The sequence below is a fragment of the Scyliorhinus canicula genome, chromosome 19 (assembly GCF_902713615.1).
Source record: "Scyliorhinus canicula chromosome 19, sScyCan1.1, whole genome shotgun sequence".
NCBI lineage: Eukaryota > Metazoa > Chordata > Chondrichthyes > Carcharhiniformes > Scyliorhinidae > Scyliorhinus > Scyliorhinus canicula.
In genome coordinates, this window is record NC_052164.1 from 63634851 (window position 1) to 63779029 (window position 144179).

At 44.7% G+C, this 144179-nt stretch overlaps 1 protein-coding gene across 4 annotated transcripts; it reads right to left on the reverse strand.

The window, feature by feature from the left end:
• Nucleotides 1–26143: 26143 nt before the first annotated feature.
• On the reverse strand, nucleotides 26144–117307 carry fli1 (Fli-1 proto-oncogene, ETS transcription factor). 4 transcript variants are annotated; one of them, XM_038778748.1, is made up of 10 exons: nucleotides 117161–117307; nucleotides 116434–116514; nucleotides 109368–109573; nucleotides 107670–107824; nucleotides 107012–107215; nucleotides 84721–84789; nucleotides 52768–52830; nucleotides 49571–49630; nucleotides 48368–48415; nucleotides 26144–28115 (listed from the first exon to the last, which is right to left on the reverse strand). In XM_038778748.1, the coding sequence occupies exons 2-10, from the start codon at nucleotides 116470–116472 to the stop codon at nucleotides 27586–27588; spliced, it is 1374 nt and encodes a 457-aa protein (XP_038634676.1). In that variant the 5' UTR covers nucleotides 116473–116514; nucleotides 117161–117307; the 3' UTR covers nucleotides 26144–27585. The 4 variants fall into 4 exon arrangements, with proteins under 4 accessions (XP_038634676.1, XP_038634675.1, XP_038634679.1 ...); XM_038778747.1 differs by lacking the exon at nucleotides 117161–117307 and having other exon boundaries at nucleotides 116434–116858; XM_038778751.1 differs by lacking the exons at nucleotides 116434–116514; nucleotides 117161–117307 and adding an exon at nucleotides 113087–114019.
• Between the last annotated feature and the right edge of the window lie 26872 nt (nucleotides 117308–144179).

Consider the following 144179-nt stretch of genomic DNA (forward strand, 5'->3'; position numbering starts at 1 on the left):
AAGAAGCTCTCGCCGGTCCGCGATATTGCGGTCTTTCTCGGGGGTTCTCCACAAAGCTTTTGGGGAGGAAAAAAATAAATAAACCTCTCCAGTGTCGGCCCTGCCTCCCTCGCCCTGTGACAGCATTAAAGCTTTGTATCACGGAGCTGGGGGGTTGAAAAGGCTGGGGGGGAGGGGGAGAGACTGGTCCCAGTGGGTTCAGCGGGAGCGGCTGCATGTGGAGGAGGAGAGGGGATCGTGACCTGTTTCCCCAAGGAGCATCCTGAAAGCTGAAGGCCTCAAAGACCACGGGCAGAAAAGAGAAAGATTTTTTTCTGTTTTTACTCTCCTCTGAAAACTGGAAGGTAACGGCGGGGACGGAGACAAGCGGAGGCCGAGGCGGCAGGCCCGAAGCCAGGGCGCGATGTAGGTGAGATGTCCCACATCGGATGGCTCCCGCCTGGAATGTGCTAAGACGACTGAGCCCGGTCCCAGGGAAATTCTGGAGGTATACAAAAGAAAGATGAGAAAGAAGTTATAAAGAAATTTGAGATTGAAGAAGGAAGAAAGAGTGAGAAAAAGGGAAAATAATAAGCCATTAAAGGATGCAAAAAGCAGGGTCGAGGAAGGGAGGAAATGCAGGCTTGCCAATGAATGAGAAGATGGGCAAAAATGCTGACAAGATGGCGGAGGCTGGACCACATGATGGGGCCACACTACATACAGTGGAGAAGATGACCAAGGTGATGATGGTGGAGCTGGAAAAGCAGTTTGCGAGGCACATGGAGGCTTTGAGGAAGGAGATGGCCATCACATTGAAGTCATTGGTGGAGGAGGCAATCGCCCCGGTGAGGTTAGCTGTGGCAAAGACATCAGCCGAGGTGAGAGAGCTGGGCAAGAAGATGAAGGAAGTGGAGGAGGCCGCGTCGCAGCACAGTGACCAGCTAACCTCGATGGGGGACGAGCTACGAAGGGTGGTGGAGGCCAACAGAGGGCTCCGAGCAAAGCTTGAGGACTTGGAGAGCCGCTCGAGATGGCACAATCTGAGAATTGTGGGCTTGCCTGAAGGGATAGAGGGTCCAACAGAGTACTTCGCTAAGAAGTTGGCGGAGCTGATAGGGGAGGGGGAGACCCCCTCTCTATACGAACTGGACCGAGCCATCGGACGTTACGGCCGAAGCCCAAAGTGAATGAGCCGCCAAGAGCAGTAATCATCTGAAGGAGAAGTTGTTGAGCTGGGCGAAGCAGAAGCGCGAGATGCAGTGGGATCGTGCCGGAGTTCTGATCTACCAGGACTTGACGGTGGAGCTGGCAAAGAGATGAGCGGCGTTCGGGCGAGTGGAGGCGGCACTGTACAAGAAGAGGGTGCAATTTGGTACGACATACCCAGCGAAGCTGAAGGTGACATATGGTGCCGAAGACTTTTATTTTGAGACAGCGGAAGCGACTGAGGCGTTCATGAGGGCAGAAGGCTTGGGACAGACGTGAGGAGCGGAGCTGGAAGAAAGACTGTGGACTGTGTTTGGGGGGCTGGAAAATGCACAAATGTTATAACTTTCTTTTTACTGACGTGTATTGTAATTTACTTCTCTTCACATTGTTACAGAGTTCAAGTTATTAGTTGGGTTGATTAGCATTTTGTGTTGTGACGGTTATATCTTAGTTTAGTGAATTGTATGGGTTGTATTGTTGTTTAGGTTTTTTCTTTCTCTGCGACTGGGTGGGAGGGGACGGTATATCTTGGCGGAGGGTGCCACCCGCGATAGCTAACTAAAGTCGGCTAGTGAACGGAGGTGAGGTGAGAGGAGGGCTGCGGACATTGGAGCCTGGATAGCAGGTTTCGATGGGCCTACGAGGCGAGTGTGGGGGGGGGGGGGGGGGGGGTGAGGTACTGATGCTGGGAGATGTTTTTTCGAGAGGAAATGTAGGGGGGGATTTTTGGGAGGGGGGAAGGAGTTCGATGTTAATAATGGATAGGGGTGGATCAGGCTCATGGGGCAGGACCCGGTGGTATGATGATGGTGGATAAGAAGGGTGTGGGGGGGGGGGGTGAGAGACCCCCAGTTAGGATAGTCACGTGGAACGTGAGGGGATAGGATGTCCGGTCAAGAGATCAAGGGTGCTTGCGCATCTTAAAAGTTTGAAACCCGACGTAGCAATGCTGCAGGAGACTCACTTGAGGGTGAAGGACCAGGTGAGACTTGAAAAGGACTGGGTGAGTCAGGTGTTTCTCGAGGGCTAGCGGTAATGATCAGCAAAAGAGTATGCTTCCAGGTGAAGAACGTGGTGGCAGATCAGGGGGGTAGGTATGTGATTGTGACAGGGGTGCTGGAGGGGAGGTTAGTGGTGCTGTTAAGTGTATATGGTCTCAATTGGCACGATGTGGGATTCGCAAAGAAGGCATTTGGGGCCATCCCCAACTTGGACACACACATAAGAACATAAGAACTAGGAGCAGGAGTAGGCCATCTGGCCCCTCGAGCCTGCTCCGCCATTCAATTAGATCATGGCTGATCTTTTGTGGACTCAGCTCCACTTTCCGGCCTGAACACCATAACCCTTAATCCCTTTATTCTTCAAAAAACTATCTATCTTTACCTTAAAAACATGTAATGAAGGAGCCTCAACTGCTTCACTGGGCAAGGAATTCCATAGATTCACAACCCTTTGGGTGAAGAAGTTCCTCCTAAACTCAGTCCTAAATCTACTTCCCCTTATTTTGAGGCTATGTCCCCTAGTTCTGCTGTCACCCACCAGTGGAAACAACGTGCCCGCATCTATCCTATCTATTCCCTTCATAATTTTAAATGTTTCTATAAGATCCTCCCTCATCCTTCTAAATTCCAATGAGTACAGTCCCAGTCTACTCAACCTCTCCTCATAATCCAACCCCTTCAGCTCTGGGATTAACCTAGTGAATCTCCTCTGCACACCCTCCAGTGCCAGTACGTCCTTTCTCAAGTAAGGAGACCAAAACTGAACACAATACTCCAGGTGTGGCCGCACTAACACCTTATACAATTGCAACATAACCTCCCTAGTCTTAAACTCTATCCCTCTAGCAATGAAGGACAAAATTCCATTTGCCTTCTTAATCACCTGTTGCACTTGTAAACCAACCTTCTGTGACTCATGCACTAGCACACCCAAGTCTCTCTGAACAGCGGCATGTTTTAATATTTTATCGTTTAAATAATAATCCCGTTTGCTGTTATTCCTACCAAAATGGATAACCTCACATTTGTCAACATTGTATTCCATCTGCCAGACCCTAGCCCATTCACTTAGCCTATCCAAATCCCTCTGCAGACTTCCAGTATTCTCTGCACTTTTCGCTTTACCACTCATCTTAGTGTCATCTGCAAACTTGGACACATTGCCCTTGGTCCCCAACTCCAAATAATCTATGTAAATTGTGAACAATTGTGGGCCCAACACGGATCCCTGAGGGACACCACTAGCTACTGATTGCCAACCAGAGAAACACCCTTTAATCACAACTCTTTGCTTTCTATTAATTAACCAATCCTCTATCCATGCTACTACTTTACCCTTAATGCCGTACATCTTTATCTTATAGACATAGAACAGTACAGCACAGAACAGGCCCTTCGGCCCTCGATGTTGTGCCGAACAATGATCACCCTACTTAAACCCACGTAACCCGTAGACCCATAACCCAACAATCCCCCCATTAACCTTACACTACGGGCAATTTAGCATGGCCAATCCACCTAACCCGCACATCTTTGGACTGTGGGAGGAAACCGGAGCACCCGGAGGAAACCCACGCACACACGGGGAGGACGTGCAGACTCCACACAGACAGTGACCCAGCCGGGAATCGAACCTGGGACCCTGGAGCTGTGAAGCATTGATGCTAACCACCATGCTACCGTGAGGGCAAAACGGGCAATTATGCAGCAACCTTTTGTGTGGCACCTTGTCAAAGGCTTTCTGGAAATCCAGATATACCACATCCATCAGCTCCCCGTTATCTAGTGCACTGGTAATGTCCTCAAAAAATTCCACTAAATTAGTTAGGCATGACCTGCCCTTTACGAACCCATGCTGCGTCTGCCCAATGGGACAATTTCTATCCAGATGCTTCGCAATTTCTTCCTTGATGATAGATTCCAGCATCTTCCCTACTACCGAAGTTAAGCTCACTGGCCTATAATTTCCTGCTTTCTGCCTACCTCTTTTTTTAAACAGTGGCGTCACGTTTGCTAATTTCCAATCCACCGGGACCACCCCAGAACATAGAACATAGAACAGTACAGCACAGAACAGGCCCTTCGGCCCTCGATGTTGTGCCGAGCAACGATCACCCCACTCAAACCCACGTATCCACCCTATACCCGTAACCCAACAACCCCCCCTTAACCTTATTTTTTAGGACACTACGGGCAATTTAGCATGGCCAATCCACCTAACCCGCACATCTTTGGACTGTGGGAGGAAACCGGAGAACCCGGAGGAAACCCACGCACACACGGGGAGGACGTGCAGACTCCGCACAGACAGTGACCCAGCCGGGAATCGAACCTGGGACCCTGGAGCTGTGAAGCATTTATGCTAACCACCATGCTACCGTGCTGCCCAAGTCTAGTGAATTTTGGTAAATTATCACTAGTGCATCTGCAATTTCCCTAGCCATCTCTTTTAGCACTCTGGGATGCATTCCACCAGGGCCAGGAGACTTGTCTACCTTTAGCCCCATTAGCTTGCCCATCACTACCTCCTTAGTGATAACAATCCTCTCAAGATCCTCACCTGTCATAGCCTCATTTCCATCAGTCGCTGGCATGTTATTTGTGTCTTCCACTGTGAAGACCGACCCAAAAAACCTGTTCAGTTCCTCAGCCATTTCTTCATTTCCCATTATTAAAACTCCCTTCTCATCCTCTAAAGGACCAATATTTACCTTAGCCACTCTTTGTTGTTTTATATATTTGTAAACACTTTTACTGTCTGTTTTTATATTCTGAGCAAGTTTACTCTCATACTCTACCTTACTCTTCTTTACAGCTTTTTTAGTAGCTTTCTGTTGCCCCCTAAAGTTTACTCCCATACTCTACCTTACTCTTCTTTATAGCTTTTTTAGCAGCTTTCTGTTGCCCCCTAAAGAACTGATAGTGGGCAGGGACTGGAACTTGGTGCAGGAGCCAAGGTTGGACAGGTCACGGCCGCGCTTGCTGGTCCCATCAGGGGGGGGCGAAGGCATTAGCTGGGCTAATGGGGGAAATGGGAGGGGTGGACCCTTGGAGATTTCTACACCCGAGGGAACAGGAGTACTCGTTTTTTTCAGCAATCCACAAGGTATATTCGCGGATCGACGTTTTCGTGGTGGGGAAGACTTTGTTGGCTGGGGTTAAGGGGTCGGAATACTCGGCAATTGCAGTGTCAGATCATGCTCCGCTTTTGCTGGATATGGTGTTGGAGAAGAGGGTAGCGCAGAGACCAGGGTGGAAATTAGATGTGGGATTTTTGGGGGACCAAGTTTTCTGTGACAAAATTGAAAAGGTAATTAAGGAATATGTAGGTTTCAACTGTGCGGGTGAGGTGTCGAAGGCGGTCGTCTGGGAGGCTCTAAAGGTGGTGGTGAGGGGGTGGTGATCTCGTTCAAGGCCAGGGTAGACAAGGAGCAGAGGGTAATAGATGAGATGTTGGAGGTAGATAGGAGTTATGCAGAGGATGGGGACCCAGCAAAGCTGGAAAAGAGGAAGGAACTACAGGCAAACTTTGACCGACTATCTACCAGGAAGGCGGTGCGCCAACTGAGGCGAGCAAGGGGTGCAGTTTACAAACATGGAGATAAGGCGGGGCATCTATTAGCAGAGGGAAGCTGCGGCAAGGGAAATTGTTCAGGTGAGGGATAGGGCAGGGAAGTTGGTGGTGGCTCCGGATCTGAATAACAAAGTTTTTGAGGCATTTTATGAGAGGTTGTACAGGTCAGAGCCACCCGGGGGAGATCGTGAGATGCAGAAATTTCTAGATGGGTTGGAGTGCCCGAGGTTAGGGGAGGGGGACAGGGCTACATTAGAAGGAGCGATAGGGGAGCAGAAGATAAAGGATGCGATTGGGAGGATGCAGTCGGGGAAGGTGGCAGGGCCGGATGGGTTTCCGGTGGAATTTTATTAAAAATTCAAGGATAAGCTGGCACCCCTGATGGTGGGGATGTTTGAAGAGGCGATAGAGAAGGGGGTGTTGCCACAAACCTTGGGGCAGGCATGAATCTCCCTGTTGCTAAAAAAAGATAAGGATCCGACAGAGTGTGGGTCGTATGGGCCCATATCACTTCTGAATGTGGACGCAAAAATATTGGCGAAGGTTCTGGTGGGTAGGCTGGAGGAGTGCCTCCCGAAGGTGATGGGTGAAGATCAGACGGGGTTCGTGAGAGGGAGGTAGCTTTTTTCAAACATTAGAAGGGTATTGAACATCGTTATGGCACCGGCAGAGGGGAAGGAAACAAATGGTTGTGGCATTGGACGCTGAGAAGGCGTTCGACCGGGTAGAATGGGCGTACTTGATGACAGTTCTGGAGCAGTTTGGGATTGGAACAAGATTTGTGAATTGGGTAAAACTACTATATAAGGAGCCAAGGGCGAGTGTCCGCACAAACAACATCAGGTCGAGATACTTTCCTCTCCACCGTGGAACTAGACAAGGATGTCCTATGTCCCCCCTGCTGTTTGCACTCGCGATTAAGCCATTGGCCATCGCATTAAGAGATTCAGGTGTATGGAAAGGAATAGTTCAGGGGGGATAGAGCTTAGGGTGTCCTTATATGCCGATGACTTGCTGTTATCAAGTGTATCGATGGGGGAATATTGGAGCTGCTCGAGTGTTTGGGTCTTTCTCGGGGTACAAGCTGAATCTAGACAAAAGTGAGTATTTTGTGGTATCTCAGCCGGGTGTGGGGGCAGGGGTGGGGGGGCATGCCATTCCGTCGGTCAGGGACTCACTTTAGGTACTTGGGGGTGCAGGTTAACTGGGAGTGGTGGGGGGGTGGGGCTCTACAGGTACAACATTTCTAGATTGGTGGGAAGAGTTAAAGCGGATCTGGAAAGGTGGGAGGGTCTCCCTCTGTCACTGGCGGGTTAGGTACAGGCGGTTAAAAGAACATGTTGCCACGATTTCTGTTTATTTTTCAATGCCTGCCGATTTTCCTGCCAAAGGCTTTTTTCAGAGAGAGTGAGGGAAGGATTACATCATTCATAAGATGTGGAGATGCCGCTGTTGGACTGGGGTGAGCACAGTAAGAAGTCTTACAACACCAGGTTAAAGTCCAACAGGTTTGTTTCAAACACTGGCTTTCGGAGCACTGCTCCTTCCTCAGGTGAATGACAATAACATGGTTTTTGTAAGATGTCGTTCATATGGGGAGGGAAGGTGGCCAGAGTTAGAAAGGTGCAACAACAAGGGCAAGGCAGGCAGAAGGCTTGGGTCTTCCGAACCTGATGTATTACTACTGGACAGCGAATGTGGAGAAGGAGCGGAGCTGGGTAAGAGGGGTTGATTCCCAGTGGGTCAGAATGGAGGTGAATTTGTGCAGGGGTCAGGATTGAAAGCACTAGCAACAGCGCCGCTCCCGATAGCCCCGGGGAAGTACTCAGGGTAATAATAGCTTCATTGAAAATTTTGAGGCAGTTCCACCAACACTTCGGGCTGGGGGCAGGGTCAAGGGAAATGCCAATTTGGGGGAACCACAGATTTGAGCCAGGGAGGTGGGATGGAAATTTTCGGAAATGGGAAGAGAAGGGGATTAAGACACGGTTTGCAGGATTGAAGGAGTTGGAAGTGAAGTACGGACTGGTTGTTGGGGGGGGTGGGGGGGGGGGATACAGAACTTCCCGGAGGAGCCGGCCTCCACATTGCTGGAGGAGGTGCTGACGACAGGGGGACTGTCAGCGGTTTGCAGAGCTATTTTGGAGGAGAAGAAGTCACCGCTGGAAGGGATCAAAGCAAAGTGGGAAGAAGAGTTAGGAGAGGATATGGAGGAGGGGTTCTGGTGTGAGGTGCTACAGAGAGTGAATGCCTCCACCTCATGCGCGAGGTTGCGGCTGATACAGCTGAAGGTGATATACAGAGCACACCTCACGAGGGCAAGGATAAGTCGATTCTTCGAAGGAGTAGAAGATGTGCGTGAACATTGCGGGGGGGGGGGTTAACCACGTTCATATATTTTGGTCCTGTCCCAAGCTAGAGGATTACTGGAAGGAGGTTTTTAGGATACTTTCTAAAGTGGTGCACGTGAAACTGGACCCTGGCCCCCAGGAGGCCATATTCGGGGTGTCAGACCAGCCAGGGTTGGAAACTGGTGCGGAGGCAGATATTGTAGCCTTCGCCTCGTTGATCGCCCAAAGGCAGATCTTGATGGGTTGGAGAGCAGCCTCTCCACCCTGTGCCCTGGCGTGGCGGGGGGATCTGTTGGAATTCTTGACTCTTGAGAAAGTTAAGTTTGATCTGAAGGGAAGGATGGAGGGGTTCTACAATTCATGGGCATTATTAATTATGCACTTTCAAGAACTGGATGACATCGAACATTATTTGGGGGGTGGATGGGATGGCTGGGCGGGAGGGGGTTGATGGGTGTTAATCGGGGATATGGGGGATTCCTGATTCCTTTTTGTCAGTTGTTTATGTGAACATGTGAGTGAATGATTTGGGTTTGGTTGGAGGATGGGATCATTGTTATTGATATGGGGATTGACATATTTGTTACTCATTATTGTTTATTGTTGGTCGGTGTAAATTGGGGTGAAAATGCAAAAAAGGTGGAGAATAAATAAATATATTTTTTAAAAAGGAGCAGGTAAAGAATTCACAATTTTAAGAGAGACGGGAGCTTGTCAATCTTTAATGGTAAGAGATTAGGAGTTATGTAGTTTGGGAAGAATGTTGCCAGAAAAGGTGGTAATATGTGGAATTCAGGGTGAGAAGAGTAGTGTTCCATTATATAAGGTAAGGTTGGAAAGTCTAGTGTAAAGTGGTGAAGTGGCAATAGGAGTAAGAAACTTACTCCAGGAATTTAGTTCATCTTGGGTAATGATATAGCTGGATCACAGGTAGGAGTGATGCGTACTGTGGTTGACAAGCCCATGGAAAATCAGACAACTGAAGTGAGAAGGACGAATATCCTGGGATTTTTACGGATTATGTCGTAACAAGGTTACAAAGTCACAAAGAACAAAGAACAAAGAAAATTACAGCACAGGAACAGGCCCTTCGGCCCTCCCAGCATGCATCAACCCAGATCCTTTATCTAAACCTGTCTCCTAAAGAACAAAGAAAATTAGGACAAGAGCAGAAATCGAAGAGTGAAAATGAAGTTGAAGTGCAATTATCAGAAACGATTTTTGATCAGATGGTTGAAAAAGAACAAGAATAGGTGGAGGATGAGATGGATATTTTTAGTTCAGGAAAATTGTTGGAGTTACAACAGAAAGATATAGAAATAAAACGCATGTACCAGAAAGCATAGACGGAAGAGGAATCTGCGTGTATACCAGGTGTTATTATCGTAAAAGTGATGTCTTGATGAGAAAATGAAGACCTTTACATATGCAGGCGGATGAAAACTGGGCAGAAGTTCATCATGTAGTAATGCCGGTAGGGTATAGAAAGGAGGTGTTGCGGGTTGCACATGAGGTACCAGTGGGAGGTCATTTGGGAATAAGGAAAATGGATGTGTCTACTAGGTTTCCACAGGCCATTCCAGTCCAGACTGTGGAGGAGTTACTTAAATTCTTTACTAGATGTGGACTACCCACAGAAATACAATCTGATCAAGGTTATTCAAAGAAGTTATGGAGCGCTTAGGAATAAAACAATTTAAATTAACTGCGTACCATTCAGAATCACAGGGAGGATTAGAAAGGTGGCATGAGACATTAAAGACTATGTTGAGAGCATATTGTCAAGATTATCCAGAGGATTGGGATAAAGGAATTCCATTCGTACTGTTTGCAATTAGGGATGCACCTAATGAGTCAACAAAATTCAGTCCTTTTGAACTAATTTTTCATCATGAGGTAAGAGGACCACTTGAATTGATTAAGGAAAAATTGGTGAGTGAGAAATCGGAAATTACACTATTGGATTACGTGTCAAATTTTAGGGAACAATTAAATAGAGCAGGTGAATTGGCTAGACAACATTTAAAGGTTGCACAAAATCTGATGAAACGGGTAGCGGACAAGAAATCCAAAGTTTGTAGTCAGCCCCGCCGCTGACGCTCCAACATGGGCGGACCCGCGCCATCCGGCAGATTCCCTTCGGCCCCGGCGGGCGCAGCGCCAAAGGCCCTCCACACCAGTCGGCAGGGCGCAAAACACTCCGGCGCCGGCTGAGCCCCTGAAGGTGCAAAGGATTTCGCACCTTTGGGGTGGCCTGACGCCGGAGTGGTTCTCGCCACTCCACTGTGCCCCTTCTACCGGCCCTGCCGATTCCCGGAGAATCCTGCCCAAAGTTTTAGTGTTGTTACCAGTGGTAGGTGAGCCTTTAAATGCTAGGTTTTGTAGACCTTATCAGATTGAAAGGAAATGAAGTGAGGTGAATTATGTGGTTAAAGCACCAGATAGAAGGAAGTCTCATCGAGCGTGTCATGTGAATATGTTTAAAAGGTACTTTGAAAGGAAAGGAGAGAAAAAGGAGGAGGGTTTAATGATTCTAACTCAAAGTGACGAACTGAATCCAGATGACTGTGAATTTGAGGATGTTCTTAAAAATTGGGATAAATTGTTGAGTTACCTTCCAGAGAAAAACAAACTGATCTGAAAGAGTTATTAGAACATAGAACATAGAACGATACAGCGCAGTACAGGCCCTTCGGCCCACGATGTTGCACCGACATGGGAAGTCAAAAACTAAAGGCCATCTAACCTACACTATGCCATTATCATCTATATGCTTATCCAATAAACTTTTAAATGCCCTCAATGTTGGCGAGTTCACTACTGTTGCAGGTAGGGCATTCCACGGCCTCACCACTCTTTGCGTAAAAAACCTACCTCTGGCGTCTGTCCTATATCTATTACCCCTCAATTTAAGGCTATGTCCCCTCATGCTAGCCACCTCCATCCGCGGGAGAAGGCTCTTACTGTCCACCCTATCTAACCCTCTGATCATTTTGTATGCTTCTATTAAGTCACCTCTTAACCTTCTTCTCTCTAACGAAAACAACCTCAAGTCCATCAGCCTTTTCTCATAAGATTTTCCCTCCATACCAGGCAACATCCTGGTAAATCTCCTCTGCACCCGTTCCAAAGCTTCCACGTCCTTCCTATAATGAGGTGACCAGAACTGTACGCAATACTCCAAATGCGGCCGTACCAGAGTTTTGTACAGCTGCAACATGACCTCATGGCTCCGGAACTCAATCCCTCTACCAATAAAGGCCAACACACCATAGGCCTTCTTCACAACCCTATCAACCTGGGTGGCAACTTTCAGGGATCTATGTACATGGACACCGAGATCCCTCTGCTCATCCACACTGCTAAGAATTTTACCATTAGCCAAATATTCCGCATTCCTGTTATTCTTTCCAAAGTGAATCACCTCACACTTCTCTACATTAAACTCCATTTGCCACCTCTCAGCCCAGCTCTGCAGCTTATCTATGTCCCTCTGTAACCTGCAACATCCTTCCACACTGTCTACAACTCCACCGACTTTAGTGTCGTCTGCAAATTTACTCACCCAACCTTCTGTGCCCTCCTCTAGGTCATTTATAAAAATGACAAACAGCAACGGCCCCAGAACAGATCCTTGTGGTACGCCACTCGTAACTGAACTCCATTCTGAACATTTGCCATCAACCACCACCCTCTGGTTATTGATATCACATGGGCAAGTTTGTGGAGATAAATTGGGAAGCACTAAAATGGCTATACATGATGAAGATGTGGGAAAGGCTGTTCTAATCAAACAACATCCATACAGACTTAACCCTATAAAATTGGCACAGGTTAACAAAGAGATTGAGAGTATGCTTAAAAAATGGATAATTGAAGTGGGTTGCAGCCAATGGCGCTCACCCATAATAATGGTCCCAAAACCGGACATTACCCAACGGTTGTGTGTGGATTATAGAAAGATTAATGCAGTTACAAAAACGGACTATTATCCTATCCCACGTTTGGAGGATTGCATTGAGAAAGTGGGACAATCAGCTTTTATTTCCAAACTGGATTTACTTAAAGGTTACTGGCAGGTACCTTTATCCGAAAGGGCAAAGGAGATTTCAGCTTTTGTGACTCCAGATGGTATATACCAATTCAAAGTTATGCCATTTGGCATGAAAAATGCCCCAGCCACATTTCAACGGTTAATTAACAAAGCCATTTCAGGATTACCCAATTGTGCGGTATACATCGACGATCTGGTAATTTTCAGCCAGACATGGAAAGAACATTTGAAACATCTGATGGAGTTATTTGATCGACTTCAGGAGGCAGGTTTGGTGATAAACCGAGCCAAAAGTGAATTTGGAAAAGCCCAAGTTACTTTCCTTAGCCATATGATCGGACAGGGTCGAATGGTCCCACGGGATGTGAAAACAAAAGTTATTGGGGAGTTTCCGATACCCACGACATGACGGGAAATTATGTGATTTCTTGGTTTGAGTGGATATTACCGGAAATTTGTACTCAATTTTAGCAGTGTGGTTGCTCCACTGATGGACTTGCTCAAGAAGCATAACAGATTCCAGTGGACAGCGGAGTGTCAACAGGCATTTGACGGCCTGAAGGCTGTGTTACCCATTGCTCCTGTGTTAGCCATCCCAAATCATACAAAACCATTCAAAGTGGCGGTTGATGCGAGTAATGTGGGTGTAGGTGCGGTGCTTCTACAAGACGACGATGAAGGGCCAGAGTGGCCTATTGGTTATTTTTCAAAGAAACTGAATTCTCACCAGAAAAAGTATTCAACGATTGAGAAGGAGACTTTGAATTTGGTGGTAGCTTTGCAACACGTTCACATTTATGTGACCAGCAATCTGTCTGACAACATTGTACGTACTGATCATAATCCGTTGATGTTTTTGGAGCGATTCTGGAATAACAATGCAAGGCTGTTTCGCTGGAGTTTATTGTTACAGCCACTTCATTTAAAAATAGTACATGTGGCAGGACGAGAAAACATGATAGCCGATGCTTTGTTACGAATGTGATGAACTGCAGCAGTTTCAGTTGGAGGAAGAAGAACAGAAAGAAAATGAACTGTATTATTGTACCTGTTTGCGTGTTGTTTTTTTGAAAAGAAAAAGTATATTTACTGTGTGCATTTCTAAAAGGATAGTGAAAAGGTGAAAAATGAAACCATCTTGAAGTTGATTTTTTTTTTCTTAGGGGTACGTATCATGTGAGAGTACCTTTAAGAAATGGTTGTTTATCAGTGATGTAGTGTGTGGGTGGAGCTGGGCTGTCTGTCAGCCTTTTTCTTTTGATTTAGGCTGTTTGCTGCAGGGTGTGTTTTAGTTTTTTTTTCAGAGCTGGATAGCTGCAGTCACAGCCAGAAGGGGTATTAATTCTCTCTGTGGAATCAAAAAACTGTAAATCGATCCTTTGGTGATTTAAAACTAATAACTGCTCTCAGTAGTGACTTTAACCTGATGTGCTTCTGTTAAAAGTTATTTTTTAATTCTAATGGGTGTTAAAAGAACAGCTTAAGAATTACTTAGTGTTGTATTCTTTGGGGGTTTGTATTTGAATTAATGGTTGCTAAGATGTTCACTGTCTGTTTAAAACGATTAACTTGAGTTCATAGAAAAACATTATTTTGCTTTAAAAACTACTTTTCCATTTCTGCTGTACCACACCTGTAGAATGGGCCGTGTGCTCCCCATCTATTAGAAGTTGTGGGTCAGGTAAACTCCATGATACACTTTGGGGTTCTCGAAACCCTCGCCCATAACATAATGCAGTGGTTAGTGAGAGCATCAAGTGCTTTGTCACATATTTTGCCGCAGAGGGCTATGGAGGCCAAATCACTGAGTGCCTTCACACACAATTAGATACACACGTTGTAAGAGTCCTTCCTGTTTATTTCCTTTGTTCCTATCTCTTTTACATTGTTATATTATTTTGGTCTGTGGACCAAAATCAGAATGTGACTTTAAGCAGAAGGATCAAGGTTGAAGCAGCCTGCATATCTAAACACTATGTTCCCAGATTTTGTTTTACGCCACACTCGAGTGGCGTAAACGAGTGGATCTTGGGAACCAGGTTTGGAGGGAGTCAGGTCAATTGAGTTGGCTGGCAACCGGTGGGTTGGCCAGGGACAGTGTTCTGCTTGACAATGGTCAGTATTGGTTTCTCTGTGATGCTTTCTGAGAGAACTGAGCAGAATCATTTATACCTTGGAAGTTAAAGGACCACTCTCTCTCCTCTTGCTGACGTAAAATAACTGCTTTATTGTTCTGAAAGCAGTGAATGCCTGGCAAATCCTTTGCTATGAATTTTGTAAGGAATCTTCCTGCTGATTCCCATTGCTTTCATTGTGCCATTATCACTTTTGATCCGTGGATGTTTAATAGACATATACCTTTATGTCACAGTGCCAGGGACCTGGGTTTGTCTCCCGGCTTGGGTCACTGTCTGTGCAGAGTCTGCATGTTCAACCCGTGGGTTTTCTCCGTGTGCTCCAGTTTTCTCCCACAAGTCCCGAAAGACGTGCTGTGAGGTGATTTGGATATTCTGAATTCTCCCTCACTGTACCTGAACAGGAGTCGGAGAATGTCGACTTGGAGATTTTCACAGTAATTTCATTGCAGCGTTAATGTAAGCCTACTTGTGACACTAATAAAGAGTATTATTATTATGTTGAGCAGAGAAAATGAGGACTCAAAAGTTCCCAAAATAGAACACTGAGCTAGCTTTCAAACAGCAGAACTCAGAGATTTTGACACCCGAGAGATCGGCGGGACTTGGTTCGATTGTTTGGCTGGTGGCCAATGAATTGGCCAAAAGGCGGTATTCTGCCCTGCAACAGGCGATGATTGGGTCCTACTCAAGTGGAATGGTTTTCAGAGAACCAAGGAAAGGGCAATTGGGTCCTGGATGAGTGAGTATCTCTCTCTTTGCATAGCTGCTGTATTTCTGAACCTACAAAGAACATGGATGAATTTGCAGTCGAATAATTACAGACTGACAGCAGAAACCTCGAACTGAAAGCCTGTACTGAAGGAAGGTGCGCTAGAAGGCAACCATCTGAAATATCTTTGAGCGGGAATTACCGGCTGGTCACGCCGCCAGAAATCACAGTCTCATGCCAGCGCACAGGTTTCCCGGCAGTGAGATGTGTTGGCAACTGAAAATAAAATTGACAATGGCAGGAGCAGTGGAACCAGCTGGTGGGCCACCTCCCCCCACCGAAAAACACACGGTGGAGTGGTCGGTAAATTCCACCTTTATTCTTCTACTTTCATCATTATTTTACACCTCTCTTTTCCCCTTTGTGTTTGTTTGTCTGTGTTGTGTGTATATATAAAGGGTGGGGTGAGTTAAAGTGAGAGGTATCAGGAATTAGATAATAGGCCACCAGTTGTAGTTGCTGTAAATTTAAATATATTTATTGTTATCAATAAAAATTAATTGTGTTTAAATTTACAAACCCGGTGACTGTAATTATTGGGCAGCCAAGGTCAAAGGACTTTGGGTGTTTTTCTAAGAATTGTTTGTTAATTTCAATTGTTGTCTCTCCAGGTCAAGTGGGACTGGAATTGACTGCGCACTAGCACAGTCGGCGGGGGAGGGGGGGGGGGGTTCATAACAACTTGGAATGATGCTGAGTCTGCAGAGAACAAAGAACAAAGAAAAGTACAGCACAGGAACAGGCCCTTCAGCCCTCCAAGCCTGCACCAATCATGCTGCCTGTCTAACCTAAAATGTTCTACACTTCTGGGAGCCATATCACTCTATTCCCATCCTATTCATGTATTTGTCAAGATGCCCCTTAAATGTCGCTATGATACCTGCTTCCACCACCTCCTCCGGCAGCGGGTTCCAAGCACCCAATACCCTCTCAGTAAAAGATTTCTCTCGCACATCTCCTCTAAATTTTACCCCTCACACCTTATACCCATGTCCCCTAGTAATTGGCTCTTCTACCCTGTGAAAAAGCTTATGATTATCCACTCTGTAGATGCCCCTCATAATTTGTAGACTTCAATCAGGTCACCCCTCAACCTCCATTGTTCCAGTGAGAACAAATCGAGTTTACCGAACCTCTCCTCATATGGAATGCCCTCCACACCATGGCACATCCTGGTAAACCTCTTCTGGACCCTCTCCAAAGCCTCCACATCCTTCTGTCAGTGCGGCGACCAGAATTGAACACTATATTCCAAGTGTGACCTAACTAAGGTTTTATACAGCTGCAGCATGACTTTCCAGAGAAAATCATCTCAGGCCTGTCAAGACACTACTGTCGTTAGTCATACAGAACTGCAAGTTCCCAAGCACACAAATGAAAAAGTACTATCCTGACAGGTTTGTGAAGCAGATTTATCTATTCTCGTCACAGGTGCTGGAAAACCCTCAATGGTCAGAATAACCAATCACCGGGCAGCACGGTGGCACAGTGGTTAGCATTGCTGCCTACGGCGCTGAGGATCTGGGTTCGAATCCACTGTCCATGTGGAGTTTGCTCATTCTCCCCGTGTCTGTGTGGGTTTCACCCCCACAACCCAAAGATGGGCAGGATAGGCGGATTGGCCACACTAAATTGCTCCTTAATTGGAAAAAATAATTGGGTACTCTAAATTTATTTTTAAAAAGAATAACCATTCACCCAGGGACTAACCATGACCCCTCAATTGGAAGATGGAAAATACAGTGACCAGCAGCCGATGAACCTCAACTCTTTGGTCTGTCAACATACAGCAGGTCAATACTGTAAACACTGAACGTGCACCGCAACTCCCAGCTGGCATGCCAAAGACACAAAAGGTCCATTGCATACAGCAAAATGCACAGTTGAGCAAACAACTATACCTCATTCTAGTCACAAGAATCCTCATCCTCAGCCACAGAAGACATCATCATGACCGACATGATGACGCAAGAAGCTAAAGAAATGACGAGATGAGCACAATGCTCTTCTGCTCCGCAAGGAATGAGATGGGGGTAGCAATCATTGGCCGGCATAACAACTTAACTGAGCAAGTGTGGTCAACACACAAAAATGGGAGAGAAGGATGAAAACATACCCAGATGATAGAACAACCTCCAAATCTACAGAAGAAACTGGCAGTGACAAAGACTACAATTCACGTGCAATAGTGCAAATGGGATATGGACGGGTCTCCGGATCCTCTGAACTTTTGAATTGAAGGACTTGAAGGGGGAAGAAGGAGTCGTGATAATGCAGTAATGACAAAAAAAATGTATGACAGTGATAGCAATGTAATAGATAAGGTAAATTATATTCACTCAAAATGCATTGGATAAAGACTGGGGTGGTGTAGCATAAGAGAGCTTGACACAAATGGGTTAATGTGAAACTGAGTACGGTACAGTACTGCTCACACAGTGATGTAAGAGGCAAATGACATGTATCTAGGGGTCAGATGAGCGTTGGACAGATCCGTGTATGCCAGCAGCATGGAGACATCTCCCAGTTTGCAGCTTTTACTGTATATTTGTAAGAGTCAATAAAGGCTTACAAAGACTGACGGTAAACCTACAAATGACTACGCAGACTTTTTCAGACCTACCAAACTTTATCCAACATCGTACCACAGGAGCCAAGGCACAGAATGTATTCTGGTCAATGTGCATCACTAAGAGTGGCTCAGGAGCATCATTACTGGCTGGCATGGTTGGGTCCTGAAGGATAAAGGCCAGAATTCTCCGGCCGTTGGAACTCTCTGTTCCTGTCAGCAGTGCACCCCCGCCCATGGGTTTCCCTGTGACATGGGACGTTTCCAATAGGAAATCCCATTGACAGAACCTGGGACAGAGCATCCTGCTGCCAGTGAATGGCGCACCGTTGAGAAACAATAGTTGAGGGCCTGGAGAATCCAACCCATTATTGCCTGACTGGACCTGCAGCACTTGGTCAGAGAACCAGCATGAGGGATAAATCTACTTAAACTTGCCCTCACCATTCTACCTTCCAGGCAGAATGTACTCTGGGTGAGGGACTTCAATATCAATCATCAAGAATGGTTGGGTAACATCATTGCTGGCCAAGCTGATCTGAAGGACATATCGACAAGGCTGGGCCTGCAGCCAGACAGTGAGAGAACTACCAATTGGGGAAAGCCTAGATGATGTTGCTCTCAACAGTCTAGCTGCACAGATACATCTTTCTTTGACAATATATCAGACTGACCATCACATAATCCTTTCAGAGACAAATTCCCATACTCACACAAAGGACAGGAATGATAGCTCCATTGTGTTGTTTAGCACTACACCCACACCGAATGGGATAGATTCAGAACACATTTAGTAGTTCAAAACTTGATATTCATGAGGCACTATGGACCACCAGCAATGTCAACAGAATTATATCAACCAGAATCTCTAATGTCATGGACTCATCCCTCACTTTACCATTACCATCAAGCTGGGGTACAATGAGGAACAGCACCAGGTATACCAAAAACGAGATGCTAACCTGGTGAAACTACAAAACGGGATGCCATGCATTTCGAGCAGTGGATGCAGCATGCTTTTGACAAAGCAAAGCAGTCCCACAAGCAACAGGTTTGAGGAAAGTTCCGCACATCCAGTCATGAATAGCAGTACAAAACTACCTGGAGAGGAGGCTCCAAAACGTCTCCGTCCTCAATGTTGGGGGAGTTCAGCAAGTCAAGCTTGAACTATTTACAATGATCTTCACACAGAAATACTGAATTACAGCCTCTTTGAGGTCCGCTCCATCGTTGATGCCAATTTCCAGCTAATTCAATTCACTCCATGTGATATTAAGAAAATGGCTGATTGCTCTGGATACAGCAAACATGATCGGCCTGGGTATCATTCCAACTTTAATATTGAAGACTAGCTCCAGAACCGGCTGTGCTCTTAACCAAGCTGTTCCAGCACAACTTCAATACTGGCATTGATCTGACAATGTGGAAAATGGTCCAGGCAAGCGCTGTCCACAAAGAGCAAGAAAAATCCAATTGCTGCCCCATCAGTCCATTGCAGATCATCAGTAAAGTGATGCAAGGGCACTTTGATGGTGCTATCAAGTGGCACTTACACAGCACTAACCTGCTCGCTTATGCTCAGTTTGGGTTCTGCAAGGGCCACTGAACACATTGCCTCATTATAGTCTTCATTCAAACATGAACCAAGGAGCTGTAATCAATAATTGAGAGGGACCGCCTTTGACACCAAGGCAACATTTGATTAAATTTGGAATCAAGGAGCCCAAGTAAAATTGAAGTCTTTAGGAATCGAGAGGAACTTTCCACTGGTTGGAGTTAAACCTAGCACAAAGGAAGATGGTTTTGTCATTGCAGGCAAATCATCCAAGTCCAGAAGGATGTCAATACAGATATTTCTCAAAGTAGTGTCCGAGCTCCAACAGCCAATGACATTCTCTCAAACATACGGTCAGTAACTTCATTGCAGTGTTAATGTAAACCTACTTGCGACAATAATAAAGATTGTTATTATTATTAGAAATGAGTATGTTTGCTGATTATTGGTCATGATGTGGAGATGCCGGCGTTGGACTGGGGTGGGCACAGTAAGAAGTCTGACAACACCAGGTTAAAGTCCAACAGGTTTGTTTCAAATACTAGCTTTCGGAGCACTGCTCCTTCCTCACCTGAGTAATGATACTGGACACTAATAATTAGTAAGACATCTTACTGATTATTAATGTCCAGTATCATTCTCAACTCCTCAGATACAGAAACAATTCATTCCCTCATGCAGGCGCCGGAGAACAATTTGGTTTGGGCTTATAAGTGGCAAGTTAATAGTCATGCCAGGCAATGGTAATTTCCAATCAGACAATCTAATCATCTTCCCTTGATATTTAATGGCATCACCATTACAGCATCCCCCACTATTAACATACTGGGGTTACCATTGACCAGAAACTTAACTGGACTGGCCATATAAATACTGTGGCTACAGAGCAGGAGCGAGGCTGGAAAATCAGTGGTGGGTAAGACACCTCGGGCGGGATTCTCCCATCGGGCGGCTAAGTGTCGACGCCGGCGTAAAAACAGGAGTGTTTTACTCCGGCGTTGGCGCCCGTTCCGGAACCCCATTCTGCAGCCCACAGAGGGCTGGCATGATGTTGGAGCGGCCCAAGCCGCCCCAGCTGCCAATCCCGGCCTGAACCCGGCCCCACGGGGTCCGCACATGCGCAGTTGGGCCGGTGCCAACTACAGCATGCGCAGTGGCCTTCTTCCCCGCGCAGGCCCCGATGCCAAATGGCGCAAGGCTACAGGAGCCAGCATGGAGGAAAGGAGACCGGGGAACAGAGAGGCCGGTCTGCAGATCGGTGAGCCCCAATCGCGGGTCAGGCTACTACTGAGGCCGCCCCCCCCTGGGGTCAGACACCCCTCCCCCCCCCCCACAGGCCACCCCCCGCAGCGCCGGCCCTAGGGTTGCTGGCGCCCCGGGCAAGCTGAACTTCGGCGCCCTTGGGGGGGGGGGCCGAGTTGGGGGGGGGGGTGGGGCCGAGTTGGGGGGGGGGGCCGAGTTGGGGGGGGCGAGTTGGGGGGGGGGGGGCCGACTTGGGGGGGGGCCGAGCTGGGGGGGCGGGGCCGAGTTGGGGGGGTGCGGACCGAGGGGGGAGGGCAGACCGAGCGGGGGGGGGGTGGACCGAGCCGGGGGGGCGGACCGAGGGGGGGGGGACCGAGGGGGGGGGGGCGGACCAAAGGGGGGGGCGGACCGAGGGGGGGGGCGCCCTGGGGGAGGGCGGCCACCGCGCATGCGCTGGTTGGTACCGGCCCAACTGCGCATGCGCGAAACCCGAGTCTCTGGCGCCCCCTAGCACATGGCGCCCCGCGAGTTGCCGGTGCCTTGAGCCGGCCCTGACCCCCGGATCCTTCAATGCTGAGGTCCCGCCGGCTCAGAGGATATTAGAACAGCGCCGGCAGGACATCGGCTTTCTGGTGACGGCCGCCGGCACGTGCCGGTCCGGGCCCCAGAATCGTCTCATACCCCAACCGGCGCCACTCCGACCACGCCGGCCGCAATGGCGTTGATTCTCCACTCTGCGGAGAATCCCACCCCACATGTTTCTCTGAAAGCAACTCACCAAAGCCTGAAAGCACCTTCCAAACCCATGGGGGGGGATTCTCTGTTTCTAAGATGAAGTGTTGGCGCCAACACAGAATCCATGGACTTTTACGACAGAAAAACTTGCATCGCAACTCGACCAATTCTGCTATCGTTAAGGGGATAGCACCAGTGCCACATGCAACACAATCAATTCCAATGAAAACCTGTACGGAATTCACCGGGTCCGTGATTGACTCTCGGGAGGCTGACAAGCTGCAGCCGCACATACACATTACACACTTACCCAACCAAAAAGATGGCACTGGTTGTTCTGGAGTGGGCCCATACAGCTGATAGTAATGCTGGGGCCAGAGAGCACCCATGCGGGGCCCTGGGGGGGACCTCTACACAACCTGTGGCACTAGGTTCAAAGTGGCCTGTTAGCGGAGGGCGCAGCTGTATGGCTGCCTTGCCAGCTGCGGCAATGGTATTCCATCCTCTTCAACCCCAACCCCACAGCCCACCTACATACTGGCCACCCCTCACTCCTCTCTACCCCCCCCCCCCCCCCAACGCTCCCCCCCTGCTCCCCGGCCAGTGGCACAACTACTGTCAGCAAACTATGGTGATGTTGGACACATTCCGTACCCCCTCTCTCTCCCTTAGCATGCTAGTTTCATGATTTTTAACAGCAAAAGTGAACCACGCTGTTGGGAATTCGGCCCATCAGACACACCAGAAAATACCGGGTCGGGTCCGCTGTGCAAATTAATTAAATCTACCGTCACATCTTTGAAGAAAATGTTCTTTATTTTGTTCTATAAACTGCAAGGAATAGCAAAATATACAGATATCATTGTTCTATATGGAACATGTAAAGTAAACAACATCAGTCTTGCCTTATTCCCCCAGATTTTGTAAAATTACACAAAATCACCAAATAATAGGATGTGAAAAAAATATTCATATATGTTGAAGCTTAATACCTATCATTGTTGGACCATTATTCTGCATGATCTCTCACTGATCTGTATCTCATAAATTACCAATGAAACTTTATAAAATATTCTTGTTTAAGATCAAAAAAAACTTTCCATTTGAGTTGTCCCCATATGAAAGCTTAGGCTGGAGTTATTTTGTTTCCAATTCTCTTGTGCCATACCACAGATTAATGAGTGAGATCATGATTTCTTCCTCTTCTCCCAAGCATATCAAGCTTACTTATCCACTACACCAGTGATTCCCTGGCCAGCAATTTACAGCCCCTCCCGGCCAGGTGGTTATTACTGTACCGCCAAGATAAACAGCAGTTGGACTGGCACGTCGCATCTGCCGGCGAAAGACATGCCATGGCCGGGCCACAAGGTCCTGGCCCCAAATATATGGAATGTTTACAGCACAGAAGGAGGCTATTCAGCTCATTATATATGTGCTTGCTCTCTGCAAGAGCAACCCAGCTCGTCCCGATCCCCTGTCCTTTCCAATAATTCTGCAATTACTTTCTCTTCAGGTGCTAATCCAATTTCCTTTTGAAATCCATGGTTGAATTGGCCTCCACCACAGTGCATTCCAGATTTTAACCAGTCGGTGCATAAAATGGTTTTTCTTCATAACGCTGTTGGTTCTTTTGCCAATTGTCATGAATTTACCTCATAACAGAAGTAACACAAATCTAACAAAACATAATAGGATGCAATCTGCCCAGGTAGAAATCGACCTAGTGACAGCCATAGCCAGCAGTTAAAATGGGAAGCGTCTTTCCTAGTAACAAGATTAGAAGGCATCGAGATAGAATCAGGTGCGGATCGCCTGTTAGTGGAAACTGCTTATCTAGACAATTGGGTGATCAGTGAGGTATCCATCTGGTCATTTTTAGAGTCAACGGTTGGGATAGGGAAGACAACTAAATACACAGAATTCAAAATCAAAGGGGAACAATGGTTCCAGCATCTCCAGACGCAGAAGGACATATTTACATTGAGCAGCTTGGAGACCAGTTTACATCGGACAACATCTAAGTCTTAGGGCTTAGGCAATGCAGAAACCTTCAGAAAGGCAGTTTAAATATATTTGCTGAACAGGACAAGACGTTTCCCAGACTTGATTACCATCCCTGTATTGTGTGGTAACTATAAGCTGGTTTTGACTTATAGATCTACTTGATTTGGATCGTGTTTGAGGAAAGGGAAAGTCTGAAGGAGATTGTAGATATATTTTGGATAAAGGGGTATGTTCTACATAAACTGTTTGTGCTTAGCAACTTGAATATTTAATTGTCTTAGAGTAGTGTAGTCCTGTTAGTGTGCATTTTTCTTTTCTTTAGTGTAATGAATTGCCATTAATAATTGTTACCCAATGACTGGACTGCTTAGTCTCACTGGGGGATTCACTTGACTCCTCGCACCATGCCAAAAACTAAACGATACACCCCCACGAACGGAGTTCCATGTTTATATACCCTTAAATAATTATTCTCTGGTTCTCAGCTCCGTCACCAATCGGAAAAGTATCTCTCTATCTACTCACGGTTTCAAAATCATTCCTAATGATTTTGTACACTTCCATCAAATCTTGTTTCAACATTTTCTTCTTCAAGAGCACCAATTCTCCAATCTATCCATCTAGCTGAAATGCTTAATCTCTGGAACTATTCTCATAAATCTTTTCTGCACCCTCTCTAATGCCTTTACATAATTCAAGAAGTGTGGGGCCCTTAATTGGACAAAATATTGCTGTTTAAGTTGAACCAATTTAAGAAGCTACATCATAACTTCCCTGCCTGAGAATTTCTCACAGTTCCCTGTAGACTGTGAAAAGGAAAACACTATGAGGCGATTTCCAGCCCGCGTTCACCATCAGATAGAATGGCGGCGGTGGAACATCCAGAGAGAATTGGGAAATACAATTTTCTCCGGAGAGTTCACACTTCCTGAGTTTCCCCTTCACTCACTGGTGACGACATGAGGTTCATGCTGACAAATGTGAGGTTATCCATTTTGGTAGGAATAATAGCAAACGGGATTATTATTTAAACGATAAAATATTAAAGCATGCCGCTGTTCAGAGAGACTTGGGTGTGCTAGTGCATGAGTCACAGAAGGTTGGTTTACAAGTGCAACAGGTGATTAAGAAGGCAAATGGAATTTTGTCCTTCATTGCTAGAGGGATGGAGTTTAAGACTAGGGAGGTTATGTTGCAATTGTATAAGGTGTTAGTGCGGCCACACCTGGAGTATTGTGTTCAGTTTTGGTCTCCTTACTTGAGAAAGGACGTACTGGCGCTGGAGGGTGTGCAGAGGAGATTCACTAGGTTAATCCCAGAGCTGAAGGGGTTGGATTATGAGGAGAGGTTGAGTAGACTGGGACTGTACTCGTTGGAATTTAGAAGGATGAGGGGGATCTTATAGAAACATTTAAAATTATGAAGGGAATAGATAGGATAGATGCGGGCAGGTTGTTTCCACTGGCGGGTGACAGCAGAACTAGGGGACATAGCCTCAAAATAAGGGGAAGTAGATTTAGGACTGAGTTTAGGAGGAATTTCTTCACCCAAAGGGTTGTGAATCTATGGACTTCCTTGCCCAGTGAAGCAGTTGAGGCTCCTTCATTACATGTTTTTAAGGTAAAGATAGATAGTTTTTTGAAGAATAAAGGGATTAAGGGTTATGGTGTTCGGGCCAGAAAGTGGAGCTGAGTCCACAAAAGATCAGCCATGATCTAATTGAATGGCGGAGCAGGCTCGAGGGGCCAGATGGCCTACTCCTGCTCCTAGTTCTTATGTTCTTATGCTAACAAAGGGTGAGAATCTCATTTTAATGGATTCAAAAAATAAAAATATCATTAACTAACCCCGCCACATGATTTCCCCCCACCCCCTCATTGAATATCAAACCTTGCCAGCGTGATGTCACATCGTCGAAGGTTTACAACAGGTTTTGAAAGACGAGATTCAGCCAGTGGGGTCCCTCCAGGAGTACAGAGCTAATGATAGCCCCAGGGGGGAGGGGGATATTCCAGGCAGTACCCTGACACTGCCCCAGCACAGGCAGGCACTGCACCAACATGTCCACTGTAATCGTCTCCAGTCTTACAACCTTCCAAGATCTCTGCCTTCTTCCAAATCTGGGCCGAATTCCCCAACTTTGAGATTCTCTTTTCCCACTGACAGCGCACCTCCGGCCTCGGGTTTCCTGGCATTGTGGGGTGGTTCAATGAGAAATCCATTGACAAACAGCGGGATTAGAGAATCTTGCTGACAGCGAACGGCGCGCCGCCGGAGAACACGATGGCTGGGAGACTAGAGAAACCCGACCCTGGTCTCTTATGGCCAATGTGTCTTCAGCTGTGTAGAGCTCTAAATCTCTCTATTCCTCTCTTTCCACCTTTATGTTTCTTGGTAATACTTACCTATGTAACCAAGCTGTTGGCCAGCTGCCCTAATGTTTTCTTCTTTGGCTCATTATCAATTTTTTTTAAAATGCTTAAGCTCCTGTTGAGTGCCTTGAGACATTTATTACATTAAATGCAAGTTATTGTTGTGATTCAAGCATCAAATTAGTTTTATAACAGCTCCAAATGCAGTCTGTGTTATTTTAACACATATTAATCTATTTGTGAAAAAAGCACAATAATGTCTTTATACACATTGATTGTCATTTCTCACACATAATTCACTCAATTTACCCCCATTTTGGTGCAAGGTGGTAGCTCAGATATACAATTTGCAAATGAAGTTTTGCATCCTTTGACTGACATTGCCAGTTCTGTCTATCTTTATGAAGCTGATTGTCCAATCAACATTCGTTTAGATTATGGGAACAGTATTTAAAAATGAAAAAAAAATGAGTTGAGAGAGGAGAAAAACAAGTAAAGGAAAATTAGCTGTCTTAAACTCTTCACACTTAACTGTTGGAAACTGGATTCTCTCTCAGAAGTTACATCAGTAACAAGCTTCTGTATGTGAGAGGGATTTGTTAAGGCACTCCCTATTGCCACTGTTTATTGAACATTTTACATAGTGTAAAGAAACTGTTATACATGCCATTTTTTCAATAGTACACAGTTCTCTTTCACATAAAAATGCATGCATGTAATATCAGAACCACCTGTCTGAGGAAATAGTTCATGGCAGTTGGTTTAATGACAGAAGTAGCCCTTGTATAAGTGTTTTGGTTTAATATTTAATATGCTGCAAGGGATTAATTGCAAAGTTACACAATCATCATCAAGAACTATTTGCATATATAGGAGGCGATGTCCCATTTTCATGGGAAAATCGTGTTGGTGATTATTTAAAAATGCTACATAAAAAAGTCCAAAAAGCTCTAAGAACTAGGAAATAAATTGCATCCAGCTATTTGCATCTAATAGAAAATAGCTGTATCAGTGCTTCTGTCATTAGCAACACTTTATAGGAATAAAGTTTTCTCAACAATTACTATCCTATGTGTCCCTTTACTCAGTAAAAAGGCAGAGCCAAATGTACAGATAGAAGATCTACAAGCTACAAAATGACTATATTTTGTCAAAATGGACTTGATAGTAAAACTGCATCTGTGACCGAGGTCAACTCGTGTAATACTGTAACTTAAAGGAATTGTCATTTTCTGCATAATTTATACAGTAACTTGCTTTATACGAGGATGCGTGGTTGATCCAATATTGAATTCTTACAAACGCACAGCGTTCGCGTATCCTGTGTAATCAAATTATCTTTAGTGTTCCTAAGGACAAAACACTTTGTAGCAATATTCTTCACTTGTTAGCATAGTTTTTCAGGTCAGAAGTCCCAACAGATGTGCCCCTTTCTTTCAGTTCATTTCACTGAGGAGGGGTCTCTGTTTAACAGAGGTCATTTCTGGGGAAAAAAACATCATCAGTGAAATAAAAAGCTGGGAGAAAGTCCAGTTCCAGTACTCCTGCAACTGGGCCTCCAACTGCAAATAAGTTGGAAGATCCACAGTTACTTGTGTCTGTGGTTACGTTGTCGACTGGTTAGTATTCCAGTGTTGATAACTGATTAAAGGAACAACATCTGTGACTGGCCAATGTCAATAACTGACTAAAAGCCCTTAATTGGATGAAAATGTCCAAGATTTTCTCTTGATTCATGGATGATCATTGATTGTTGATCAAAATGGTTATAAATCCATTGATGCTCCAAAGTTTTCCAACTGGTCAATGTTCACTTTGAGACAACAGATTAACAGTTGGAGACTTTAGAGGTGACAAAAGGTCCATGGCTAGCTAAGAATTCAGGAATGAACAGAAATCCAGTTTGGTTACAGTTCTTGCATTCATCAATGTTCCAAGGCCATATGAAGTTCCAGATCCCTAGAGTTCCAATGTTGGGTATACATCTACCTAGGCTGGCAAGCAAGAAGGAATAAAGGTTAATGCTAGTAATAGCTGCCCAAATGAGAGGGAACATGCGTGTTAGGATGACGGGGCACATTTGGATTGGGGTAAATGCCCGCTGCAGGAGAACTCCAGTATGGTGAGGTTGCTCCAAAGAAGCTAGAGGACGTCACGGGCATAGAGGTAGGATGAGGGGATACAAAGTTCATCTTCTGTGGATGTGTATGGTAGGCAGACATGTAGGAAAGATCTGAGGGATACTTATACATCGAGGATTCTGTTGGATGTGGTTGGAGAGCCTGTGCAATGCCATGAAAGTCAAATTTGTATGCATAACGTTTGCCATGAACCTTGGTCATGATGTTTTTGTCGTAATAATAGCGCAGAGCTCTGCTCAGCTTGTCGTAGTTCATGTTGGGTTTGCTTTTCCTTTCTCCCCAGCGCCGTGCCACTTCATCCGGGTCTGTCATTTTAAACTCGCCATTGGTTCCTTCCCAGGTGATGCAGTTGGCATTGGAACTGTCAGACAGCAGCTCTAGAAGGAACTGCCAAAGTTGTATTTGTCCACTTCCTGAAAGAAAATTAGAGCTTTGTATAAGTTATTTGCAGGTCAGAAATGTTAAGCAAATGCAAAGTTACATTTCATTCCCTCAAACCTGTGGAATTCTATTTCTATGATGCAGAGAGAAAGTAAAACCTCCCTGATGACTCAGTCAGTAACTTCACTGCTCAACGCACTCAATTGAGCCCAAATGACTAGCTGCTATTTTACCACTGCTAATACCAAAGGAGTGCTGGGCGAAAGCTGCAGAGCAATACTGCTTCCAGTAACCTGCTATTCACAGATTTCTGAGCTGTCACAACAGAACTAGTTTGTACATATTAAAGACATTTATTCAACTGTTAATTAATGCTTGCATTAACCAAAAGGAACAAATACTGGTGTAACATGTGGGCTCCGAAATGGGGTGGGCATTCCCATCACAGCAGGCTAGCTTTCAGCAGAGAGATGACTAATGCAGCAAGTGATGGATTTGAGAGCCGAATCAAAAGCACATTAATGCTGATTTCAATATCCAGTCAGCCACTGACAATGATATTCTGTTCAATCTGAAAAGTAGGACATCGGTGCAATTTAACCAAAAGATTGGTAGGTGTCATTTTGGGCGAACTTGGCAGAGTGTTTCTCGTCAGCTTTTTGGATGAGATCCACACCTATTTTTACCCACACAGTCATTCTTTGGGCTTTTGGGGGTTTCTCGCCGGTCTAGCCCACACTTAGAACTTTTTTCAGCAATGGGGAGCTAAACTCATCAGATGAGACCGGCTCCTCGGAGATCGGCCCGCCATTGTGAGAGGGTGCCCTGTTCTCTAAGTGAGCTTGAGGGTAACCCACAACCCCCCACTCTTGGGCACTGTCACCCTAATCCCGCACATATGTGCATTACCCCACACACTCCAAAGTGAGGACATCCTGATATGGGGTCACTGAGGGTGACCCCCCACTCCTTTTCAGGTCTCCCCATCCCTACTATGGTTCCCCACCTTTCAGAATGCCCTACCTTCACCCTCAACATTTAGGAGGCCCTTCATACCCGCCCTTCGCCTCACCGTCCTTCACACACCCCCCATTCCTCCCTTGATGGGCATGGCCCCCTCTAGACCTGACACTTGGTAGTACCACCCTGACAAAGCCATCCAGGACCCTGGCAGTGCTCCCACCAGCTTGGCAGTGCCAGCACGGCACAATGACAAGACGGCAGGTATTTTAAAAACAATTATTCCTTGGCACGATATGCAGTTGCCTGCTCCAGCTGGTAAGTGTTACGATAGAATGAGTTTCTCAAGTCCCTTGCACAATTCTGTGATTATCTGGTGCATTAAAACACCTGGGCGGGATTCTCTGATCCTGAGGCTAACTGTTGATGCCATCGGAAACGCTGTCGTGTTTCTCAACGGCGTCAACATGACCTCAGGATCAGCAATTCTGGCCCTTACAGGGGGCCAGCACAGCACTGGAGTGGCCCACTGTGCTCCAACTGCTGATCGTGGTGTGAACTGGGTGCTGCGGGGGCCGGGCATCTGCAGTGGGGCCGGTGCCAACCTGCACATGCGCAGTGGCACTAGCGCCAATGCACGCAAGTGCGGTGTCTCCCTTCTCCGCACCGGCCCCGACGCAACATGGCGCAGGACAACAGGGGCTGGCATGGAAGAAAGGAGGCCCCCAGCCAGAGAGGCCGGCCGACCGATCGGTGGTTCCCGATCGCGGGCCACGCCACAGTGGAGGCCCCCATCGGGGTCGTACCTCCCCCTCCCTCCCCACAAGCCACCCCCCCCCCCACCGACCCTCCCACACCGAGTTCCCGCAGGCTCAGAGCAGGTGTGAACGGCACTGGCGGGACTCAGTTTTTTTTACACGGCCGTTCGGCCAATATCGGGCCGAGAATCGGCCGGGGGGGGGGGGGGGGGGGGGGCGTGGAGCGGCCCCCGGCTGGCGCCGTGCCAACCGCGCCGGCGCCAATGATGCCGTTTCTCTGCATCCCGGCGTCAGGACGGTGTGGCGCAATTCCCGACGGTCATGGAGATACTCTGGCCCAGCCCCGGGCTGAGAGAATCCCGCCCCCTATATTTGATAATATTCTGTATATATCAACAATTTAATTTAATTTTGGCATCTAATGGCAAAATACACAGCAAAATCCGGTAATACTGTAACAAACTGAAAAATACCAAACTACTGTGCCACATTGTGGAAAATTGAAGAATGCAGTATAATCAACTAAAACATGCTAAAATACTGCACTACCATCATGGTCAGCTGCATCACACTAAATAATGAACTGCATTGTGATAAATTGAAACACACTAAATTAATTCATTATATAAACTGCAGTGTAATTAATAGAAAAAGAAAATTAATTACATACAGTAATAAAATACACCACACTAAGAGATCATTTTGTGATGAACTGTTCAATTCTAAAACACAGTTCCACACTAAAATACTGTACCACACTGGAAAAAATTGAACAACAATAATACACTGCAGCACACTGAAAAACCTGAACCACAGTAAAATACTATGCCACGTGATAAACTGAGCACTGTGATAAAATATGCTGCCACACTGTGATAAACACCATTCGAAAATAGTATATACATTGTAATAAACTACAGCACACCAAAATACCGCAGGGCACTGCAAGAAACTGAACTGCAATAAAATATTGCAGCACATTAATAAACTGTATTACATGATGATAAACTGGATCACATTAAGATAGTGCACCTCAGTGTAATAAACCTCAAACTAAAATATTGTACCACGCTGTAAGAAACTGAATAAGTTGAAAATACTATACCATGCTGCAGTAAAATTAGGAACCTTAATATAGATAAGGCAACTGATCCAAATTATATTCACCCGAGCATCTTCACAGTGATGCAACAGGTGCTGTACACACCCCCCCACAACCCCCCTTGCCTTTACTTTTAATAACTTGTCAGAGTCTGGGATGGTTCCCTTAGACTTGAAGGCGGATAATGGGCAGTATTCTCCGCTCCCAGGGCTAAGTGCCCGCACCATCGTGAACGCCGTCGCGTTTCACGACGTCGCTAACAGGCCATGGGCATGACCTGGGGGCCAGCACGGCGCTGGAGTAGTTCATGCCACTCCAGCGTCCCTACGCTGCACCAAATAGGTGCCACACCAACCCGCACATGCACAGTTGGGGCAGCTCAATCCTGCGCATGTGCAGTTGGTCCACGCCATCCTGCGCCGGTGTGGCACCTATGTGTCCATCCTTCTTACGCTCGCCGGCCCCTCACCAACACAGCGCCGGTGTTCTGGGGCCGGCCGCGGAAGGAGGTAGGCCTGGGAGGGGAGAAGCCGGCCTGCCAATCAGTGAGCCCCGATCGTGGGCCAGACCCCATCGGAGGGCCCCCCGGTGAAGGAGTCCCCCCTCGCCCCCTCACAGGCCGCCCCCCCCCCCCCCCCTCCAGCGTTCCCGCACAGTTCCCGCCGGCAGCGACCAGGGGTGGATGGCGCCAGCGAGAATCTGTCGGGTTGGAGCGGCCACCCGGCCCATACGGGCCGGAGAATCGGCGCTCGCCGTTTGCGGCGATTCTCCAAGCGGCCCGGCGCGATTCACGCGGCGATGGTTTCGGAGGGGTGGGAGAATTGCGTGCGGCGGTCGGGGCGGCGTGGCACGATTCGTGCGGCGCCTCAACGATTCTCCCACCCAGCGTGGGGGGGGATGAATACAGCCCAATATCTCAATCTTCAAAAAAGGAGATGATGGATCCGGCTAACTATAGGCCCATTAGTTTGATGTCACAGATAGGGGAGATGCTTGAGGGAATCACTTGGGATGCAAATTATGACTATTTCAAGCGAGAAGAACATATTATTGATGCCAATATGACATCAATAAATGGAGGTTCTGCCATACATATCTGACTACAGCTTTTATAAAGTCCTGAATAAGAAAAAATATTCTGGTCAATGTGGCAATCTGCTATCCACTGAAATAAAAGCAAGTTACTGCAGATGCTGGAATCTGAAACAAAAACAGAAAATGCTCTGACTATCAACATACTAGGGGGATACTATTGACCAGAAACTGAACTGGGCTAGCCATATAAATACTGTGGCTAGAAGAGCATGTCAGAGACTGGATATTTTGCTGCAGACTCCCCAAAGCCTGTCCACCATCTACAGGGCACAAATCAGGAGTGTAATGGAATTGTCTCCATTTGCCTGGATTAGTGCAGCTCAAAAGGCTTGACACCATCCAGGACAAAGTATCTGCTTCAATGGCACACCATCATCCACAGTAAGCATTCATTCCCTCCACTACTAATGCACAGTGGTAGCAGTGTGTACAATCTACAAGATACAATGTGGCAACTCACCAACGCTCTTTCGACAGCACCTTCAAAACCTGCAACCTCGACACCAGGAAGGACCAGGGCATATAGTGTGTACTGCATGTTAATATGGTTCAGTTTTTTTCTACAGCTTAATACAGTATTTTATTTTAATTCAGTTTATTTTGTGTGATGCAGTATTTCAATGTGGTTGTCTTTATTGCATTGAGCTTGTATATGATAGTGTATTTCAGTTCATTTGTATGCAATACTGTATTATTTAGTATTAATACTGTATTACTCAGGTACAATTGTATTATTTATTTGATTAAAGTCTGTTGCAATATTTCATTGTGGGTAAATTGATTGTACCTTGGTACTTCATTTTAATGTGATTTAATTTTATTGCTTTGTGGTTGAGTATTTTACTGTCATTGAATTTATAACAGTGAAGCAGTATTTTATTATGTAGTTTGTGTGTGGTTCAATTTGCTGCAGCATGATACACTGTTCAGTTTCTTTTACACACCATCCTGACTTGGAACTATATCACCGTTCCTGCACTGTCGTGAGTCAAAATCTTGGAATTCCCTCCCAAATAACATTGTGGGTGTACATACACTGCAGAGAGTGCAACAATTCAAGAAGGCAGCTCACCACCATCTTCTCAAGGGAAATGAGAGACGGGCAATAAATGCTGCCCCAGTATGTCCCGTGAAAGAATGTTTTAAAAATGAATATCTATTTCAGCTTAATAGGGTTCAGGGGCAATAATGGGCTCACAAACACAAGTCATATATTTGGCGGGGGCGGGAATCGCGCCGTGCCAGTCAGCGGCCGCTGGCAGTGCCCCCCCGGCGATTCTCCGGCACGCGGTGGGCCAAGTGGCTGCCCGTTTTCGGCGGGTCCCGCCGGCGTATGTTACACCAGATATTTGCCGGCGGGGCCTGGCTGCGCGGGCAGCCTCCAGGGTCCTCGGGGAGGGCGAAGGGGGATCTGGCCCCGGGAAGTGCCCCCACGGTGGCCTGGCCCGCGATCGGGGCCCACCGATCCGCGCAAAGGCCTGTGTCATGGGGGCACTCTATTCTTCCGCACCGGCAGCTGTACCGATCCACCATGGCGGGTGCAGAGACGAAGTCCTCTGCGCATGCGCTGGGATGACGCCAGCACACGCTGGCTCTCCCGCGCATGCACCAACTCGCACCGGCTGGCGGAGGCCCTTCGGCGCTGGTTAGTGTGGCGCCAAGCCCCTTCCCCGCTGGCCGGTGGGGCGCAAACCACTCCTGGGCCGGCCTAGCCCCTGAAGGTGCAGAGGATTCGGCACCTTTCGGGCGGCCCGATGCCGGAGTGGTTCACGCCACTCCTCGGTTCCGGGACCCCCGCCCTGCCGGGTAGGGGAGAATCCCACCCTAGATCTTGGTTAGATAGTTCTTTTTCCAGGGAATAGTGGACCTATAACATTGTCAGCCAGCTCAGCCAATCAACACCAATTCACTACATTTCTTCAAGAAAGGACTGTGCCTCTTTCTGGCTGATGCAGAGATTACCTCTTTAAAAAAATGTTGGGTATGGCATGACATTACTCAGAGCCAGCATTATCTCCCAGACTTGTTTCCATTGACTAAAGGGGTCAGCAAAGAATTTTAAAATTATTATCCCTAAACGGCATGGTTTTAATCTAGTTTCCCGCATGCTTCTGGATGAGAGTGGGTGGTTACAAATTTTAACACAAATGATCAAATTAAGTGACACAATATGGATGGATCAGAGAGTTTACCCTGTCCATCATTGGACATTTGTTTATATATGTATTTGCCCAAGATTAAAATACAGTATTCCATCCTAATAAATGAGACACTCCATGTAAGACACAGAGTCACAATAAAATACTATGTTGCACTGTAATAAAGTGCCACACAATAAATTACTGGACCACAATGTAATAAACTGCACCATGCTGAAATATTGCATCACACTGTAATAAACTGAGCCACAATAAAATGCTGAACCACATTGTAATAAACTGAAGAGAAAACTGCACAATGTGTTCATAAACTCAAAAAACACAAGATTGTTTCATGCTGAAATAAACTGAACAGTGTATCATGCTGCAATAAACGGAACCACACAAAAACTACATAATAAAATACTGCTTTACTGTTATAAATTGAATGACAGCAAAATATTCAACCGTGAAGCAATAAAATTAAATCACATTAAAATAGAGTACCATGCTGTAATCAATTTACCCACAATTAAATATTGCAACAGACTTTAATCAACTAAATAATAAAGTACATTATTGCATACAAATGAACTGAAATACAGCTTCATACACAAGCTCAATGCAATAAAGGCAACCACGTTAAAATACTGCATCACACTAAAATAAACTGAATTAAAATAAAATATTGTATTAAACTGTAAAAACATTGACCACACTAACATGCTGTATCACACTATATTAAACTGAATCACAGTGAGATACTTTGCCACACTGTGATAAACTGAACCACAGTGAGATATTGTGATACACTGTAATAAACTGAACCATAACGACTGTACCATACTGTAATAAACTGAACCACAGAAAGATACTGTGCCGCACTGTAATAATCTGAACCACAGTGAGATACTGTAACACACTGTAATAAACTGAACCGCACCAAGATACCGTACCGTACTGTAATAAACTGAACCACAGAGAGATACTGTAACACACTATAATAAACTGAACCACATTAAGATACTGTACTAACTTAACCACTGTGAGATACTGTACTACACTGCAATAAACCGAACAGCACTAAGATACTGTACCGCACTGTAATAAACTGACTGCAGCGAGATACTGTAACATACTATAATAAACTGAACCACACTAAGATACTGTACTACACTGTAATAAACTAAACTGCAGCAAGATACTGTACCAAACTCGTAATAAACTGAACCCCAGTGAGATACTGAACTACACTGTAATAAACTGAACTGCAGCGAGATAGTGTACCACATTGCAACAATCTGAACTGCAATGAGATATTGTACCACACTGTAATAAACTGAAGCAGTGAAATACTGCAATACACTGTAATAAACTGAACCACACTATGATACTGTACTTCACTTTATTAAACTGAACTGTAGTGAGATACTTTAACACATTGTAATAAACTAATCCTCGGTGAGATACTGTAACATACTGTAATAAACTGAACCAAACTACGATACTGTACAGCACTTTATTAACTGAACCACAATGAGGTACTGTAACACACTGTAATAAACTGAACCACAGTACGATGTACCGCACAATGATAAACTGAAACAAATGAAGATACTGTACCACATTGGAATAAACAAAATCACAGTGAAATACTTTATCACAATGTAATAAACTGAATCACACTAACATATTGTACTACATTGTAATAAACTGAACCATACTAAGATAGTGTATCACACTGTAATAAACTGAACCACGCTAATGTAGCATACCACACCAAAATATTTGAGCCATACTAGGATAACGTACTACATTGTAATGATCCGCACCAGTGAAATACTGTACCACAGTGATATACTGTACACTGAAAAAAACTGAACCACATTGTAATGAATGAAACCACAGTGAAATACTGTACCATTCAGTAACATACTGAACCATACTTGAACCACACTAGGATGCTGTACCATACTAATAAATTGAAGCACACTAAGATAATGTGCCACATTGCAATAAATTGAACCACTGAAAGATACTGTGCCACACTGTAATAAACTGTAGCACACTAAGGTAATGTACCACATTGCAATAACTTGAACCACTGAAAGATACTGTACCACACTGTAATAAACTGAACAATACTAAGATAATGTACCACACTGTAATAAACTGAACCACACTATGATACCATACCACACTGTAATGAGCTGGCTGGCACTGAGGTACTGTACGACTGCAACAAAATGACCTCACTAATATGCTGTCCCACATTGCATTATACTGATCGACACTAAGATACTGTAGCAAATGTAATCAACAGAACGACAACAAAATACTGTGCTACATAAGATATTGTACCAAACTGAAATAAACTGAAACAAACTAACATACTGCACCACAATGTAATGAACTCAAAAGCATTAAGACAATATACCACAGTGAAATAAACTGAACTGCCATGAAATACTGTACCACACTGGACAGAACTAAGCTACTGTGATCAAGTGAATCACACTAAGATATTACACACTATAACAAACTGAAATACCCCAAGATGCTGCACTGCACTATAATAAACTGGACAACACTAAGATACTATGCCACATGTAAATAAAGTGAAACAAACTAACATACTTATACTACACAGTAGTAAACTGAACAGTAAGGTGCTGTATTGGCCTGGAATAAACCAAACCACAGTGAAATACTGTACCACACAGTAATGAATTGAACCAGGCAAAGATACCAAAGAGAAAATGCTGGAAAATCTCAGCAGGTCTGGCAGCATCAGTAGGGAGAGAAAAGAGCTAACGTTTCGAGTCCAGATGACCCTTTGTTAAAGCTGACACAAATATTTTCACACAAAGATACTGTTGCACACAATAATAAACAGAACCATACTAAGATACTATACTATACTGTAATAAACTAAACCACATTAAGATATTGTACCAAACAGTAATAAACAGAGCATTGCTAAGATAATGTACACACTGTTAAAAAAACTGTACCACATTAAGATACTGCACCATTGAGCGGCACAGTGGTTAGCACTGCTGCCTATGGCGCTGAGGACCCGGGTTCGAATCCCAGCCCTGGGTCGCTGTCCTTGTAGCATTTGCACATTCTCCCTGTGTGTGCGTGGGTTTCACCCCCACAACCCAAAGATGTGCAGGGTAGGTCAATTGGCCATGCTAAATTACCCCTCAATTGGAAAAAAATAATTCGTGCTATGAATTTATTTTAAAAAAGATACTGCACCATTGTGTAATAAAGTGAACCACATTAAGATACTGCAATAAAGTAAACCACATTAAGATACTGCACCATACTGTAACTGAACCACATTAGGACACTGCACCATATTGTAATAAAGTGAACCACATTAAGATACTGCACCACACTGTAAAGGTGAACCATACTAAGATCTGTACCATACGGTAATAACCTGAATAACATTAAGGTATTGTAGCACATTGAAATAAACTGAAACATACTAAGATACTGTACCATATTGTAATAAACTAACCCACATTAAGATGGGCGCATTGTGGCACAGTGGTTAAATTGTTGCCTTACAGCACCAGGGACCTGGGTTCAATTCTGGCCTTGGGTCACTGTGTGGCGTTTGCACATTCTCCCCTTATCTGCCTAGTTATTCTTCAGGTGCTCCGGTTTCCTCCCACAGTCCAAAGATGTGCAGATTCAGGGGATTGCCCATGCTAAATTGCTTGTTAGTGTACCAAGATGTGCAGGTTTGGTGGGGTTACGGAGATAGTGTAGGGGTGTGGACCCTTTCGTAGGGTAGGGTATCCTTTCGGAGCATTGGTGCAGACTCAATGGGTCGAATGGCCTCCTTCTGCACTGTAGGGATTCTATTCTATGAACAGGATACTGTAACCACACATTGATAAATGGAACCACACTAAGATATTGTGCCATACTGTGAATAACTGAACCACACTAAGGTACTGCACCACACTTCAGTCAACTGAAACATATTATGATGCTGGACCACAGTGTAATAACCTGAAAAACACTAAGATCCTGCACCATACTGCAATAAACTGAACCACATTAAAATACTCTACCACACCGTTATCAACTGAAACACATACTGCATCACACTGTAATAAACTGAAGAACACAAAGATACGGAACCACACTGAAAGAAACAGAATCACAATGAGATATTGTGGCCAACCATTGCCCCTGGCAACTGGGCACTGCTCGGTGATCAAGGTACTGCCAGGATGCCAAGGGAGTGGAGCCTGAGGGGGCCAGGCCCATGAAGGGGATGAATAAAGTGCTGTATGAAAGGTGGGGACATAAAGAAGATGTAGGAAGTGTAAAGGGTGGAGGGTATAAAGGATTGGGGGTATGAAGGGTGGGGGCTACAAAATGTGGGGGTGAAGGGAGGAATGAAGTGGGTGCATGGAAGGGGTGGTATTAATGGGGGTGGGCCCTCAGCAACCACATAACGGGGTATGCTCACTTGTGAGGGATGACAAAGCCTAATGCCGCCAAGGATGGATGGAGGTTTGGCCAGGTCCTCATGCCTGGGTGGTGTGAGTTGGGGGAGGTGACTTGGACATTTAGGGATGGGGGGTGGGGGTTGCCCCTATTGGGGGGTTGCCCGTGTCTGCAGAGGGCCACGATGCCCATGGGTGGGGGTCCCTCAAATTAATATTGAGATCTGGGCACCCTTTATAAAGGGTGACCCGATGTCAGAGGAGCCCGCCTTGCCTGCGTCTTATTCCAGAAAAAATTCTAACTGTGTGAAATTTGAGAGGTGGCCATGAGACACATCAACTCCATGCTCCCAGAATGCCCTGATCCACTGCAATTCACATACTTCCGCAACCAGTCCACAACAGACGCCATCTCCCTGGCCTTACACTCATCCTTGGAGCATGATGACAATAAGGCCTCCTACATTAGACTTCTATTCATTGACTACGGCTCCGCCTTCAACACCATAATCCCAGGCAAGCTCATGTCAAAATTCCAAAACCTAGGACTTGGCTCCTCCCTCTGCTACTGGATCCTCGACTTCCTGACCTATAGATCACAATCAGTAAAGTTAAACAACGCCTCCTCCATGATAGTCCTCAATACTAGGACCCCACAAGGCAGCGTACTTAGCACCCTACCATACGCCCTGTACACACACGTTTGTGGCAAAATTTGGCTCCAACCCAATCTGCAGGTTTACTGATAACACAACCATAGTGGGTCGGATCTCGATCAACAATGAGTACAGGTGGAAAATAGAGAATCTAGTGGCATGGTGTAATGACAACAATCTCTCCCTCAGTGTCAGCAAAACTAAAGAGCTGCTCATTGACTTCAGGAAGCTAAGTATTGTACACACCCCTGTCTGCATCAATGGTGCCGAGGTGGAGATGGTTGACAGCTTCAAATTCCTAGGTGTGCACATCACCAAGAATCTGTCCTGCTCCATCCACATTGATGCTACGACTAAGAAAGCACAACAGCACCTTTACTTCCTCAGGAAACTAAGGAAGTTTGTCTCTTACCAATTTTTGCAGATGCACAATAGAAAGCATCCTATCTGGCTGCATCACAGTCTGGTATGGCAACTGCTCGACCCAAGACAGTAAGAAACAACAGAGAATTGTGAACACAGCCCATTCCACCAGGCGAAACCATCTCCCGTCCATTGACCCTGTCTGCACCTCCCGCTGCCCAGGGAAAGCAGGCAGCATTATCAACGACCCCTACCACCTGAGTTAATCGCGCTTCCAACTCTTCCATCAGGAAGGAGATACAAAAGTCTGAGAACATGCACAAACAGGTTCAAAGCCAGGTTCTTCCTCGCTGGACTCCCGAATGACCCTCTTATGGACAGGACTGATCTCTCCACACATCTTCTCTACTGAGTAGTACTATACTCTGTATGCTTCACGCGATGCCTATGTCTATGCATTCTCATTGTGTATTTATGTATGTCCTACGTATGTACTGAACTGTACACAGAACAGTACCTTTCACTGTACCTCGGTACACGTGACAATAAATCATATCCAAATCATAATTCAGTGAAAATCTCGCCAAGCTCCAATAAAATGGCTAAGTGTGGGTGAATTCCAATCTAGATCGCACCCATATACCCAATGGAAATCACCTCGCGATTCCCGCCAAAAATGACAATTACCCATTTTTGGGGAGAATTGCATCGTATATCACATTGTGATAAACTGAAACAAACTAACATACTGTACCACATTGAAATAAACTGAACAATATGTAAGAGACTGTACCACACTGAAATAAATTGACCCACTGTGACACACTGTACTGCACTGTAATAAACTAAACAGCACTAAGATACTGTACTGTACTGTAATAAACTGAACAGGAGTAAGATACAATACAGTAAGATACACTGTGTGGCGATATGCCGGTCGATGGTATAGTGTATCCTCCAATTGGTGGTGCAACAGGTGGTGGTACAGATGCACCATGCGGTCTAGACAGTGTTGTATATAGTTGGTGGTGCGACCTCCAACCAGCAGGTGATGGTACAGATCCACCATGTGGTCTTGAGACAGAGGTCATTGTGGTGATTGTAGATCTGAGTAGATGCAATACAACTGAGCAAGCACTAGAGGGAGCATGGGAGAGCTATAAATACACAGAGACAGGAAGTGAGGACACACTTCACGGAAGGCAGAACTAAAAGCAGGACACAGACACAGGCACGCAGCATTTGAGGTAGCCGTAAGTTAAGCTCTGAAGACAGAATGAATTCACAATAAAGCATCTTCTCCAACTTTAAGACTACGAGCTTTATTAAGACACGAGGAACAACACATGGTCTCAGTTGTATTGCATCTACTCAGATCTACAATCACCACAGTCATGTGACAAGGCACTCAGATATAGGTCAGGGCAGATCTGATGATCCTCAGAAGGTTGTAAGGTGTACATGAGGTCAATCGTGCATAAGGGTAGTTCCAGGTGAGTCTCTATGATAACTTGCTCTGAGAAACTCTATGATAACTTGCTCTGTGTCTGATCATTACCTTACCACATGTGCATTAAAATAAAATCCTGGTTTGGACAAGTCACCAGGAGATCTGTAGATTCCTTGCTAGACAATGAACACACTGTAATAAACTGAACAGGACTAAGATAATGTACCATACATAGAAATATACATAGAAAATTGAAACAGGAGGAGGCTATTTGGCTCTTCGAGCCTGCTCTGCCATTCATTATGATAATGGTCAATCATCAAGTTCAATAAACTGCTCCAGCCTCCCCAAAATATCCCTTGACCCCTTTAACCCTTTACTCTCTAACTCCTTTCTGAAATTACACAACGTTTTGGCCTCAACGTCTTTCTGTGGTGGTGAATTTCACAGATTGACCACTCTGGTTGAAGAATTTTTTCCTCACCTTGGTCGTAAAAGGTTTACCCTTTATCCTCAAACTATGACCCGTAGTTTTGGACTCCCCCACCATTGGGAGCATTTTTTCTGAATCTACCCTGTCTAATCATTTTTTTAAAAATTTAGAGTGTCCAATTAATTTTTTCCAATTAAGGGGCAATTTAGCATGGCCAATCCACCTACCCTGCACATCTTTTGGGTTGTGGGGGCGAAACCCACGTAAACACGGGGAGAATGTGCAAACTCCACACGGACAGTGACCCAGAGCCAGTATCGAACCTGGGACCTAGGTTTCGCTTTCCACTGCGCCACTATGCTGCCCTACCCTGTCTAATCATGTTAGAATTTTAGAAGTTTCTGTGCGATCCCCTCTCACGCTTCTAAATTCCAACGAATATAATCCTAACCGACTTAGTCTCTCCTCATATGACAGGCCCCTAGTCCAAGGAATCAGCCTGGTAAACCTTCGCTGCACTCCCTCCTTTGCAAGAACATCCAACCTCAGATAAGGACACCAAAACTACACACAATACTCCAGGTGTGGCCTCACCAATGCCCAATACAATTGCAGTAAAATAATCTCTATTCCTATACTCAAATCCTCTCACTATCAAGGCCAATCTTTGCCTTCTTTACTGCCTGCTGTACCTGCGCGCATACTTTCAGTGACTGATACACAAGAACACCAAGGTCTCTCTGAGTATCCACCTCTCTTAATTTACACTCATTCAAATAATAATTTGCCTTTTTATTTTTGCTACCGAAGTGGATAACCTCACATTTATCTACGTTATACTGCATCTGCCATGCATATGCCCACTCACTCAGCCTGTCAAAATCCTACTGAAGCATCTCTGCAATCTCCTTACAGTTTACCATTCCACCCAACTTTGGATCATCTACAAATTTGGAAGTAATACATTTAGTTCCCTCATCCAAATCATTAATAAATAATGAGAAGAGTTTGGGTCCTAGCATATATCCCTGCGGTATCCCACTAGTTATTGCCTGCCAATCAGAAAAAGACCATCTTATTACAACTTTTTGCTTCCTGTCTGCTAACCAGCTTTCTATCCATCTCAAGACAATACCCGCAATCCCGTGCACTTTAATTTTACATGTGAGACCTTGTCAAAAGCCTTCTGAAAATCTAAATAAATCACACCCACCGGTTCCCCCTGGTCAACTCTACTAGTTACATCTTCAAAGAATTCTAGTAGATTTCCCTTTCCCCATAATAGAATTGTATAACATATTGTAATAAACTGAACAGCACGAAGATACTGTACCACACTGTACTAAACGGAACAGCAATAAGATACTGTACCACACTGTAATAAACTGTACAGCACTAAGATACTGTACTACACTGTATGAAACTGAACAGCACTAAGATACTGTACGCACGGTAATAAACTATCCAACACTAAGATACCGCACCACACTGTAATAAACTGAAGAGCAATAACATACTGTACCACACTGTACTGAACAACACTAAGATATTGTACCACATTGTAATAAACTGAACCGGTGCAATGCTGTAACACAATGTAATAAACTGAACCACACTGGGATATTGTACCATGCTGTAATAAACTGAACAATACTAAGATACTGTACCGCGCTGTAATAAACTGAAACCCACCAACATACTGTACTACATTGTAATAAACTGAACCACACTAAGATATTGTGCCACACTATAATAAACTAAACCAAAGTGAAATATTGTAATATCTTGTAATAAAACAAACCACACTAAAATACTGTACCACTCTGTAATGAATTGAACCACATTACATTTCTGTACCACACTGTAATAAAATAAGTAAGTAAAATAAGTAACACTGAGATACTGTATCATACCCTAATAAAATGAAACACTAAAATACTGTACCGTACTGTAATAAACTGAACCACACCAAGATACTGTACCAAATCATAATAACCAAACCATAATAACCTGAATCACACATAGATACTGTACCACACTTTAGCATACTTAACCACACTAAAATACTGTACCACTATTATAAACTGCAGCACAATGGAATAGGGCAGCACGGTAGCATGGTAGTTAGCATAAATGCTTCACAGCTCCAGGGTCCCAGGTTTGATTCCCGGCTGGGTCACTGTCTGTGTGGAGTCTGCACGTCCTCCCCGTGTGTGCGTGGGTTTCCTCCGGGTGCTCCGGTTTCCTCCCACAGTCCAAAGATGTGCGGGTTAGGTGGATTGGCCATGCTAAATTGCCCGTAGTGTCCTAATAGTAAGGTTAAGGGGGGGAGTTGTTGGGTTACGGGTATAGGGTGGATACGTGGGTTTGAGTAGGGTGATCATTGCTCGGCACAACATCGAGGGCCGAAGGGCCTGTTCTGTGCTGTACTGTTCTATCTATCTAATACTGTACCACATAGTAATGGCCTGAACCACACTAGGATGCTGTAACACATTCTAATAAACTGAAACCCAGTGAAATAATGTACAACTTTATAATTATCTGAACCACAGTGAAATATTGTATCACTGTAATAAACAGAAACATACTGTAACACATGGGTTTCCTCCGGGTGCTCCGGTTTCCTCCCATAGTCCAAAGACGTGCAGGTTAGGTGGATTGGCCATGATAAATTGCCCTTAGTGTCCAAAACGGTTAGGAGGGGTTACAGGGATAGGGTGGAAGTGAGGGCTTGGGTGGGTCGCTGCAGACTCGATGGGTCAAATGACCTCCTTCTGCACTGTATGTTCTAACACCCATTAATTATCTGGAACACACCAAGATCTTGTACCACACTAATAACCTGAACTTCAGTGCAATACTCAACCACAATGTAATGAACTGAATCATTCTAAGATACTGTAACCAAGTGAAATAATGTAATAAACTGTGATAAACTCAACCACAAAGATGCTGTACCAAACTGCACTAAACTGAACTAAAATGAAATATTGTACCACACTGTAATAAACAGAAACACTCAAATATACTGTACCACATTGTAATAAACTGAAACCACATAAACTGAAATGCTGTACCACACAAGAACTAGGAGCAGGAGTAGGCAACTCAGCCCCTCGAGCCCACTCCACCATTCAATATGATCATGGCCGATCTTCTCTTGGTCTCAACTCAACTTTCCTGCCTGTTCTCCATAACCTTTCAACCCATTACTAATTAAAAATTAGTCTACCTCCTTCTTAAATTTGCTCAATGTCCCGACATCCACCACACTCAGGGGTAGTGAATTCCACAGATTCATGACCCTTTGAGAGAAGTAATTTCTCTTAATTTCTGTTTGAAATCTGCTATCCCTTATCCTAGAACTATGCCTTTCATTCTCAACTGCCCCACAATAGGAAGCATCTGCTCTAAGTCTGCTTTGTCAATACCTTTTATCATCTTATATATCTCAATTAGATCTCCTCATTCTTCTGAACTCGAGAGAGTAAAGGCCGAAACTGATCAAATTGAAACCCAGTGAGAAATTGTAGCACTCTACAATAAACTGAAGAATAAAATACCTCATCACTCTGTAAATGAATGAAACCGGAATGAAATACTATTCATATTGTAATAAACTGAACCACAAAAAAACAATATCATAACTTGAAAATTTGAACCGTACTAACATGCTGTAGCATGATAATCTATGTCATAGAAAGTATTGTACAACATAGTAAACCACTCCATAATAAATTACTCTACTGCTCTGTACTGAAATGCACTCCACTTCAAAATCTATGCTATGCAACAACCCGTCTTTATTTAGCACATCTAACATTGTGATTTTTCTTCTTTGGTTCATGGAATGTCAGCATTGTTGGCAAGGCCAACATTTATTGCCTCTGCCTAACTACTCTTGGGATGTGGTGATGAGCCGTCTTCCTAAACTGTGGTTCAGGTACATCCTGAAGTGCTGATAAATTCAGGAATTCCAGAATGGTGAAGCACTGACAGTCAAGGAATGATAACAGATACAAGTCAATGGACTTTGGCTTGCAGTCAAACTCCCTAGGTCTCTGCTGCCCTTGCCTTTCTAGGTGGCAGAGGCCCCCAGTTTAAAAGGTACTGCCAAAGGAGCTTTGGCAAATTTCTGCAGTACATTTTGTTAATGGCACACATTGCAGCCATTGCCCGCTGCTGTTGCAGGAGTGAATGTTTTAGGTGGTAGGTGGGGTGCTGATCAAACAGGACTTTGGTCCTATTTGGTGTCAAGCCTCTGGAGTGTTATTGGAGTTGTGCTTCAGGCAATTAGAGATAATTGCAGCAGGAATTAGATAGAGCTCTTGGAGCTAAATGGAACAAAGGATATGGAGGGAAGGCATGATCAGGACATTGAACTTGATGACCAGCCATGATCATAATGAATGGCAGAGCAGGCTCGAACAACTGAATGGCCTCCTGCTGCTTCTATTTTCTATGTTTCTACACTCCTGACTTGTGCCTTGTGGATAGTGGGCATGCTTTGGAGAGCTTGCAAATTATTTATTTGCTGCACAATTCCAAGTCGTTGACCTGCGTTTGTATCCGTTATTGATATATTTAGACCAATATGTTTCTGGTCAAATGTCAGGGTGTTGATGATAGGGGATTCAGCAATGATGAACATCGAGGGAAGATGGTTAGATTCTGTCTTGTTGTAAAAGGCCCTTGACTGATACATGTGTATTGCAAATGTTACCTGTCACTTACTAGCTCAAGCCTAAAAGCTGCATGTGATTCCCCTGATATTTCACAGGAGCTATTCCAAAGCACATTTGTTGCCATAAGCTTGGTCAAATAGGTAGATTTTAAGGAGCACAGGAAAAGAGGAGAGATAGAACCGTTTAGCGGTTTAGGTAGGGAATTTCAGAGCTTCGGACCTACTCAACTGAAGGCACAACAACCAAGCTGGAGTATAGAACATTGAGATATGCTAGAAACTAGAATTGGAGGTGCTAAGTCTTGGAGGGTTGCCGGGCTGGGCGAGTTTACAGAGACAGAAGAGGGTAAATGATGGAGGGATTTGAAAACAAGTATGAGGAGTTTAGAATCACAGTGTTGCTGGATCAGATGGCAATGTAGGTCACTGAGCAATGGGTTGATGGGTGAATGGTATTTGATGAACCCTGTGATTCAGGTAGACTTTTGGGTGAGCTGAGGTTTATGGAGGGACCAGGTGGAAGGCGGTCAGGAAAGCATTACAATTGTTGAATTTAAAGGTAATAAACACATGGTTGAGGCTTTCAGCAGCAGGTTTGCAGAGACAGTGGCAGAGATGGTTGGTGTTATGGAAGTGGAAGTAACTGATAAACTACCTGTGATTACCGACTCCATACTAAAATACTAGCCGTATGAGTAAACAGCACTAAATGACTGTGCTTCACTAGTGTATCATGGCTAATTCTGCTCCCCACACTTTAAATGCATGTGAAAGCCTTAGAAAGTGTGAAGAGTTGATTTACTAGAATAACATCACGGAAGAGAAAGTCCAGTTATTTGGAGCGAGAGGGATTCTTAGAGCAAAAGGGATTAAGGGATACAGGTGTTCAAGATTATGAAGTGTGTTGATGAGTAAATAGGGAGAAATAGTTTTTACTGACAGGAGAATCTCTCATTGAAGAACACATATTTAAGATAATAGAAAATAATCCAGGGGGTGACGAGAAGATTTTTTTTTATTATAGTGAGTTGTTATGATCTGGAATTCATCTGAAAGTGTCATACGTGCAGATTTAGTAGTAACTTTCAAAAGCATAAATTGTATATGTACTTGAAATGGAAATATTTGCAGGGCTATTATGAAAAAAGACTGGTACTTATATAGCACTGTTCACAACCTCAGGACGTCTCAAAAAACCTTGTGCCCAAATATTTTGAAATGTACGTGCCATTGCAATTTAAGAAACATGAGCAGCAAACTCCCACAAACAACAATGAGAAAATGGCCAAGTAATCTGTTCTGGTGAGGATGACAAAGGGATAAATATTGCCTTGGACACCGGGGGATATGTGCCCTGCTTTTCTTTGAAATAGCACCATCCACCTGAAAAAGCATACAGGGCCTTAGTTTAACATCTTATTCAAAAGACAACACCTCCAAAGATGCAGCACTCCTTCTGTGCTGCACTGAAGTGCAAAGGAAGAATGGGTAAATTAGATAAATTTGAATATCCAGCACGGGCACTACAGGTCAAAAAGGTACCCCTGTGCTGTAGGATTCGATGATTCTCCGCAATATATGGCATCACACGACAATATACTATCCCATACCAATATATCGCAAATCCACACTGCAATATCTTCCACTATACTCTAATATGCTGCACTGTAACACACACTATTTACTCTGTGGCTCATGACATAGCTGCACCACATTATAATTCATTACATTGTACAGTTCTGAATAAAAGAAATGAAACAGATTATAATTCAACACATTTGGTAGAGCACAATATATCTTTTCAGTTTTTAAAATATGTTGCCCTGTTATTAAACATCTGTGAAACCATTTTCTGCAAATGTTCTCCACATATGATGGGAACACTGAAAAACACTTTGTTATTTTGCCAAGTGATGGATTTTTCTGGCGATCATTTTGATATAAATAGCAGATCAGAGATAGCAGAAAGTAAATAACAGATAGGTCATCAGTCTGTGCCTTTTCAGTCAAAGAGCGTATGTCGAGTGGTCATTGTCTCTAGTGATACTGCTAATAAGTTTTTAAAATGTATAGAATTTCAGTACAAATAATGTACACAGCTTACAATCCAACAGCATTCTACGTATTACTTTGCAAAGTATTGTCCCCTATCCATTCATCATCTTACCTGGATTGGCTAACCGGCTACTGGTGGGTCCTAGAATTTGATAAGGATCTGAAATACAGAAGCACTGTCCTCAGTATTCACCAGAATGGAAAACTAAATAAAAATGGATTTAAATTAAAAGGAAGTTCAAATCGAATACTGGAATTCTATAACAAGCATCTATCCAAATAAAAGCTGTAAGACATATGTCAAAATTGCCCTGCTTCAGACCCACCCTCTAACTCGCTCTGACCTCAGCTGGGTACACATTGCCTCTGACAATGTCCATTGCACCAGAGGGACATTGACTTTTGGAAGAGATTGCGGGTAATTTGGAACACGGGGACATCAGACACACAAAACATTTGTGGTTTTCTATTATCTTGCCTCATGTGCACAGAGCCACATTTTCAGTTTTGCATTCTTTATCCCTGAGCCCATCCAGGATTCCTGAGGGTGGGAAGGTCGGAGCTGATGGAAATGTTTGGCTCAGCCCATTAGATAACTCGGTTTGCGAGCAGCAGATATTAAGGGGGCGGAGGGATCTTTAGCTGAGTGAGGTATTCTCAATGTTAAAATTGACAACACCATACATTATTTGATCAATGCATCCGAATTAAAAACAAAGTAAAGCTGTGAAATATCTGAAAGTTGAAGAAACAGGCATGTCTCCGCCTGTTGCATAAATGTTAATCCCAAACGGGTTTGGAACTATTCCCAATCTGCCACTCCGGTGGAACACCAAAGTCAGATTTCCGGCGAAGTTACGGCTGCAGAGCGGGGTGCAGCAGTTCTGAGAAGATTGTGGGTAAAGGCTCAGATTAATCGTCAGTCTCTTCTCAGTCAAGCTGATCTTAGCCGGAGGATGAATCGGGTGGGGGGAGGGCAGGGCAGTGAATGAATTGCTGAATCCGTTTCTCCTCTTAACTTGCTATCCAGTGATCCCTGATGCAAAGAACAGAACCGGGCAGGGTCAGTTGTTAAGGTCGCCTTTCAACAGTGTTTAGGCGACTTGGACCCAGCAGCACAGAGGTAAATGAATGCCTTTGGATTTGCACCCAGCGAAAGAGTCCTTTGAGAGGTGTTGTTGGAAAGTAAATGGGAAGGCCATGTGGAATGAATATTCTACATTCGCTTACATCTCATCTCTATTTCTTTCCATTGCTATATTTATACAACGATCTGTAAATCCATCGCAACTTTTCCTTTACTCCTCACTATTACCTGGTTGAGGCCGAGGCTGTTCTGTATTCTTATTCACACTCTGCGTTGCTCCAGGAGAAGCTGAAAAGAGATCCATAAACTATTTCATACAGCTATTCATAAAAGTATCTCTTTGCACGGAGGGTGAGCAACATTTGTAATGGGTTCTAAGGAAGGATGCTGAGTCCAGGAGACTGGATTCACTCGCAAAAAAAAAGTTTGATACTGTACTGAGCAAGTGGAAGGGTTTGCCAGAAGAACCTTTTATCATCCAACCTTTGAAAGCCATTTGTTCCAGTCGTGTTCACCGAAGTAGCTGACCATTTTCATGTGCTTTGTCGCCCATGTGCTTCTCAACTACTAAAGTGTGGAACGCAACAACTATCTTTATGGCTCAGAAACGAATGCACCAACATCACATTCCAGAGCCACATAAATCTATAAGGTCCCTGAATTGATCCCTTGCCTGTGATAATTCCGCTTAAAGCATCTGTTGTACATAGGTGTGGACTGGAGGTTGATTAAAATCATAGAATCACAGAATTTACAATGCAGAAGGAAGCCATTTGTCTCATTGAATGTCTCACATGGCTACATTTCAAACTGATGCTGAATTTGTGAAAAATGGAAAGTTGGGCAGACCAAACTGGAGGAGCCATATAAATGCTGTGGCTACAAAAGGTCAGAGGCTAGGAATCCTGCAGCGAGTAACTCACCTCCTGACTCCCCAAGGCCTGTCCACCACTGAAAAGGCACAAGTCAGGAGTGTGATGGAATACTCCCCACTTGCCTGGATGAGTGCAACTCCAACACCACTCAAGAAGCTTGACAGCATCCAGATCAAAGCAGTAAGCTTGATTGGCACCCCTTCCACAAGCATTCATTCCCTCCACCACTGACACATAGTAGCAGCCATGTGTACCATCTGCAAGAGGCACTGCAGGAACTCGCCAAGGCTCCTTAGACAGCACCTTCCAAACCCACAGCCATCTAGAAGCACAAGGGCAGCAGATTCATGGGACACCACCTGGTGGTTCCCCTCCAAGTCACTCACCATTCTGACTTGGAAATATATTGCCGTTCCTTCACTGTCCTGGGGACAAAATCCTGGAACTCCCTCCCTAAAGGCACTGTGGGTGTACCTACAACACATTGACTGCAGCGGTTCAAGAAGGCAGTTCACAACCACCTTCTCAAGGCAATTAGGAATGGTCAACAAATGCTGGCCCATCCAGTGAAGCCATATCCGGTAAAAAAAAATTAAATGCTTGAGCGCTACTGGCATCTATAAAATTGCATCCTTTGGGAGAGGGCAGAAAATTCACTGCAAAAATTATTTGCATGAAAATATAGCATCAGCTATCTTAATTATTATGTATTGCATTAAATACACAAACAGTCAGGAAATAAAGAAAACATTAAAAAGGGAGCCTGTTAAAGTTTATAGAGCAGCACTGTAAAATGCTACGGTTCGGTTTGGAAGCATTACAAGCTCACTGAATTTTATTCTTAAATTCTTATTTTTTAAATAATTCCAACACTAACCAAGATTAAAATAGCTGCAAATTGGATGTGCTCCTAAATATGCAATAAGTACAGCTAGACTGAGACGATGTTTTCACTTTTATGATCGAAGTCTGAGTTGAAAGTTAATGGCTGGGATTTAATTTGGACAGTGGGGGTCTCGCCCACTGGTGGGAGAACCAGTCATAACCCTGCATCACACTCATGGGGTGGCCTTATAAAATTAAGTGCCTGTCTGCTGCTTAACTGGCTTTCTCCAGAATTTGGAAAATCCCTCTACCACCGCACCCCCAGAGCTGCCACTCATAGATTATTGATGGATCCTTGGACAGTTATTTAGGCTGGAATGGATGGTGCAGGGAGGAATGATCAGAGGGAAGGATAGGGAAATCGGAAGCAAGGACAAGGAGGCATTCCTTCAGCAGCCTTTTCTTCCAAATGCCGGGTCCTTCACTTGGACACTGAGTCCATGTGGACAGGGGATCAGCCCTCCTCCGGCAAGGATGCAGATAACCCTAACAAGGTTTCCTCTTCTGGAGACACAGGAGAGCTGTGAGGTTCGCATTTAATCCCTAGGATACCACTAAATTCTGGTGGGCTCGGGTATAATTGGTGTCAATTATGTTAGTGTTATGATGGTGTTAGTTTATCAATGAGTCGAATACAGTAGACATCCTGCTGCAAGTGGGGAAGTTGCATGCATCAGCTCCTTCCTGCCTTTAATTTAATTGCAGGAAGCTTCTGCGCCAATGGCAGAATGACACGTGGCCTACCATGTGATTCAGTGGGGCCCTGTCACCATGTTTGTCACCATAAGGGCAGCACGGTGGCACAGTGGTTAGTCTGCTGCCTCACGGCGCCGAGGTCCCAGGTTCGGTCCCAGCTCTGGGTCACTGTCCGTGTGGAGTTTTCGCATTCTCCCTGTGTTTGCATGGGCTTTACCCCCACAAGCAAAGATGTGCAGATAGCTGGATTGGCCATGCTAAATTGCCCCTCAATTGGAAAAAATGAACTGGTCACTTTAAATTTATTTTAAAAAATATTTGTCACCATAATGAGCTGGGTTAGATTCTGCCTAATGTCTCAATTTTTTTACATCGTCAGTGTTAGCGCTCTTCTCAACTTTTTCTCTTGTTCTTCATAACCTATGCTACACCATCTTTACACTCCAGGAGAGATTTTCCTGCAACATTTAGATCAGCTGGGCATTGTAAATGGCATAGAATTCTGTGGATTTGTTTTACAGGTCTACAGTCTGACCTGTGCAAATTTACAATTTAAATTTTCCCCACGGAATCTAGTGCAACGGATACGCAGAGCCAGAAAATATCCCCTGCTTCCTCTTGTGTCTTCACTGTGTTGAAATCAAAATTCTCTGCACAATCTCTAGCTCCAATGCATTTTTCTCCAAATCTCAGACCAAAACTTTGTACTCCCCTCTGTAAAGCCGAAGATTGGTCTCACTTCATCAATAATCATTGAAACCACATTTTGAAATTGTTTATAAAGAGCATCCCTTGTCTACATACCAGAATACTATCTGTTCACCTCTCGAATTTCCCAATAGCTGTGGACCCCTACCACTGCTGGGTATTCACAAAATAAGCTCTTTAACTTTATTCAAACTTGCTGTTTCATTGGCACTATTTTAATCCTCATTTTTCAAACCTTTTTAAATATTTAAAGGTACTTACTTTTTGTCACATTGTTCATATTATTGCCCCATCCAGATCTCCTGCCAGTATCATACGATGAATCTAAAAGAAACAAGAGGCTGAGTGAGTTGCAATTTATCAATCCTGCACCAACTCAGTTCTTTGTTTACCAACAGTTGAACAGAGTTATAGAGGCCAGTGCTCGATGTAAGCCTCCAGCCTTGTCAGTACTGCAGCCTATTTACTCTGCAGCTGGACAAATGCCAAACGGGATTAACAGGCTAGCTTCAGGACCCAGTGGGGCATCAAACTTATATGTGAATTGTGATATTGCAAATCACCAAAACTGATTATCTGCTCATTTATCTATTTCATGATAATGGGACCTTACTGTGCACAAATTGGCTAGTGTGTTTACTACAATACAAGAGTGATTACATTTCAGAATACTCCATTGATTTTGCAATGCACCGGAGAGTACTGAAATGAATTACAATAAATGCGAGTAATAAAAGTAAAATACTGCAGATACTGGAAATCTGAAATAAAAATAAATTGCTGGGAATACTCAGCCGGTGTGGCAGCATTGATAGAGAGAGAAAAAGCGTTGTGTTTCAAGTCCTTATGACTTCAGAGCCATGAAGAAGAACATAAATGAAAATGTTATTTTATGAAAAAGAACAGAAATGTTCTTTTTTTAATTCTGCAATGGTAGCACGGTGGTTAGCACTGCTGCCTCACAGCGCCAAGGTCCTTGGGTTCACTTCCAGCCTTGGGTCACTGTCTGTGTGGAGTTTGCACATTGTCCCAGTGTCTGCATGAGCTTCCTCCCCTTGTCTGCATGGGTTTCCTCCCATAGTCCAAAGATGTGCGGTTAGGTGGATTGGCCAAGCTAAATTGCCCATTAGTGTCCAGGGATGTGCAGGTTAGATTACAGGTTTTGGGGTGGACAAGGGAGTGCTCATTTGAAAGGTCAGTGCAGACTCGATGGGCTGAATGGCCTCCTTTTGCATTGAAAGGATTCATAGAACATACAGTGCAGAAGGAGGCCATTCGGCTCATCGAGTCTGCACTGACCCATTTAAGCCCCCACTTCCACCCTATCCCCGTAACCCAATAATCCCTCCTAACCTTTTTGGTCACTAAGGACAATTTATCATGGCCAATCCACCTACCCTGCACGTCTTTGGGCTGTGGGAGGAAACCGGAGCACCCGGAGGAAACGCACGCAGACAAGGGGAGAACATGCAGACTCCGCATAGACAGTGACCCAGCAGGGAATCAAACCTGGGACCCTGGCGCTGTGAAGCTACAGTGCTATCCACTTGTGCTGCTGTGCTACAATGATTCATATATACAAAGGGTGAATACCAGTTCACAGCAACAGTAGAGTTTCCCTTCCTCAAATGCTATGTCAGTTTGTGCCTGGCAGCAGAATAGATGTTACACAAACTCTTATACATGGGAGCAGTTAGTGTGAGTAGTTAGTCTGATCTGACAATGACTGGTCTAAGGGTGACCACCAGTAACAATGTGACAATGGCTGACAAGAGTGTGAGCAGCAGTCAGTATGGGGTGATACACTGATACAATACTGCACAATTAAACTCATCGTCGTATTGTGGCACATCAACAATGTAAGGATTCGAATAGTAAAAATAAGAGAGGGAATTACAATGTGTGACTCTTCGTTACTTACGCCACACAATACTTTGTTGACACATTTTCATCAACGCAACATTAACTTTGCTGAAAACAGTGAAAAGTTACTTATCATAGTTCCACAGGCCCAAATAACATCAATGTCAATCACAACTTTCTAGAATTAATGCTATTTCATGCTGCTGCCACAGTGTCACTTACAATTTCCGGTCTTGCTGGAAAGGTGCATAAATAGTGCATCCTGTTAAAAAATTGTTAATCAGACGTCACATTCAAAGGATTAAGATATATGCCATGAATTATGAATATCCAGACCTTGTGGTGGAGATATGCAACAGGGTGGTGTTTATTTGCTCAAATGGCAATTTGGTCTAACTTCCCAACTAGTATTAAGAACTTGCTGAAATTGCACATTCAAAGTCCCTTAAATTCATCACAGAAAATTTCCTGACAATTAAGAGCATAGTAAGAAGTCTTCCAACACCAAGTTAAAGTCCATAGTCCAATTAAGAGCATTAACACCCTTTTAACAAAATGCTAATAAATGCAATGTCAATCAACCTCTGTGACCGAGAAAGAGAACAATTAAAAATGTTGAATCAAAGTCTTCCATGGAGTAATTTGCTGCTAAAGATTTTTTAAATATAGTTTTTTCTTATTTTTCTTTTGTCCATTTTTTCACTCCTCTTAATCTAATCTTTCTTTCCCTCACTTTATTTCTCTTTCCATATCTGATTTGTCTCTAATTCACATTACTTCCTTCTTCATTGTTCCTTTGATTCTTTCTCAAACCTTAAATGTCATTGACTAAGGAGATAGATTGTTGGTCTCATCATTCATTCAGGTCCCGGATTTCCTCTTGCTCCTGTTAGATCAGTTCCAGTAATTTCCAGTGGGTCTCAACTTGGTTCCACACAATAACTTTTAAAGAGTCTGGTTGACTTCAAAGCATCCACTTAACTGTGACAATTTCAGTGAGGTCCTGTCCGTGAGTGATCTGTCAGAGTAACTTGGATCCTGTCTTTTTGATAATAAGCTTGGATAGGAACAACAAACAGTTGCAATAAGCTTTGGTCATTGGCTGCTTTCTCAGTTGAAATCCAGGAAGATATGGATTGCATTAACAATGGAGAGATTGGAACACTGAACAGATATTAGGGAAATTGACCAAAACCTTGCTCCAAGAGGTGGGTTTTAAGGATCATCATAAATGAGGAGTGCTGAGGTTTGGGGAGATAATCACAACTTTTAGTCAGATTAAGGTACAGACACTGATGGTGGAAAGAATGAAATCAGGGATGATCAAAAGCCTACAATTAGAAGAGCACTAATATTTCAGAGGGTTGTGAGTCGAAGGAACTTACAGGTACAGATGGATGAGGCATGGAGAGATTTGAAAATATAAGACCATGAGACATATGAGCAGAATTAGGCCACTCGGCCCATCGAGTCTGCTCTGCCATTCAATCATGGCTGATATTTTTCTCATCCTCATTCTCCTGCCTTCTCCCCATAACCCCTGATCCCCTTATTAATCAAGAACCTATCTATCTATCTCTGTCTTAAAGACACTCAGTGATTTGGCCTCCACAGCCTTCTGCGGCAAAGAATTCCACAGATTCACCACCCTCTGGCTGAAGAAATTCCTCCTCATCTCTGTTTTAAAGGCTCATCCCTTTAGTCTGAGATTGTGTTCTCTCGTTCTAGTTTTTCCTACAAGTGGAAACATCCTCTCCACATCCACTCGATCCAGGCCTCACAGTATCCTGTAAGTTTCAATAAGATCCCCCCTCATCTTTCTAAACTCTAACAAGTACAGATCCAGAGTCCTCAACCATTTGTCATACGACAAACAAATTCATTCCAGGGATCATTCTTGTGACCCTCCTCTGGACCCTTTCCAAGGCCAGCACATCCTTCCTTAGATACGGGACGCAAAACTGCTCATAATACTCCAAATGGAGTCTGATCAGAGCCTTATACAGCCTCAGAAGTACATCGCTGGTCTTGCATTCTAGCCCTCTTGACATGAATGCTGACATTGCATTTGCCTTCTTAACTGCCAACTGAACCTGCATGTTAACCTTAAGAGAATCATGAACAAGAACTCCCAAGTCCCTTTGTGCTTCTGATTTCCTTACCATTTCTCCATTTAGAAAATAGTCTATGACTAAATTCCTCCTTCCAAAGTGCATAACATGATGAAAATGTTTAAACCAAGACTTTGTATTACCGAATCCAATGGGCAAGAGCAATGGATGAACAGGACTGGGTGTAAATTTGGGATATGAGCAGCAGAGTTTTGGATGAACTCCAAATTTACTGAGGATAGAATGTGAGAAACCAGCCAGGGCTGAATTGTAATATTCAAGTCCAGAGGTAACCGAGGATGAGTATTCAGTCGCAGATGAGGCGGGAGTGGATTAGGACAATGTTAGATGTAACGTAAGCAATTTTTGTGATTGTGCATATTTATGGTTGAAGCTCAAATGCAGGTTACACATGGTACCAAGGTTGTGAATTACTTCTTGTTGAGTCTCCGACACCTGCCAGGGAGAGGGCTGTAGTTGGAACGAGGCAGCAGAGTCTGTCGTGGGGACTGAAGGCGGTCCTTTCATTTTTCCCAACACATCATTGGCAGAAATTTCTGTCCCAACAGTAGTACATGTTGCACAAGCTGTCTGGTGATTTCGAGACACTGGAGTGATGGTTAGGCAGAGTTGAACAGAACCAGATGGAGATGGGAATTGTTTTTTGTTTTATGTAGCTCATTGTCATGATCTGGATTGCACTGCTGAAGCAGATTCAGTCAATGAGCCCAAAAGTGAATTGGATATACACTTGAAATGGAAAAATATGGAAAAACTATGAGGAATCCAGTGGGGAGGTGGAACTAGTCGGGGAGCTCTTTTAAAGAGCCTCACAAATAAAATGGACTGAATGGCCTCCTTCTGCATTGCATAAATGCTATGACTTAAGAAATCAGGCACCAGACCAGCAGTCCCTAATTTAACTCTGTAAATGACTGCAGCTTCTCTCCCTACACTGATCCTGTTGTTGGGCCAGTATTTAAAGTACCCACACATGACTTTTTGTGAATGTTTAAGTTTGTTTTACTCCCAAAAAGAAAGTTGAAGGTCAGCTGTATAAACGAGAAGGCATGGAATGTGCAGCAGCTCTCCAAAGCAAACTGTGGCCTTTCAAAAAAATTATTTAAATGTGGAAAACATAAATGGAGCTAGAAGGGGGCGTTGTTCGAATTTGTTGGCTGAGGTCCTGTACGCTGGCCAAAAAGAGGCGAGGTCACGGGTTTAAATAATTAGGAGCCAGACTACAAGAAGCAATACAGAAACAGAATTTAGGAAATGGCGGGGGTTTAATCATCTCACTGTAAACACGCTGAGTGTACAGAGTTACAATTGCATAATTAACGGGCGCGCACCCAAAAAGTCTACTAGTTTGTGATTCGTTGAAAAAAACTGCCCGAGATTTCCCCCAAAGATGAATGTTGTTTCACTTTTTTATTCGGTAAGACTCAGCTTTTCGTCAGGACAAAGAGAAGATAAGGTGCTTACAAATTAATCAATCACCTTCAAGCTCTTCCGTATAAGATACACAGCATTGTAATTGTGATATGAGCTTCGAATTCTCAATACATTATATTAAATTTCTCTGTGAGGTTCAACCACTGAAAACGGATATTTAAAGTATTTAATTCAAGCAAATATCTTCTATAATCGAGTTAATCTTGGATGGAAAGGGGAATGCAATAAATCATTTTAATAGATTTCAGCTTGTTTGACTCGGCACCAAAATCATTCTAAAATGTTCCGCGTCGTCTTCTAATATTCAACAGAAGAATGTCAGTCTCACTGCAATGATTTAGGAAAGTGCCCCGGGAAAGTCATCAGACCCAATCCCCCAAACTGGCCCGATTCACGGGCTCTTGACGTTGTCTGGGGTCCCCGAAGAGTTGCGCTTCCTGAGCTGCAGGCTTGCATACAGCCCTCTCTTTGTTCCTCTATTCAACCCCCACCCCCTCTCTCTCTCACACACACTTTTTTTTACATGGCGCAAGTTTCAGTCGAGTCTTTAAAACTAGACAAAACACAAAATTGGGCAGAGCCGTTCTGAGTTGCCACCACTGTGCTTTGTCTCAAAGTCTCTGGCCAGCAGACACCTCCATCCCGGCCCACAGCCTCACCCCGTCCTTATAATATATACAATTCGACTTCAATGTGAGGGGGTGGGAGGGGGGGGGGGAGAGGATATCTCGGCCTTCGGGAGTTATTTCGGAGCTGGAAAGGTCTGAGATCTGAGAAAATGGAATTCGCTCTCTTTTGAGTCCTGGGCACTGTAGATTCTGGGTGGCGTCGTGTTTATTCTAACTGGTCACCATGGGCCATCAATTCAAATCATGGCAGTTTGAGAAATTGAATTTGTTTTATTTTAAACCTGGATATAATATGTAGATATATGATGGTGAAAGGAGAGAGCATAGATGTAAGGAAATTGTCAAAAGAATTCCCATGAGGAAAAGCTTTTTCACGCAGTCAGTGGTTCCAATCTGGAATGTACTGTCTGCGAGGCTGCTGCAGGCTGATTCAATCGAAGCTTTTAAACGAAAATTAGATTGTTATCTGCAAAGGAAGAATGTGCAAAGGAAGAGAAGGCACTTGGTGAATTGCTCGCTGGTGCTGATGGTCTCTTCCTGTAACTAACAGTCCTGTGGTTAAAAAGAAAATCAGGTACGGTAAAAGTGACGTTTGAAGTCGTTTTGTATAAAATCCCATTGAATTCCCGCTTTTTCCCGATGGGACCTTATTCCAGTCCAATGGCATTCGTCCCGTGAGTACAAAAAAGCCCTATTGCCACCTTCCTCGACCAACTGGAGACAACAATAATAATCACTCTTTGTCACAAGTAGGCTTTATTGAAGTTATTGTGAAAAGCCCCTAGTCGCTGGGTTCCGGCGCCTGTTTGGGTAGGCCACTATGGCAATAAATGCCAGCCTTGCCAATGATGCCCAGAACCTGGGAATAAGTTTAAATGAAAGGAAAGAGCATAGGAAGGCCCAAACTTAAAAGTCAACAAGACTCAATACCATCGAACTGCAGAGAAGACCGTTTCCCCGCACTCATTGTTAAGGTTGCAAACAGATTCACTGAGAGTTTGCCAGGAATGTTTTAATGTGGAGATGCCGGCGTTGGACTGGGGTGAGCACAGTAAGAAGTCTTTCAACACCAGGTTAAAGTCCAACATGGTCATTTCAAACACTAGATTTCGAGCACTGCTCCTTCCTCAGGTGAATGAAGAGGTATGTTCCAGAAACATATATATAGACAAATTCAAAGATGCCAGACAATGCTTAGAATGCGAGCATTTGCAGGTAATTCAGCCTTTACAGATCCAGAGATGGGGGTAACCCCAGGTTAAAGAGGTGTGAATTGTCTCAAGCCAGGACAGTAGGTAGGATTTCGCAAGCCCAAGCCAGATGGTGGGGGGTGGATGTAATGCGACATGAATCCCAGGTCCAGGTTGAGGCTGCACTCATGTGTGCAGAACTTGGCTATAAGTTTCTGCTCGGCGATTCTGCGTTGTCGCATTGAAGGTCAAGGAGAACGCTTACCCGGAATCAGAGGCTGAATGCCTTTGGCTGCTGAAGTGTTTCCCGACTGGAAGGGAACATTCCTGTCTGGTGATTGTAGCGAACGTTTTAGTTATAAACTGGGAAGACAGAGGGCTCTTACACGAGGACAAAATAAATGAAGAGAGGATTTGATACAGTTGTTCAAAGTTCTGAGAGGTTTTGATTGGGGCAACCTTTTGGGGAACAATTCAGCATAAATAAGGGGAGAGATTGGGAGAGCTTTTTAAAAAGTGCTAAATATCCGTGCATGGGATTTCCAACGCGCGAAAATCTAGGTTAACGTTTTATTGCAATACTGGGACTTCAACTGGGGCCTCGCCTGCCCCATCAGATTTTGAACAGGCATGTTACACGCAAAGAAACTAAAGACAATGTTGCAAATATGCACTCCGGGTAGCATCGTGGCATCCAGAGCCAAGAGTCCACTGACTGTAATTATCATATCTGCTGCGACTTGCAATGTCTGATATTTGTTCCAGATTTTCAAGCGTATATGTACAATCACATGTTATATCAAAATAACAACAGTGGGAATTTTGAAGTGAAATTCAGCCCCGGGCCAGTGAGAGTTCTAAGCAATGAGCAAGTGGTAACGGTAGAGAGTGGGACTAACTGAGTCGTTCTTGCAGATCCCGCAAGGACATGAGGCGACAAATGTCCTCCTTCTGTTCTATCGGAAGGAGATCTGAGTGTTGGCGGTGTGCACAGGGGACACCACTCTGTCGAGTCAGCACCTTCAATAAAAGATTTCCACTGAGGGGTGTCACTGTCTCAATCCTGGTTAAAATATACCAGTGGGGCAGGAGAAATGAAAACAGTGGATTGAACGAGTTGGAATGCAGAAAACACAGTGACATTCCTGGGATTAGCTGCGAAATCTGGGGGATTGGTCGAACTGCGATTGCCTCCAAAACGGCCGCAAGATTTCTGTGGGGATTTATAACTCCGATTTGCACATATTAGGAGCCCGAATGTGCATTACTGCCGCCAGACCCCCATTCTACCCATGTTACAGCACCTTTTAGCATGTGGTCAGACAGGTATGTATTGCTATGGAGTGGGGGGGGGGGGGGGGGGGTTCTATAAATTTTTAGCTTGGGTTCCATATTGGTTCCTGTGACAGTGTGCGTGTGTGGCGGGGGGGGGGGGGGGGGGTCCCTGTGTCAAAAGGCTGACCCGGGAAAAACTTCAGTCCGGGCCCGGCCCAGATGATTTGTCACTTTAGAAGCAAAACTCAGAATGGAAAATCCATCAGTTACAACGTTGTTCAGTCGGGGAAAACAGCGAGGGAGAGACACCGTTCACTATAAACCTAACAAACACTGTTCACTAAACCATGCCACTTTAAACCGATTTAAAATACTCGAAACATAATTGCAGCCAAAGTGGGTGTGGGGAGGCGTTGCGAGTTTTCTCAGTTAATAGTGGGACGCAAGGCGCTTGCTTATTCCAGGTTGCAACTGATTATTACACTGTCCTTGATCGACTGTCACTGTCACAGAGCAGCAGCAATACACTCCTATTAATTAAGAAGACAATGGGAGTTTTTTTCCCCCTTCAAATAATGAGTGGAGCAGATTGTTCCTGCTTTGTACAGGACACCACCTGTCTCGCAGTGAGTACAGCCTCGAGTCCACGAACTCCAACTCTCCACCTGATGGGGTATTTGTTCAGCCTCCACTTGGACAAACAAGACAAGGCTGGCTTGCAGAACCCCTATTAAAGTATCAAAGGTTAGACTCTGACGAGCTTTTGTCCGGATAATGCACCTTTTATTTTAGAATTCAGGTAGAAGCGAATGTCTGCTGAATAGAAGCGAGTGGAGTGTGTATTCTGTCGCTCACACAATACCCGCACCTGCAAACAGCACTAATAGCGAGACTCACCCGCTGCCGACATTTCTGCTGCAGTCCAACCACTGACCCATCACTTAGTAACGCGGGGGATTGTCAGATTCGAGCATCCTAGCTTTCACTGTCTGCCCTGAGTTCCATTTCGACAGACCCCACACAAATCCAGGGTTTCTCTCTTCCTGAAGATAGTGCATTTTGCTGGCAAGGCACTTCTAACTGCTAGAAATGCTGCCTCTCCAATACCTCGCAAAATGGCCCAATCCCGATACCACAGCAACCCCTTGCTCTGCTCTTTCACAGGATCATATGGGGCATAACGAAGGCGGGCAGCGGCCATTCAGCCACTCGTGTCTGTGCTGTCTCTTTGACAGAGCTAACCAGTCGTCCCATCCACCAACTCTTTTCTCATAATTTTCAAAATTGTTCCTCTTCAGCTTTTATTTCTAAAGTATGATTATTATTGCTGAACTTGCTTTCAACACTCTTTCAGAGAGTCAACCCCGATCATAACAACCCGCTGAGTAAAATAATTCCTGTTCCTGTCGCCTTTGGTTCTTTTTCCCAATTGCCTTACATCTGTGTCTTCTGGTTACTGATCCTTAATTCTCTGTAAACAATGTATGTCTGTACTTGTATGCCCACCTCTTATATTCTAAGGAAACCCTTAATGATTTTGAACATCTCTCTTAAATCCCTTCTTCACTCCAGGGAGAACAACACCAGCATCTCCAGTTTCTGCAAGTAATTGAACTCCCACATCTCTGGTACCATTCGAGTAAATCTCTTCTGTATCCCCAGTAAGATTTTGACATCCTTTTCAATAAGACACCATACTCCTGCTCGGACTGAACCACTGATTTATAAAGATTTGAACATGAAAACGTGAGAAATAGAGGGATTGACCACTCAGCTCTCAAGCCTATACCATCATTCAGTTAGATATTAGATCATTGCTGATCTTCCTTACTTCCACCTCCCTGCACTCTTCACACATCCCTTTAGTTCCCTTAGTACATTAAAATCATCAATTTCTGTTTTGAACTGACTCAATCATTGAGTGTTCATCACTCTTTTGAGTGAAGACCTTGCTGCTTGTGTCCGCTCTAAATGGCCAACCCTAAATCTGCCAATCAACCCCTAGTTCTAGACTCCCTCATCCAGGGAAATAGCTCCTCAGCAGACACCCTGTCAAACCCCTCCTTAAAAAAATATAGCCTTCAATGTGTTCACCTCTTTTTCTTCTATATTCTGGGGAATATAGGCCTAGTCAACTCAATTGCTCTTCATAGGACACTCTCCTCAGCCCAGAAATCAGCCTAGTAAGCCTTTATTACACACCCTCTAAAGTAAATACATCCTCCCTTTGGTAAGGAGTTTAATACTGTAACCAGCATTTTCTTGTTATTGTACTCCATGCGTCTGTTTCTAAAGCAAAGAGTCCTCTTTCGTTTTTTGTGACAGACTTTTCAACATGGCCTGGAGTTTTTTACGATTTCTGTGTGCACACTGCCAGGTCTTGCTCGCTGTTCCATTAGCCCCATAAAATTGCAATATATGTGAGAATACACTGCAATAAGTGGAATGTAGGTGAGGTTGTTAGCAACAAGTGGGACTGCGTTGTAGGGTGGACTGTGCTGTATTAAGAGATTATTCCATAACAAATGGGATTGATTTGTAATTAGAGTTTGTGCTGTAATAAGAGAGACTGTTGAGCAGTAAGGGAAATTGTACTGTAATAAGGAAGACTTATGTAATAATGAAATTGTTCTTATTCAGTAATATATGATCACTTATTATCACAAGTAGGTTTCAATGAAGTTGCTGTGAAAAGCCCCTAGTCGCCACATTCCGGCGCCCGTTCGGGGAGACCGGTACGGGAATTGAACCCGCGCTGCTGGCCTTGTTCTGCATTACAAGCTAGCTGTTTAGCCCACTGTGCTAAATCAACCAGTAAGATTTTTCCATTATAATTGAGATTATTCTGCAATATATGAGACTGCACTGTAATAATTTAAACTGTTGTCTGAAAGTGTAACATTCAGCAACAAGCAAACAACTGCAAAGATAAGAATATGTTTCTTACCTTGGAGCTTAGGATGCAATAAGGACAAAACAGTGAGAGGAAGATTTTACTCTGCTCTCAGTAAGGTTGGAGGAAAGCATTGAGTTAAGAGGGAGAGTGAGGAGTATATCTGAGGCTCAGTAACAAGTTTACAGTATTATTGCAGATCTAGTGTTCACCTCTGCTGTTAACACAAAGTATCACACATCAGTACTTGGCTTGTGAGTGAGCCGCAGCACCGGTTGAAACTCTGGAAAACATTATCCGGTTTCTAAAAAAAGGTGGCAGAGAGAAATGTGAGCACCCATCAAGATGGAGCACATGAGATAGATGGTAGGGAACCAGAATTCAGGCAGGCAAGTGATTGGGGGATAGGATTCCTCAGAGAGGAAATTATTTTAGTTTCAATTTACAGACATAAACAATTTGGATTAAGCATAAAGTGGTTTACTGGACTGTAGGAGTAGGGGAAGATAAACTTAAAGGAGAGTAATTTTCAAAAATTCATATTGCAGTAGGCTTAGGAATAATGAAGAAATTAGAAAATAGAGAGAGCAGGGAGGGTCGGACAGTCGGAAAGGGGATGGAAGACAGCTAGGTTTGAAAGACAGTCTTGTATTAGAATTAGCCAGTCACAGGAAAATATGCCTAAATTGGGGTAAATTTGCATATAATCAAGCAGAAGCAGAGAAAAATGTTATAGGCGGTTTGGTAAAAGGAAACTATTGCTGTACTGTACATAGATGTAATTTCTTCAGTAGGCCACTAAGTAAATGTGTTCTCCAAAACTTTCTTCAATCAACTTTTAATCATTTATGTTAACAGAAATGACATCAACACATTAACCTGTTTGTTGCCATGTGGCATTAAGTCCCTATTGCTATTAACTCTGAATCCTTCACTCAGGGTATCACTTTTATGTCTGGGATTCTACACGATACTGTCTGAGCAGCACTAACATTCTAAAAGTTAATTAGAAAAATGACTGTTTATTTGGAAAACACATTTTCCAAACAAAATCATAATATTTTCATTGCTTTAAAATTTTGGAGCAGAAAAAGAGCTATCAATGGAAAACTTGAAATCTTGGCAGTATGGACTCTCTTTACATTTCAATGTTAAACTGTCACAACTTGGGGCAATAAAAAGGAGATATCAACAGTCACTGGAATCTTTCAGACCTCCTTTTACTCTCTTTTTGCACACTTTGAAACAGCTGCTGAGAGACAGCCTGGGAACAGATATTTTTTGTGTTGTATTTCCCTTTCCAATGATGTTGTCAAGTTCTGCTCCAATGACCTCACGCACAAGGACTGAATTTCACACAAGAGACACTGGCTGTTGGCAGGCTCCACCTGCGATTTCAGAGCAGGAAATTCTGTCTTTTGACATTGAGGCATTAAATTTAGTAGCACAGCAGTGAACAGATCTCCATCTCTATGAGGTTTTTAGAACCAGACATATGACTGGCAACATCAGTGGGTAAATGCTTCACTTATTAATATGTCTGGCATTCTAAAAATAAACACATAAAACGGTTCAAACTATTGAACCAAAACCAATATTTTTCTTCCTCATGGAATCTGAACTCTATTGACAAGGCCAACATTTATTTCCCATCCCTAACCGCCCTTGAGAAGGTGGTCGTGAGCTGCCTTCTTGAAACAGTCCAGTCCATGTGGTACACCAACAGTGCTGTTGTAGAGATCCAGGATATTGGCCTAGCAACAGTGAAGGAACAATGATATAGTTCCAACACAGTTGTATGGCTTGGAGGAGAACTTGTGAGTGGTGTTATTCCCATATAACTGCTGCTCTAGTCCGCCTAGTTGATAGAGATCATGGGCTTGGAAGGCAATGTCAAAATAGCCTTGGCAAACTGCTGTAGTGCACTTTGCAGATGGTACATATTGCTGCCAATATACATCAATGGAGGAGAGAGTGAAGTATGCCAGTCAAGTCGGCTGCGTTTTCCTGGGTGGTATCAAGTTTATTGAATGTTATTGAACCTGCAGGCAGGTGGAAAGTATTCCATCACACTCCTGACTTGAGACTTATGGATGGTGGACATGGATTATGGAATTGCTCACTGCATAATTTCCAGCATCTGACCTGCTCTTATAGCCACATAATTGATGTGGCTGGTTCTGTTAAGTTTCTGTGACATCCATCATCCAACTATATTTCGGTTGACCTTTCTTTCTGCTCCTCTCCACTTTGGTTTCTGGAAGAGATCTCTGTAGCGTTTCAGATCTAACCAAATGGCTAAAATACTGACACTTTCTTTTCTGGATCGAATTTTTAGAGTTATTTTTGCTCTTGCAATTTCAAGCATCTCTTCCTCTGACTTATGGTCTGTATTGTTATCTTATTATCCACATTTCAAAGGTCTCTATTTTCTTCCACAAATCTTTACTTATTGTCCAAGTTCCTGAAGCATACAGGAAAGTGGATAGAATGTAACATCATATGTGTTCTTTCCTTGTTACAAGCTTACGTTTTCTTGCTAGTAGGGCAGCACGGTGGCGCAGTGGTAGCACTGCGGCCTCATGGCGCTGAGGACCCAGGTTCGATCCCGGCTCTGGTTCACTGTCTGTGTGGAGTTTGCACATTCTCCCCATGTTTGCATAGGTTTCGCCCCCACAATCCAAAGATGTGCAAGGTAGGTGGATTGAACACGCTAAATTGCCCCTTAATTGGAAAAAATGAATTGGGTACACTAAATTTATTTTTTTTAAATGTTTTCTTGCTAGTGCATCGCTCATCTTCACAAAATTACTTCTGGCTATCTCAATCCTTCTAACTCTGGCATAGCATCTACCATCTTCGTTATCTTCAATATCCTAAATAGAGAAACTTATCTTCTTATTCCAGTGTGACAACATCTACTTCAATCTTTACTCTAGATTCTTCTAATATTTTCCTTCTAAATATCATTTTTTAAGTCTTTTATGTGTTCATACTCAATCCATACTCTAAACTTCTATATTTTGATTGATCCACCATACATTGTAGGATCTCTTCTAACTCTGCTGTGTCATCAGCATATCACACGAACTTAACAAGCTTGCAGGTGTATTGAGCTACTGTTTATTATTGTTATGACTGTTGAACCTGCAGCTCATTCAGCGACACCATCCTATCTATAACATACACCACAGGTAAATATTACAAAGAAGTTATTAGTAGAGGCACTTACAAATCCAGAATTTCCTTGGAGTTGCTTCTGCACGCTTGGAACTGTGGCATAAACCTATTTACATGTGCAAGCGGGGTTCTTAACGCCCATCCAGAGAAGTTACAGCAGTAGAGAAAGAGCAGTTCCAAAGAAATTCAAGACTATGGGCAGGATTCTCCAGTCTCCCAGCCATGTGTTTCTCAGTGGCAGGAAGGGGGACGTGCCATTCACTAGTGGCACCTGCCCCTGCCGATGTCAATAGGAATTCCTGCAGAAGCCACCCCTCGCCAGCGGGATAGCTGCGGGCGGGGGTGTTCTAATTGAACCACTGGAGGTGGTAACGGTGCTGTCATACTGGTGTTTTAGAGGAATTTATCCCTCAGCCTGGTCTGATTTCTAGTGGCTGTTTTTCAGCTGAAAAGTTCACCAGGCTAAATTGAGGTATTAAGGATAAACCACATACTGTGGAACTTTTTCTTTGTTCTTTCATAGGATGTGATCATTGCTGGCAAAGCTGACAAGAACTGTTTGGAAATTTAAGGTAGTCCACTGGGCACACACGACAGTGACTAGGATGAGCAAGTTTTTCCAGGTAAAGGATAGGTGTGCGAGATGCGCCGGAAAGCCCACCAACTCATGTCCACATGCTTTGGGCATGCCTGAAGCTTGGAGGGTTTTGGCAGAGTTTTGCTCAGGCAATGTCCACGATACTAAAAACACGGGTGTTGCCGAGTCCGGAGGTAGCGTTCTTTGGAGTGTCAGAAAAGCCGGGAGTTCAGGGGGTGAAAGAGGCCGACGTCTTGGCCTTTGCATCCTAGGGAAGCCCGGAGACAGATCTTGTTAATGTGGACGGACTCAAAGCCCCCGAGTGTAGAGACATGGATTAGTGACATGGCTGGGTTTCTCAGTCTCAAGAAGATAAAGTTCACCTTAGGTGGGTCAATGGCCGGGTTCACCCGGAGATGGCAGCCGTTTGTCGACTTTCTCTGGAAAATTAAAATGTCAGCAGGTGCAGTATTCCAAGAGGGGGGTGGGGGAGAGGGCCGGATTGTTGTTTTATGGTTGGGGTATGTGAAGATTGGGATGGGGGTGGAAATGTTTATTATGCCATGTTTATGTCATTGTTATTATTATGAAAATGTTCAAATACCTTAATAAAAATATTTATTTAAAAAAATAACTGTTTGGAAGGGAGTTCCAAGATTTTGGTCTAATGACAGCGAAGGAGCAGCAATATAGTTTCAAGTCAAAATGGTGTGTAGCTTGGAGGGAAACTTGCAAGTTGTGAAGTTCCCAAGCATCTGTTACTCTTGTCTTTCTTAATGGTAGGTATCATGAGTTGGGAAAGTGCTGTTGTAGGAACCTTGTGCTTGAGCAGATGGCCTGTCCAGCTAATGATGCTTACTATTTAGATGGTAGCCATGATGTGGAGATGCCGGCGTTGGACTGGGGTGAGTACAGTAAGAAGTCTTACAACACCAGGTTAAAGCCCAACAGGTTTGCTTCAAATCACTATCTTTCGGAGCGCTGCTCCTTCACCTGAGGAAGGAGCAGTGCTCCGAAAGCTGGAGATTTGAAGCAAACCTGTTGGCCTTTAACCTGGTGTTGTAAGACTTTGTACTGTACTATTTAGAGGCTGGAGAGAGGCTGAAGGTTATTTTTCCACGCGATTCTCGGCTTTCATTGATCAAAGCATGTTGTTATCACAAGTTTACCTCTTGTTGGCATAGATCAGATACTGAGTAATGTTGGGGAATGAAACATCCTTCGAACTTTATCACTGTTTCTTAATTGTCACTGCGTCAAAATCCTGGACCTCTTTTTCTAACAGCACTGTGGGTGTACCTACACCACAATTCATGATCAAGCTCACCATCACCTTCTCAAGATCAATTAGGGACGGGCAATAAATGCTGGCCTAGCCAGCAATGCTCATATCCTATTAACAAATATATATTTAAAAATTAATGACCTGCCACTCGGTGACTCAGTGTCCTGGGAGACTTAACTTTCTGTAGTAAACGTAGATGGTAAGTACACAAACAATGCAGCATGGTAGCACATGTGGATAGCACTGTAGCTTCACAGCGCCAGGGTCCCAGGTTCGAATCCCTGCTGGGTCACTGTCTGTGTGGAGTCTGCACATTCTCCCCGTGTCTGCGTGGGTTTCCTCTGGGTGCTCCGGTTTCCTCCCACAGTCCAAAGACATGCAGGTTAGGTGGATTGGCCATGATAAATTGCCCTTAGTGACCAAAAAGGTTAGGAGGGGTTATTGGGTTATGAGGATAGGGTGGAAGTGTGGGCTAAAGTGGGTCGGTGCAGACTCTATAGGCCAACTGGCCTCCTTCTGCACTGTGTGTTCTATGTTCTATGTTCTATGTTTGTCTGATTGGTGTCTCAGCTCTGTTACTCAGCATCTCACCTTGCTGTCACTTACAGCCCTGCCTCTGTTAATCAAAAGTTCGCCTCTCTGTCATTCAGTGTCCTGCCTGTGACCTGGTGGTCAAATTCTATGTGTGGTGGCATAATAGTGCTCCAGTACATTGCATCATTAAACTGTTGATTTCTTTACCTGCTTTCTCATTGGGTAATTGGGTCAATTTGTGTAGCCTCTGATCTAAAAGAATAGTTAAAATCGCTGATTCATGCAGAATTAGCTGGTTCCATACAAGGGAATATGAGGATGCTAGAATTAACCTTAACAAGTCTAAACATGGAACGGGGATGCAAAAATGGTCTAGATCCCACTCTGATACTTGTTAACATTCATTACACAATATATGTAATGGCAGTTGTTATGATGAAGGAGAATGGAATTATACATGGAAATATTGGACTTTAAAAAAGACCAGAGTTTTGTATTTTAACATAGACACAAACTCCAAAGAAAGCTAAAAATGTTTGGTTAGCTACTGACAGGGATGGCTGCAGAGTGTTTCTCTTAAGGAACAATGAAACCCCTCCCTGTTTCCACACTTGGTACTTCTGAAAGCATCCAAAGAATAATTACCATTTCTGGTAAAGACAATGGAACATAACGGCTGTCGCATCTCAAAGGCTCTATTCTCCAGTCCGCTAGCCGTGTTTTCCGGCAAGGCACGCCCCCACCGATAGTGGGATTCTCTGTTCCCGCAGCCGGCCAATGGGGTTCCCCATTGTGGCTACCCCACGCCGTCAGGAAACCCGAGGGCATGGGTGTGCTTCCGGCAGATCGGAGGATCCCACCGACAGAGAATTCTGCTGCCCGTGTGTAATTGCCCAGATGAACAAGTGTATTCCAGTTTCCACATGGAATATACAAAGAAGGGACTTTAGGGCTAGCTGAAAGAGCTGTTCCAAAGCCTGCCTGTTAGTCTGTCTGTGTGTGCTGTGAGGGAAAGAAATGAAGGTTTTTCACACTGAAGGTGTGTTAAAAAGTACTAAAAGCAGTGCCCTTGCATAAAGGAAATACCTTTTTCAGGAATATCTAAAATCTCTCTCTCTGATTGTGGAAGTCAACCAGCCAGCAAAAGGATCACAGCTGGAATGTGAATTGAAATCTCTCTACCAAACTTCAGACCAACTGAATTGAAGAACCAACTATTCGCCTGCAGAAGTCAACTATACTGGGATCAATTTGTAATGGTCGCAACACTTCATCATCTACTCTGCACAAGTCAAGGACTGATTAATAATTTTTATTTATCTTTACTTAGTATTGGATTCAGTTCTTAGAAGTATGTGTTTTGTCATTTCTCCTTCCATTTTTAAATAAACTTACTCTATCTTAACTCAAGAAAGTCTGGTTAATTTAGCTCCTTTTTAAACATAACTATTGGGTCTGGAAAAAGTATCCAAGGGAAAGAGAACCTTATTAGTATAAACCTTGCTGCTACCAACAGTACGAGGGTTAAATAAAGACAGGGAGCTAATCATCCCTCCTCACCCAGGATTCAAATTGTAACAATTTGGGGAGGGGGAGAGGGGAGGAAGTGGGGGTATCCCAGCCGGATGGTGACAAATCGGGGAGTCTTATCTAGATCAACAACTTTTGGGGGAACCTCACCTGGGGCTGGTTGTAACATAATGTCACTGGACTAATAGTCCAGAGATCCAGGAGACTGGGTTCAAATCCCACCACAGCAGCCCATGGAGCGTAAATTCAACTAATTTATCTGAAATTTAAAGATAGTCTCAGTAATGATGACCGTTACTGACTATGATTAAAAACCCATCTGGTCCACTCACGTCCTTTCAGGAAGGAAATCTGCCACCCTTACTTGGTCTGATCTACATGTGACTTCAGACCCACAGCAAAGTGGTTGATTCTTAACTGCCCTTTGAAATAGCTGAAGGGCAATTAGGGATGACCAACAAATATTGGCCTTGTCAGTGATGCAAAAATAAAGAGAAAAAAAAAGGACGATCGGCATCGGCACAAAAATATAGGCAGAGGCCTGAATCCAGCAGCCGTGCTGTGGGCATGGTGGTTGAGGATTAATCTTTGTTTTAATCATTCTTTTAATAAATTCAACAAAGTGCCAGAGCAGAGAGGCAGGCTTTCCGTCCAGCCCGCCTCCACGTCTTGCACCCTCCCCATGCATTCAGGGGGCAGTAGGCTCGACTTCGAATCCAGTCCTCCACCCCGGAATGAAAATCCAATCTTTGGGTCTCGTTTTCCCGGTCGGGTTGGTGGAGCCGGGAAATGTCCTGACTCTGCGCACTTGACCTGGGAGCAAACGTCAGGACCTAAGTTTCGAAATGGAAACATTTGCAGTGCTATGAGGAAAGATGAGGGAAATGGAACTAATTAAGTAGCTCTTTTCGAAAAACAATAAAGTCATGATGGACTGAATAGTCTTCTCCTGATCTGAATCATTCTATGATTCACATGTGATAAATGACCAGTTGACTGAGTACTGAAGCACTACCCACACCCACAGAAACAGAAAACATTAGTCAGTGCTTTCTGCAAATAATTCTGCACAAGTAGGGTGTGGTGCAATCCAGATGCTGAATATCAGCATATTATTGTTTTGGTTTGTGGTCACCATAGACCAGCTAGAACATGACATTCACAGACATAGGAACAGTACTGTTGTTATTGACTGACTTCTGCCCTGTCAGAGTCACACTGGTCACTGGGTAATATCCCAACTGACGTAGAAATCAAAGTGAGTAGATTGACACACAAGAAGGAAGTGAGGTTTCACCTGACATCTTGATCCCTACAGCCCTAATCCCTGACCATCGGATCCACAGTGAAAGGCTGCCTTCACCGTAACAAAGCATTGCCAACTCTGGTTGGACATATCGCCAGAGATTTCATCACATGAGGGCGGTAAGGTGGCACAGTGGTTAGCACTGCTGCCTCACAGCTCCAGGGATCCAGGTTCAATTCTGGCCTTGGGTGACGGTCTTTGTGGAATTTGCAGTTTCTTCCCGTGTCTATGTGAGTTTCCTCTGGGTGCTCCGATTTCCTCCCACAGTCCAAAGATGTGCAGGTTAGACTATACTAAACTGCCCTTTATTGTCCAAAGGTTAGATGTGGCTATGGGTTTGTTGGTGAGTGGACCTCGGTAGGGTGCTCTTTCAGAGGGTTGGAGCAGACTCAATGGGCCGAAAGGCCTCCTTCTACACTGTAGGGATTCTATGAAACCTCCATCTGCCCATCCTGTCAAACAGCTTTTAATTCCCATTTTTAATATTATTATGACTAATATCAAAAGTGTTCCAAGGAAATGAAAGAAAAAAACTGTGCCCTTCTAATTTTTTCCACAATGTTCCAGAAATTAATGCGAAGGAGTCCAGAACAAATGTGGAGGGTTTGCGACCTTCCTGCAATAACACAAGAGCATTAAATTCCCAAAAGCAAATTACCTGCTGCAGGAGGAGTCCTAACTGCTGGATATATTTAAATGTTTATGATCTGAATCTTAATGACTTCTCAGAAACATTGACTAAAGAGCTGGGTGGGATTTCCTGAGGGACCACATTCCAGTACATATCTGTCTTGGGAGGGAAGCTATATTTAAAGCTGTTTACTGTTTCCTAGTGTTGAGTAAATTTGAATCTACATCCCCAGTGACTTTTGCAGTTTTTATGAGATAATCAGGAGCAAAGCGTGCCACATACTGATTAAATGTATCAGGGAAACAGGCAACTGAAAGTTCAAATAAGCTGTGTTTTGGCTGCAGCCTCGGTTTTACACTATGAAGATGGAAGAACTGTAGCAGTATACAGTCTTTTGGTACTTCACAATATGGTTCCTGAGTTGTTTGAAAATTTGCAGGCAAAAATGACTGCTAACTGTCTTCAAGTCGTTGCTGTTGCTGATCTGAGTGGAAGTGCCTATTTCTTTCACCATTCAGTGTTCTTTCCTGATGACTCATGGTCATGTCAGGATCCTGCTGTGCTCTGTGAATTTGTACATGGACTCACTCTTGAAATATTGTCAAACAAGTGAATGTTTTGGGGCAGCTCCGCATGGTGCACACCACACTCCAATTTCTAATTCCACTTTACTGTAGCCATCGATTAGTGACCAAGAATGGGAACCATGCTTCAATTGGGCCACTTTAGCTCAACTGTCACATTTCCAGTTACCTTCCTGTTGCATATCTTCGAACTCTTGCACACTCTTGACCAGCAAATGCACCTGGGAACCCATGAAGTGATGCATTTCACCAGTTAACCATGAGGGGAAGCTCCATCTACTTACAACTGTGTTTGCTAACAGGCTTGGAAATCACAACAAAGATCATGGACTGGACTCTCCAAAAATGGGGCTATGTCCCCATGCCAGTGTAAAAACGCTGGCATCTCACTCATGACTTTCCTTCAAAACGTCAAGAGCGATTCTCCTACCTGCAGGGAGCTGGGAGGGCCCCGGGGTGCTTCTCGCAGCTCTAGCTGCGGATACGGGCCCCCGCACTTTTGGTCGGGTGTCCTCGCTTGCGCATGGTGGTGGCCTACAGTGGCAACCCAGTGTGATATGGCGGACTCGGACCGCGGAGCGACATCTAAAATGTGGGTCCCCCCCGAGTTGGCGCGCGCCCGCAGATCCGAGCCGCCCGATCGCCACCCCGGCTGCCCATGAGACACCCCACCCCGCTGCTCGATCCCGCCCCCCCCCCCCCCCCACCAACTAGGGCAGCCGCGGACTGAGTCCGCAGCTGTCACCCGATGTTCCTGACAGGCAATACATGCTTAGAATTACGCTGTCAAGAACTAGGCCAGTTTTGCCTGGTGAATCACTGCCCCCCACTCGCGCACATATTACCCGGCACGGCTGGGGGGCCATTGACAGAGGCCCCCCGCCTCTGTCAATGGCCCCCCAGCCGTGCCGGGTAATATGTGCGCGAGTGATTCTCCGGGAGTGGCGCCGGCCACGAGCCTCGCGTAAAAATGGATTCTCTGCCCCTGCGCTAAACGCGGTTTCGGCACGGGACTGTGGAGAATCCAGCCCGGGAATGGGGTTCACAGCCCTCACCATTGTTAAGTGCAAATGGCACAGCAACTTTAGATGAGGTTACAGACAGACTCCAAAATTGCTGTTGGAGTGGTTTGCAAACTAGCATCTTGCTGTCTGGCTCACCGCTGAAATTGAGAAGTTAGAACATAGAACATATAGTGCAGAAGGAGGCTATTCGGCGATCGAGTCTGCACCGACCCACTTAAGCCCTCACTTCCACCCGTAACCCAATAACCCCACCAAACCTTTTTGGACACTGAGGGCAATTTAGCATGGCCAATCCACCTAACTTGCATGTCTTTGGCATGTGAGATGAAACCAGAGAACCCGGAGAAAAGCCACGCAGCCACGGGGAGAACGTGCAGACTCCGCACAGACAGTGACCCAGTGGGGAATCGAACCTGGGACACTGGCGCTGTGAAGCTACAGTGCTATCCACATGTGCTACCATGCTGCATTGTTTGTGTACTTACCATCTACGTTTACTACAGAAAGTTAAGTCTTACCCATATCAGTCGTTGTGTCCCTCTGTTGAAGTAAAATACTTTAATTACTTCTAAACAATCTCTCTAGTCCTGAAAATTCCTATTACAAATTTGCTGTCTCATTCCTTTGGTTTCAATTCATGCTGGAAGTGTTAAAATGCCAAATATAATTTCGTTTTTCTCACTCCTTGCAACCAATCTTTCTTTACATACTTGTTTTGATATTGAATTTCTCCTCCTTGCAGCACCATGTCCAAAGAGGTGCACCACAAGACCACTCGATAGTGAATTCACCCTTCCTAATTTACACTTCCTTCTTAGTCTTTGTGCAGTTAATTTCACATTCCTTAATCTAATCATTTATGGAAAACGAGCTTCTTTCCCTGTTCACTGAGGTCACAGAAACCCATTATCCACCCTATGCTATATCAACTCATGCTTTCAGCAACTTGTGAAATAAAAGCATTTAAGGCCTTACAGTGCAAGAGAAAGTCTAACTAATAGCACACATTGTTAGATGCCCTGCCACACTGGAAACTGTTTGCAAGGAAGCAGTAACTAGCTGTGCTATCACTTGTGTTAATCTGCATGTGCTCTACCCAGACCTTCATTCTTCCTGCAGAGCAGGCAGAGAGGTGAGTGATTTTTGGTAAGGAGAGCAAAGGGTAAGCTGAATTGTTGTTTTTTAACTAACATTTTCTTTTCGGAGTTGTTTTTGTTTCAGAGCAGCAGGAAACCGGAAGTCAGTCGTGGGGATTTCTGGGAAGGTGTGTAGTACCTGTATATAAGTTGGGCGGTTGAGTGAATATCACGTAAGCTCTTCCTTTCTTTTTCTTGTTTTATCCGCATGTTATCTAGGGGGGATGGCAGAGAAGGCAGTGCAATGTTCCTCCTGCAGAATGTATGAGGTGAGGATCGCCATCAGTGTCCCTGCTGATTTCACCTGTGGGAAGTGCACCCAACTCCAGCTCCTCAGAAACCGTGTTAGGGAACTGGAGCTGGAGTTGGATGAACTTCGGATCATTCGGGAGGCAGAGGTGGTCATAGATAGAAGCTTCAGGGATGTAGTTACTCCGAAGAATGAAGATAGATGGGTGACAGTGAGAGGGGCTGGGAGGAAGCAGTCAGTACAGGGATCCCCTGTGGTCATTCCCCTTAGTAACAAGTATACTGCTTTGGATACTGGTGGTGGGGGGGGGGGGGGGGGGACTTACCAGGGGTAAGCCATGGGGTACAGGTCTCTGGCACAGAGTCTGTCCCTGTTGCTCAGAAGTGAAGGGGGTAGAGGAGTACAGCATTAGTCATTGGAGATTCCATAGTTAGGGGGATAGATAGGAGATTCTGTGGGAACGGGAGAGACTCGCGGTTGGTGTGTTGCCTCCCAGGTGCCAGGGTACGTGATGTCTCGGATCATGTTTTCTAGATCCTTAAGGGGGAGGGGGAGCAGCCCCAAGTTGTGGTCCACATAGGCACCAATGGCGTAGGTAGGAAAAGGGATAGGGATGTAAGGAAGGAATTCAGGGAGCGAGGGTGGAAACTTAGAGCTAGAGAAACAGAGTTATTATCTCTGAGTTGTTACCCCTGCCACGTGCTAGCGAGACAAGGAATAGGGAGAGAGAGCAGTTGAACACATGGTTACAGATATGGTGCAGGAGGGAGGGTTTCAGATACCTGGATAATTGGGGCTCATTCTGGGGTAGGTGGGACCTCCACAAATGGGATGGTCTACACCTGGACCAGAGGGGTACCAATATCCTAGGGGGGAAATTTGCTAATTCTCTTCGGGAGGGTTTAAATTAATTCAGCAGGGGGTTGGGAACCTGAATTGTAGCTCCAGTATACAGGAGATTGAGAGTAGTGTGGTAATGAGTAAGGTTTCAAGGTTGCAGGAGCGTACCGGCAGGCAGGAAGGTGGTTTAAAGTGTGTCTACTTCAACGCCAGGAGCATCCGGAATAAGGTGGGTGAATTTGCAGTATGGGTTGGTACCTGGAACTTCGATGTTATGGCCATTTCGGAGACATGGATAGAGCAGGGACAGGAATGGTTGTTGCAGGTTCTGGGGTTTAGATATTTCAGTAAGCTCAGGGAAGGTGGTAAAAGAGGGGGAGGGGTGGCATTGTTAGTCAAGGACAGTATTACGGTGGCAGAAAGGACGTTTGATGAGGACTCGTCTACTGAGGTAGTATGGGCTGAGGTTAGAAACAGGAAAGGAGAGGTCACCCTTTTGGGAGTTTTCTATAGGTCTCCGAAAAGTTCAAAAGATGTAGAGGAAAGGATTGCAAAGATGATTCTGGATAGGAGCGAAAGTAACAGGGTAGTTATTATGGGGACTTTAACTTTCCAAATATTGACTGGAAACTCCATAGTTCGAGTACTTTAGTTGGGTCCGTTGTTGCCCAACGTGTGCAGGAGGGTTCCTGACACAGTATGTAGATAGGCCAACAAGAGGCGAGGCCACATTGGATTTAGTACTGGGTAATGAACCAGACAGGTGTTAGATTTGGAGGTAGGTGAGCACTTTGGTGATAGTGACCACAATTCGGTTACATTTACTTTAGCGATGGAAAGGGATAGGTATATACGGCAGGGCAAGAGTTATAGCTGGGGGAAAGGCAATTATGATGCGATGAGGCAAGACTTAGGATGCATAGGATGGGGAAGGAAACTGCAGGGGATGGGCACAATTGAAATGTGGAGCTTGTTCAAGGAACAGCTACTGCGTGTCCTTGATAGGTATGTACCTGTCAGGCAGGGAGGAAGTGGTCGAGCGAGGGAACCGTGATTTACTAAAGTAGTTGAATCACTTGTCAAGAGGAAGAAGGAGGCTTGTGTAAAGATGAGACGTGAAGGTTCAGTTAGGGCGCTCAATTCAGGGTGATTTAGCAGTTTGAATCAGAAATTGGCTAGCTGTAAGAAGACAGAGGGTGGTGTTTGATGGGAAATGTTCAGCCAGGAGTTCAGTTACTAGTGGTGTACCACAAGAATCTGTTTTGCGGCCACTGCTGTTTGTCATTTTTATAAATGACCTGGAGGAGGGCGTAGAAGGATGGGAGAGTAAATTTGCAGATGACACTAAAGTCGGTGGCGTTGTGGACATGCGGAAGGATGTTGCAGGTTACAGAGGCACATAGATAAGCTGCACAGCTGGGCCGAGAGGTGGCAAATGGAGTTTAATGCAGAAAAGTGTGAGGTGATTCATTTTGGAAGGAGTAACAGGAATACAGAGTACTGGGCTAATGGTAAGATTGTTGGTAGTGTGGATGAACAGAGAGATCTCGGTGTCCATGTACATAGATCCCTGAAAGTTACCACCCAGGTTGATAGGGTGGTTAAGAAGACATAAGGTGTGTTAGCTTTTATTGGTAGAGGGATTGAGTTTCTGAGCCATGAGGTCATGTTGCAGCTGTACAAAACTCTGGTGCGGCCGCATTTGGAGCATTGCGTGCAGTTTTGCTCGCCGCATTATAGGAAGGATGTGGAAGCATTGGAAAGGGTGCAGAGGAGGTTTACCAGGATGTTGCCTGGTATGGAGGGAAGATCTTATGAGGAAAGGCTGAGGGACTTAAGGCTGTTTTCATTAGAGAGAAGAAGGCTAAGAGATGACTTAATTGAGGCATACAAGATGATCAGAGGATTAGACAGGGTGGACAGTGAGAGCCTTTTTCCTCGGATGGTGATGGCTAGCACGAGGGGACATGACTTTAAATTGAGGGGAGATAGATATGGACAGATGTCAGAGGTAGGTTCTTTACTCAGAGATTAGTAAGGGCGTGGAATGCCCTACCTGCAACAGTAGTGGACTTGCCAACATTAAGGGTGTTTATATGGTCATTGGATAAACATATGGATGATAAGGGAATAGTGTAGATGGGCTTTAGATTGGTTTCACAGGTAGGCGCAACATCGAGGGCCGAAGGGCCTGTACTGCGCTGAAATGTTCTATTCTATTCAGTATCTTTCGCTTTCTGTCAATTAACATTCAGGGTGCGACCGAAGTTGGCACCGCTGTGAGTGGATGTGACATGTGATTGAGATCACATTGTTAAATCGATATTACATGGCTGGCCAATTAACAGCCATCCAGTATAAAACGTGATCTGTAGTGGGTGTCAAATAAAGGGAGCATGCAGGCTGGTGATCTCAATGTGCTCTCTCAAGGGGCAGCCATTGCGGAGCTGTCTGAGGGACCGATGATCCAGTGAAAAATAAACATCAGCGGGAAAAAGAAATGCAATGAGTGTCATGTCCAGGGAGCACAGGCCTCAGTTTGCAGATATATTTGCTAATTTTATTTAAACCCTGATTTTCACCCCACCCTGAATCAGCGTTGCAGCTTAAACATAAAGGCCAATCTGCCTGCAGGTACTCTTTTTTTTTTAAATGCCTGCAAGCACTCATTAAAGGGGTTTCACATCATTTTTGTGGTTAAGACTTCAACAAACACCCTTCTAACATTGACATCTAAGGGAGTCAATGTCGATGTTAATTTCAAGTGCTACTTAAAGGGACACTCAATTGCATGTTCATTGCCACTGAGGGTCTCTGAAATATATTGTGAAACTTCCCAAAACATTTTGTCAATATATCACCAACACTCAAGCAACATTTATTCTCGATATTTACCAAAGACTTCATATAAAAAGAGTAAGTGTTATGTAACTACACCTTATAGAAGTTACCAGGAGATACGGTGTCTTGGGCAAGAGTATGTTGCAAGAGGAACCCTTGGTCTAGACAAGGAATGGGAAGATGAAATAAGGCCAGGCTGAGCTGCAGCAGCTGCTGCAGGAAAAACAGTGACGTGGCCTCTTGCCCAGGCACAGATACAAAACATCCCTTCTCCTCTGAACCTTCTCCACCAAAACTTCCAGCATTACATTCAGAAAACTGTACACCCTCTTCTTCAGTCCATACACCAATGTGCCATTGTGTACGAGCCAGAGCTGGCACTTCACATCTACAATGGACGGGGATTCAAGGCGCTCACATATGCTGTTCTACAAAAATTATACTTAAGCAGTGCTAAAATATGCAAGTTTCTGGTTTAGCGACCAATTATGGTAATCAGCAATTAGGACCAAAATTGTGTGGTAAACAAGACCTTTAAAAAGGCATGACTTATTCAGCACTGTTCCCGTTTACTGCCTGTTTTCATCCTTTGGCCAAAATAAACCCCTAAATATGTAAACAGACTGTTACCAAGTTAACTAGCTCATTCATTGTGCTTGCCAAGCTAATCATGGGGATTTTATTTTTCTCACTAATATGAAGGATATCAGCCCAGGGGAGTGCAAGTTACCTTCATATATTGGGAACCAGGAAAGGTTAGTGCCGATATATTGGGGACAGTTCGCATTACAGTAGAGGAGGAGATGGACGTATTAAAATGTATAAAGTTGGATAGATCTCCTGGCCCTGACCAGGTATATCCAAGAACACTGCGTGAGGCTAGAGAAGAAATTGCCGGAGCCCTGTCTGAGATATTTGAATCATCGTTAGCCATGGGTTAGGTACCAGAAGACTGGAGAGTAGCAAATGTTGTGCCCTTATTTAAGAAGGGCTGCAAGGAAAAACCTAGCAATCATAGATCGGTAAGCCTGACATCTGAGGTGGGTAATTTACTGGAGAGGATTCTGGGGGATAAGATTTACAGGCATTTAGAAATAGGGGAACGGGATTCTCCACGCTGAAATCGAGATCTGCGCAGGGGCGGAGAATGGGCGTCAAACCTGAAATCCGGTCCGACGCCGCTCCCGGTCCCCGGAGAACTGCCGCAAATTGAGCGCATGCAGTCTACACGACGCGGGTCGGGGGCAATTGATAGAGGACCCTGCGGCAATTCTCCAACGTAAACTAGCCGAGTTCCCGATGACGTGGTTCTAACCATGTTTTGCCTTTCGGCAACGGCTAGTGATGGCTGCGGAGTCCGTCTGCGTTCTCGGGGGTGTCTATCTTTTTGCTTCCAGTTTACGGTGTGGGTCCACCGACACAGGCCACCGTCATGCGCATGCGCAGATTCCCGACTGGAAGTGCAGGGCCCCGTATTGGCAGCCGGAGCTGCGCCGACTCTGGGGAACTCCGGGGCCCCGCTAGCCCCCTCCAGGTAGGAGAATCACTCTGGACTTTCTTCAGGAAAGTCCAGAGTGAAACCCCCGCATTTTGATGCTGTAGTGGGGACATAGCCCCATTATTGGAGAATCCCGCCCCTGGCCAGATTTGATTGGGATTAGTCAGCATGTCTTTTTGTGCATGGGAGATCATGCCGTACAAATTTTTAAGAGTTCTTTGATGAAGTGACCTGAAGATTGATGAGGGCGGGCAGTAGATCTGGTCTATATGGACTTCAGTAAGGCCTTTGATAAAGTCCCACATGGTAGACTGCTCTGGAAGGTTAGATCACATAGAATCCAGGGAGAGCTAGCAAATTGGAAACACAATTGGCTTGATGGTGGGAAGCAGTAGGTAATGGTGGAAGGATGCTTGTCGGACTGGAGGCCTGTGACTAGTGGTATGTCTCAGGGGCCAGTGCTGGGCCCATTGCTGTTTGTTATCTATATCAACAATATGGATGAGAATGTACAAGGCATGATCAGTAAGTTTGCTGATGACACTAAAGTAAGTGGTATTGTCGACAGTGAAGAAGGTTATCAAAATTTGCAGCAGGATCTTGATCAGCTGGGGAAGTCGGCCAAGAAATGGCAAATGGAGTTCTATTCAGATAAGTGTGAGGTGTTGCATTTCGAAAAGTCAAATCAAGGTAGGACTTTCACAGTGAATGGTAGTACCTTAGGAAGTATTGTGGAACAGGGGGACCTTGGAGTTCAGGAGCATGGTTCTCTAAATGTAGCTAGGGCAGTGAAGAAGGCTTTTGACATACTGGCCTTCATCAGTCAGAGCATTGAGTATAGAAGTTGGGAAGTTATGTTGCAATTGTACAGGACGTTGGTGAGGTCGTTGGTCATCTTGCTATAGGAAAGATGGTACTAAAGTGGAGAGAGTGCAGAAGAGATTTACAAGGATGTTGCCAGGACTCAAGGGACTGAGTGAGAGGGAGAGATTGGACAGGCTGGGACTTTTTTCTTTGGAGCTTAGGAGACTGAGGGGTGACCTTATAGAGGTATATAAGATCATGAGAGACATGGGTAGCATGAATGCACTCAGTCTTTTTCCCAGGATTGGGGAATCGAGAACTAGAGGGCAAAGGTTTCAGTTAAGAGGGGAAAGAATTAATGGGAACCTGAGGAGCAATTTTGTTTACACAGAGGATGGTACGTATTTGGAATGAGCTGCCAGAGGAAGTGGTTGAGGTCGGGACATTGACAACATTTAAAAGGCATTTGGACAGATTCATAGATAGGAAAGGTTAAAAGAGACATAGGCCAAATACAGGCAAATCTATCATAGATGGGCTTTTTGGTTGTCGTGGACTAGTTTGGGCCGAAGGGCCTGACTCTGTGCCATAGAATCTATGATTCTATGATAATATTTGTACCCTTAGTTATTGACATTGCTCCAGCCATCTCTCCACATATGTAAGTAAGTAAAGAGAAACTACTTCCAATGGCTGAAGTTCAATAATTAGACAGTATCGATTTCAGGTTATTGGCAAAAAAAGAAACCTCTTTTTTTCACAATGCGTGGTTAGGGTTTGGAATGCATTGCTTGCTGGGAGAATAGAAAAAGATTCAATAGTAGCTTCGAATGAGAAAGACGTGCAGTGATATGAGTAAAAAGCCAAAAAGTGAGACTAATTGGACTGCTCTTCAAGAAATTGCACGGTTTTCATGCTGTAGTATTCTATGATTTTATCATCTACTTGTACAGCTTCGCAAAACAAAATAGTCAATTGTGACAATTTATTGCTGCACATCCACGTTGTAGTTTTGAGGCTCTTCCATCTATTTCACAGAGGCTTTTCAGCGCAATGGGTAGCATTCCTGCCTTCAGGCCAGAGGCTCTGGGTTCGGGACCCACCCAGGACTTGATGGCCAAGAAGATGTGTGAAGGTATTCATAGTGCGACCTATAATTATCAACCTACAAATCCTTTCAACGGGTGGTTGTCATATGATTGGATCTCTATCATCACTATCTATAGCTCCAGACTGAAATGCGCAAGTTTCCACAGCTTGGACACCCTTGATAATGTGTAACCCATCTCCACCATCGATTTCATATAGTTCTCCTGAGAACCAAAGGAAAATTGAGGTACTTACATTCAGTCATTCCAGGATAGATTTGAAACCATAGCTTGGTGTCCCCTCAAAGACCAAAGACTGTTGCTATGGAAGGGCTATGAGCATGAACATGATTTCTCTTGCTCTTCGAATAAATTTAAAATGAGGGGGGAGAAGCTACGAAGAAATCCTGGGCCCATATCTCCAAGACTAAAGTCTGCATGCTAATTCACCGCCCCTCCTAGAAACCTGAGTATACAGTATCCTTATTCAGGAGGTTAGAATTTTCGTCATCCAACTTATTAAATATTGTATGAATTTACATTAGTCATGGGAATTTTCTGAGGCCAGAATTTTCAATTCTGGGTCAGGAACCCACACAACATGTTCCCGATACCTGGATTTTAAAAAAGGCCCGGTCAATTCATGCAGATGCGAGCTCACTATCCTTAGGTGGGCTCTCAAAGCTGGAGGGCCAAAGGGAGATCAGCAAAAACTGTCACATCACTAGCTGCACCAGCCAAGGTGGGAGTTACATATTCATGATGAAAAAGAACGAATGCCTCAACATGGAGGCACCCTTTGAAGAAAATGTCAGCTTTTAAAAATTGGGCAGCATTAATTGATTTAAGGTGAGACTTCTACCTCTATTTCAGGAGCACGTTCCCCCTTGAAGAGCTGCCAATCAATCAGATGGCCAGCAGCTCTGGAGTCCCAGCACTACCAGCTGGGAGTAGTGGCCACTTCTGTATTACAGGCCAATTCTACCATGCCCACGAGCTCTAATTCCAGGGTTGGAGCTCTCACCAAAAGAAGTACTGAGGGCTGGGTCAATGAAGCCAGGGAAAGAGTTACAGGGGGAATGACCTTGAGGAGAGGCTGCCTCCAATTGACCGAGGGACCCACAGGGTATACCAGCCCACTCAGGTAAAATGGCATTGGTCTCCTGGCATAGGTAAAATATGAGTGGGAGATGAGACCCTTAACAGACAGGCCAGCTGCCACCTCCCCACTCCTAAAATTTCAGATAAGTTGACAGTGGTTTGGTCGGTGGCAGGAAAGCTGGCGGTAGATTTTTTGTGATCTCCCCACCTTCAAACCCACCAGCAGAGGGGCATAAAATCCAGTCTCATGTTTCTAAATACAAATCAGACAGTTTCCACGATGGAGACTAATCCATGATGTCAGTTTTAATGCATGGTTGGTAAATTGATAAGCTACTGCAGTGAATCAATGGTTTACGCACAATGCGAACGCAGAAAAAGTTGGAAATCAGCCAGTACACTGGACTCTGATGAAATTTTCTTTAACTGGAGATTTGTTTGGACAAAGCAACATGTGGATATTGATTAAATATTGTATATTACCTTGAACACAGGGATATTGAATTCTCCTGAACAAAACCAAAAGTCTGTTCCAGCTTTATTTCAAAATCACTTATAAACAGTTTAAAATAAGCAAATTCAACCCACCTTCTTTGGCTGGGAGACGTGCTGGCTGGTCAGTGTGAGATGATGTGGAATAGCTTAATGGAGAGCTACCTACAAAAGATATTGTAACCAGTTAAATAAAGACCTACCACAAGTATCCAATAGTATGTAATTTGGTTACACAGAGTATCATTGTGTAAAACATCCCAGATTGGCTAGACCACGCAAATTGCGTGTGTAATCCGCATCCGAGTAAACACTTTGTAGTATTTGCAAATCATGAACATCTCATAGCTGAAACAGCATAGGCTGGTAGAAATTAAAACCATCTCAGTGCTTCAACAGGTATCAAAATAAAACCACAAAACTACTTAACTGATTTTCAAAAATACTAATTAAAATTCTTTTACCTGCTAAAAATGGATTACAAATTTCAAGTCAGATATGCAAGGCCAGCAATGTGACATGATAAATATCACCTAGGAGATTGACTATAATCCACCTATGATTTTGTGCTTTGTGTTATGATTTTAAAAATTTAGGTCACAAGATAGAAATAAACAAGTTGTATTTATAGAGCATCCTACACATACTTTTGAAGCACAAAGTGCTTCATATCAAATAATTACTTTATCTTCAATGCATATTTGACAGCCCATTTGTACGTAGTAAAGTTCCAGAAAAAGAACATCATACAAGCAAACTGCTAATAGGTCAAAACTGGTCTCTGCTTGAAGCACAAAGTTAGTTCATAGTAAATTTGCCACCTGTTTTGTTCCATTCTGGGTTGAAGTCAATGCAAACAAAAAGTGAATGTTGCAGAATGAGCTGGTGATTTGTTATTTAGTTGCTACTGGCACAAAGCAATTCCCCTTCAATTGCTTTTGCTGACATTGGTTGAGAGTGGCTTGCAGATCAAGCATTGGAAAAGCTCTTTGCTCTTCCCCAAAGAGTGTTATGAGATTTTTTTTATAGTCACCTGAACAGGGAGGCAGGGGTTAACCATGTATCGAAAAGGCAGCAGCTCCAACAATGCAACATTGTAAACTCAGTCCTGTTGGATTGGATTTGTTTATTGTCACGTGTACCGAGATACAGTGAAAAGTATTTTCCTGAGAGCAGCTCAACAGATCATTAAGTACATGAAAATAAAATAAAACAAAATACATAATAGGGCAACACAAGGTACACAATGTAACTACATAGACACTGGCATCGGGCGAAGCATACAGGGGTGTAGTGTTAATTAGGTCAGTCCATAAGAGGGTCGTTTAGGAGTCTGGTAACAGCGGGGAAGAAGTGGTTGTTGAGTCTGTTTGTGCGTGTTCTCATACTTTTGTATCTTCTGACCTATGAAAGAAGTTGGAAGAGTGAGTAAGACGGGTGGGGGTGTCTTTGATTATGCTGCTTGCTTTCCCCAGGCAGCGAGAGGTATCGATGGAGTCAATGAATGGGAGGCAATTTTGTGTGATGGACTAGGCTGTGTTCACGACTCTCTGAAGTTTCATGTGGTCTTGGGCCAAGTAGTTGCCATGCCAGGCTGTGATGCAGCCAGATAGGATGCTTTTTAGGGTTAGCAACTTGTTTATACCAGGTAAATCAATTGTTCTATTTATTTTTCTGAACAACTTTCCTTTTGGTAAAACATCTTGTTTTAAAATGAAAGGTAATTCAACTTTTTTTTCCTAAACCAAGAAAGCAGTTGCATGAACAATGAATCAGGATTATCCGGTATGATTTAGTGAGGGATTTTTCTTAAAGAAGGTAAAGTGAGGTGAAGAGAACAAAGGCAACTGCACAGATAATAACAGTTAGGTCATAGGGTAAACTATCTTGTTTCACACTCGGTAATACAGTCACTGGGGAATGATGGAGGCATATACTGTGCCCGGGGTGGATACCGGAGCAATAGGTCAAAAGGTGAAAAAACTGAGGGAGAACTAGGAAATAGGGCCAGTATGACTCTGAGGAAGATCAGACAGGGAGATGTTGCTGAAAACAGCAGGACTGGTGCCCTGAAGGGCATATGTTTTAATGCAAGAAGTATAACAGATAAGGCAGATGAGCTTAGAGCTTGGATTAGTACTTGGAACTATGATGTTGTTGCCATTACAGAGACCTGGTTGAGGGAAGGACAGGATTGGCAGCTAAACGTTCCAGGATTTAGATGTTTCAGGAGGGATAGAGGGGGATGTAAAAGGGATGGAGGAATTGTGCTACTGGTTAGCGGGAGGACGCCTCAGAGGGCAGCGAGGCTATATGGGTAGGGATCCAGAATAAGAAGGGTGCAGTCACAATGTTGGGGGTTTACTACAGGCCTCCCAACAGCCAGTGGAAGAAAGAGGAACAGATAGGTGGACAGATTTTGGAAAGGAGTAGATCAACAGAGTTGTTGTGATTGGAGACTTTAACTTCCCCAATATTGACTGGGACTCACTTCGTGCTCGGGGCAGAGTTTGTAAGGAGCATCCAGGAGGGCTTCTTAAAACAATATGTACACAACTAGGGAAGGGGTTGTACTGGACCGGGCATTGGGGAATGAGCCTGGCCAGGTGGCAGAAATTTCATTAGGGGAGCATTTCAGGAACAGTGACCACAATTCAGTAAGTTTTAAAGTGCTGGTGAAAAAGGATAGAGTGTTCTAGGGTAAATGTGCTAAATTGGGGGAAGGTTCATTTGAACAATATCAGGCAGGAACTGAAGAACCGAGATTGGGGGCTGATGTTTGAGGGTAAATCAACATCTGACATGTGGGAGGCTTTCAAATGTCAGTTGAAAGAAATTCAGGACCGGCATGTTCCTGTGAGGAAGAAGGATAAATATGGCAAATTTCAGGAACCTTGGATAACGAGAGATATTGTGTGCCTCATGAAAAAGAAAAAGGAGACATTTGTCAGGGCTCGAAGGTTGGGAACAGATGAAGACTGTATCGAATATAAGGAAAGTAGGAAGGAACTTAAGCACGGAGTCAGGAGGGCTAAAAGGGGTCATGAAAAGTCATTGGCAAATAGGGTTAAGGAAAATCTCAAGGCTTTTTACACGTACATAAAAAGCAAGAGCGTAGCCATGGAGAGGGTTGGCCCACTGAAGGATAGGGGAGGGAATCTATGTGTGGAGCCAGAGGAAATGGGTGAAGTACAAAATGAATACTTTGCATCAGTATTCACCAAAGAGAAGAAATTGGTTGAGTCTAGAGAAGGGTGTGTCGATAGCCTGGGTCACATTGAGATCAAAAAGACGAGGTGTTGGGCGTCTTGAAAAATATTACGGTGAATACGTCCCCGGGGCCTGATGGGATCTACCCCAGAATACTGAACGAGGCAAGAAAGGAAATTGCTGAGGCCTTGACAGAAATCTTTGGATCCTCACTGTCCACAGGTGAAGGCCCGGAGGATTGGAGAACAGCCAATCTTATTCCTTTGTTTAAGAAGGGTAGCAAGGATAATCCAGGGAACTACAGGCCGGTGAGCCTTACATCACTGGTAGGGAAATTATTGGAGAGAATTCTTCAAGACAGGATCTACTCCCATTTGGAAACAAGTGGACGTATTAGCAAGAGGCAGCACGGTTTTGTGAAGGGGAGGTTGTATCTCACTAACTTGATAGAGATTTTTGAGGAGGTCACAAAGATGATTGATGCAGGTAGGGCAGTGGATGTTGTCTATATGGACATCAGTAAGGCCTTTCACAAGGTCCCTTGTGGCAGACTGGTACAAAAGGTGAAGTCACACGGGATCAGAGGTGAGCTGGCAAGATGGATACAGAACTGGCTAGATCATAGAAGGCAGAGAGTAGCAATGGAAGGGTGCTTCTCTGATTGGTGGGCTGTGACTAGTGGTGTTCCGTAGGGTTCAGTGCTGGGACCTTTTCTGTTTGTAGTATATATAAATGATTTGGAGGAAAATGTAACTGATTAATAAGTTTTTCGGACGACACAAAGGTTGGTGGAATTGCTGATAGCGATGAGGACTGTCAGAGGATACAGCAGGATTTAGTTCGTTTGGAGACTTGGTAGGAGAGATGGCGGATGGAGTTTAATCCGGACAAATGTGAGGTAATGCATTTTGGAAGATCTAATACAGGTAGGGAATATACAGTGAATGGTAGAGCCCTCAAGAGTATTGACAGAGAGATCTAGGTGTACAGGTCCACAGGTCACTGAAAAGGGCAACAAAGGTGTCAAGAAGGCATACGGTATGCTTGCCTTTATCGGCCGGGGCATTGAGTATAAAAATTGGCAAGTCATGTTGCAGCTGTACAGAACCTTAAGTTAGGCCACACATGGAGTATAGTGTTCAATTCTGGTTGCCACACTACCAGAAGGATGTGAAGGCTTTAGAGAGGGTGCAGAAGAGATTTACCAGGATGTTGCCTGGTATGGAGGGCATTAGCTATGAGGAGGGGTTGAATAAACTTGGTTTGTTCTCACTGGAATGAAAGAGGTTGAGGGGCGAACTGATAGAGGTCTACAAAATTATGAGGGGCATGGACAGTGGATAATCAGAGATTTTTTCCCAGGGTAGAGAGCTCAATTACTAGGGGGCATGGGTTTAAGGTGCGAGGGGCAAGGTTTAGAGGAGATGTACGAGGCAAATTTTTTACACAGAAAGTAGTGGGTGCCTGGAACTTGCTGCCAGAGGAGGTGGTGGAAGCAGGGACAATAGTGATGTTTTTGGGGCATCTTCACAAATACATGAATAGGGTGGGAATAGAGGAATATGGACCCCAGAAGTGTAGAAGATTTTAGTTTTGACGGGTAGCATGGTCGGCGCAGGCTTGGAGGGCCTAAGGGCCTGTTCCTGTGCTGTATTTTTCTTTGTTCTTTGTTCTTTTGTTCAAAAATATTTTGCAATATGAATCCTCCTACATAAAAATATATGTGAATGGCGAGAATGCTCCATTTTGGAAAGATGGGAATAACTGTTGTTTTCACAGCATAGTAAACTGAGCATTACATGACACAGCTAGTTTGCTCGTTCTCACCTACTATTTAATCCAACTGACCAAAGTAATCATCACAAGTGGTCAATAACAATAGTTGCTCCTCTACCTCTCTTGAATTTATCAAACCAACCTCAGGTTGAAAGCTATCACAAACTCTCATCCAAAATTTATGATTGTCCCTTGTATCTCCACAATTCCTTGCACATCAGTGTATCTCCACATTGCATCTTTCATTGTTAATTCAGTTACTGGAGAACTAGGACCTACTTGTAACAGACTCAGCTTTTCAATCAGTGCACTTCAATCACCTAATGTTGAATTATTTACACAGTAGAATTAAATGAAAACGCTGGCTGGAATGTGTTTAGTTTCATTTAAGAACTATGTTTTGGGGTCTGGGGAATCATAGAATCCCTACAGTGCGGAAGGAAGCTATTCGACCCACTGAAAGAGCACTCCAACCTGTCCCAACAACCCCATAACCTAACTTACACATCCCTGAACACTGAGGGGCGTTTGATCATGTCCAATCCACCTACCCTACACTTTGGACTGTGGGCGGAAACCGGAGCACTTGGAGGAAACCCTCTCAGACACGGGGAGAACGTACAAACTCCACACAGTCACCTGAAGCTGGAATTGAAAACGGATCCCTGGCGCTGTGAGGCAGCAATGCTAACCACTGTGCCACCGTGCTGACAATAAAATAGAAGCTCAAACCACTTACCTTAATGTTGCACATTAACTGCTTATTTAAATTTTATTTTTATAATTCTGTCAGGCAGTAATTTCCTACCCAATGCAGACAACACCTATCACTAAGAAACTGGGCCAACCTGATCCTGACCCATGGACAATGCTATTTTGGGCCAACTGTCTGGAGATGTGCTGCAACAAAGAGGAACCATAGAGAGTCATAACTGGTTCATTTCTGGCACCCTCATACAACATTCAAGTCTGAATGCAGGAATCCAGAGATCAAATGTGCCTTACCCAGTGCCCCAGTGTCAAGCATGAATCATTCATCTGCTGAAACACACTCTTCATATTTTTCTGGGCTAGATCCCCAGTGGACGGTGAAATGGATTCAAGATATCCCTATTGTTGATTTTCCAATTGAACTACCAGACTTTTCCAGAAGGGGGTGCGTGACTCACACATCATAAAGGATTATGAAATCAAAATATGGGAAAATAATATTTTTTTTAATAGTTCATTTATTTATTTATCTTCCTTCTGAATACCTATTTCTCATTGTCTCTTTCATCAGCACCCAATAATTTCACAGTGTTTTGAGCAGATCTCTTACAAATACTATTTCCAAATTGTTAAGTCCATGCATCAACTAGAGTTGACTAACTCGCTCATCAAAAGTGGCCATAAGTAGAACATGAGTATCTCAGGCAGCATGGTTGCGCACAGTGATTAGCACTGTTGCATCACGGCGCCAAGGGCCCAGGTTCAATCCCGACCCCTGGTCACTGTCCATGTGGAGTTTGCACATTCTCCCCATGTCTGCCTGGGTCTCACCCCCACAAACCACAAAATGTGCAAGGTAGGTAAATTGGCCATGCTAAATTTTTTTTTAAAAAAAGAGTATACCTGGTCTGGTACAGGACTGTGAGCAGCATGAGTATACCTGTCCAAGTACAATACTGAGGGTGGCATGAGTATACCTGGCCTGGTACAGGAAGAGGGCAGCATGAGCATAACTGTCTGGGTACAGGAAGAGGACAGCATGAGTATACCTGTCCTGGTACAAGAAGAGGGCAGCATGAGCATAACTGTCTGGGTACATTTATTGAAAAAAAAGAAAATGAGTATCTCACAGTAACATTAGGTTAGTCTGTGTCGAGCAGCTCACCCAGGTGATATGTGAGAATAGGGACATCACACAGCTGCTGATGTACGGAGATCCTGCTAAATAAAAAAAAACTAGGAATGTTCTGCCTTTCATTCAATTTTTTCTGTATTGAATGACTCTTCGGTAGGTCTGACCTGATAATTGTTGCTTGCAACAAAACATATTTACTTCACTATCTCTGAGTATATCGCTCACAAAATTCTTTCTAAATCCCAGCTCTGTTTTCCACCTCTGATTGCTCTTCGTTCTCATGTAGAACACACACTGAAATTGGACCATATCCTGTAACGGATTACAAACACATAACAAGAGGCAACAAGGATGTCTCTGAATGAACACAGGACATCCTGAAGGGGGAGGGTGAACAGCCAGAGATCGTAGTACACATAGGTACTAATGACAAAGGCAGGAAGTGCGATGAGGTCCTGCAGAAGGAGTTCAGGGAGTTAGGCAGTAAGCTAAAAAGCAGGACTTCTAGGGTTGTAATCTCAGGATTGCTCCCTGTGCCACATGCCAGTGAGGCTAGAAATAGGAGGATAATGCAGCTAAACACATGGCTAAACCAGTGGTGTAGAAGGAAGGGTTTCAGATTTCTGGACCATTGGGATCTCTTCCGGGGCAGGTGCGACCTGTACAAGAAGAACGGCTGAATCTAAGCTTTGACAAAGAGTCATCGGACTCGAAACATTAGCTCTTTTCTCTCCCTACAGATGCTGCCAGACTTGCTGAGATTTTCCAGCATTTTCCCTTTCGTTTCGGGCTGAATCTAAACTTGAGGGGCACCAATATCCTGGCTGGGAGGTTTGCTAGTGTCACTCGGCAGCGTTTGAACTAGTATGGCAGGGGGGTGTGAACCAGAGCGTTAGCTTAGAAGGTGTCAGAACTGAAGGGGAAAATAGAGAACCAAAATAATAGAACATCACCCTCCGGCAGAGTAAAAAATGTGACAAGTGTGAGAAGGGAGGTGGTCAATGAAGGACTGAGGTTATTGTACCTTAATATGCTCAGTATACGGAATAAGGTAAATGAGCTTGTTGCACACATTGAAATTGGCCGGTACAATGTTGTGGGCATCACAGAGACGTGGCTGCAAGGGGATCAGGGCTGGGATCTTAATATACAAGGATATGTGTCCTATCGAAAGGACAGGCAGATGGGCAAAGGGGGCAGAGTTGCATTGTTAGTAAGGAATTAAGTTAAATTAATAGCAAGGAGCGATATACAATCAGAAGGCATAGAATCTCTGTTGGTAGAGTTGATGATTCGCAAAGGCAAAAAGTCCCTGATGGGAGTTATACACAGGCCCCCTAGGGGTCAGGATGTGGGGCAGAAAATAAATCAGGAGATAGAGAAAGCATGTAAAAAAGGCAATATCACAATAATCATGGGTGACTTCAATCTGCAAGTGGACTGGGAAAATCAGGTTGGTAGTGGATCCCAAGAAAAGGAATTTGTGGAATGTTTAAGAGATGTTTTTTTTGGAGCAGTTTGTAGTAGAGCCCACGAGGGAACAGGCAATTCTGGATTTGGTGATGTGTAATAAGACAGACTTGATGAGGGATCTTAAGATGAAGGAACCCTTAGGGAGCAGTGACCAGCATATGATAGAATTTACCTTGCAGTTTGAGAGGGAGAAGCTGGAGTCAGATGTAACGGTATTACAATTAAATAAGGGTAACTACAAAGACATGAGGGAGGAGCTGGCCAGAGTTGATTGGAAAAGGAGACTAGCAGGGAAGTCAGTGGAACAGCAATGGCAGGAGTTTTTGGGGGTTATTCTGGAGGCACAGCAGAAATTCATCCTAAGGAAGAGGAAACATGTTAAGGGCGGGACAAGACATCCATGGTTGACGAGAGAAGTCAAGGGCAGCATAAAAACAGAAGAAAAAGCATACAAAGTGGCAAGGATTAGTGGGAAGCCAGAGCATTGGGAATCATTTAAAAGCGAGCAGAGGGTAACTAAAAAAGCAATAAGGGGAGAGAAAATTAAATATGAGTGCAGGTTAGCTAGTAATATAAAAGAAGATAGAAAGAGTTTCTTTCAATATATAAAAGGTAAGAGAGAGGCAAAAATAGATATTGGACAACTGGAAAACGTGGCTGGTGTCCTTGTTCACGATTCCCTTTAGGTTAATGTGCAGGTTCAGTCGGCAATTAGGAAATGCAATGTTAGCTTTAATGTCAAGAGGGCTAGAATATAGCACCAAGGATGTACTTCTGAGACTGTATAAGGCTCTGGTCAGACCCCATTTTGAGTATTGTGAGCAGTTTTGGGCCCCGTATCTGAGGAAGGATGTGCTGACCTTGGAAAGGGTCCAGAGGAAGTTTACAAGAATTATCCCTGGAATGAAGAATTTGTCGTATGAGGAACGGCTGACGACTCTGGGTCTGTTCTCGGAGTTTAGAAGAATGAGGGAGGATCTTATTGAAGCATACAGGATACTGCGAGGTGTGGATCGAGTGGACGTGGAGAGGATGCTTCCACTTGTGGGAAAAACTAGAACCAGAGGACAGCAACACAGACTAAAGAGACAATCCTTTAAAATAGAGATGAGGAGGAATTTCTTCAGCCAGAGGGTGGTGAATCTGTGGAACTCTTTGCCGCAGAAGGCTGTGGAAGCAAAATCATTGAGTGTCTTTAAGACGGAGATAGATAGGCTCTTGATTAATAAGGGGATTGGGGGTTATGGGGAGAAGGCAGGAGAATGGGGATGAAAAAATATCAGCTATGATTGAATGGCGGAGCAGACTCGATGGGCCAAGTGGCCTAATTCTGCTCATATGTCTTATGGTTTAAGGGCAATTTTGGCCAAATATTTAAATGCTAAAAAATAGCGACAGGATGTGTTTCAGCTGTAAAACCACTCACTTAATCTAAAAATTATGGTTGATATGGAGGGTGATCAACCAGCAGTGAACTCACTCCATCTAATATTAGAAAAGCCAAAACAGGGGCAGCACGGTGGCACAGTGGGTTAGCACTGCAGTCTCACGGCGCCGAGGTCCCAGGTACGATCCTGGCTCTGGGCCATTGTCCGTGTGGAGTTTGCACATTCTCCCCGTGTTTGCGTGGGTTTCGCCCCCACAACCCAAAGATGTGCAAGGTAGGTGGATTGAACACGCTAAGTTGCCCCTTAATTGGAAAAAATGAATTGGGTACTCTAGATTTATAAAAGAAAAGCCAAAACAGGAACCAACCAACTTTAGGTGCTAGAAGGTGAAGATGCAGCCTTGAGCTGCAATGAACGTTTACTCTGTGTTTAGTGCAAGACATTTAATGCAAACTTATTACAGGAGTTGAAGCCAATGCCAGTAATATAGCCCAGAGAATCATAAAGAGTCTGATTGACAGTTAAAATGCTTACTGGCAGATATTAAAGAGGTTGCACACATAACACTTCATCTAATGACCTCCTTCCAACAGCAATTAGCTGAACGGAAGTGAACATGGCATTGCAGAGAACTCTGAGCACTACTTAAAAGTATATCACATTTAATTGTTCGCTTGGTGCTGGAGATTTGAAGAGAATTTTTGAAATACATCAGGAGATTTTCTAGAGCACTCCTTCTCAGTAATAACACCTTACATTTGTATCATGCCTTCAATGCAATAAAAATCCAAAGATTTTTCACAGCAAAATATGACACCAAGCCATGAATGGAGACTTTTTTGCAACTGACTGTAAGTTTGGTCAAAGGGATAGGTATTAAGGAGCATCTTAAAAGAGGAAAGAAAGGCAGAGAGATTTAGGAATGAATTAAAGGAACACGGCTATCTTAGAGGAATGTAGGACTGGAGGAAATTCCAAAATTAGAGAGGGTTGAGGGAATGGAGGGATTTGAAAACAAGGACGCGAATTTTAAAATCCAGGCATTGGCTAACCTGTGGCCACAGGGGTGATGGGTGAATGGAAATTGGTGCCAGCAAGAAGAAAGGCAGCAAAATTTGGTGTGAATTTGGGGAATAAAATGTGAAAGGTTAGCCAAGGGTGTACTGGAATAGCCAAGACTAGAGGTAACATACACATGTTTGAAGGTTTCAGATGAGGAATGGTTGGGGCAGAGAGCAGCGATGGTGCAAAGGTGAAAATTAGTGATGGTGTGGATTCATGATCAGAAGCACAATTCAGGTTGAAGGTCATGAACAGTCTGATTTAGAATCAGACAATTGCCAGGGATAGGAATGGAGGCAGTAGTTAAGGAACATAATTTGTAGCAAGAAACAAAGACAATGGTTTTGATTTTCCAAGTGTTGGAGGTCATTTCTGTTTAGCACATTCAAATTGCACATTCAAATTGCACATTCTCCCCGTGTTTGCGTGGGTTTCGCCCCCACAACCCAAACGTGTGCAAGGTAGGTTGATTGAACACGCTAAATTGCCCCTTAATTGGAAAAAATGAATTGGGTACTCTAAATTTATGAAAGAAAAGAAAAGCCAAAACAGGAACCAACCAACTTTAGGTGCTAGAAGGTGAAGATGCAGCCTTGAGCTGCAATGAACGTTTACTCTGTGTTTAGTGCAAGGCATCAAAATGAAAAGAAAAGCCAAAACAGGAACCAACCAACTTTAGGTGCTAGAAGATGAAGATGTTGGACAAGCAATCTGATAAATTAGAAAAAGGTGGAGGAGTCCAGATAGATGGCGGTGAGGCTGAGCTGGCTCCTGTAAAACTGATTATGTGTTTTCAGATGATGTTACTGAGGGGCATCATGCAGATGAGAAATTGGAAGAGGTCAAGAATAGTTTGTGATACAGGTACAGGAGCAGGAGGAGAAGCTATTGTAGATGATTCTCTGGCTATGATTAGATGGATAAAGAATGGAGCAAGATGTGTGCAGTCCCACCCAGATGAAAAATGGTGGCAAGGAATTGGAAGAGGATGTGCAAAAGTTGCCGATAGATCTGGAACTATGCAGAGAGATAACTTGACTTTACCATTGTTACATAGGATGTCATTTCTGACTTCACCAACATTCTATCAACAATTATTTTGCAAAATGTTCTGAGGATGTCACCTAGAAAGCCTTAGTGCTGTTCTATTGTATCTTACTGGAAAGTTTATAAGATACACCAGTTGAAAAGGACTGTTCAGTCATGAATGGGAGAAGATGAGGCCAAGGCCAGGGACAGCAAACCAGCTGTTGCAGGAGTAAGGGACAGGGAAATAGAAGACCTAGGTGGACTGATGCCCCCTTGTGGGTGCAGGACATCCCTCCTCCTCGGGTCCTCCACTGGGACTTCCATTGCCACATCTGAGAGCTTGTATACCCTCTAACTCAGTTCTGAAGCCATCCTGAAACCTGCCACTGTGTGTCAGCCAGCCCACTCCATAAATACTGCTCCATGAAAATTGCATCTACTGTTAAATCTGCAAGGCTTTGAATTAACACCTCCAGGCAAGTTCAAATTATGATAATCAACAATTAGGACCAAAATCATGTGCTAAAACGAGACTTTCAAACAGGTGTATCTTGTTAACACAGCACCCTTTTCACCAAACTAATTCCAAACTAGTGGCACCATGCCATTTTGAGGTACCAATAATTAATGTTGTATGAAATGTCTTTAGGGCATTGTTAATAGATTTATAACCAATATAATGACATATTTGTAAAACAGCGAATGTGGTAACTTCTTGAAAACATATAGCTAGACTTCTGAACAGTTGCTATTGTACGATACTGTTCATGTTCCATTTCTACGATACAGGTACAGGAGCAGGAAGAGAAGACATTGTAGATGATTCTCTGGCTATGATTTGATGGATAAAGAATGTTTCATAGATAGTTTCATAGAATTTACAGTGCAGAAGGAGGCCATTCAGCCCATCGAGTCTGCACCGGCTCTTGGAAAGAGCACCCTACCCAAGACCACACCTCCACCCTATCCCCATAACCCAGTAACCCCACCCAACACAAATGGCAATTTTGGACACTAAGGGCAATTTAGCATGGCCAATCCACCTAACCTGCACATCTTTGGACTGTGGGAGGAAACCAAAGCACCCGGAGGAAACTCACGCAGACACGGGGAGAAAGTGCAGACTCCGCACAGACAGTGACCCAAGCCGGGAATCGAAGTTAGAACCCTGGAGCTGTGAAGCAATTGTGCTAACAACTATTCTACCGTGCTGCCCGGTCTTTAATGTAGTAGAATATTTGCAGTGTTACACTGATCAATGCAATAGGGGATGTGACCAAAAAGCTGAATCAAAATGTTAGGTTTTAAGGAGCATTTTCAAAGAGGTGGGAGAGACGGAGGAGCTTAAGAAGGGAACCTCAGAACATAAGGCCTCGGCAGCTGAAGCCATGGCCCTGTGGTGACCAATTGAGGATGCATAAGAGGCTAGAAATGGTGGAGTTCAGAGATTATAATGAGATGGTGGGACGGAAGGTTATAGAAATAGAGAGGGTGAGGCCATGTTCACACACACTTTTCCCCTTTTGGGGAATGGTGGGAAAGTGTTGGAAGGATGATTATCAACTTGTTGAAATACATCATGAGCAAATCCTGGAGTGGAACTTGAACTCAGAACTTTCAGTTCTGGGGCAGCATGCTACCTACTAAGCCACAAGACCTCCAAAGCAAGGCTATGGAGGGATTTAAAAACAAGGATGAGAATTTTTTAACTGAAGTCTTGTTGGACTGGGAGCCTTAATAGGTTATCGTGCACAATAGTGAAGGGTAAACAGGGCTTGACATAAGTTAGGCAACAGAATTTTGGATAAGCTGTAGATTACAGAGGGAGACTGTTGCGAAGCTGGCCAGAAGAGCATTGGAATAGTCGAGTCTAGTGGTAGCCAAGGCTTGAATGAGAATTTCAGTGAGAAATGAGTTGAGGCAGGGGCGAAGATGTAAAATTATATATTGGTGAAGCAGGAGGTCTTTGTGATGGATGAGATATGAGATTGAAAGCTAATTTCAGGCCTAAATATGAAATCATCCTTGTAAATAATCTGATTTCTCCTCAGGTAATAAGAAAAATAATTGCAAGATGTACAACAGAATACTGAAATAATTTATCATATTTTGGGTTGCTTGTTTGGCCTCCATATCAATTTCCACTTAGAATTTGGTTTGAAATCCTTGATATAAATCCCCAACTCCTGATCCCTCCCTTTACTTCAAAACACATCTAGAAGAAAATTAACATCTCTCCACATACAAATCTCTTGAAATTATGGAAATTTATGTATTTAAGCTTTGTAATTTGGAATTGAATTACTTCAATTTTTTATCAAAGCAATCAAAGGCTGATCCATATTCCCATGTGTTTTGTAGATTGTCCAATGCTACATCCATGACACGCAGAGAGCCAAGAACTTCAAATTGTGAAGAGTTTATCTCTGGGGGAGGGGGTGGGGTGGGGGGAGGAGGCAGGGGCAGAGAAAGTCAGGTCAGCAGAGTGCGACTGGAACAGATTTGATGCAGAGAGGAGAATAGAGTCAATGAACCTATAAATTGAAGAGCAAGTGACAAACAGATCAAGGTGTCAGCAGACAGAATGAAGTGTGGAACTTTGTAGCTCGTGAAGTGTGAAAAACAGAGAGATTGGAGAGATTGTGGGCATGACGTCATGTGTTGGCACTGAAAACTGTAGACTGAGGTGTTTGGTTACATCAGCCTCAAGGGAGTAAGTTATTGCTATGATTGAAAAATGGAATGGACAAATTTAAGAACATTATTGTGTGTTTTTCCATTACTTTTTCATTTTTAACATGCTAATTAATTTTAAATGTCCATTTTAAGTATATAGAATGGAATGGACAGTGAATTGGTATATGAATGGATATTGTTGTTGCAATGTGGGAGAGGAGAGGTCTGATGAGGCATGAGACTTAAACATTTAAAGACCAAAATGCTTATTGGCCAATAACATACAATTTACATGACAGCACAGCAGAAAGTGATTCAGCCCATCATACTCTTGGCAGCTCTTTGAAACAACTATCTAACTAAACCCACTCCCCTGCTTTGCTCATAGACCTAACATCCCTTTACGAGTATATATTTGTCCCATTTATTGAGTAACAATTTGCCATGTACTTTAAATTCCTGTAAGAAATTACTTGTACTAAAACATCAACATGTGCCATGGCATGCCAAGCGTAGGAGCACATTGGTTAGCACTGTTGCTTCACAGCTCCAGGGTACCAGGTACGATTCCCAGCTTGGGTCATTGTCTGTGCAGAATCTGCATGTTCTCCCCGTGTCTGCGTAGGTTTCCTCCAAGTGCCCCACAGTCCAAAGATGTGCAGGTTAGACGGATTGGCCATACTAAATTGGCCTGAGAGTCCAAAAAGATTAGGTGGGGTTACTAGGTTACAAGGATAGGGTGGAGGTGTGGGCTTAAGTAGGGTGCTCTTTCCAAGGCCTGGTGCAGATTTGATGGGCTGAATGGCCTCCTTTAGCACTGTAAATTCTATGATCTGTGTGTATGTGTGTCTACAATTTATTTAATGTTTTGAAGCATGATTATTTTAGGAAGTGTTAGGCTGCATTTATAGTTAAAATGATGAACCAATGAGAGAGTCAAAACCAGAAGATTTAGGATATTTTCTATGAAAATTCAAGAATGAGCCCAAAACAACGAATGAGTCACCAACTATCAAGGAAAGTTGGCATGGATGAGGTCAGGAGGAGTTATTAAAGAGCTACACTGTGGGAGAGGCAATCAGTTTCAGTCCAAAATAGATTTGGTAAAGGAGTTGTCATCAATATAGAGGATAAGAATTTACTTAGAGAAGTGGCTTTTCATGCTGGAGAGGGAGAAGCACCCAATAACCATATCATATCCATCTTAAGAAGATCACATCCAGGTGAACAAAAATATTCCCTGATGATGATAACGAGATGCTAGGGAAGTACATGAGAGGGAAACAGAGGATATGATGTCACGGTGAGACAAAGTAAGCTTGGAGGAAGCTCTTGTGGAGCATTAACACTGCTTTTGGCCTGCTGGGCTAAATGCACAATTCTGAGCTGCAGAAGTCTGCAATGCATTTTGAAATGAATTTTAGCAAATCTAAATCTGTAATTAATTCTATCTTAATTAAATCTAAATAATTCTATAAAAACTCTGGGCTGGATTCTCTGCAGCCCTGCGCCGAAATCGCATTTGGGGCGGAAAACCAAATTTCCCGATAGAATCGGGCCCGGCGCCACTCCGGTGATTCTCCGGGCCCCGAATATTCGCGCATTCGCGAATTATGCCGTGCGGCTGGGGGGCCATTGCCAGAGGTCTGCCCAGCGAACCTCCATCCCGACCGGCCGAGTTCCCGACGGCGTGGAAATAACATGGTATGGCCGGTCGGGTCTCTCGTGTGGTGGCTGCGGACTCAGTCCGCGGCCGCCCTGATGGGGTGGCCGGGGGAGAGATTGGGCCGGACGGATCCTCGGGTGTGTGGCTGATCGGGGGGGTTGGGGGGGGGGGGCTGCATCTTACAGATGCCTCTGCGGTTCGAGTCCGCCATGGCGCTCGACACGGCCACTGGAGGCCACCGCCATGCGCATGCACGAACTTGAAACCGGACGTGCAGGGGCCCGTATCCACAGCTAAAGCTGCGTGAAGCACTTCGGGTCCCTGCTAGCCCCCTGAATATAAGTGGATCGGATTGTATTTTTTTTCAGGAAACTCAGGAGTGCAACACCTGCGTTTTTACGCTGGGTGGGGACATAGCCGCATTTTGTGAGATGAGCCCCTGATCTTTTAAATTAAACCAACCTAATTGGAAGCTCGGTGGCACTCTACTTACTGAAAGGGCTATCAGAATAATATTGTAACACCAGATATGAAGACTTGTGATTCTGCCCTGTTTAATTAACCTCTCTCCTGAGCGAGGGTTCTTTTTTTTCGGTTTAAAGGGAGTATACATTTTCTATTGGGTCAAGTTCCTATTCGGAGCCCCTAGTACTTGGCTGGCCCTGTCTCTTTAATTTAGATCTTCTCAGAAACCATGATTATCATGAGTTTTTATCAAATACTCCATGTTGAAAAGCAGCCTGCTGTTGACATTGAAACACTCACTAATTCTGTTTGTGATGTGAGGCTAAATGACCCTCAGGTTAGGATACACATTTGAAAAGAAATGTTACCAGAACAACAGTGTGTTATTTGAGAATTTGTATGGGATTAACAGCATGACTCCACCAGTAGTGGGAGAACTGAACAGTAAACCCTAACTACTTCTGGACTGAATTTCTAATTTATTTAAAGTTCAGAAGATTGCATGGACAAAAGGCTAAATCCTCACTGTCAGATCAGGAATGTTAAGCAAATATTTAATCCAAAACATTTTTGGATTTCATTATAATCTACAAATGCTGTGCCTCAAAAAATGGACATGACTCAGACCCAAAGTGTACAGCAGCAATAATGCGAAATACAATCACCTTTAAAGTCAATGTAATTGAAGAGAGCAAGCAAAAAGACAGCTGGTATCACTTAAAGCCACTCAAAACTGGGACACCTGAGACAGGGCTTGGCAGAAACAGCGGCGTCTTATTATAATAGTCCGAAATTGCAAAAAAGAGCGTTAGTCTGTATTTGTGGCCGTCTGAGGTACGGAGGGTACATCAGAAGAACATTTGCATAGTCTGGTATCGCGCGTCGAAAACGTCGTGCGTACCATGTAGTACTTGTTACGTCTGCAGTACCACCTTGTTCTGGTGGGCAAGATCTCTGCTGTTCTGCCTATCCCCCCCCCCCCCCCCCCCTCACCTTGTTCGGGTGTAAGGACATCCCTGCATAACGTAACGTTGCCACTTGTATTTTGGTTCTGGTGCAAAGGATAGAGTCTCAGAACAACCCCAGAGCAAACGTCACCTCAACAACCTCAATGAAGTTTGCATTCTTTGATCTTATTATTGAGTTTAATTTCCCCTTTCAGCCCTCTCCTCCCCTCCATGCTCTCCACCCCCTCCCCCAGGTTATCCCACACTCTTCAAATCAGATGATATTTACAGAGACGCTCAGATCTGCAAAGCTGAAAGATTCCATTATTTCGGAGAACACTAAACTCTAGAGTAAGCGTGAACGAAATGGTAGTGAATTCTGCAGTGAAGTATTTGTAGACCACGGTTATTAGGAGCCAAATTGTTGCTTAATCCTCCGGAATATGATAGATTCCGTAAAATGGAAACGACTGCATTTTAACATACTTGTCCAAGACACAGTTCAATAACATGTTGTACATTTTAGTAAACTGGGAGTTTGCAGAACACAACCCATGGCGCAGAATATGGCATTAGGAATACATGACTGGCACCAGGCATTCGTCCAAATATTTTAATAACGTGTGAAAAGGTGTTCACCAAATCACATTTGTTTTAAATGTATTTTACATCGTTTTGTATTGGTTTAAAATGCCATTCTGTTCCTAAACGCTGTAATAATTTGGAAGATTTCACTGGATTCGATTTTTAATGTAGATGAAATGGAATTAATCAAGGTGGTCCATGAATTATGTGTCAATGTATGTTTGTGTGTTTGTACGTGTGGATTTGGATGTGTGTGTGCGTGTGTGTGTGTGTGCACGTCTGTAAGTGTATTTGTTACATGTGTGTTTTGTGAGTATGTTTGTATTCATGTGGGTGTTTGTGTATTGGGCTGGGGGAGGGGAGAGGAAGGAGGTCAGCTAATATTTTGGAGCTAGCAACGAAACCCTGCCCCTAAGGGCTAACTATGGGGACAGGGTTGTTTTATTAACCTTCTTGTTTTAATCTTGAGGGCTGTTGTCGGTCAGATTAAACACTGAACAAAATGTAAACCCCGATGTATATGATAAATTACACGTCTAGTGTGAAAATGTCTCGGATTACGCTGGAGTCAATCTCTTTTATTCCTTGCATGCTACCCTATAGGTGTCGTGATCATAAAGCTGCTTTAAATGGAAGGTGGAATAATTTGGGAAAGCCAGGTGAGCTCCTGTAGAATCCAAAGTGTCGTCACTGGTGCTCTGGGGTATTTTCACATCTAAACAATTTAGATCCCGCGACCCTTAAACCCCAACCCCAATTTATGTAGGGGTTTAGAGGGACTCTGTGGGTGAATTTCCATCCTCCTTTCGGATAGACTGAAACAAAGGCAGCTCAGGTCTTACTGCAGAACGACATCGCGGTCAGCATGGGCTCTGGTACATAAGTAACCGCGAGAGACGGTTTAAGAGAGTCCGATCCCGCATTGAGTGCACCGACAGCCTGAGTGATGTGGATTTCCATACCTGGGTGAGGGAAAGCCCTCTGATGTGCGATTTGTCCCTGAGAGGGCCACAGCAACAACTCAAATTGTTAGTAAACGTGTAGTCTATACGGGTGAGCGCGGGCTTTAACATTGCCCAGAGAAGGAAGTTGGTCTTCAGGCTGGTACCAAGGTTCTCAGAGCATCATCAAACATGCACTTGGCTGAATGGCCACACCACCGGACCTGCACATGTCCTGAGCAATGGCGAACAGCAAGAGTGTAAGCCACTATTTACACCCATATTTCACATCTAGAACCCAATCTATTAATGATATTCTATCATTATTTTCTACAAATAAATTCTGAACTATTCAATAGGAAGCAGGGTCAGACAGGTTTAACACAAAAACGAAGCAAACCATATCTGTTAGGATCAGAATACTGAGCACTGCTGGAATTATACCCCAAAGCTCCCTTTCTATCTACACTTCAATATATGTCAGGTGGCAGCCAGCAGGTGTGAGATAGGAGATGGAAAGGGACAGAGGGCTCACTGTGTTTAGCCAACGCAGTAAGTCACCGGGGGCGAGTTCAAATCAAACTTTCAAAGCGGGTTTTTTAACTTGAAATCAAATATATCAAGGACCCCCCGTGGACAACCTAATCTGTTCATCCCCGACTTTCATCCCATCGAATCTAGTTCTAGCTCCGTTGAAACCAACCTTCAGAAAATCTCCCATTCTGGGTATAACCCGCCTGCGTTAGAAAACTCTCAGAAACACATCGCTGAACACAGCATAACAAGGCAGGTTTTCAAAATCTTTATGGAGGCCGGAAGATCAGAGTTTAGCGGTCAGGGCTGAGGAAATAACCCTCCCAATAATCGCAGCGAGAATTGTATTTTGTTGGGACTCGGCAATGATGGGGTTTGGGGTAGGGGGTCCGTTTCCGCAGCTTCTCACAGAGTTTTCTTACAGAAAAGTGATCCAATAGATATTGTCTGTGTTTATTTTTAATATATATCAGCATCGCCTCTCCTGCTTTCTCCTTCCATAATCAGGGAAGACAACCCAGAGAGTTTCATTTTACACTGAAAGGGCGATTACAATGTCAAAGATTAGGGAATCAATTTATTCACCAATCTACTCCTATACAGTGTAAACATGTATTTAATTGAAATTAATTAACCTCGTTGGATAATGCAAAAATATGCATTATGCTGCATTGCATACTGCAGTGGCACACTGCACACAATTAGCACTTTGAACTGCTGTCTTAGGAAATAATACTTTTTAAGGGTACTGAGATTGTTGAACCAAGCAGGAAGGGTATTTGCTGAGTAGGTTTCGCGCGATTAAACCTGCTCTTAGAGAGTTTTGAGGAAAGCAAAGAGTGTCATGAACAATAAGAGTCACCCCTTGCCTCGGTATTATCGCTGGATATGTTCAGAGGAAAAGGCTACAATCCCTCACATGCCGAACAAATCAGTTCCTGAACTTGTTTGCGCCCCTCTGTCTGTAAGAACCTTGAACAGGAGTTTGATGTGTGAACGAGTAATGCACAAGGGTGGGACTCACTGACTGATTACTTCAATGCATTGGAATAGATTTTATTTTGTCAGTGCATATGTATTTAAGGTTAAATATCTATGATAGAGTAATGTTCTTTATTTTATTGCTTTTTTTAAACAAAATTTAAATAATTTTTTTAATTATGTAAACGAACTACCAATGTACCCGACATTAATTTCCGTGTGGGCACGAATGTGAAATTGAATTGATTAATTCTTGATCGGGCTGTTTTGGTTTATTACATCAACGGATTGACTCAAGAAACTAATATTCCTGCTTTTGATATAGATTCCGCTCTGGCCGGGTCCTCCCTTATCTACCATGTTTGCCAACGAGATGCTGAACTATATTAAAAATGAAACACAAACATTATCTGTTGCATCAGTTTTCTATAAGATAGCGGTGTCCCAGATCAAAACAAGGCAATGCATTTAAAAAGCTAAACCGGCAATGAAAATATAAGCAACACACAGACACAACACACACACAATATATAGCAAAGCACACACATAATATACAGCACAATACACACACAATATACAGCACACACAAACATACAACACAACACATATACACAACATATAACACACACACAACATAAAGACACAACACACACAACAGACAGAGCAGCACACTCTCAGCACACAGAGACACAGCACGCATACACAGACACAACACACAAAATACAGAACAGCACAACACACACAACATATACACAACATACAGACAGAACACACATACACAGACAAAATACACACACAACATACAGGGGATTTCTTGGTTAATACTGAGATCAGTGGAGAAGGCAGGAAAATGGGACGAGGAACATTTCAGCTATGATCGAATGGTGGAGCAGACTCGATGAGCCAAATGGCCTAATTCTGCTTCTACATCTTATGGTCTACAGACACGGCACACAAAACATCCACAAACACAACACACAGAGACACAGTACACACATGCAGACACAGCACACACACACACAACACACACAGCATACAAACACAGCGCACACAACACAGCACACACAAATGCACACACATACAATACACACACAACACATGCACAAATGTACACATACCTACAAATATACATGCACAAACACAACACACACACAGCACACACACAAACACACACAACAGACACAGCACACAACACACAAGCACAACACAGACACAGTAGATGCACACACATACAATACGTGCACAGCACATGTAGAAACACACGCATGTATACATACACACTAACATACATGCACACACAAACATATACACACACATGCACTCACGTTTAGTACAGAAATGAAGGTACAGTACTCCCTCCGGTGACAATGCCCAATAATCCAATAGGAATCGATTCAGAAGTTTCTGAACCTCTCGTGTTAGAAACTGGGGGATATGAAAATTTTCCACAAATACGAGTTTCACTATTGAAAAGTGGACACTCAAAGACTCTAAACAGACATATTGCAACTCGCACCGAAATTACCGAAACATCGCCTTTGAAAGTTACAAACATTTCAAAACAGTCGGACCACACAGGACGTGTCAGTGAAATGCTTCATTCTTTCTCTTCGAATTTGTTAAATTCGATTATATTGGAAAATGCTGGCAGCGAAGACCAGGGAGTGTGTTTCATTCTTACTACAACTCAGGAAACCCAGGACACGTTAACATCGCGTCAGTTAAATCTTGACAACCCCAATTCTAGCAGCACTAACTCACTGACACTTTCAGTTAGACTGATGGTGGGAACTGGAATCAACACTTACTTTCCCTGAGGTAATTGAGATGTGAGAGCAGGACCTCGGCATTGTAGAGGGAGGTTAGGCGGAGAAAATCCTCCTTGTTCATTTTACAGAGTTCCTTGCCGTCCGTATTGTGAAAGAGGGACGTGTCGATCTCCAGCAGCCCGTATTCTTTGATGGCCCACTCCAGCCACTGTCTGACGTGCTCCTGGCTCCAAAGAGTCGGATCTGCAAAGCAGCAGTCATTTAAATAACTCATCCAGAATCCTGAACAAACCGCACCGACTCCACAACACTAACTCCCCAATCCACACGCTGTTCTAGTTAAAGGGACAGTGTCATTTCTATACGCAGTAAATGCTGAGGCTTAGCTCGCACCAGCCGGTTTAGCAGCCGATTTACTCAATCCAGATGTATGCAACCCACTCGGCTAATTTCTGGTAATAGCAATTGAGTGCATAATTGGATCAAATTCAGTCAGCTTTAGCGATGTGCTCGAGTCTTATCACTGGCATTTCACCTTGTTACAGTTTTTTTTTAAAACCCGCAGATTTGAGCACATCGGGTCATGGGTGTATGTTGGAAGAGGTTTCCATTCATGTGTCGGTTCGGCCCCAGCTGCACAGCCAGACCACGATGCTACCTTTCGCACCCTCACCCGGGCCCCAAGGGATCTCGTTACCTGCCGGGACGATCACTCTCCTCTCGTTGGTTGTCATGTTAGGCGGGGGAGGTCCGTTTTTCTCCTCCATGTAACTGCTGTAGCTCATAGGGTTGGTGTCGGTGCCGCTCACCAGCTTATTGCATTTGACCACGCTGCAGTCCACAGGTGAATCTCTGTCAGGGTTAAGGAGAGAGGCGTCAGAGAGCGAGGAAGATACGAATACGAAAGCTACAGGTGCAGCAGTTACTTCTTTCCATTTCTCCATCTCGCCCTTCGCTTTGCATTCTTTCGGACGTATTAGAACGGTTCCCTTAATAACCCCCTCTGTGAAAATGTGGGCAGCAGTTACCAGGACTCGGCATTGTGAGTCATTTTAATTACATCTCTTTGTGTATATTGGTCAACAGCGGATTAACCATTGTTCAAATGAATACTGCAGACATGACATCTCCTGAAGAAACATGGACAAGATTTTCTGTGCCTGTTAGATGTGAACGAAATGCCCTTTTCAATTGGTTTACAGTTTAGTTAAAAAAAACATGCCCTGCCCGTTGTGCATTTAACCTTCAATATTCCAAAGACAAGACCTGCTGTGCCCCTGACAAAACCAACTCCAATGAACAATGAGAATAGCCATTTCATTGTTTTTTAAAAGAGACTGATAAAGGTGGCCACGAAAATAACGTGAATTAAGTCGGGGCAGAAAGAAGATGTCGCCGAGATTTTCAAATGTCTCAGTGCAGTCTTGCAGAGGCCGGACACGGTGGTGTAGTGGCTGCACTAGTCATCCAAAGAATGTTTAAATCGATCATTGCAATTTGAGGATTCGAATTTAATTTTAAAATAATCTGGAATCAGTAAAAGCTGTCAAATTATTCTAAGACCCAACTGGTTCACTAATGTCCCTTGGGACGAAAAGCTGACCTCCTTACTTGGTCTGCCCTGTATGTTACTCCATATGTCAAATGGCCCAGCAAATCCACTCCGTTGTTCACAAGGCCCGTCGCATCTTTTCAGCCCAACGGGAAATGAGCCGGGTCCCACTATACCAGACCGGATCTTGCACAGTTCCATCAAGACACACCTGAACCATGGCACGCACATGGAGTTAGAAGACATTTCATTTGGATGGTTAGTGTTATCGTCCGCCATGCCTACAGACTGAGAGGTAACCCTTCCCTTTGGGTACAGAGTGTACAGATCGCAATCAAACCCTAAAAGCACCTCCCAGCGGACAATGCCGGTGATTGGGGGTTTCTGGGTGACCCCGGGAAGCGCTGAGTCCCTTGGGGCCATTTACAGATTGCACTGTGCTCCTCCTGGCTGTACTGGATGACCAATTCATAACCAGAGTCAAACATATTACTTGCAAGTCAGTTGTACACAAATACAATGTGAGTGTTAAAATCGTATTTATAAACATGGTAAGATGTTATTTAATGTTATGTATCGAAATACACAAAATATAAATGAGTTCCAAAGAAAATGCTTCCCGTTTTGTTTCTTGTTTAGTTCTTGTCTGTACAAACATCGCTGGGTTATTTGACCTGAAGAGATGAGGCAAGGCTAGGGCTTTCTCGAGCAGCATTACTTTAGGACTATGGGGCATTTATAACATGTGGAGTGGGGCTGGGTACAATTTATCGAGTGTATGATACCCTCAGTTCTACCCAAGGATCTGTTTTGGGTGGAAGAGGCTGTCTGATCCGATGTTACCTGGACCCGTTAATATGGTCGTATTCCCTCTTGATATTAACCCTGACAGGCTGGTTGATCCATTCTTGTTGAGGCAAGGGATTAATTTTGTGCGTTTGTCCATAGTCGGCGGCAGCAGAAGCCGTCATATCCGCTTTGGGGAGGTGTGAAGCCACGTACGAGGTGTCAAACAGGGACTGGTCGTCACTCACAACCGACAAGGCCTCCTGGAAACAGGGGAAACAGCAGAGGGCAAATAGTGAGAGAGTTACAGGTACGGACAGCTAACATAACTCCAGAAACTGCACCTCCTAACATAAGGCAGATGTCGGGAGGACAATATACTCATGATACAGCGTCTCTCTCCAGAATAGAGTTCGATATGTTACTGCAATAATTATTTAAATAATCAACTTCATGACGATTATGCAATCACATTAAATAGTAAGCGTGTTTATCAATATCATACACATCTATTTTTTAATACACCCCCACATTATAGAAAGGAGATTTATATTCATATAAGCTTGATATGCTGTACAGTATTCTGGTCTCAGCATATTTGTGTTTTAGGTAAATGTATATATGTTCCGATGAATAGGCACTGACGGGCGTATCCATGGGTGTGAGATGTGTATCATTTGAAACTCACACCATTAACTGAGTCATTATTAACTGAGCACTTTCAGGAGCCATATTATTTCAATTAAAACTGAAAGGGACAACCGACTGTAGGAATATTGCGTTTTGTAAGACGGAACCATGGTGCCTCCGCCACAGGGATCTTTCAATCAACACTCCAGAAACTATCCACCCCCCCCCCCCCCCCCCACCCCCTCTCCAAGAAATCTCTGGGAATGATCGGGATTTGTACTCAGTTGTGTGAAATGCTGTCTGAATGAATGGCCGATCATGAATGAGCGTGGCAGCCTGCACACTGAATAGATCCGCAGCATTTGACGGTGATGAAGTTTGAAGCAGATTTGAGGGTGAGAAGGTGCTGGTGGGGGGTGGGGGGAGGGCTGTTTTTCTCAGGTTTCCAGCTGCAGGAGGAAGTTACCCCCCCCCCCCCCCCCCCCCCGCCCCCGGCTCAGGGTGTGAGCCAGGGACACTCAGCAAATATTATTCACGTGCTCTGCTCCTGGCCTCTTATTGCCCCTCCGTTTATTGCACTTTCCAGATCTCAGAAACCATCGGCGAACTTCACTCGGCTCTGTGAAAGGGCCAGAGCCAGAAAGAGAGAGGAGGGGAAAGAAAGGTTTAACCCCAGTCCAGCCCAACACCAGGAACGCAAACCAGAAATAAATGCTCACTGACAAACATTAAACATGAACACAAGTCACAAGTCTTTCGGGGAGAACAATGGGGAAAAGACTTAGTTTTTCATCTTTATTATATTCAGGAAAAAGGAAATCTGCCAGGAAACAGGAGTGTAAAGAACGGAAGTGTGCTGGCTTGATAAGGGAGGGGGATTGATGAGAAACCTGGTGTTCAGTTATAAATCAATCAAACTTTAATTTCAATCTGTCAGCTGTTGGGGCGCTCACCTCCCACTCCCGCTGTGCGTTCACCATCTGTAACGCTGCTTGTCTTAAAGTGGGTCTATTTGATGCTATAGATGGTGCCACACGGAGGCCGCTCTCTGTCCCGCGGACACATTGGAAGCACGTGAGAGAACTCAGTACTGTGTGAGAGGGAAGGGAGTGTGCTGCACCGGAATGAGCGGCGGGGTCCCGGCGGCACAGCACACCGGAGAGTCACACGATGGGGCATCCTGGTGCATTAAATGGTTGTTCCCAAGGTTGCTGAGTGGTGCTCGCCGCACGTTTATTACTCCTGGAGGTGGCAGGAGGTCCATAGTGTTGCCGAATGGCTGTCGGGCGCGGTGCCATCTAACATTGCGCAGTGTGTGCAAGTGCGGGCGACTCGCGGGCAGGTTTCTGTCCCCCTTGCATGAGAGCCCCCCCCCCCCCTCCACCCCACCACCTCTCTCTCCCGAGCACCACCACCAACCTTTGGACCCCTTAACCTGGCTTAATCTGGAGTTAGTGAAAGCCAGTGTTAGTGGGCAGCTACAGTCCGAGCACTTTGGGACAGAAAATGCCATCCAAGTGAATTGGAGAAACAACGTCAAGGTGGTGGAGACAGAGTAACTCACACCAGGGCTCCCTCAGCAGCCTTCTCCAGCTCATGCGTCCCCCTGACTGAAACAACACTCTATCTGCGGCCTCAACGCTGGAAAGAAAAAGAGATGGGAAGCTGACAAATTGGATCACTCTTCTAGGCTGGAAACTTGTGGAAAAAGTCGCGTCACCCACAAGGAAAGGGGACGGGAGCGAAGCGCCCGAGACGGACAGCCTCTAAAGCACTCCCCACCCCTCCGCTCTCCTTCTTACCTTAATCGTGCCGTCCATTTCACCCGATTTCTTCCCTTTTCCCCAAATCGGAACAATATCCCAAACATGACACGGACAGGAGGTAATTACAACCGCAATTCTTGCTCGGACAGGCGAGGTAACCGGATGAAAGATTGGCAATTTTGGGAAGTGAAGTCAGCCGCCCGAGAGGAAGCCGCTGAACCAATGGTGGGGGTTCATTACACATTTTTTTAAGCAGGATATTTTGGCCGTCAAGATAAGGAAAAAGAAACAATAGCGATTTCTCTTTTCCGTGGTTCAAGCGCGTTTTCCTGTCGGGAAGTGCCCCTCACCCTCAGTCGTTTCTGTTCTTATTCCACATACACACACACACACACACAGATAAACACACAGCATTCAAACACAACACACTGAAACACACAATATTAAAACACAACGCACACTCAAACACAACACACACAACATTCAAACACACTCAAATACAATACACAACACAACACTCAATCACAACACACACTCAAACACAACACACATGCGCAGACACAACATTCAAACACAACACACACTCAAACAAAACATATACACAAAATATTTAAACACAACACACATTCAATCACAACATATACACAACGCATTCAGACACAACACACATTCACACAACATTCAAACACAACACACCAACTCAAACATAACAGACCCTACATTCAAACATACACACAACACCAAAGCACACACACAAACGCAACACACATATATACACAAACACAACATTCAAACATAATACACACACATACACGCACACAACATTCAAACACAACACATATAATATTCAAACACAGCACATACACACAACATTCAAAGATAACACAAACACTCAAACACAACACAAACATACATACATACACAACACTCAGAAAGCAACACAAACACAATACAAACTCAAACACAATATACGCATACATACGCACATACAAGATTGAAACACAACATACACACATAATACACACTGTTCCTGTACTTAAGAATAAAATAAAACATCACCGCATGCCGTGGTCACAGCTCATGTTCGTTCAGAGTAATTTTGAGGTTTCTCTTTTACCTTGACACATTTGGCCAAGTATGTTTGATGAACAGACGGGCATTTATTTACGAAAGACACGGACGAGAATCCCAGCCTGGATATAATCTCAACAACAGTTTTCGACAAAATAGTTTGAAGTTATACAAACTCGAACAGTCACCACCTAACCACTCAACACAGTTAACACCCTACCGGGTTAGCGTTACACCGACAATCTTTACATAAATATATATACTTAGAAACTTTTACTGAAAATATATAATTCAGAATCAATGGTTTACCTGTTCAGGTGAAGTTTTTACTGATTTAAAATGTATTTATTTGAAATTTCCCGTTAAGTTCAGATGTTGCGCTCCTGATTTTTTTTTTACAGGTCTTCAGTTTTCCTCCCTCTCTTGACTAAATTGGCGAGTTAAGGTTGCAGTTTCCTCCCTCCCCCCTTTCTGAAATTATCCTCATCAATCGAGCCAGCATTTCAGTGCAGCTGCAGGTCGGGACGTGAGGAGACCGCCGGGGAGTCGTGGTGCGCTCACGCTCACCAATGGGGCGAGTGTTATTTTCACCGGTAATTGTAGGCTTCGTTCCTGTATGCACACTGAGGGCAGCTTCCTTTTTTCTCATTAACTGAAATCTGGCCCCGTTTTCTCAGTCCCAAGGAACGTTTCTCTGTAATGAGCCACTTTGAAAGTGTCTTCGACCTGGGCGTGCACACGTGCAAGAGAATTCGGACTCTTTCCGAGTCAAGTCTAGAGGAATGCTCTCGTTGGACATGAAGGGCAACAGGACGTTTTAATTATTCCTCATCAGATTTCAGCACATGTGGCTATTCAGAGATCGTGCACCTAATGAAAGACACATTCTCCAGGTAACGGAGATTCTCGTAGCAGATCAGCCACCGAATTTTCAATCGCCCTTAAGAAATCCAGATTTCCACCCGGAACCCTCCCTGTTGTCTCTCGGGACCACCCCGTCGCGGTATCTAAGCCCCTGCCTCCTACCTCTCAGTCATGAAGCCTTGCACTGAGGTTCCATCCATCCCCCACAACCCGACTGCAGCTACTATACACACAGACCACGATCCCTGCGTGCAGACCATAAAGACGATGAGATTGGGACCCAGGACGGAGCCGGGGCTCCTGGAACTGAGATGGTCATCACGTTGGAATGAATGCCACGCAAATAAACATCAATATTTGTTTCCAATTCGGAACATAGCGAACAAATTCCCGGGGTGTGACTTTTTTTTTAAATAAAGAAAATAAATGGTTCAAATAAAGGTTTGAACTTGCGATGCATGTGTTCAAACGTTAGAAAGCAACAAGGAAGGTTATGTGTCAATTGTGGGTCAGTTGTGGAAGTGAACTTTAATCTACCATTGTACTTTTTGGGCGGCGATGGGAGGGAGTGAGGGGCTTGCGGTGGTGGTGGTGGTTGGGGGGGGGGGGGGGGGATGATCACACATTAATATAAAACCAACCTCGCCAGCTTTGGTTTTTAACAGTGCCGCGGCATTCCCACAATTGCAAAGGACTTACAAAAAAAAGCGAGGCTTGGAGAGGTTGGGGGTGGGGGGTGGGAGGGGGAGGTGGGGGGGGGGGGGGGGGGGGGAGAACCTGCGACTCCAAGCACACAAGCGAGCTGTCTGGGCCGTTGCTCGAGGCCATAATTAATTTGAGATTTATTTTTATTGGAGAACTCCGAGTCTCCGCTGACCTTAGCAAAACAAGTCTGCAACGAGGACCTGGATGCGCTTGAATGAATCATAATATAACTGCAAAGCATTGCTTGCTGGCCTGATTTGGGTTTTGTCTCGGAGAGCTCAAAAATTAATACACAGCTATCTTTAGAAAGTAATAAATGTTGGAGCTGTAATAAGACACCGTAATAAAGGGGGCGATTATTGCCCCATATGAGCCCCAGGAAGGGGGGCTTTCTCTCTGACGCTGAGCCTCTCTCACTTGGTGAGCTTTGGTTGAACTCTGGCTGGGAGAGAGAGTAAGGAACAGACTGAGAATTGTTCCAATTTCACAGACTTCTCCCCCTTGGTTGGAGACTGTCTGAAAACCAGCCTTTGTGAAATAACACAAACGTTATGACTAGATGAAAAAATATGCTATTTCAAGGGCGTTAGGTACGAGCCCAAGGCCCGCACACTGCACTCTTTAATATCGCCGCAGAATATTACAGGCATCAATGTTTTCTAAAGATCCTCTTTAACAGGTCTGAGGCGCGTTTTAAGCCTCTGTGATATTGCTTCCCTTTTGATTGAGTGTTAGTTGCCCACAGTGTCTGAAATAAATAAATCCAGACCTCTGCACACCTGTCTGTAACTGCACTTTGAATAAGCGCGGCATAAGAGGTCAGAAGCCGCCCCAATGGTTGCGAAATGCAGAGAATCGTTACTTTGCGTAAAATGAAATTAACAACGCAAAGTTGCATATTGTTGACATTAGATACATACACAGACCTTATCCACAGTGGAATGATTATATGATCTAACGAATCAAAGGAGGGCACTACGAATGTTCTTTTCATTTCATTTCAGATGGTTTATTTAAGCGTTGTGTCAATGTCTGGTGGATTTCTCCCGTCTGGCGAGCCTGACTGTTCGACTTAGGGGGATTCAATGTGTTTAACACGTCTGGGTGCTATGAAGAAAACCACTGCCCAAAAAGGGTCAAAGGAGGAAGCAAAGAAGATTTCGGTTTGGAGTTGGCTGGATACTTTGCACAGCCATTTCATCCAGACACTGGCCATGTGACGAGAAAAACAGAAAGCTCAGCTGATCACAACTTGTGGATTCCCTTCGTTTAACAGCTTCAGGTCGCTACCAAAGCAGATGTGGAGTCATTCCACATTCACTATATATATATAAACATTCTCGATGGTTACATTTACATTCTCTACTGTTATATAATTTGGATTAATTTAGTTTCACACACGCTGTGACTAGGCCCGAAGTGTGGCTGCCACACAATATGAATTTCTGTGCCAAATAGAATTATTACGATAGATTAATTAGCCTTCGTTTCAAAATTCATATCCAGGACTGGCCTTGGAATTTGAGTTGATATTTATATTAGACTTAAAACATGGATAGACAGGGAGGGAACGAGAGATGCAACAGCGACAATAGGGTTCTCCGACACAACTAAAACTATTTTCATTGAATCCAGCTGGCTGTCGCCTTTTGGAAGTTACACGCGACATGGCAGATCTGAGTAATGGCTGGGAATAAGAGGGTGGTATTTACAACAGGTAATATCACTGCGGTAGGGATAAACTGGCCTCAAGTAAGGATTTTGTGCATGGTCAGGAATGAAGGTTACCAAGATTTAACCAACTGTCAGGCCGAATCTTGCTTTTCAGATTCAGTTAGTTTCTGAAATTGGAACCCCCTTGTGTGGACAGAGTTGTATCTGGACCACTGGAGCTAAGGACATTGCAGTTGGGAATTCAATCGCAGCGAGGAGTTAACTGCGAGTGAAACAAGGAGAAATATTTTCCAGTACACTCCAATTTTCTTCTGTACTTCCTAACAATAAAAACCACTCTCTCGGGCACGTTGAATGGATTTACTCTCAGGCTGTTGGATGGCTCTGATGGGAGGCTGCAGCCTCGATCTTACCTTTACGTAAGATGAGGTGTCCGGAACAGTCTGAAACATCCTCCAAGCCGCCCTGTGACCCGCTCCGATTGCGTCCACGTCCTGAAACGAGTCCCACATTTGAGAGTGTATACAGCAGTCGGGTTTTAGTCAGTGCCTCTTTCACCCAGACCACCATACCCTGACCCCTCTACATTTCCTGTCGACTGCCTGGTCGTGTCCAACCGCACACCGCGGATATAAAATACATCCAAATTCACTCAGATAGGAAATTACTTTCCCCTAATCCGCAACAGACACTCCTCCAAGTGATGCTGCTCAGGAACTGTTTCGACGCTACTTCTTTAGCCATTCACGCGTCTGTCTGTCTATCACAGTCTCTGTCCCAGGCTTCGTTCTCCTTCCTTCTTTATCTGTTGTTGGGTTAATATTTTCTGCGGCATTCCTTTCACTTCCATCCTTTCTCTCCTTTAATATCTACCACGCCCCTCGGTTCGCTTCTTAACTTCTCTTTTTCTCCCTCCCTCTCATTCCTTCCGATTCTCTGCCTCTCTTCACTTCGGGGTCTCTGTGATGTCCCAGAACTTTCCGAATTGTGTTTCTTTGGGTCCGCTAATCCGTGAGGTTTAGTCAAGCTCTCCCCCCCATCAGTATTATTATATATTCTCGTTTTAAGTTTATTTTTCAACTGCTCATTGGCCTGTGTTTCTCTCTCTCGATCCTGTCGCATTTATTTTTAAATACTCACCCTTAACGTTGGCAAAAAGATCAGTCGGACTTTGACCCCCAGCACCGTACCTGCGAGACAGGAGGTTTAGCGGCCCATTCCTAGTCTAATACTGTGTGTGGAAAAATCTTGACAAGACACTCCATGCTGTGGTACAGTGGGGGCTGTGTGTGTGCCTCAGAAACTCCAGACAGACCGAGTTCAGCAAAGCCTGGGGGAATTATTATTAGCAGCCCGTTATTTGTTTAAGTCTCAGTTTATTTGATCATTTTCTTAGATTAATTTTAATTAATTACTAGAAAATGGAAATCCTCTTCTGTCAGACTGAATTTGAAGCCTATCCCCGTGGACAACTGCCCACCCCTTCCTTCAAGTTTCACCCAAGACCAGAGAAGAGGAAAAGCAATCAGATACCCTTTTTTAAAAATGAGCTAAACCAAGAAGCGACGCTGAGTGGAGCTCCAGCTCCGTCCGTAACTTCAACTCAAAATTCAGGTTATTTTAAGAGGGATTGGGTTTAACTTTAAAAGACTCAGTCCTAACTTTAGTAACAAAACAAAGAGAAACCACCGAATTATTTTGTAAACAGTCATTTAAGGTACATTTATTCTCTTTTTGTCAGGGACCTATTCATCTAGCCAGTCTCCCCTCCCCCACAGTGATCCAGACTCAAGCATATTGAAACATTTTTCTCTGAACAGTAAGATATAGTCGGGGTGAAAGAGGCCAGACGGGTCGCTCTGTCTGTGTTCAGCTCCATTGTTCAATTATAAACTAACGGAACTGATGAAGGTATTTAAATTTCTGGGCAATGCAAAGTTAACTAGTTCATGACTTTGCAAGGAAGTTTAAAGCATTATTGAGAAAGAACGCTCACCCCACCCTTTCAGAAATCACATCATTTTAACAATGAGTTATACATTTAAATCATGTTATACCTTTAGGGTTTGGTGATGTGTGGTTTGGCTCAAGCAACAGCACAGCGACACACACACAAACACAGACTTATTCGTTCAAATTAATGGATAGATGACTAAACGAGTGAGTGAAGGCCGTGACCTGGAGCAGAGCCGAGATCTGGAGCTAATGAAAACAAGCAGTAACACCAGGCCCGCAGATTTTTAAGTTGGACAATATCACAACCATTGAAAGTAAATAATGCAAAGGGAAAGAAAATCGAGACACCAACCTGACAAAAAGACCCAATCCACCCCCCCCCCCCCCCCCCCCCCCCCCGCCAATCCCCGCGCCCAGCGAGTAAAGGAAAACGGGTCACTTCAATAATAGGATTCGCACCGCATCGCTTTCACAGTCTCATTGCTCGCCATCTATTCACTCTTTGTTCAATAAACTGTAAACTCAATTGAAATTCAGTAAATAGTTGATATAAGAGGGGTTGTATTTGAGATACAGCATCTGGAACATGAGTTCTCAGACGTAATCTACCGCACACTCGAGTCTTATATAAACAAAAAGAGAAACATGTGTTAACAAGAAATATGTGACTGAAGCTTGTGGAAGAAGACATTCATAAAATCGTATGTCTATTTTGGACAACGTTGTGGATGATAGAATCGCAGAATCTTCCAAAAGGCGGCCACTCGGCTGTCTTTCGAGCTGTCCTACTTAATTGCGCCCCGTAATCCTGTAAACTAGGCCTCTTCAAATGCATGTCCAATTAAAGTTTCTATAAATCTGAATTTTCAGGTAGGATTTTTCAGATCTAAACAATCCTCCTTGTGAAATAAGTTATTCTTATTTCTACTTTGATTATTTGTCAATTATTTCAAACCTTTGACAACTTTACATTTTCCAGAGGAAACTGCTTCTTTTTACTTTTCTAGCAAAACCCCATGTAATTTTGAACAACACTAGGTCTTCCATTAAACATTCTTTGCCCCAGGGAGCACAATTCCAACTTCTCCATCAACATAACTGAAGTCCCTCATCCCTGGTATCATCCTTAAAATCCTTCTCTGTGCCTTCTCCAAGGTTTTGGCATCCTCCAAATACTGCCATACTGCGGCCAAGGCCCAGTCAGTGAGTTGTAAACGTTTACCATGACTTCCTTTCCTTGTATTCATTGTCCCTCGTTACAAAGTCAAGTGTCCCATAATCTTTTGTAACAGCCTTATCAACTTGCCTTACCAACTTCAGTGATTTAATGAAAAAGCAACACTGTGTCCTTCTGTTCTTACAGCCTCTCAACATAAAGTTATTTAAATTATACCACCTCCCCATGAAATTTCTCCTGAAGTGATCACTTCACACACAATCACAGAATCCTTACAGTGCAGAAGGAGGTCATTCGGCCCACTGAGTCTGCACTGGCTCTCAGAAAGATCATTCTACCCGGCCCACTCCCCTGCTTTATCTCAGTACCCTTGGACATTCTCTCTTTTCAGTTAGCAATCCAATTCCCTTTTCAATACCTCAATTGAATTTGCCTTCACCACCCTCTCAGGAAGTTCTTCCCAAGCTCCAGACACCCTCTTCGTGAAAAATATGTTCCTCATATCACTTTTATTCCTTTTGCCAATTATTTTGAATCTGTGCCCTCTAGTTATTGATGCTCCCTTGAGTAGTAACTGTTTTCCACTGTTTAACCTGTCCATATTCCTCAGGTTTTCTGTCAAGTCTCCTCTCGGCCTTCTTTTCTCCAAGGAAAACAGTCCGAACCTCTCCAATCTATCCTCACAGCTACAGTTATTTATCCCTGGAGTCACTCTTGTGAATCTCCTCTGAACTCTCTCCAATGCCTTCACCCCCTTTCTCAAGTATGGCACCCAGAACTGGGTGCAGTGCTGCAGATGAGGCCTAACTAGTGTCTTTTATAAGTTGAACATGACTTCTCAGCCCGTATTAAATTCATTTCCCACGTGTCTGCACATTTCACCAATCTATGTCCTCCTGAAGTTTGCTACTATCCAACTAACTATTTACTACATTATCAAGTTTTCTATAATTCTGCAAACGTCGAAATTATACCCCCTACACCCAAAGTCCAAGTCATTCATACATAATGATACAAGTGCTGATCTATTTAATACCGACTACAGGGGAACCCCACTGCATACTTCATCCCGATCGGGAAAAAAAACATCCGTTTGCCACCACTGTCCTGCTCATCCTGAGGGTGATTTGTAATCCAAATTTACATGGGAACCGTCAATGAAGCGTGATCCAGTTAAATGTTACTTCTCTTTAATAGACTCGTTAAGCCGGCAAACTCCGAACTGCCCGTTAGGGAAATCTCTCATGGAGCCCATTCCCCGAATGGAACAACGTGTCTACCTTTCACAAAAAAGATCACTTCACAAATCACGGTTGATAATGTGGAATAAGAGTAGCACATACTAGAAATACACCGTAAGGCAGCTTGGGTGTGAAAAAGACAGGCGAATGCTTCAGGAGACCGACACTTCAGAAAAAAAGTTGGGGCAAAAGCAAAAACTGCAAAATCGTCGTAAAACAAATACATTGTATCAATTTTTAGAACAAATATATTGAAATATGTTTCAAATTGTTTTTTTGTGTCTTAATAGGAGGCCGATGACTATCAGCAGAACTTTAAATCGCACAGTCCACGAACCGGCTCTGAGAAGTTCCTTGTTCACGTTTCTACCAAATTGACAAGGCGGTAGCCTGAAGTTGGGAGTATATCTGGTGACAGGTCATCATCTGAAACCGTTCTGTTTCTCTCTCCACGAATGCTGCCTGTCTTGCTGAGTATTTCCTGCGCTTTTTGTTTATATTGGAATATCCCGAAAGGCTTAGGCAGCGCGCTGCTTTCAATCTACTGCCTGCTAGCTCTGGAACCACAGATAGAAGCCGCTGAATGGGTACAAGTCTAAACAAATCCACAGGCACTCCTTTAAGCAGTCTGCTTACCTGTGTCAGATAAAGAAAGTTACCAATTTGTGCAAAGCCATCTAAAGGACAACATATGTCTGGCTTGCAGCTGCATTAATTTTCTGACTGCAGTTCTTTCTAGAGAGGTAGTTGAAATTGATGTAAGAGCTGCCTGTTTCCCGAGTGATGCAGTGGCACATCAGCAAGAGCTCCCAGTGACTAGATTAATGGGGATATGCAATGCGGCACTGTCGTTAGGACAAAGTAAATCCAACCAGTGCTAGTCCTGTAATTCGCTGGATCAAAGCGCATTGGTTCAGTCTCTGTGAGAAAGGCACGTTTTCAAATTTCATGTTATTATCTAAATGGTGAGATGTAATTGTAACTTTACATGACAGATTCTACTAATAGGGTTAAGGTACGATCGATGTGGGGACCCACCCGAGTAGCCCGCAGTAACGCTCAGGGCTCTCGCTGCAGCATGTTCCTCTTGCGGTCATGGTGTGATCCAGATTTCCCCGTACCCGTCTAATTACTGAGAACGATGGGAATCCGAGTACCGTAGTGGGCAGCCCTCTTGTCTCTGATCCGTTTGCCAGCTGGCCCGTGGAAAAGTTCCCTGCCGTGCCAATGCACCGGCAGCTCTCATGAAGCAGCTCCTCCCCATTTCTCCGGCCCCTTCGCCCTCCAAGTGCGGCATCGCCGGACCGAGACAATTCCGCCCGTGTTCTGCTGACTCAGTGTGTGGGACACGTGCTTTTCCAGTCGTACTCCAGGACCTGAGCACAGAAATTCAGGCTGGCACACGTGCATTCCCGATAGAAAGCTGTTCCAATGGATTAAATGCGAAACCTGGGCCTGGTGCAAAGGATCAAATAGCACGGTTTGAAAGAAGAGCAGAACTTGTATTCTGGCCAATATTTATCCTTCAATCAACATCATTAAGAAAGCACTATCTGTTCATTATCACCTCGGGTGTTTGTGGGAGCTTCCTGTGCGCATCCTGGGTGCTGCGTTTTCTACATCACAACAGGGGCAACACATCAATACGTATTTCATTGGCTGTTCAACGCTTTGAGATGTAGGCTGGTTGTGAAAGGTGATTTAGAAATGACCTTTTCTGTGTGAATATATATTGGGGAGGGCAGCACGGTGGCACAGTGGTTAGCATTGCTGCCTACGGCGCTGAGGACCCGGTTTCGAATCCGGGCCCTGGGTGGAGTTTGCACGTTCTCCCCGTGTCTGCCCCCATAACCCAAGGATGTGCAGGTTAGGTGAATTGGCCACGCTAAATTGCCCCTTAATTGGAAAAAATAATTGGGTACTCTAAATTAAAATAAGAATATGTATTCGGATGTGGAATGGTTGTGTGCTGGATGGGTGGTTATATGTTTAGATGCTAAGTGAGGAATATTCGTGTATGTGTGTGTTTTGATGCTGTCTGAATAAATATTTACATATATATGCTTCGGGATTTTGTGAGTGTATATCTGTATGTTTGGGTGCTCTGTCTATATTGTCAGGAATGCTGAACTTTACAAGATGGCTGTATTTAGAAATGCACATTTAAGACAAAGTGAAAGTATTCCAGAACACCTCAGCATGGAGAAATGCCAATTTGATGCAGTTGGCATGGGAAGGGACACTCAAACAAAAGTCCATTCAATTATGATGACCTTTCAATTTTGAGTGTGAAACATTATCGACATGGAAAACATGTAATTACTTCAAACTGGACAATCACAGCAGGTCTGACAGCATCTGTGGCGAGAGCCGGGAACTAACGTTTTGAGTCTGGTTAACGTTTTCTCAAAGCTAGAGAGATTTATCTTTGTGTTTAATTCACTGCCACTTCTCTTCCAGGAATTTTAATTCTCTAATTTTCTCTCTAATTTTGAGAAACAGTCATCCAGACTCGATACGTTAGCTCCCTTCTCTCTCCACAGATGCTGCCGGACCAGCTGTGATTGTCCAGTATTTTCAGTTTTTGTTTCAGTTTCCAGAATCCAGAGTAATTTGTTTTTCTTTAATTGCTTTAAATTGTTTGGGGATCTGTAATTACATTTTAAAAACAAATGTTCTAAGAATTTTAGGAGTTTATATCACTTATCATGAGATCAATTGTGACTTTAAGAAAATAAGAAATATTGGTCCATGTGACCAGTTAACGCCTGACCTGGAAGCAGTACCAAAAAGAAGGAAGTTCAAGTATGAAGGCCATGTGGCATAAGAACAGAGGGAAGAAAGAAACTGAGAGTTAAAAAGATTTTGAAAAGCGCATCATTGTGTGGAAAATTGCAAAACTCTGTTTACAGAGCTGCTGGTGCCCGTGAAGAAGGGTCAAGTCCTTTAAAGAAAAGAACTGTAATTCCGCTTGGAAGAAATGCGTGGTTGAAACTTGAACCATGCAGGTGGAGTGGACTGCTGTGAACTATTAATTAATTTTAATTTGCACTGATTTTGATTCATGTCAAAGTAATTATAAAAACTGAAATCCCGTCCAATAATTTTTTTGCTTGGGGGTTGTTTGGTAAATTTGTTTCTTTTGGGTTACAGATCCCCATGGGGATTGTAAGGGTGTTTTTCTTCTCATGTGTATATACATTGGATATTCTGTGAGTAAATTCAGGAGTGCATATGTCTGAGTGCTGTGTCGTTGATTATTCAGGTGTTTATTTTGGGCGTGTGTATATTTGGATATGTATATATTTGGGTGCAATATTAGTATATATTCAAATGCGTCCACGTTTGGGTGCTGTGTAAGTGTATATTTGGGTGTACTTATTTGGGTGTGGGCTGGAATAATGGAAACGTGGTTCCATTGTTTAAAAAGGGATCAAAAGAATTGCCAAACAATTATGGGCAGTTGGTCTTATGTCAGTAGTGGGCAAATTACTCGAATCACTCCTGATAGATAGGATTAACTGTCACTTAGAAAGGCATGTACTAGTCAGGAATAGTCAGCATGGATTTGCTAAAGGAAGGTCTTGCCTCACAAATCTGATTGAATTCTTTGAGGAAGTGACAAGAAAAGTTGATGAAGGTAATGGAGTTGGATGTGGTGTAGATGGATTTTAGCAAGATGTTTGACAAAATTCTACATATCATAGAATTTACAGTGCAGAAGGAGGCTATTCGGCCCATCAAGTCTGCACTGGCTCTTGGAAAAAGCACCCTACCCAAGGTCAACACCTCCACCTTATCCCCATAACCCAGTAACCCCACCCAACACTAAGGGCACTTGGCAGATTGGCCAAGAAAGTGAAAGCCCATGGGATAGAGGGCAATGTGGCAAACTGGATAACAAGTTGGCTTAATAACAGGAAACAAAGGGTAATGATCGCTGGCTGCCCTTGTAATTGGAAAGTTATTTCAAGTTGTGTTCCACAGGGCTCGGTGTTGGGACTATTACTGTTTATTATATATTAATGATTTGGACGTGCACTTGTGGAGCATGATTGGGAAATTTGCAGATGACACAAAGATTGGCTGAGTGGTGGACAGTGCAGAGGCTACAATCTCCAAAATTATATAGATGGTTTGGTGGAGTGGGCGATAAAGTGGCAGATGGAATGTAACACAGAGAAGTGTGAGGTCATACATTTAGGGAGGTCAAACAGTTATAGGGAGTCATAATAAATGGGAATATACTAAGAGTGGTAGATGAAGTGGGAAATCTTGGTGTACAAGTACACAGATCCCTGAAGACAGCAGTCCAAGTAGACACAATTGTTAAGAAAGCATATTGAATGCTCTCCTTCATTGGCAGAGGTATAGAATATAAAAGTAACAATATAATGTTGGAATTGTCTAAGACACTGGCAAGGCCACATTGGAGTATTGTGTGCTGTTCTGGTCATATTACAGGAAGGACATAATTGCTCTGGAGAGAGTGCAGAGGAGGTTTACAAGAATGTTGCCAGGGCTAGAAAAGGGTAGCTACGAAGAGAGATTAGATCTGTCGGGGGTTATTTTCCTCGGAACAAAGAAGGCTGAGGGGTGACTTAATTGAGTTGTACAAAATGATGAGGGGAAGAGATAGAGTGGACAGCATGTAATTGTTTTCCTTGGTGGAGAATTCTGGAACCAGGGGCCATAAATTCAGAGGCAGAAGGTGTAGAGGGGACATGAGGAAGAATCTTTGTACTCAAGAGGGTAGTGGGTGTTTGAAATTCTCCACCGAGTTTGTGGTGGAGGCAGAGACCCTAAACCCTTTTCAAAAAGTACCTAGACCTGTACCTTTAGTGCTCTAAGCTACAAGGCTATGGGCCAGGTGCTGTAAGTGGGATTAGAAAGGGCACCTGCATGTCCTCAGGCTGGCACGAGCAAGATGGGCCCAATGGCTTCCAACTGCGCTGTAACTTTTCTATGACTCTATGAGTAGCTTTGGTGCTCAGCCCTTTGTGGTAAGAGAAGGTTCATGACTTAGTGCCTTGAAACAGTTGATAGAAGATAGAATGAAGGCTACAGTAGAGAAAATGGGAGTCAGCTTACAATCCAGAGCCAAGAAGGCAGGGATCATTTAAAAACTGGCTCGGCACTTGAAGCTCAGGAAAGAAAAATACTAGTACTGCCAATACTCAATTAGAACTTATGGACATCATTTAGAAAAAGAAACAAAACAGCTAGACTTTGAAAGAGAAATAAAAGAACTGAAAGAGAAAGAGGAACATTAGAACATAGAACAGTACAGCACAGAACAGGCCCTTCGGCCCTCGAAGTTGTGCCGAGCAATGATCACCCTCCTCAAACCCACGTATCCACCCTATACCCGTAACCCAACAACCCCCCCTTAACCTTACTTTTTAGGACACTACGGGCAATTTAGCATGGCCAATCCACCTAAACCGCACATCTTTGGACTGTGGGAGGAAACCGGAGCACCCGGAGGAAACCCACGCACACACGGGGAGGACGTGCAGACTCCGCACAGACAGTGACCCAGCCGGGAATCGAACCTGGGACCCTGGAGCTGTGAAGCATTTATGCTAACCACCATGCTACCGTGCTAGAAAGGAAGAAATTCAAAAGAGAAAAAACCTAAGTAGATGAATGTATGTGGGCAGTGAAAGGTGAAGATGACTTGGAGTCAACCCCTCTTATTTTTGCTTTGGCACAGAATATACACTTGGTCTATGAATTTTGTGAGGAAGGACTCGCCGGCGAGATTCTCCGTTTTGCCAGCGCCCGGGGGTTTCCCGACGGCGTGGGGCTGCCCCACAATGGGAAACCCCATTGATCGGCCGGCGTAACGGAGAATCCCGCCGGCGGGTTGGGGCAGAAATGTGGCGTGGCGGGGTTGAGAATCCAGCCCGTTAGATTTTTCACTCTGAAGCTATCAATGGATCTGGGAAGAGGGGGAAAGTGGAGTTGAGGCAAAAGATCAATCATGATCATATAGAATGGTGGATCAAGTTACATATGGTCTACAGTATTCCTGCTCCTATTTTTTATATTCTTGCATGAATGTAGTTTTGGTGCATACACTTGGATGCCGCATGAGTGTATATTCAGGTATATATGTTTGCCTGCTATGTGTGTGTATTTAGAGCATACAACTATAAATACTTTGGGTTTCCTTCTGTATCTGTTAAGACAATTAATGAGTTGTAAAAGCCTTGGCACAGTCTTATCTATCGGGTCATTTATGAAAAAGCCAGTTGCTGCAGGGCTTTGAATGTGAGTCGCTGCCAACAGACAAAGCCTTGCACATACAGCCTGTTAACAGGAGAATCACATTTCTTGAATTTTTAACTGCTGTGTTATAATTTGGCAGATTTAGCAATCTGGAAATGTGATATTGTGTAATCATTCATTCTCCAGACTCAACAAAATAAATCACCTAAGATAGGTGAATCCAAACTGTAAAAGGTAGGAATCCTGTTGTAATTCACTATACTCAATCCAGGAGAAATCCCTGTTGGAACTCAGTGCATTGGGTACAGGTAGAAATTTCTTTGGAACGCACTATATCCTGTTAGAATTCACTATATTTGGCCCAAGCATAAGGATGATTGTTTAATGTAAATTAACATTAATGCAGGCTACTGAATTCTGTTGTTTGGCACACCAGCCTAAAGACAAGCCATCCAGTTAATTGTCACAGATTTCTAATGTAAAAAAGTTTACCATTGAATTAGATTCTATTATATTTTATGTTATCTTGTAAGAGGTTTGATTTTCTTGATCCATATTTGATTGAACTTTTTGAGGAGGTGACCAGTTGTGCAGATGAGGGTAGTCCAGCTGATGTAGTTTATATGAATTTCAGCAAAGCCTTTAACAAAGTCCCACATGGGAGACTTAAAAAGAAGGCACATAGATTCAAAATTGGCTCAGTTGTAGGAGACAGAGGATGATAACAGACAGCTGCTTTAGTGACTGGAAACCAGTGTCTAGTGGCGTACTACAGGGATCTGTGCTGAGCCCCCTAGTAATTGTCAATTATATAAGCAACATAGATGACTATGTGGAGGGTAGGATCAGTAAGTTTGCGGATGACATAAAGATTGGCCAGGTGATTAACAGTGAGGTTGACTGTCTTGGGTTACAGGAAGATATAGACGGGATGGTCAAATTGCCAGATAAGCGCAGATGGAATTTAACCCTGAAAAGTGTGAGGTGATACATTTTGGAAGGAAAAATTTGACAAGGAAGTATTCAATGAATGGCATGACACGAGGAAGTTCCGAGGAACAAAAGGACCTTGACGTGTTTGTCCATAGATCTCTGAAGGCAGGTTAATAGGGTGGTGAAAAAGGGCATATGGGACACTTGCCTTTATCAATCAAGGTATACATTCCAAAAGCAGAGAGGCCAGGCTGGAGTTGTATAAAACTTTGGTGAGGCCGGAGCTGGAGTACTGTGTGCAATTCTGATTGCCACATTATAGGAAGGATGTGATTGCATTGGAGGGGGTGTGGAGGTGATTCACCAGGATGTTGCTTGAGATGGAACTTATGAAGTTATGAAGAGAGGTTTGGATAGGCTTGGGTTATTTTAGTTAGAGAAGAGAAGACTGAGGGGCGACCTGATCGAGGTGTACAAGATTATGAGGGCCATAGACAGGGTGGTTAGGGAGCAACTGTTCCCCTTAGTTGAAGGGTCAGTAATGAGGGTACACAAGTTCAAGGTGAATGGCAGGAGGTTTAGGAGCGATGTGAGGAAAAATGTTTTTACCCAGAGAATGGTGACTGTCTGGAATGCACTTCGTGGGAGGATGGTAGAGACGGGTTGCCTCACATCCTTTAAAAAGTATCTGGATAAGCATTTGGCATGCCATAACATTCAAGGCTATGGGCCAAGTGCTGGCAAGTAGGATTAGGTAGGTAGGGCAAGTGTTTTCTGTGTGTTGGTATAGATGTGATGGGCCAAAGGGCCTGTTCACTGCCTTTTCTGTGATTCTGTGATATTAATGACCTTGACTTGTTTGGACAGGGCACTTTTTCAAAACTTGCAGATGACACAAAACTTGGAAATACTGTGAACTGTGAGGAGGATAGTGATAGACTTCAAGAGGACATAAAGAGGATTGTGGAAAGAGCATAAAAATGGCAGATGAAATTTAATATAGAGAAATGTAAAATAATATATTTTGGGAGGTAGAATGAGAGGCAATATAAAATAAAGGATACAATTCTAAAGTGGGTGCAGAGGTACCTGGCCGCATATGTGTGCAAATTGTTGAAGAAGGCAGGGATAGCTGAGAAAGTGGTCAAATAGGAATAGAAGACCCTGGATTTGAAATATTGGATGAAAGAACAGACTCAAAAACCGCTTCTTCCCCGCTGTTACCAGACTCCTAAACGACACTCTTATGGAATGACCTCATAAACACTACACCACTGTATGCTTTACCCGATGCCGGTGTTTATGTCGTTACATTGTGTGTCTTGTGTTGCCCTATTATGTATTTTTTATTTTATTGTCTCTTCATGTACTTAATGATCTGCTCGCAGAAAAATACTTTTCACTGTACCTCGGTACACATGACAATAAACAAATAAATCCAAATCCAAGAGTACCAAAATACAAAATTTATGATGAACATTTATAACACACTGGTCTGTCCGGAACAGCAGTGTTGTGTCCAATTCTGGGCTCCACACATTACGAAGGGTATGAAGGCTTCACAGAGGGTGGAGAGGTGATTGAAGAGGATGATGGACTTCAGTTACATGGATAGATAGGAGAAGCTAGGGTTTCTGTCCTTAGAGAAGAGAAGGTTGAGAGATAATTTGATAAAAGTGTTCAAAATCATGAGAGGTCTAGGCAGAGTAGATAAGAGAGAAACTCTTCCTAATAGTGAGGGAGTCAAGAAACAGAACATACAGATGCAAGAGGGTTCGGAAAAGAACAAAGGCTCTTGCGAAAATGATTTTTTGTGCAGAGTGGTACTAGATTAATTGCTCTTGCAGAAATGAGCCGATGATTCATATGGCCTCCTTCTGTGCTGCTCCTTCTAGATTCAATGTAGCACAATAACTCAATCAGTATGAAATGGGTAGAGTTACAAATGCAAGATTCAATGATACACACATTGGATTGGATTGGATTGGATTTGTTTATTGTCACGTGTACCGAGGTAGTGAAAAGTATTTTTCTGCAAGCAGCTCAACAGATCATTCAGCACATGGAAGAAAAGGGAATTAAACAAAATTCAAGAAAATACATGAGAATACATAATAGGGCAACACAAGATATACAATGTAACTACATAAGCATTGGCACGGTTGAAGCATACAGGGTGTAGTGTTAATGAGGTCAGTCAATAAGAGGGTCATTTAGGAGTCTGGTGACAGTGGGGAAGAAGCTGTTTTTGAGTGTTCGTGCGTGTTCTCAGACTTCTGTATCTCCTGCCCGATGGAAGAAGTTGGAAAAGTGAGTAAGCCGGGTGGGAGAGATACTTTATTATGCTGCCCGCTTTCCCCCGGCAGCGGGAGGTGTAGATGGAGTCCATGGATGGGAGGCAGGTTCGTGTGATGGACTGGGCGGTATTCACGACTCTCTGAAGTTCCTTGCGGTCATGGGCCGAGCAGTTGCCATACCAGGCTGTGATGCAGCCCGATAGGATGCTTTCTATAGTGCATCTGTAAAAGTTGGTAAGGGTTAATGTGGACATGCCGAATTTCCTTAGTTTCCTGAGGAAGTATAGGCGCTGTTGTGCTTTCTTGGTGATAGCGTCGACGTGAGTGGACCAGGACACAGGTGTGCACCCCTAGGAATTTGAAACTGCTAACCATCTCCACCTCGGCCCCGATGATGCTGACAGGGGTGTGTACAGTACTTTGCTTCTTGAAGTCGATGACCAGCTCTTTAGTTTTGCTGGCATTGAGGGAGAGATTGTTGTCGTTACACTACTCCACTAGGTTCTCTATCTCCCTCCTGTATTCGGACTCGTCGTTATTCGGGATCCGGCCCACTATGGTCGTATCGTCAGCAAACTTGTAGATGGAGTTGGAACCAAGTTTTGCCATGCAGTCGTGTGTGTACAGGGAGTAGAGTAGGGGGCTAAGTACACAGCCTTGCGGGGCACCGGTATTGAGGACTATTGTGGAGGAGGTGTTGGTGTTCATTCTTACTGATTGTGGTCTGTTGGTCAGAAAGTCAAGGATCCAGTTGCGGAGTGGAGAGCCAAGTCCTAGGTTTTGGAGCTTTGATATGGGCTTGGCTGGGATTATGGTGTTGAAGGCGGAGCTGTAGTCAATAAATAGGAGTCTGATGTAGGAGTCCTTGATTTCGAGATGCTCTAGGGATGAGTGTAGGGCCAGAGAAATGGCGTCTGATGTGGACCGGTTGCGACGGTATGCGAATTGAAGTGGGCAAGGCGTTCCGGGAGTATGGAGGTGATGTGCTTCATGATCAGCCTCTCGAAGCACTTCATTACAACTGACGTCAGGGCCACCGGGCGGTAGTCATTGAGGCATGTTGCCTGGTTCTTCTTTGGTACCGGTATGATGGTGGTCTTCTTGAAGCAGGTGGGGACCTCGGAGTGGAGTAGGGATAGGTTAAAGATGTCTGTGAATACCTCTGCCAGCTGGTATGCACAGGCTCTGAGTGCACGCCCAGGGATGCCGTCCGGGCCCGTCGCCTTCCGTGGGTTCACTTTCAGGAAGGCCGATCTGACTTCGGAAACTGTGATGGTGGGTATGGGTGAATTATGGGATGCTGGGGCACTCGACAGCGGATTGTTAGTTACCTGCTCAAACTGAGCATAGAATGCATTAAGTTAATCGGGGAGGGGTGCGCTGCTGCCAGAGATACTGCTCGGCTTCGCTTTGTAGCCCGTTATGTTGTTTAGTCCTTGCCACAACCGCCGAGAGTCTGTCTGTGACTCGAGCTCAGTTTGATATTCTCTCTTGGCATCTCGGATGGCTTTGCGGAGGTCGTACCTGGATTTCATATGGCTTTCATATGGCTTTCAATTCAGAACCTTCTACTGAAGTAGAATTAATGAATCTCTGTTTAAAGTGTCCAGATCCTAGCTCACAGGCATCAAATTAATTTCTTATGGTAGGACTGTTTCCATATTCTAGCACTAGGTGTGAACAAAATTGAGAAAAGTTATACAATATAAATTATCAGTCATATCGTTAACTACTTACACTTACCTTAGATAGAGCTTACTGTTAAAATGAACAAGGTGTTTATCATTTATTTGCAAGGGTAACATAAGTGTTGCAAGACAGCCGTAGTAATTTTAGCTATGAAAATGTATTACGTAGGCGCCTGTAAAACAGTCTGCTGGGACACTTGACATATGTTAGACGAGACAAATGACACAGGAAAAAAAACTAAAGCAGACGAGCCCATAGTGGGCGTGAACCCAGTGTTAGAGGTAGATAGGTGTCAGTCTAAGTAAAACAAGACAGGACATCTATAACACAAAGCACTTATTGCAACAGCAATTTCAGGTAACCTGAAATGTCAAGGTGCACAGCAGAATGCAACAATTGGCCTGAAACAGCTTTCACCTATTGTGATAGATTGTGAGCATATGTGATTGAGAACACATCTGCAGTCACAACAGTATAAAAGTTAATGTAATAACTCAGAATACTGACTTAGATTGGATTGACTAAGACAGGCTCTCCCTGCATTCACTTGAATAAATAATCAAAATCCATACCTGGGTCTCCGAGATGTTTGATCTCACCGCAACATTTACATTTTATTGACCACCACAGCTGTTCATAGATAGCTGACACCTTTTAGCTTAAACCATTGCATTAACATGAGGAGGAAATCATTGGGATGAGGCCTGTCTTGATAAAAACACAAGGACTGGTTATCACTACAGCACTTTGCAAATTAACAACTAACACTAGAAATGAATTCCATGCATGAATTCCACAGATAATTATATCTCTGTAATGTTTCTCATCATTGTTCTAAACCTCTTACATTAAATTTTGTATCTATGCCTCTTCATCAGGATTTCTCAACCACTGGAAACAGCCTGCTTCTACAATAACTCTTAACCATAACCCTTAAATGATCTTTCATTTTAAAAATCATTTATGGGATGTGGGCATCAGTAGCTAGGCCAGCATTTATTGCCTATTCCTAATTGTCCTTGAGAAGTTGGTGGTTAGCTGCCTTCATGAACCGCTGCGGGTCCTGAGGTGTAAGTACATTGAAAGTACTGTTAGGGAGGGAATAATTTTTAAGCATTTCTATCCTATTGCCTCATGCGTTAAACATGAGGTGGATGATATGTAACAGAAAGAGTGGAAAGTCAGATTAGGTTTGAAGCTGAGCCACCTACCATTTTGGTCAGTGTACCTGGTATCACTAGTATTACGATCCCAAACCAGGCCCTAACAATTGCTAGGATACCGAACAGAAACCCCAATTCATTATTTAATTTGTATGACTGTGAGGATAGGATACTTTGCTCCAGGAATTACTCCATGCACAAATAGAGATATGGTATATTTAAACAAACTTTATTAGTAATACAGTAGAACTAATTTTAAAATCATAAAGAAAATAGCTGACAATTACCAGTTAAACAATGCTTAATAAAACAATGAAACAAGACTTCCTAACTGTTATCTTTATCACCACTCAAACAATACTCATCTGAGGACAAAATTCACTTTTAAATACAATTAGAAGATCCAGAAATAGCTGCACAATAGAGATGTCTTGGATCTCCTCCTTTGAGAAATAAATATCCTTCAGGAACCCGCTTGCAGGTTCTTGCCTGTCTCAAACTATTGTTTGAACGCCAGCCTTTGATAAACTGTTTCTGTCCTGTTCACAAGAAAATCTTTAACTCACTGTTTTGAGAGAAACTATTCCGGTTCACAAACAGATCAAAACTGCTGGTTTTTCGAGAAGCTGCTGGTGTGTCCAATCTAAAACTGAATTTAAAAACTGAAAACTCAACACCTGACTGCTTCAGCACCTGGCTCCTCCCATTAACTGAATCATCTTACTAAGCTTTTTTTTAATAAATGTTTTTTATTGGATTTTTGAACGAAGTATATTTACCGTTATGTACACAGGATAAGAAACATACACACATACAGAAGAGAGGGGAACACTCAAACATACCAAAGAAAAGAAAATAGTAAATAGTAAAAAAAAACAATAAAAAATAAAATAGAATAACTGGTAGGGTATTGTGCACCAGCTCAACAGCAGTAAATCTACACCTGGCAAAATTATTTACAACACATAAGTAGGTGACTGTTTGCGGGAGGGAAGGGGGGTGGTGGAGACTGGGGAGGTAAATATACATTTGGGTGCCGGAGAAATAATTACAGTGGGCAAGGCTCGAATGGGTTTGGTGTTGTTGTCACTTGCTTCTCCCGGACGGATCTCGCTGCCGTCTCGCGCTTGCCTCCGCTTCTGCCGTTCCTCCCGTCTTTTGTCTTTATTATCCTCGTTCCCTGCTCCTGGAGATGCCATGTTCGTTATTGTATCCCGTGCCTTCCTTCCAGCTCTCATTTCCCTGCCTCCCCCTACCTCCCTGGTTCTCCTCTCTTGCTCCCTATCTCTTCCCTCCCGTGGTTTGCCTTTCTTTCCTCTTAGGTTTAGTTGTCCCCCCTCCCCCCCCGGTCCATCTCTCCCTTTCATGCTTTGGCTACTTTCCCCTGATTCTTGGCTACCTGGCTATTCTTCCTCTTGTTCGTTGGCCACAAACAGGTCCCAGAACAATCGCGTGAATGGCTCCCACGTTCTGTGGACGCCGTCGTCTGACCCTCGGATGGCGAATTTGATTTTCTCCATTTGGAGAGATTCCGAGAGGTCGGACAGCCAGTCTGCAGCTTTGGGTGGTGCTGCTTGCTGACTGCCAGCCAAACAGGATTCTACGGCGGGCGATCAGGGAGTCAAAGGCAAGGGCGTCCGCCCTCCTCCCCGGGAATAGATCTGGCTGGTCCGAGATCCCGAAGACCGCCACTTTCGGGCATGGCTCCACCCTCACCCCCACCACTTTGGACATTGCCTCAAAGAAGGCTATCCAGTACTCCACAAGTCTGGGGCAAGACCAGAACATGTCGGCGTGGTTGGCCGGGCCTCCTTGGCACCGTTCACATAGAACATAGAACAGTACAGCACAGACAGGCCCTTCGGCCCTCAATGTTGTGCCGAGCCATGATCACCCTACTCAAACCCACGTATCCACCCTATACCCGTAACCCAACAACCCCCCCCCCCCCCTTAACCTTACTTTTATTAGGACAACTACGGGCAATTTAGCATGGCCAATCCACCTAACCCGCACATCTTTGGACTGTGGGAGGAAACCGGAGCACCCGGAGGAAACCCACGCACACAGGGGGAGGACGTGCAGACTCCACACAGACAGTGACCCAGCCGGGAATCGAACCTGGGACCCTGGAGCTGTGAAGCATTTATGCTAACCACCATGCTACCCTGCTGCCCCTCCTATCCTCCAGTAGCCCGGTGGTGACATCTATCCTCCACCTCCAGGAAGAACCTACTCATACGAGTTCTTGTTAAGTGGGCTCCATGTACCACTTTTAGCTGCGCAGGCTGAGCCTTGCGCAAGTGGCGGTGGAGTTGACCCTATGCAGTGCTTCACTCCAGAGTCCCCACCCTATCTCAATCCCCAGGTCATCCTCCCATTTCTTTCTTGTTGCGTCCAGTACGGTGTCGACTCTTTCTATCAGTCGGTCATACATGTCACTAGTTTCCTTTGTCTAGTATGCTTGCGTCCAGTAGTTCTTCCAGTAGTGTCTGTCGTGGCGGTTGTGGGTACATCCTCATCTCTTTCGGAGGAAGTTTTTGAGCTGTCCATACCTTAGCTTGTTCCCCTGGCTAGCTGGAATTTCTCTGTCAGTTCATCCAGTATTGCGATCCTGCCGTCCGTGTATAGATCCCTGACTGTCAGTGTCCCTCCGACCTGCCCCCACCTTTTGAAGGTGGCGTCAGTCAGTGCTGGTGTGCACCTAGGGTTGTTGCAGATGGGAGCTTTGTCCGACATTTTGGTCAGGCCAAATTGTTGCCGAAGTTGGTTCCAGGATTGGAGGGTGGCTATCACGACCGGGCTACTGGAGTGTTTTTTGGGTGGGGATGGGAGTGCTGCCGTGGCGAGGGTCCGTCAGACTGGTGAGGTTCCATTTGTGGATCCCTTTCCAGTCCTGGGCTATTTGGATCCCCAGGTGGCGGAATTTGTGTCGGGCTTGTTTAAACGGCAGTCCCGTTAGTGCTGCCCCCCCTACTTGTGGGTGTACTGGGAAGATGTCGCTTTTGTTCATGTTGAGTTTGTAGCCCGAGAAGGCACCAAACTCTTTCAGGAGCGCGATGATTCTGCCCGTGCTGCTCCGTGGGTCCGAAATGTAGAGAAGCAGATCATCTGCTTAGAGTGAGACTCTGTGCTCTCTGCCTCCCCTTCGGATCCCCCTCCAGCTTTCTGCTGCTCTGAGCGCGATTGCTAGTGGTTCGGTCCGAGAGCGAACAGCAGCGGGGACAGTGGACATCCTTGTCTGGTGCCCCTGTGCATCTGGAAGTATCGGGAATTGATATTGTTGGTCGGTACGCTCGCCATGGGAGCGTTGTATAGCTTTACCCAGGTGGTGAACCCTGTTCCAAGCCCGAACCGCCCAAGTACCTCTATGAGATATTTCCATTCGACTTTGTCGAAGGCTTTTTCTGCATCTAAGGAGACGATCACCTCTGGTGTTCTCTCCCCGGAGGGGGTCATTATCACGTTCAGCAGGTGCCTGATGTTCGAGGTAAGCTGTCTACCTTTGACAAAGCCCGTGACCTGTGACCACCTCAGGTACACAGTCTTCTAGCCTTTTGGATAGGATTTTGGCCAGTATTTTGGCGTCTGCGTTCAGCAGTGAGATGGGTCTGTATGACCCACATTCCGTTGGGTCATTGTCTTTCTTAGGTATCAGCGAGATTGAGGACTGTGCTAGCATGGGTGGCAGTGTGCCCCTGGCTAGCGAGTCTGTGAACATCTCCTGCAGGTGCGGGGACAGTGCTGACGCAAATGTTTTGTAGAAGCCTGCGCTTTTCCCGCCTGCATGGAGCTAATGCTGTCCATGATCTCTCCCAGTGCTAGTGGTGCTTCCAAGCCCCATTTTCTGCCCTCCCCCACGACTAGAATGTCCTGTCCATCAAGGAACCGTTTCATCCCGGACTACCCCCTTGGGGGCTCTGAGGTGTACAACCCTTGGTGGAAGGCCTTGAAGGTTTTGTTAATCTTTTCTGGTTCTGTTTCTAACGTGCCTCTGGTATCGATGATTTGTGCAATTTCTCTGGTAGCTGCCTGCGTTCTCAGCTGGTGTGCTAACAGGCGGCTGGCTTTGTCTCCGTGTTCGTACAGGGTCCCATGTGCCTGGCGGAGTTGGTGCACTGCTTTCCTGGTGGAGAGCATGTCAAAGTTCCTTTGTAGCTCTTTCCTCTCCGCCAGGAGCTCTACGGTCGGGGCCTCGGAGTATTTACGGTCTACCTCCAGTATGGAGTCGACCAGCTGCTGCCTAGCCACCCTTTCCTCCCTATCTCTTTGCGCTTTGAAAGCGATGATTTCCCCTCTTAGTACGGCCTGTAGTGCTTCCCAGAACGTGAAGGGTGAGACCTCCCCGTGGAGGGTGAGACCTCCCCGTTCTGTTCGTTCTCTGTGCACTCTGCTATGGCCCGCAATATTCTTTTGTTGAAGGCCTTGTCAGCTAGTCAGGCACCGTTCAACCTCCACGTGGGGCGTTGGGCCCTGCCCGTCTCTAGCCGCACGTCCATGTAATGTGGAGCGTGGTCTGATATCACAATTGCGGAGTATTCCACTTTGTCTATCCCCGGAAGCACCGTTTTCCCCACCACAAAGAAGTCAATTCTGGTGTATACGTTGTGTGCTGGGGAGAAGAAGAAGAATTCCTTCTCCCCCGGGTGGGCGAACCTCCAGGGGTCCACTGCTCCCATCTGCTCCATAAAGTGACTGAGTTCCCTTGCCATGCTGGAGGTTTTCCCCATTTTGGGGTTTGATCTGTCTGTCTTTGGATCCTGTACACAGTTGAAGTCTCTTCCCCCCCCCCCCCCCCCCCCCCCCCCTCCATGATTACAATTTACATTGATGATTTGGAGTTGGGGACCAAGGGCAATGTGTCCAAGTTTGCAGATGACACTAAGATGAGTGGTAAAGCGAAAAGTGCAGAGGATACTGGAAGTCTGCAGAGGGATTTGGATAGGTTAAGTGAATGGGCTCGGGTCTGGCAGATGGAATACAATGTTGACAAATGTGAGGTTATCTATTTTGGTAGGAATAACAGCAAACGGGATTATTATTTAAACGATAAAATATTAAAGCATGCCGCTGTTCAGAGAGACTTGGGTGTGCTAGTGCATGAGTCACAGAAGGTTGGTTTACAAGTGCAACAGGTGATTAAGAAGGCAAATGGAATTTTGTCCTTCATTGCTAGAGGGATGGAGTTTAAGACTAGGGAGGTAATGTTGCAATTGTATAAGGTGTTAGTGCGGCCACACCTGGAGTACTGTGTTCAGTTTTGGTCTCCTTACTTGAGAAAGGACGTACTGGAGCTGGAGGGTGTGCAGAGGAGATTCACTAGGTTAATCCCAGAGCTCAAGGGGTTGGATTATGAGGAGAGGTTGAGTAGACTGGGACTGTACTCGTTGGAATTTAGAAGGATGAGGGGGGATCTTATAGAAACATTTAAAATTATGAAGGGAATAGATAGGATAGATGCGGGCAGGTTGTTTCCACTGGCGGGTGACAGCAGAACTAGGGGGCATAGCCTCAAAATAAGGGGAAGTAGGTTTAGGACTGAGTTTAGGAGGAACTTCTTCACCCAAAGGGTTGTGAATCTATGGAATTCCTTGCCCAGTGAAGCAGTTGAGGCTCCTTCATTACATGTTTTTAAGGTAAAGATAGATAGTTTTTTGAAGAATAAAGGGATTAAGGGTTATGGTGTTCGGGCCGGAAAGTGGAGCTGAGTCCACAAAAGATCAGCCATGATCTAATTGAATGGCGGAGCAGGCTCGAGGGGCCAGATGGCCTACTCCTGCTCCTAGTTCTTATGATTAGTCAATGCGTCGCTATGTCTGGGATTTCTGCCATGGTCTTCTTTATGACGTTCGTGTCATCCCAGTTGGGTGCGTACGCGTTAACTAGTACTATCGGTGCCCCATCCATGACGTATCGTCCCCCCCCCGGGTCCGTAACCGTCTTTGTCGCCCCAAACATCGTCCTCTTGCCAATCAATATCGCTACCACCCGGCCCTTGTCCCATAGCAGGAATGGTAGGTTTGTCCCACCCAGCCCTTTCTTACCCGCAGTCGGTCCTGCTCTCTCAGGTGTGTCTCTTGGAGGAAGACTATGTCGGCCGTCATATTTCTTAGGTGGGTGAGGACTCTGGATCTCTTCACTGGGCCGTTAAGTCCCCTTACGTTCCAGGTGACTATCCTGGTGGGGGGCTTCTGCCCCCTCGCTCCTGTGGGATTAACCATACTTACCTGCTGGATGCGCCCCTGCCCTTCGGGGTTTCCCTTTGTTAGGGGGCCATGCAGGACGGCCGCTATCACTGTTCTCTCCATGCAATTGGGTCCCTGCGCTCCACGGTTTCCCTTTGTCCCGGGGGCACCCGACATGGCCGCCCACTGTGCGTCCGCCACGCGGGTAGTCCCCTGCACTCTGGGGTCTTTCTTCGCCCAGAGACCATACTCGGTGGGTGCTTGCAGCGATTCCTTGTTTCGAGCCCTTGGTTGTGGCACTTTGTAGCCCTATTCCTTTTCTAGTCTTGTTTGTCCCTCCTTCCCTGCATCCCCCCTCCCCGGTCTCTCTCTCCCTTTTCCCCCCTCTCCCGTATATCCCTCCTTTGTCCCTCTTTCCCCTGTTCCTGTCCCCGTTTCCTCTCCTATCTCTGCTGGGTGGTTCTCCCCCCCCCCCCCCCCCCCACCCCCTGCCTGGCGCCTTCCCCCCCTGTTGGGGGCGCACTGCGGCCCTGCTTTGTTGCATGCCCCCGTGGATAGCTTTTCTGCTAGTACGGTGGCCCCCTTCTCGGGAGTTACTGTCTTGCCTTCTCCCTGCCTGGCCTCTGCGGTTTTCTGCCCGCTCTTCCCCTATCCTACCCTGCACTCCTCTTTCTTGCCCTCCCTTCTCCGCTACTCTCGTTCCCTTGTGCTGGGGCCTGGTCTCCCACCTGAAGCGGTCCCTCGGGCAGTGGTTTGCTCTTTGTTCAGGGTGCTCTCGCCGTGGCGGGGGTGGGGGGGCCTGGCAGTGCCTCACCCTTCCCCTCCCCCCCCCATTGGCGTGTTGTTGCCCCTTGCCAGGGGCCCCTCATTTCTACCTTCGCTGGTAGTTTTCCAGCCCGTGTTCCTCGACAAACTTGTTTGCTTCGGTGGGAGCTGTAAAGAAGTATTCTCTTTCTTGGTATGTGACCCAGAGTTTCGCTGGGTACAGCATACCAAAACGTACGTTGCTCTTGTGAAGAGCTGCTTTCGCTCTATTTAACTCTGCCCGTCTCCTGGCTAGATCTGCCCCAATGTCCTCGTAAATTCTAATGGCGTGTCCTTCCCATTTGCAGGCTCTATTTTTCCTGGCCCAGCGCAGGATTGTTTCCCTATCTTGGTACTGGTGCAGTTTAGCTATAACTGCTCTCGGGTGGTCTCCTGCCTTGGGCTTCGGGCGCAGCGACCGGTGTGCTCTGTCCATTTCTGGTGGGTTGGGAAAGGTTTTCCTCCCCACTAAGTTGCCCAGCATCTCTGCCACGTATGTTGTGGGGTTCTACCCTCGATCCCCTCTGGCAGACCCACTATCCTGACATTTTGCCTTCTCAAGCGGTTTTCCTGGTCGTCCACTCTGCCCTTCAGGCTCCCCTGAGTTGTGCCCAGTCTCGCCATCTCCCTCTCCAGGGCCGTGATCCGGTTGCTCATGTCAGTCGCTGCTTTCTCCAGCTCCTTAATGGTCGCCTCTTGGGCTTCCAGTTTCGCCCCTTGGGCGTCCAATTTCTCCTCTGCTCTGCCCAGGGCATGCTGCACCTCCGTCAGGGCCTTGGCCATTGCTGCCTGCACTGCAGCCTCTATGTCTGCCCTACCCTCTACCTTGTTTACCTGCTGATGTTCCCTCAGTGCATCGGCAAAGGCTGCCTTCCAGTTCCAGCTCCCCCCTGGCCCCGGGGAGAGTGCACCTGTCTGTCCAGCTCTTTTTGATGCGGCGATACTTCTGTTCTGCCGCTTTGTGCGCTGATTAGCTCGTCTGAGCTGGCTCGCCCATTGCCCCGTCTGCCTTTGGTGCCCCTTCTCCCTCTGCTTTGGCTCCCTTCTGACTTTTTTTTCCCCCCTTCCCTTTCTTCTTTTATTTTTTTCCTTTTTTTCCCCTTTTCCGCCCCCTATTTTTTTTTTTTGTTTCTTCCCTTTTTCTTCTCTCCTCCCTTCTCTCCTTTACCACTTTATTTTTCCTCTTTATAAAACTCTTCTCAGGTGAACTTGTTTTGTTTTTGCAAAAGTTATTTTTTCCTTCCTTTTCCCTCACTCACCCAGGGTCGAGAGAGAGAGGCCTCTTTGTTCTTGCCTCGTGGTGGTCACTGCCAGTTGGGGGGGGGGGGGGGGGGGGGGTCAGTTGGTCGGTCCCCGCTGCTGTCCCCACTGCTTGGTCCAGGCCGCCGCTCGTCGCACCCTGTGCTCTCCTGCTGGGGGGAGGGGGTTCATTGGTCGCTCCTCTGTTCCTTCCTCTCTGCAGGTTCGACCCTGCTTCGGTCCGGGCCGCTGCTCCGATCCTGCCCTGCTCTCTGCTGCCGTGGGTGGGGGGGGGTTGCTGCTGCCACCGGATCGCTCCGCTCCCGAGGGCCCAGTTCCCCTGCTCCCGATTTCACGGGACTGTGAATTTTTTTTTCCCCTATGGAGACCCCCTGAAAAAAGCCCCGTCTTCATGTACCTGCAGGGGCCCTTTTTTTTGCGACCGCTCCGCTCACGAACCGGAAGAGGAATCGCATCATCTTACTAAGCTAAACACAATGGGCGCAATTCTCCGCACTCACGACGGTGAGGAGAATAGCAGGGTTCGTAAATTTGTACGGCCACGCTAGTCTGACGCCCTCCCGCTATTCTCCCCCCCCCCCACGCTCGACTCGCTGCCGCTGTCTTTTTACGGCCAGCAGCGATTCTCAGCTGGCCGATGGGCCGAAGTCCAAGCCCTTTACGGCTGTTTTTACGAACGGCAAACACACCTGGTCTGGCCGTTCGTAAAAACGGCCGTAAAGTCCCGATTTTGAAAACCATGGCTCCGATTGGCACGTCAGTACCACGGCCGTGCCAAGGGTGCCATGGGCCCGCGATCGGTGGGCATCGATCGCGGGCAGTGGGTCCGATTCCCGCGCACTCTTTGTCCTTCCGCCGCCCCGCTGTATCACTTCGCGGGGCGGCTGAGGGGCATCCCAGCCCGCGCATGCGCGGGTTTCGCACAAATGCACGATGACGACATCCGCGCATGCACGGGTTGGAGCCTTCCAATCTGCGCATGCGCGGCTGACGTCATGTGACGCGTCAGCTGGCGCAAACTCTGGCAAGCGGGCTTAACGAAATTCGTTAAGCCCGTGATGCCGGAGTTCACGGCCGCGGCATACTAGCCCCGACCGGGGACCAGAATCGGTTCCCGGTCGGGGAGGGGGAGGCTGGCGTCAAACCCGCCCGGATTTGACACCAGCCTTACGATTTCTCCCTGTCTGGGAGAATCGCGCCCATAGTCTCCAATTATCTATTCCCCAGTGAACCGTCTTTATATAAACACATTTCCACTCGCCCAACTTCTATGATGCTTTAATTACACCAGTCTCCAAAAAGCCTGCTGCTTTTCAAAGCAGGATTTTAAAAAAATACATGATCGCAGCAGACATATTAACCCAGGCTTTTAATACTTACTGCACCAAATACATATCATACAATATATCCGAAATTCCTACGTTTGTCACGCTAGAAATCTTGGTGAAATTCAGTCCAGGTTGAAATCCCATTGGAACTCAATGCACCGGATCTATATGTATAAAAGGATGGTTTGTTTAATACTGGTACTCAGTAATTGTCTTTCTTGACTTCCTGTTCTCCAAATATGTTATTGAACTGGCTGCTTCAGTGATTATTTGCTAGAAATCACAAACACAAAACATTCCCTGAAGCACACATCTTGCAAACATTATTTCTTGGTCTTCCAGAGTGGGGAGGAGAACTGTAAAGGGAAGATGCTCCCTCTCTGCATCCTTCACATGCTAACCTTTACTAGTCAGAGAAAGGAACTCCCTTTGGCTTCCTTCACAGTTTATTTGGATCACTTTCACTCCATTCTCCTCCACCCCTGGGCTCAGAGTGACTACTAACAACACTGCCAGCCTATATCATTGATCACATTGTAGAAACTACTGATGAAACAACATAGCCCAATTAATATTGTTCAATTCAGGTAGTATTGGTTGGTGTGCTAGGCTTTGGGTTTAGAATTAGGAACCACATTGGGCAATGTCATTATTGCCAGATACATCTTTTTTCATTTCATATTTTTAACTCATCACAAAACCACCTCATGAATTCTTAATTCAAAGCATTTTCATCTGGCCCAATCCTAATTTTCCCTTTTGTTACACAGAAAAGATTCCTGGGGAAGCAAATCTTGAGATTTTGACAGATGGGAGACAAGCAGATCAAGCTGTTGTGCTGGTTACCTCAAATCAATGAACTGTTTGCAAAGGGGTTGTAACAGCATCAAATATGACCTAAGTTTATTCAATCACCATCTAATTCTAGTATTGTCTCCTCATCCATTACCTGCCTTTCACCTTCATTAGATAGCCTTTGCGTGAAGGTAGCTTCTTGGATGTGTTCTCAGGGTGTAAGCAGTCACTGGCGTCTTCAGCATCCCGATTGCCCCACCAATTGTTAGCCTCTGGAACTCGCTTTGTTCCTGGAGGACAATCTTTTAAACCCATCTCTTTGATTGAGCTTTTGCCCATATTCTCATGTGGGTCTGTCTTATATTTTGTCTGCTAACCTCCTGGGAAGGGTCTGGGGATGTTTTACTAGGATTAAGGCATTATATAATTTGGTTTAGTCTCAGAGATGAAGCTCAGTGTAATCATTCAATAACACTCAGCCCACCTCACTCACACCAGATTTCTCGGTTTTTCTGAGCTCTCTTTCCTCAGCCTTGGCATTTTCCTTCATTTTTAAATCGGCACAAAATTGACCTCATCCAATAGCCCCCTCTCTGATTTATGTCCGTTACCCGGCTCCAGTTTTTAATGATCAATATATTTTCAGACGGTGTCTTTAACTGCGAAACTTCACACGAGGTATGAAAGGCAGGTCTCAAGGCCGCGCTGTGCTCGGCGAGGGGAGGGACTGGCGCTGAATCCGAACGGCAGGGCTGTCGAGCGCGAAGGGGAGCGGCGGTTACTGGAGGATCCGCGAGTATGCGCGCGCGTGAGGGGGCGGGGCTGGTGCTCAAAGGCAACGGCAGGGGCGCGAGCGGGAAGGGGAGCGGCGGCGATTGGAGGAGCGGCGAGCATGCGCGGGTGGGGCCGGGTTTGAGTGTTCAAAGACGGGGCGCGAGCGGGGCTTTGGGGGGGGGGGGCGTTGTGATTGGAGGAGCGGCGAGCATGCGCAGGAGGGGTGAGTTCTGCTATCAGCGGGCGAGGATCCCCGTCCAGAAGGGAGAGAGTTCCTGGCTGGACTATAATGGTTCTGGGTGGACCCTGGGCCACTTTTCCCC

Excerpts from the sequence above, each read along its gene's own strand:
- fli1 (XM_038778747.1), bottom strand. The coding sequence starts at position 116,532 with ATGTGGGACTCGTTTCAGGACGTGGACGCAATCGGAGCGGGTCACAGG. Across the intron at positions 84,790-107,011 it reads TCTCAATTACCTCAGGGAAA|GTAGCTCTCCATTAAGCTAT; the intron begins GTAAGTGTTGAT and ends TATCTTTTGTAG. Across the intron at positions 48,416-49,570 it reads ACAGCCTCGGCCTCAACCAG|ATCCTTATCAAATTCTAGGA; the intron begins GTAATAGTGAGG and ends TCTGTATTTCAG.